This window comes from the organism of the source record quoted next, unplaced genomic scaffold (assembly GCF_019419815.1).
Source record: "Pyrus x bretschneideri cultivar Hongxiangsu unplaced genomic scaffold, Pyrus_bretschneideri_v1 Contig8, whole genome shotgun sequence".
Classification (NCBI taxonomy): Eukaryota; Viridiplantae; Streptophyta; class Magnoliopsida; order Rosales; family Rosaceae; genus Pyrus; species Pyrus x bretschneideri.
Window position 1 is genome coordinate 5,002,578 of NW_025999820.1, and position 144,179 is coordinate 5,146,756.

Sequence of the window (144,179 nt, forward strand, 5' to 3'; positions counted from 1 at the left end):
TTTTTAGAAATATATAACTTTACCAACTTATTGAGCAACGGCTAAAAGTTAGAAAGTGTGGTATTTGGGGATTTGATTGTGCTGTGCTGTGCTGTGCTGTGCTGTGAGGCTGTCTCTTTTTCTAAAGGGATTTTAGTGCAACAAATTCCTTGACCTAATTATTAAACAAAAACAAGCTTTGTTTGTGCTAATTGGTGTTTTTTTTTTCACAATCGATATTATTTTTATTAAAAAAAAGGGTGGCATGAGTCTCACAATGAGCTAATATAATGTAGTTTAAATTTGTCTTTAATGAGAATAAAACCTAAGACTTGATGCTTTTTGGGATATTGCTAGACTGTCCATAAAAAAGGAATATCACTAGACTGTAGTACTAAGTGGTTACTAATTGGTGTTTTAACAAATAAATAAAAAACAGAAGACTTGAGGGCTTCTTTCTTTTGCTATATATCAAAAAGTGGCTCATAAATAATGATACGTTTTGGGTTTGATTTCTTGGCTGAAAAGATAAAAGGGAAGGAAACCATCATCATGATCAAAACCACGACATTGCTGTACACTAGACGTTCAATTGCTTTCTAAATATTTTATTTAGGAAAACAAAGCAATTTTTTTTATTTTTTCTTTTAGCTGCGAAAATATTAAGATCCCTAATCATTGGTCATCAGAATAATAAGACCAACAAGGAGATTGATGTTCCTCAATGTGAGAGCATGCTTAATTGGATCATGAGAACCGGAAAGAAGATTATCTTAAAAGTCGAATTCTTTGTCATTTCATATTTTTAACATAATTAATGTTTTATATGTTAACACGGAAATTAAAATTAAACTGTAAGATATCAGAGAGTTAATGAAGAATCTCACTTTAAAAGAGTCTTCTTAGCATTTCTCATTAGACCGTCATTGCCATGACAAGTATCTGAGTCCCCTCCAAATAAAGCTCTCTCCTTATCAGTTTCGGTAATGTTACAAGTTAAGATTTCGTCAGTTGATTAAGTTAGGGTTTTTTTTATTATGGGAAAATGAAATAGTTTTAAAATAAAGAATTGTCATTCAAATCTACTTATTTAAGAGTATTCACTTTTGTATATGAGAAATTGAATACTAAGTTATACATTACTGAATGAGTTCGTGTAAGAAGAAGTACATCATTGGTTCAGTTAGGAATCTTAGGATCCTACTTTGTACGCTTTGTTTTGGTGGTTATGGTATTACCCGAAATTCTACTATACTTCCATCTGTGACATGCACAAATGCACTAGATGTAAGAATCATTGAATTTGCAACCAAGGTCCAATAGTTAAACATTCAACTACCGCAAAAGTCATTGTATAGTATCACGAGTGTGTACCAAAAACTCTCATGGTATTATTACTCATGTTTACATATGTCTCTAGCAACAAAATCAACAAAAATGCTACTTTTATTGTATATTTGTACTATATTTTTAATAAATATGAGACTCACATATATTGATACAAATATGTGATAAGTATCGCATTATTCTGGAATTAAATAACTGCTCACCAAAAAATAGAATCCAAATTGTGGTACCATGCAGAGGATTTACATTCAGAAAGTCAGAAACAGTGGCCATGGGTGCTTCCTGGCAAGCAGGCCAAAGCCTGCATATTCAAATTCGGAAGTCTGGTTTTTCTACCATTCGATGTTGGATTTACATTCTCTCCCACTAATAATAAATTATTACATAGTTGAATATTTTCCATGCCATTAAGGACATGTAAGTCATGTTTGATCCGGTTAATTGCTTGATATAAGATAAGTGACTAAAAAACAAATTTTGTACCCCTCTTCAAGAAACTATAGGAATAAGACAGATATAGGGATGAATTATTTCGAGTTGTCATCGTATGGTACACCAAAATCTTGTCTAAATAATTTATTTTATTTATTTTGACCAAATCATTTTACTCTCACGTTAATAGAAAAGTTTGAATCTTGCTTTGTTTTTTCCTCTACATTAAACAAACAATAAAACGAAATTAAAATACCACAAAACCTAATTACTTAATCCTGCCGAAGTACACTACTGGGTCGATGTGCTTTTGGGAGAGCTAAAAGCGATTCTTAAGGCGTAAAAGAACCTTCATTTGACAATTAGTTGTTTGCAAGAAAATTTAAAACTACTTTGGATAAAAAGTAGAAGCATTTGAAATGGTTTTTGAGAAGCACCTTGGAGGTGCTTCCTCCCAGAAATGTTGATTAAGGAAAAACACAAGGACTTTGAGCTGTGTAAAACTTTTTACAAAAAGTCCAAAATGCGTATAGAATTTCATAAAATGACAAAAGTATCTTCAGACACTATCTCACTCTCTTCTGGGGGAAAACGTCGACCAGATCTCCAACGGCAACCGTCCTCCACCCCCTACATTTCGTCCCCGACCTCCCAAGCCTCCTTCCCGTGGAATTCGTTTCCACCCCCATATTCCCAAGCCTCTTTCCCGTCAAATTCGTCTCGACCCCCTATATTAGGTGGTTTGAGAGGGATAGGTCGGATATCCATAAAACAAATTATACAAGTATCCAAACCTTAAGAACATCCAAGAATAAACTTTTCAGCATGAACAATCTCATATTAATGGACAGGCATAAGTAATGTAAAGAAGAAATTGTTGGGTTCTAAAAAATAGACTTATTATCAAAAGCACTTTCGTATGGTGTAAAAGCATGTATTTGGTTGTTAGCCGAACATAAATTGTTTTATAGCACTCCTAAATGAAAACGACTACTTTCTCTAGTTGAGCACATAATGGAAACACTAATATTTGACCTAGACAACAAGAAAACATACTAATTTAAACGGCTGCTTTTCTCAGGAGAAGGCTAGCTAGGGTTATTGTTCTTTCTTTGGGCAGCTTAATTAAATAATTCACCTCACCATCTCAGAATCTCAGAACATGTGAGATTGGCCTTGAATTTCGTTTATTTCAATAAGATAATTTTGATTTTTGAATTTTGTCACCATTTTGTATTACTCACTTGGTCGATCAGTGTATATGCATGTGGTGAGTCAATGGTTTGATGGTGGCTGCAGTAGACTTATATAATCTGACACTGTAATTTAATCAAATCATATAATATAAATAATATAAAATGACGACATAATACACATACAGATATATATATATATATATATATATATATATGTTGTTGCGACTGTAGAAAACCATGCGGGTACGCAAACGGTAAACCCGATAAAAGAAATTTAACATGATGAAGCAAATATCAACTTGCAGCGTCTTAGTTTGGAAGTAACTTCGACGCCACTCATACGTGAGACTCTTGACTTTTTGGACGTGTTAAATAAAGCTGCTTTGCATGGGCCACACGCCATGCGATGCCAAGTTACTAAGCAATAAACGCCTCCAAATTAGTATATGAACATGCAGCCCTTTATACAAAGGGATTTCGATTTTGATAAAAATGAAAATAAGTTGTAGGACTCATTTCATGTCTAACTTCAACGAAATGAATCGTTTATTTTGTAAGTTTTGATTTATAGATCATCTTTACAAAAATTCAATTTAATCTGAAACAATTTGCCTATTTAATTATCACGGTAAAATTTTATTGTTTCACGTAAAACAATTTCTTTGAATTTAATTAGATATATAAAATATTTCATTTAGCTTATATTGCGTAAGGATGATCTATGATGTCTAACTTGGAAAATAAACGGTTTAGATCGTTGAAGTTTGATGTGGTTGAGCCCCACAACTAATTCCCATTATTAAAAAAATAAAAAAAATAAGCAATCCTTCCCTTAAAGGCCTCCTATAAACATGAATATACATACATACATTTGTATACGGATATTTACATACTTAAAAAATTTGTATCCAAAATATTTGAAGAGCATGAATGTCAAGTGTGTAATTATAAATGATTGGGTTATTCATAATATTTAATTTATCGTGTGTAGAGTATGAATCTTACATCAAAAAAAAAAAGGACCTTGCATGTGTTTATGAGTTGCTAAATTACTCTCTATATTACCAATTATGGATAAGAATTCATCTGCTCGAATAGATCGATTTCAGTTTTGACTAGTTTTTAACTGAAATCCCTTTGATCGAGCAACTTGGCAGAATATAATTCACAACTGAAAGTCTTTCAAGCCATACCGAACAACTTTAGATTGGTGTATGAATTTCAAGGGGAATGCTTAAGACTTCAGAGAGTCGAGCTACATATTTCTATCATCGAACTACAAATGCAATAATTCTCCCTATACATATGGCATTCAAAAGCTTGAAATTTGTGTACATTTAGCATTGGAACACAATTATTGTCCAATGATAAGAGCTATTCAAATGTTTACCATTTTTTTTCAAAGCTAAAAGCAACTTGATTGACCTTCAATTTCGCGGCCAAAAAGTCTTCAACCATACCTATAATTGGCTTGAGATTGGCACTGAATCTGCAGGGGCTGTAATTAATATTAAGGGTAAAATGGGTATATGCCATGTCAGTTGTCCACCTCAGCATTATTACTTGTGATGAAGTTTATGTGAGCTAGTTGTAGGAATTGGATCCTCTCCGAGGCAAAGCCTCAGGATCCTCCTGACCAGACAACACGGACCGTTGGATTTTGATCCAACGGCTACAAATAAGGGGGTTCCTCTAAAGTTATAATAATTGTAACCGTTGGATCAAAATCTAACGACCCGTATTGTCCGGTCAACAGAACCCCGAGGCATTGCCTCGGAGAAAATCCAATTCCCTAGTTGTAATTGTAATTTATACAGCTAATGAAATCGTTTCTACCCATTCTCTCTCTAGCTAGTTCTTCACCTTTCATCAATTCATCTTTCTTGAATTCTTCTGATGTAGTTAACACTTATTTATTGAACTATATATTTCTATATAAATACATACACACTAACACTGACACTGAAGTTTGAATCTGGTTGTGTCTAATGAACCAAACTTTTCAATGTTTAGCTCAAGGTTCTGAAAAATGTTAGGCGCTAGTCGGGCGGCTGGCTGGTGCCTAGTGCCTAGGCAATTAGGCAGGGTCTAGGCAGACGCCTAGGCAGATTTAGTTAAATTTGTTATATATCTTGTAAATAAGTACATATTGACACTTACAAAAAATTATAGTTGTATGAAATCCATAAATAAGATAATCAAGGTTCTAAAAATGTTAGGCACTAGTTGGGCAACAGACTGGGGTCTAGCACCTAGGCGGGAGCCTAGGCGGATGTAATTAAATTTTACTATATATTATATAAATAAACATCACATAATACTTATATTATTTTTTTTAAGGAAATAACGCAATATTTATATAATGTGAGAGTTTAATTTAAAATGAATATGGTGGAGTCTTAAAATAGAAAACAGAATAAAGAAGGAAAATAAAAGTTACAAAGGATAAATAAACAATCTTTAAAAATGATAAATGGATAAATAAACAACAAAAAGAAAGTTGAGGTCATGAAGTAAAAAATTAGGGAAAATGGGTAATCAAATGACAAAAGAAAGGTGGGTTTAGAAAGATTAGAAAAAGAATAAAGTGGTGGGGTGTAGATTCTGTTCGGTTAGTTTAGAAAACCAAGGTATACAAACGAAAAGTCAGCAAAATTAATCGACATCTTTTGCAAATACCCCGTTTAGGTAAAGGGAAACTTCAAGAAGAAGGCGGCTTTGTCTTCCCGCCTTCTTCAGCGAGTTGTTGCTGCTCTGCAACTCTTTTTTTTTGCAAATTTCGGTTTCCACATAAAACCGCCTAGCCCGGCACAACTCCGCCTAGCCCCATCTAGTGCCGCCTAATCTTGTCTAATCCCACCTAACTTCGTCCAGCTGCCGCCTAATTAGCTATCCATTTTTTGGTCTGATTATAGGCAAATCGCATCGGTTGACAGACGACTAACGCCTAGATCACTTTTTAGAACACTGGTTTAGCTAGGTCCCTCTTTTTAATCATATATGCTGCACAAAAATCAGCTAAATATCACAAATAGTTAAGGTTCTACCATAAAATTAAGGGAGTTTTAACAAAAAGCCCGTTGTACTGTTCACTTTAACGAAAAACCATATTTTTACACTAAAAATTCAATCATGATATTATTCACTTTACCCTTTATTTTGTTCTTATCGTTAAAACTCAAAGTTTTCAAATCATTTTCATTAGTTTTCCTTAAAATTAATTGAGAATATAGAGAGTAGCCCTACTTCTATAAGCTCATGACGAGTTTCCTTTTTTCTTCAATGTAGGATTTATGCTCTCAACATGTTGACAAACTTTCGATCCTCACATGTAGACAACACAAATTAAATAGGTAACATTGAGCACGTGTGGCCCTTGGGCATCACACATGCGCCAATTTGGCTATGATACGTACATAAAAGATGTTGAGGTTCTATCATAAAATAAATTGACAATAACTAATGTCACATCCCAGCCCGGGGTGGATCACTTCCCGGGCCCGCTCCACCACCATAGCACGATATTGTCCGCTTTGGGCACCAACTACGCCCTCACGGTTTTGTTTCTGGGAACTCACACGAGAACTTCCCGATGGGTCACCCATCCTGGGAGTGCTCTCGCGCGCTACTCGCTTAACTTCGGAGTTCCCATGGAACCCGAAGCCAATGAGCTCCCAAAAGGCTTCGTGCTAGGTAGGGATGAGAATATAATATAAGGATCACTCCCTCGGGTGATGTGGGATGTCACAACTAAAGCAGTTCAACTCCTTATAATCACATGTAAAATTCTTTTAATGTGGGATACTCTCTACAAATATAAGAAATCGTTGGGCTAATCGACTTTTTTAAACTGAGGATTAATTGCGGGATCCACTCCGCATCAAATTTTAACAATCTGAACTGTTTACTTTGTAAGTCTCAATTCATTGATCATGCTTGCAAACTTTCAATTCAATCTAAAACAATGTGTCCATTTAACTATCATGATGAAATTTCAATGTTTCTTATAACATATTGTTCGTCAATTTCTTTGAACTCAATTATATCCTCATATATTTCCAATTTAACTAATAATTTGCAAGAATGATCTATAATGTATAACTTAAATAATAGACAATTGAACTTTGTTGAAATTCGATATAGTGTAGGCCCCACACGAGATCTCCATTTTTTCTTTTAAAGACTCGAGAGAGAAAATATCCTCATCTATGAATCTTACCCCCAAAAGGATTCCAAGTTAACTTACTATAGGAAAGATCAATCAAGAGGAACCTAAAACATGGATGGTCATTCCAATACATTGTGGGGTGGCCCCAACAACGACGTCCACGAATTTTATACTATACATCCATACATACATATTGAGAATTTGTTGTACATGTAGATATAAACATTGGACCAACAAGGATCTCAAAAAAGCGAGGCAGGTCGGTATTGGCTTAAGATTTATGGGAGTTAGAGATAAGGACCATGAAGCATGGTCTCTTAACGTACATGAATTTAATACAAATTAAAGTTGAATTTAGATTTGTAGGGCTTTTGAGAGAGAGGTCCTCGATCGATCGCATGGCATGGACCAAACATATAGCTTGGTCAGCAAACCATATGAGAAATTACAGAGATGTCTAGGTCTTGTCTTCGATGGTAAACTGAACGTGGATGTAAGATGCCACTTTGCATGGAAGCCATTGGAGTATGCCACTGTCATGTACGTAGAATAGAAGACATGGTGAGGTCCATGCATACACTGATACAGCACTTCTGAATCACCGATATCAACCCAGTGGACGTATCGATTTAGTGGGCAACTTTGCTTATTTGTCTTCCTCAATCCCGCATTATGTTCTCTTAAACATCGATTAGTCAAGCTATCAATTCTCTTGCCTTGTCTGTAATCTTTATTTGTTGTGAAATGTTAGTTTTCGATATGTATACACACATTTGTACATATTAATAAATCAAATGAAAGATACATTTGCTTGATATAAAATCGATAATCTGTTTAAAATATTAGCATACGAAATAATAACGTTGTTTTGTCACTACTACTAATTAAGGCATCCCTATCTACCAACAGGGACTGATGGAGACTAGTATGGAATCAAAGCCAGCCGTTCTAAAAGTTCACCAAATATTTTGGAAATATGTTTTATTAGTTTCATGTTCTTTAAGTTTTTTAATACAACCTAAATTTTGTTTTTAATACAACGAGGTTAATTAAGAGATTAGACTAAGTCACATAAGGACACTAATAATGTAATATCAAATTCCTTATTTATAAAGTTGAATCTAAAACCTTACATACGAGTAGAGATAAATATTACTTAACTAACCTAAACTTTGTATGAGGTAAAATACTAGGCTTGAACTCTAAGGGTAATTAAGATCAAAGTTATTTGGTTAGTTCCTTCCGCTTGCAAATTTTTGAAGTGAACTCTTGGGGTTTGGTTCGACGTTAAACTCCGTCAGCGAGCTTTCCGTTCTCCAAGCGCTTGGGGGTACATGGTATGCCTTCTAGGGTGCCCAATTCTTTGCCTTTCTCCTTGTGCGTTTGAAGTCAAAGTTAATACTGATGGTGTGGCTCGTGGCTTTCCAGGCAATGTTGGATTTGGTGGTAATTTATGAGACTATTTGTCATTGTCTAGGGTGCTTTGCGGGATCTTTCGGTATTGTTACTGCTTTAGAGATGGAGCTTAAGGCTATTATTCATGCTGATAGAATGGAGAAAAAGTTGACATTCTCTTTGGATTGAGTGTGATTCTGCTTTAGTAGTGCATATTCTTTCCAATAGATATATCAGGTGCCTTGGCGTTTATTAGTTGAATGGTCTAACTGTTGCACCATTCTCTCTTCTATGCAGATTCGAGGTTCTCATATATATCGTGAAGGTAATTAGGTAGCTGATTGTTTAGCAAATTTGGAGTAAATAATGTTCGGATTATTCATTAGTGGGATTCTTTTCCTCCGTCTGCAACTGAAGCTTTTGTTCATGATCTTCGGGGCTTTCGAACTTCCGCTTCTCTTAGGTGTTGTTTTAGTGGTTTTCTCATTCTCTAGTATTGAGTTTCCTTGTTGGTTTGAGCCTGGGTAATTCTTTTCAGCTCTATCATTTTCATTTTTTGTTATGTTTAATGGCTTTTTGATGTCGTGTTAACGTTAGGTTTCCTGTCTCCCTAACTTATTGTACCTTTAATTTTATTTTAAGATGAACGTTAGCTTGGAAGTGTGGGGTTAACTGTCCCTATTTGCCTAATTCTAGTTATATGGTCATTTTCTAGTTTCTAGTGGATGAACATGCATAGCATTGATGCTTGGCCCCATCTAGGGAATCCTAGAAATTCTCTTCTTTTCGTAATCTTTATGTTTTTTAATACAGCTTTGAACTTTTTATTAGTGACAAAATTAAGATAAGTGGAAGTTAATTACATGCATGAAACACTAAAGTGTCAGTATCAATATTTACATAAAATTAACCAATCTATCAAAGTAAACAATTAGTTTTGTCTTCACTCTGCTGGCTGCTTCATCCCCTTTCATTGTCATCCTCATCTTTTTTAAAATTATCTAACAAGTATATCTAGATGTGTCAATTAATTAATTAGTTGGATGAAGATCTGTGACCGTGTGACATCACTATGATGTCGAAGATGCATGGAGAGGGGAGAGGAGATGATGGGAATTTTAAGATTCGATTTCAAATAACTGGGACAGAAGGAAACAAAGGGAATATTTTTGCACACCACACTTAAGTAATGTTGATGCTCATCACTTTATTTGTCACTGTTAAATATTTCAATATCTATGTAGTGAATAGACACAAATCTCAAAATTTAAACTTATCTAATGATGATAAATAGAATAGTGAGCATTATCACAACTTGAAGATTGTGAGCAAAAATGCACTTGAAAACTAAAGAAGATTTGCAGTGGTTCGTTGTGATTGGGATGATGATATAATATAATATCAAGGCCATTAAAAGATGGGAATGCATGCTCAGAAGAATAAAATCATTTTGTAGGGCAGTGACTGGCCTACGATTAATCTTATTTTATACACTGTTGGATTGAAGATTCAATATAATTTATAGGTTGATCCAAGAAAGATACACCATCCCATGTGTCACATCCCAACCCTCAGCTCCAGTGATATTGTCCGCTTTGGCATTCTCTGCCCGCAGACAGAGCTACCGCACGGTTTTGTTCCTGCGGACCGGTACTCAGCCGTAGCCAGCGCCTGCCCTCCCCTCAGGGAGTCCGCAAAAGGCCTCACTGAAACTTAAGGTTGGCAATGGATATATAAGGCCCAAAGACCACGCCCTCACGGGCGATGTGGGATACTACAATCCACCCCCCTTAGGGAGCCCGACGTCCTCGTCGGCACACCACAACCGTGAGTCTGGCTCTGATACCAAATTGTCACATCCCAACCCTCAGCTCCAGTGATATTGTCCGCTTTGGCATTCTCTGCCCGCAGACAGAGCTACCGCACGGTTTTGTTCCTGCGGACCGGTACTCAGCCGTAGCCAGCGCCTGCCCTCCCCTCAGGGAGTCCGCAAAAGGCCTCACTGAAACTTAAGGTTGGCAATGGATATATAAGGCCCAAAGACCACGCCCTCACGGGCGATGTGGGATACTACACCATGTGCTTCTCTTAATTATTAAGTTTAAACATATTTTACGGTTAATTTGGAACAACTAAACAATAATTGTACCTAATTAAGGTTTCTAGGAAGAATGGGGTCATATATTTAAGCCTTGCGCGGGTGGGATTAAGGAGGAAAAAATAAATGAATGGGATTTGTGTTCATTTTCTTCGTTTTAGGTAGAAAGTGGGAAAGGCTTAAGCATATAATATTTGATAAATGAAGAAACCTGAAAGAGGTCATTGATTGTTGTCGGATCCTTTTACTTAAAGTTTGTACTAGACGATTAGGGTTCGGATTAATGAGAATATTGAAACTGAAGGTGATGTTTTCAGTAATATTTTCGATGTGTGAGGATGTTAATTTTGATATGATTCAAATAAATTTCACTTTACCAAAACTTTGGAGTTGATTGGCCAATCGATGACATAATATACTATATCGTTTTGGAAAAGGTTATTTTTCATGCTCATCAAATACAGATTTGTTAAAAAAAAACCATCAGTGCATATGTCTAGTCTTCGAGGATGAATTTTAGACATGTATTTCGCTTGGTACATTCTTAGTTTGATTCATGGCGCTGGTGAAATCACACGATGATGACTAAAGGAAGGTTGAAATGCCTCTGTGAATCTCCTAACCCCCAAAAGAGCGGACTACCTTGACGAAACCACCAATTGGCCCATTATTTTAAAAAAGTACAGATTTGTTCTTTCGGCTAATTAGTATTTTAAAGTGAGACAAAGGGTACCCTAACACATTCCTAATTGTATTTTTGATATTTCCCAAACCATCAGCATTAACCAAATTGCAAACCTACCTACATCAGTAGCTTAGACGCGAGTGGTGGGGATTTGAATGGAAATTACTTTCACATCAAATTATCATTCCACCACAAAGTTTAAAGGGAGTTTATGATTAGATTAGAGGCTCCCTCATGTGTCGGTAAGAATTCTTCTAGTTTTATATCACAACTTTCTCTCCTAACATCAAGTTGCTAGGAAGGTATTTAAGTAAAGGTAGGGTTTGATCGAAGATAAAAGGTAAAGTTGATGTGAATATATGGGGTCGAAAGAGATGGAATTAGCATCACTTTCACAGAGTGATGGGTACGTGCGTGTGATATGGATGGAATAAAGGGGAAAGGCAGATGGAGGTTTAACTTAAATCTGATCTCTGTGATGGCTACGCTTTAACTTAACAGAAACCCAGAACAATTCCGTGTAGCTTACGGGATGCAGGAAAAAAGATTAAAGTGCTTACAAAGGAAGACGGTGGATGCTTCTATACCATGCAACTTGAACTTTGCCTTTATCTTCATTCATCTTTACAATCTTTCCTTTGGTCCCATTACAACATTAAAATCTCCGATGGGAATTTGATATAGAAGAAAGTTGAGGCTCTACCGTACATAATACGGGAATAGTTCAACTACTTATAAGCACATGTAAAAGTTTATTATTTTTTCAATGTGAGATTTACTCTCAATATGCCCTCTCATGCACGTATGACAAATTTTCAAGTCTAACACGTGAACAACACAAATCGGGTGACGTGAAGCATGTCTGACCGTTGGTTTTCACACATAGGATAACCTTGCTCTGATACTATGAAGAAAGTTAGATTCACCATAAAACCTATAACAATATAAGGAGTAGCCGAACTACTTATAAGCACATGCAAAGATCTCTCTTTTCTCTGATGTGGGATTACTCTCCACATCAGAGTCCCTCAATGATTTAGAAAATTACGAATTCATGCATGCTCTAATTAATAAAAGTATGTACGAGGCGAGTTGTTTAGACATCTATGCTTTAACAAATGCGTACAGAAGCATTGTCTGATAAGGAAGTTGGTCCCCATATTTTCCTCATTTCCAAAAAAAGGTTTTTCATTTAGAAGTCTTTAACACCACTTTATTAACAAACACTTCGAACTCAATACTTTAACAAACAGTTTTGCTGACCTTTTACAAATAACCAAAAAGAGAATACGTGTAATATAACCCATCATTTTGTTAGTTACAAAAGTGTTCTTCCATGAAAGAGTTCACAAGCAGGATTGGCTTCATAAAGAAACATGATGCACCTTCAAATTCAATGCCTGCTTTTACTTGTTGAATACCAACCACCGCAATAGTTTTTGGGTAAATTTCAACGTCACTGGTAAAATTCAAGCACGAGAAGAATGCTCATCATCCATCAGGCTATTCGACAAGATCGATCGGAATCGGGAGCATAACTTCAAATTCTCTAGATTCTAATGTTATCTCTCAAAAATATTGTCTGTCGACAGTATCTTGCTTCTGAAGAAATATCTCTCACTTTGCATAAATGTGTTGAACGGTAGTTCCATCCAGCTCTATTTTTCCCTTTTCAACACGGATATAAAAATAACAAAACCACGCATCAAATCCATGTTCAAATTGGATTAGCACAGATATGCCTTCAATCTTGAACATATCATGAATTAGACAATGCAAACTCAACCAAAATTTTGGCCCAAGATACCTAATTGAGCCAATTTTTTTGATTTCTAGAACCGAAAAATTACAAACCCAAATCAGAACATAGTCCAACCGTTATATCCATTGTTCTCATTTTTTTTGAAAAATTGGGGATTAGTTGTGGGACTTGCTTTACATCAAACTTCAACGATCCGAACTGTTTATTTTATAAGCCTTTATTCATCGATCATCATTGCAAAAATTCAATTCAATCGGTAACCATTTTGCCTATTTAATTATCACAATAAAATTTCATTATTTCTTATAGAACAAAATGTTCATCAATCTTTTTGAGCTCAATTAGATATATTAAATATTTCCGATTTGGATAATATTTTGTAAAAATAATCAATGAAATGCAGCTTGAAAAATAAAAAAGTGCAAATCGTTAAAGTTCGATATAGTATAGGCCCCACGACTAATTCCCAGTTCAAACAATCTTCCTTTTAAGGACTTTCTATATATATCAGCCTATTTATAAACATTACCAAAATGTAGGCATCGTGTCAATGATTAAATTCGACAACTCCAGATTTTCAACCTAAGTTACAGGAAGAAGTGGATGTCAATTTTCAAATCTTGTCCAAGTCGAAGATAGAAACTGGATTAGTCATAAAGGCAACTTACCTCTTCTAATTCTCACAAAAAGTAGCAAAGATCGGGAGAGAAAAAGTTCGATTCTTGACGAATCCATGTTCTACCTTCAACTCAGTACAAAATTTGGACGCTGACATCCATTTCTTCATGGAGCATACAATGAATCCAATCCAATCCAATCCAAGACACCAAACGAGATCAAACATTCGTTTCGTGCCATTATATTAAGGAAGAACTTCAAACAGGTAATGTGATTAGCCTTATACAACAAACATAAACCATATCATCCAAACCATATCATCCATTTAATATATTATTTCATATACAAACAAGTTTCGGATATCATCTCACAGATGGAACCGCAAACGTAGGAATCGAAGTAGTGACCAGTGCTACCTTATAGAACTACAAGTACAGAAACACTCGAGCACAAGTATAAGAAGTACCCCGATCACCTTGTTCAATATATCCATCAATATCTTGAACGGCTCCTAACCCTGTAAGGTCAGCTCTCGAAATCAATCCCCAGGAGTACAAATAGCCCAGGCAACAAAAGCAAAAGGAACACAGTGGAGTCACCTTGGCGAGCGGGAATAAGTTCGTGAACGATTACGAGTTCGGGAGGGGGAGCGAGATCGAGAACGAGACCGAGACCGAGACCGGGAACGGGAATAACGCCTTCGCGAACTCTTGCTTCTGCTCGGACTTCTACTACGTCGGTGTCTTCTGCCATTAACACATCTTCACAGTCATGGGAAAGACTATAATTACAGCATAGTGGTACGCATAAATTTTTGACCCGCCAGACAAGACTATAACATGATTTGGTTATCAGACTTATTAAATTCATATTGCAGCCAGCACCTATTATGTAAAAAGAAAATTCAACTACCTTGGAGGAGAGCGGCTGTAGCTCCTACTGCGACTACGACGCCTAGATCGACTTAATCGGCTTGTTTCTGCAAGTTTTTCCAGCCTCTGGCGCTCCTGCTCTCGCTTTTTAGCTATTTCAGCAGCTGTATCTTTCTTAACTGAAGAAGCAATTAAGTTGTCATATTATATACCACGAGTCAGGCACTGATAACAAAATTCAAAAAACGATCAGATGTTTAACGTAAGAAATGCATTAAGTTGTGGGACATACTCTGTTTGTTCAGCTGCTTACTCATAATCCTTTTAAGTCGTTCTTGAGGAGTTTCTTTCTTCTCCACTGGTTGCTGCTTCAATGGCCCAACAGAAGTACTTCCCTTAGTTAACTTAGCTATAGCCGAAGATGTGCTGTGAGTTGAGAAAAAATACACTTTAAAAAGTGACAAATATATAGTTTCAAGGATACAGAAGAACCGGGTGATAAAAGCAGAGATGAAAACAATAAGCACAATGATTAACAAAGTCTACAATAATTAAGTTTCCTCAAAGATAAAACGTGAAAAAAAACAAAAGATCTTCTGTTCCAGGCTTCGTGAGATACCTTGCTGGTGGTTTCACCACTTTAGTGCCTTTATCCTTCTCAAGGGATGCCCCAGATGCAGGATCAACATGCAGAGCCTCAAGTATGAGACCAGTTGAAGGCCTGCGGGAAAGAAGAAGCATTAGGAATAACAATTTCGGGGAACAAAATGAGCTTCAGAAATGAAGTCTCCTTCCCTCTTCCTCTTGGCAGTTAGATAACCCTAAGCCTGAACTATTCTAAACCACAATATTTTGCCTCAGGTAACAAAATGGGTGAAAAGCTGCAGCAGAGTAAAGAGTGTCCAATGAATCTTTGCAAGAATAAAAGGTCGAGTGCTCCGACCGGTTTAACATATCGGTCTGTGAGGGAGGAGATGACGGTGGAGAGAACCCTTCACGCTTAGATCCATCCTTGTCCCCAGATCCCCCGAATTCAGTAATATATTCTATTTTAGCATTTGTTGGTTTGCTTCGATGACCATCATCAGAATGTCGTCCGCGAGGATATCTCCGTGAGTATGATGGTGAATATGATCGAGATCTTGATCTGCACACGCAAATAACAAGAGGCATCAAGCAAAGTCGTTTTGTGAGAAAATATAGATATGCACAGCAATGATATAAATATTTTACCTTCTTGAGCGAGGGTAAGCTTCATATGTTGGACTTCGTCTAGTTTCACTGCATACACAAAGAGTGTGCAATCTTATCATAAGTGTTATGGGAAGCAAAATACTACCATTTGGCAATGGGAAGACAATTAGTTTTGGAAAATAAATTTTGCATTTTTTACCGGTATGGGTCATGGTGGAGCACCCTACTTCCAGTTACACGTGCAGCTTCTCTTTCTCTCTCCCTTTCTATCTGAGAAGCCTTCCTTCTTTCCTTGCGACTCAGCTTCCTCTACAGAGTTTTTTGCAAAATCAAATAACGCATTATGACTACTAGAACAGAAAGCACATGTAACCCCCAATTGTGAGAACTTACAATTGCAGGATCGCCTTTGATCACTTCTTTTTGCCTTTTTTCCTCCTCCTTAGCTTTCTTATCCATGTAAACAAGCCAACCATATCTTTTGACACCAAACTCTTTTGCTATTTTATCCATTCCTTCATCACTACTGTCATCACTGTTGAAATCATCATCATCCTCATCTTCGTCATCATCTTCATCGTTATCATCAGGGTCCGAAAACTGGGCCTCATCTTTTCCATCCCCTTCATAAGAGTACCCCACCTGTGAATAAGAGCCCTTAACAGCAGAAGGTTGTTGCACCTGAGACCTGCTACACGTGCATCAAAACACAAGATATGATGCCACAAGCAAGACTATTGTAGTATCCTTGATCTTATCACTAACGAACAAATTTATTTAATGCACCATACGAGAAGACCTGCACATGGAAATATGCAAAAGTAAAAATCAAACCTCTTAGGAGCAAAAGGAGCGGTAAACTTGGCCTCTATCTCTTGATCCACATGTAGCAAACCCTCATCATCGGTAACTGTTAACGTAAGAAGCTTAAACTGTGACAATCTTAAACTAAAACCCAATATCGCATTTAACATTTCGAACATCAAAGATTGATAATTTTTGTCTTCCAATGGTAACATTTTGCATTATTTTAGCCTTTATAGATACAGAAAAACAATGTATAACCTATGAACTTGAGACCGTGATATAGCTAATTAACATAAGCATGGTCAGTAATCTACAATGTAATCCACAGTTAAATGAATACACATGATAAGAAATTAAAATAAAGTACCGACATCCTCTACGACGATGCTTAATTAAATCCCGGTAACGCTCAAAATTAACAAACTCTTCTAATTCCTCCTCTTCTTCGGACTTTTCTTGAGCACGCAAGTGCCGGGTATCTCGAATAAAATCGAGCAGAGCTCGGCCATCAAATCTGCATTTCACATTACCAATACACAATTCAAGCTAAAAAAACTCCACAAATTTAACATAAAATCGACAGTAAAACGAAAAAAGAATTGAAATTTATACCTATCGATCAGAACATCCTGCTTCCCATTCCAAGGAATCCTGAAAGGAATTGAATTCGAACAAAACGACGTCGTGAATATACATACAATACACATATGCAAACTGGAGCTGAAAGAAGAAGGAGGGTTGAGGGAAAGAGGCATTACAGGCCTTGCTGGTCCTCGGCGGCTTGGTAGAGGCCGTCGTCGCGGTACAAGCGGCAGCGGGAGCCGACGACCTGGATCGACTGCTGGGGGTCGCCGCGGCGCTTGGCCAGGAAAACGGCACGTCGTTGTGCTCGCTTTCGAGCGGCGTCCATCATGTCGTGGACCTTCCGCTCCGACCTCCTAGCTTCGTGCCACATCTTTCCACCGGATTCGATTCGAATCGCGTCGACTGGTTCAGTTGCGAACCTAACAGGAGCCCTAACCCTTTTGGTAGTTGTTGCACTTTGCCTCCTCTGTCACCGACTTATGCCATGAGGACGATGAGCAGAATTTACAGGACTTTGGTTTTTTGGGTTTTTTTTCAAGCCCACATACTTTGATATTTTGGGTCTTCGGCCCACATTTACTCGAGCCCAATACTGTCACACTTTGCATCTCTACTTTTGGAGAATTTGAATAAGGATTTTATGCAGAGGCGCAAGTTGGATTGCGAAATCCAATTTTTTCATGAAAAATTAGGTTTGGAATTTGAAAACTTTTGAAAAAATTGTACGGATTACCATAGTGTGGCCAACATGTTTTGTCTGATTGCAGCTCTAGTGGAACTTAGGTGACAATAATGAACGAAGGAAGAAAGAAACCACTTGTATCGTAAGTTCGACCAGTCGGTGGGTTAGGTAGACGTGTCGCTCCATCACGCCTTCAAACCTTACAACCTCTATACTAGACAGCTAGCCTGGCTCACATTATTATGTCTTGACTCATAACTATCCGACTAATAGTCCATTGTTTGGCAACTGGTCTAATCTTCCTATACCAAATTTCCAATATCAATGACGACCCAATTTTCATAACAATCTTCGATCAACAAGGAAAAAAATTACATGTAACGAAGTGCATATAGGGCTGAGCTATAAATTTAACTAAAAGAGGACACCTTAAAGAGTTCAAGCTCCTTTTCGGTGAGGAGGCCACCTCGGCTTCGTATTGGAGCCCTTTGATTTTATACAAGGCCCAAAAATTAATGTGTAACGTTATATATATTTTACAGATTGAAAAATGAAAATTACGGCTCTTCCCTTTTTTCCAAGACTTCTTCACGTGATGCTTTCTCTTCAGGCTTCTTCACGTGTTGTGCAGCAGCACCATTCCCCCAAAAATTTCCTCTTCTTTCAGAGTTTTAGTGTGTTTGTTAAAAGTTTAGGGGAGAGATTGGTTACGCTCACCACTAGCGTCAAGATATATTTATAATGTTGAGTCGGAAAGACTTATGTATGACACCTAACTGGTAGTTGCTATTTGTATTTATGTAGGAATTTATAGATTACGCAGTAACGAGGACTGCAGGTAGAAAGACTCAAATCTTAATGGAACGATACACAAGGCAGGAACCTTGCCAACTGAGTCAACTATCGTTAGCTTTTCTTTCAATTTTTTGTTTGGGAGAAAGGGAAGAATTATTTTTCAAAAAGCAAGAAAATTTTTTGAATGACATTAAAAATATATATATTATTTAATTACTTATTAAAAACAACTCTTTTAAATTTCTACTTTAAGCGCCACTTAGTACTACGGTCTATGTATTTCTTTTCATTTGTAAGTAACATGCTTTAAATTTGATTTTCATTCAAAGCGAATTTGAATCAAATTATTATAGCTAGCTTATTGTGGTTTAACCCATTTTTTCACCAATTTCTCTTAATGTAGATAATATTAAATGTATTTTAAAAATTCCTCTTAAGACTCATTTCTTATAGGGATGGCTCTGCCTCTGCCCCAATTCGTCTCTCTTGCGACATAATATACCCATTAACAAACCAATGAGTTAGTCCTCCAAAAGCAAATAACAAGGCACCACCCTATGTCATCAAATCTGTTACTTGGTTTTTGTCGTTAAGTACCCAGATACATGAAAAGTCACATGTTAATAATTCAAGTCAAATATTAGCTTGGGATCCCAGGACCGAATGATGGGTGCCTGCCTCCTCTTTTTTTCCGGGAAACAAACTTAAATTAAGTTATCAAAAAGCACTTCCATTGATAGCTTTTGGCTTTAGAATTTAGGTGATGCTGCACGGATCATTATAAGTAGAAACCCCACGAAGCAGAAACCAATTGATGTCCTTTAAACTGCTGCTTTTGCTCAAAATCTATAAACCAATATGTATTGAAATGAACTTTTTTGATTTTTCAAATGTGCTGGCTTGATTTTCCGCCGACTAGAAACTGCTGCGCTGACCAATGACTACTAATTAGAAAGTGTTTTTGGGTTAAATTTCAAAAGACATGGGACACCTGCCATGATAAACGGCACTTTGCATAATTCCCATGTCATTATTTCCTCAGCTTTTAGTTTTAGGGCTTGGAAGGGTCGAGACATGGGACTCCAAAGTCATAACCATCAAACACACAGCTGCAAATTTCCAATTATAAAATATCATAATTCATACAATATTTGATGTAATGCATAACATATGACATATCATATATCATATATGGTATGTAAAAGTAGGCAGCAACTTATAATATACTGCTATTGTAACCTTTTATATTAATGGTAAAATAATTTGTAGACAAAAATTTACACATATTTTATATTATTAATACAAGACGTTACAGTAAAAACGTACTTATATCATATACGTACTCCTAAAAATAAGAACTTTGGCATATAGCAAATCGGCATCCACCTTCTCTTCTTGGTCAAAGAATTAATGAAAGAAAATTGCATGGATTCACCCCTCTGTCATATATGACATTAATTTGTCCAAACTCTCCGGAACTTATGCAACTTATTGGAAATTAAGCCGCCAGAGACCCATGCACGCAACCTCTTGCAGGTTGCTGGGTACGTGAAGTAATTGGCATGTATTATAGCTTAACAGTGATCAGTTCGTAATTTATACAGATGTTTGCGTATTGGATTGTTTGATTAAAGAATATGTTATAATTAAGCTTTAGCAAACTCAATCGTGAAATTGTGAATTAAAATATTATGGCGTGTTCTATCTGTCAACCAACTATATATATAATACAAATTAAGCCTGCTCGTGTACTTAATTACTCTCATAATTAATTATGTATTATCACAATACCATAGTTCCTACCCAAAATAAAATAATAATTAATTGTGTACTATTTTAATTTCTTTACATGCAAACGTAGCTATAAATAATTGAAGTTTGAGCAACCCTGGTTAGTTGTGACCCACTCCATTAACATGAAAATGAAATAAAACTAAACGGCAAGTTGAACTAATTGAAAATGAAACAAAACTAAACTGATTATCAAGTTAATTAATGTCATAAATGAACGCACCAATTGAAGCATATTCCCTTCTATTACGTACCGTGTGTGTCAAGTTACGTAATTGTGCATCCAACCCTATCTCAAGCTGTTAGTGCATATCCTTTGTATTGGCATTTTCCTAACAAGTTGAGACTTGATGTAAGGATCAACTTTACTCAAGCTATAGAAGATCAAGTCCAATCCATGGTCGTTGTTCTACAGTTTCTATGTCACAATCTCAAGTTTAGGGCGGTAATTAAGTAAGACTTCGAGATGTACATACATTCTTAATTAGACGGTTTAGAAGCATGAAAATGTTTTTCTGCGTGTGCAGGATTGAAGTGTCATTTCTATCCTATGGTGTTTTGGAAGCTAATTAGGTCTAATTAAATTAAGCTAACTCAGTTATTTTATATAATCATATTAACGTTTCTTTTAAGGCTTATAATTTTGGCGTGGATTAATATGAGTGGCAGGTGCAGGTCCTTACTAGTTTTAGATGTAAGGCTTTGAAAATAAAGCCCCTCAGCCTTGAAGGCTTGGTGCTAGGGTTTACACATGAAACATTATCTATAGGCTAGCTTGTTGCACAGAAAGTTGCACACAGAATAGAGGGAATCACTTATACTTTAGAGAGAAAATATTCTATGCTTGTAAACAGTTTTTCATGAGTTAGTTCATGTGCATATATCATGTTCCTAGAAGATATGTCCTGTGTTTGAGATTTTTCCAGGGTTTCATCACAATGCCATATCTTGAGATTATGTGTGGAATATCCTGTGGAGAAGAGTCGTGAAGCGAGATTGTCATAGTGGCGAAAGACAAAGTAGCAGCTGTGCAAGTCCTGGGAGTCTTGGGGTGTCCTTGTGTGCTAGGCTAAGGTTGCGTCATGGTGCTTGCATAAGTCTATTAGATGAGTCTTCTAAAGTTACTTTTCTAATAGTGGATTTGTTTCATTGGTTGTGTGCCCGAGGATGTTTCTCCATATATTGATGTTTTACCTCGCAAAACCCTTGTATCCTATGATTTAGTTTATGCACTTTATTTATCTGTGTAATAAGATTGATATTTGCTTTCAGTCCTGATGTCTGATTATTATTTGCACCGCTTGTTACACTTGTTAATCAAACTTATTTTCTATTTCTACTGTATACATAATTAACGTGATTAATAATTCAAGTTTATGAAAATTAGATTAAGCTTATTCACCCCTCCTCTAGGCTTTGTGTTACAACCTATTGTCTTCACAAGCTCAATCCACTTGCAGCTTTTCAACAATTTTAGATTCACTAGTTATGAGAGCCTTTCAGTGTAATACTGAGATTACCTACTTCAATTCCAAGACAGCCAACTTTGTGTTGGTAAATCTAACATCACCCTTTTCTCTAAATACAATAATCCAATTTTGTATAAGTTTATCATATGAGTAACTTCATTTTAAGTATTGTTAATTGATTCTTGCATACTTAACCATTTGAGGCTAACATAATTTTTTTAGTATACGATATACCTAGAATGGGCTCCATATATTTTCTCCAAACCCATAAATCCTAAACATGTAAGTGATTTTCACACTCTCGTTTTTTTTTTTGTGCATTTATTTTCTTAATTTATTCTGTAGATTTTTTTTTTTTGATTCATTTAATTATACGACTAAAAACAATGACATAAGTGCAAAAAGAGAAAGAAAAAAAAGAGTGCGAACCATTTCCCCTTAAAGCATAATCACACATTAATCCGTCACTTCTTCATGCATATCATATATTTACCTTAATTAAAACTAAAATACAAGGTGGCGGGTGTACCCGTTTAACCACTTTTACTCATGTGAAGCATCAAAGACGAGAAGTTTCCAAACCCTTTCCTCTCCAAACATTTTCCCCAGAACCAAACAGAAAATAAATATTACCAAGACACTCGAACAAGGATAAAAAATGAGAAGTTTCCAAAACCTAGTGAAGAAGCAACAATGGGAACAGGTCATCATGACGAGGACTAAGCAAAGTCTCTACTGGGCCACACCATCCACCTCCCCCCACCTATTAAACCCTCTTCCTTCATAACAAACCAAAAAACGCCAACCAAGCCATAAGCGCTCCAAAGAGCCCCCAGCGCGCGAGGTCCTCCGACCTCCGCCGCACATCCCCCCACCCACAACGCCCGGGCGGTGGCTGCGCCCATGTCTGAACACCACCTGCCGCCTCCTCCTCCACCGCTCTACAAGCAGCGGTCGTGGTCCCCCGACGCATACCGCGACGAGGCATGGCACCGCCGCAAGAAAATCAACGGCAGATCGAACCTCCAGCGGAGCAAAAGTGTCACTGACGAAGACCTCGACGACTTGAAAGCCTGCATCGAGCTAGGGTTCGGGTTTGACTCGCCCGAGTCGGATAAGCGACTCGCTGACACTTTTCCCGCGTTGGGACTTTACTACGCGGTTAACAAGAATTACTGTGACTCGGTTTCTAATAAGTCTACGGCGACTCCAACGACGTCGTTTTCCCCGACGCCGTCCGAGTGCGACTCGGTGACCTCCCCCATCGGCAGCCCCCATACCATTATCGGACCAGGTATGTATATATATTTTCACGTGATTTTAAAAATAGACAGGGTTTTGTTTCTTCTTCATTTATTCATCATGTTTATGATTCAAGTTCCTTACTTTCTGTTTGTTTCTCGGGAAAATGTAATGTTGGGTGCAGGAGATACGCCGCAGACGGTGAAGACGCGGCTGAGGCAGTGGGCCCAGGTGGTTGCTTGCACGGTGAGACAGGGTTCGTGAGATCAATGTAACAAACCAGAGTTAAAATTGTAACCAAAACATCAACGTCAAACTTTGTCAATGATTGTTGTTTATGATTCCAATTTCCCCCCACCCCACCGACTTTGCTTGCATGGATTAAAAATAAGGCCAAATGGGATTAATTGTCACAATCTTTCTAATGCACTATCACAGTACCATTAACCTGATTTGGCCTAAAAATAATAACTGGAGGGATTAAAATTTTGAAAAGTAGTTGTTTAGAGTTATGTGAACTAACTTGTACTAGGATGGATTGACCTTTTGCTTTTGGTTTTTCTTTGGTTGGTAATCTGGCAATGTTCTGATTCTATTTGTCTGCTCTTTTTCTTTTTCTTTTTTTTTTCTCATTTAGTTGAATTAATTCATCAGTCTGTCTGTCTGAATGTTTATGTCCGACACTTTGATTCTGTAATTTGAATGTAACAAATTATAATATACAATGCACTCCAACATGATGTCTTCTTTTTCTTTTTGTTTGTTTGTTTTTTTCAAACAATGCATGCTTATCCCTAGCTCGCATAGAACTTTCCAAGAATATTCCCCGTCTTAATTTTTGATACTCCGGTTTTGATGATGAATAAATAAATCTTTTAACAAAAGCGGTAGAATTTTCATTACCAAGAACAACAAGTATAATAGGTATGGGTACATATTTTTCAATAACAAATTTTTTGATTTGGAGATAATTCGTAAAAAATATAAATGAATTAAACCCCTATACGGCTACCGCAAAAGACCATTAGAACCAAGAGTGTTCCAGAATAGATTTGTTACAAAAGACGATAGACGTGACAAACTTTAACACCGAGACCCTCACACAAAGCTACTGCAAAAAGCAACGCTACCAAAGATCGTCGAGGCAACACAAAACTGCTTATACCCTTCACTTTAAAGTGATTTTGAAAATGAGTCGCACCATTTTAAAATTCTCATATTGCATCAGAAGATATTAAAATTGTATCCGCTTATTTTTTTAGTCTAATTGACTGTTTGATCCTTCAATAAATTGATGAAGCGATAATTAAGCATGAGACTAACATATGAGCTGAAGCGATATGTAAACCACATTTGCGCCATATTTATAAATAAATAAAAATGCATCAAGTTAATGGATCCTCATGACCCATTTTGACCAATAAAGGTCTAAATTGATTACAATTTCAAAATTTTATAGTGTAATGTGAGAAAATTGGATCCTCATAGCCTATTTTGAAAATTGGATATTAGTCCCATAAAGCGTGGGAACACTTCGTGGTCTTTACCTGAAAAAAAAAAAAAAAAAAAAAAAAAAAAGGGCAAAGCGTTCCATTCCTAAGGGATATAAAATATAATTAGCCCTAAAATAAATGTTAAATTACATGACACTGTTAACCACAAGGAATGTTTTGTCTTTTACTTTTGCATGGTAAACTAAGGAAACTGAACAGGAAAGAGGAGGGCGGCTAGACTCATGCTCTTTCTTGAAGAGGAAGGCAGTGAAGCTAACTGTATAAGATTCTGTTCACATGTTATACTTTAATCTTAAGGAAAACTAATGAAAATGATTTGAAAATTTTGAGTTTTAATGATAAGGACAAAATAAAGGGTAAAGTGAATAGTACCAAGTTTGACTTTTTAGTGTAAAAATATGGTTTTTCGTTAAAATAAACAGTACCGTGAGTTTTTCGTTAAAACTCCCTTAATCTTAATCCATTACTGTTTAAGATTACCTATTAACAAAACATTTTAGTTTGGTCGGTGATATAGTGCGTGGATACTTTAGCTTGCTTATCGTGGGTGTTACAGTAATTTACTCGATAATGCTTAAATCGGCAGATTACTTTAAAAAGCCATTCAACTGCAACAATGTCAATGAATATGTGGTTTTTAGCCTATTTAATTAAAAGCATTTGTTTTTGCAATCAACTTCTCGTTTGAATTTCCTCCTGTAATTTAAAAAAATTTAAGAGTAAATGATCTTATTTTTCTTTTAAATATATAAACTGAGTTTGAAGTGTTAATCTCAATCGAAATGGTGTGTATGCTGCGTTGGTCTTTTGTTATGACTATTGAATTTAGGCGGTGGATTTAAATTAAAGTGAAGAAAACAGGTTGGCTCCAACAAGCACTACCAAAAACACTAAGCATATGGCCTTTATCGTTGCCAAGATTATTAAAACTTTAAAAACATGCTCATGCCTATGACTTTTTATATGATGTATGCATACTGATTTAAAGACATATTCTCCTGTAGCTGAAAATGGTACCAATTTTTTTACATGATTTTTGACACACTTTTTTGTGAGTTCACTCCGTAATATATTTTTAATGACCCGAATTGTCTATCTTTTAGAACATCATTCATAGATTATCCTTGCAAAAAATTAGACCAATCCAAAATGATTAAGACATTCATTTATGGTGAAAAAACAGCTTTTTAGCCAAAATGGTCTCTGAGATTTGCATAACTCCTCACTTTGGTCCATGACATTTAAAATAGATAGAGTTGGTCCCTGAGTTTGTTCACAATCAATCACTTTAGTCATTCGCTGAAAAATCTCCATAAAATAAGAATAAAATGATAAAAATACCCTGTCAAATCATTTTGGCATATTGTTTATTAAATTGAGGCTAATTTTGTCATTTTGATCATTATTTAACATAATTTTTCACTCAAGGACCAAAATGATTGATAGTGGACAATCTCAGAGACCAAAATGAGGAGTTATGCAAATCTCAATGACCATTTTGGTTACAAAGCCAAAAAAAAAAAAATACGGTTCTACAAACAAACCCTAAACTCTTAATCCATTTGTCATATGAATTCGGTTTGAGTGACTTTTGGTAGACATGATATCTGAGGGAATACCTAACAGATATATGATTCGGATCGTTGAAATACATTACGAAGTGGGATCTACAAAAATGTGTGTCAAAAGTAGTGTAAAAAATATATATTTTGTGGCATAACTTTTGACACACGTTTTGGTATACCAAAAAATCACACGAATCCGAAACCATATGACTGTTGGATCAAAGGTTTAGGCTTTCTTTGTAGAACTGTATTCGTCCATTTTCTTCACTACAAATGAATTTCTTAATGATTTTGTATTTGTCTAATTTTTTGCATGCATGATTGATGTTCTAAAAGATAGACGGTCCAAACTGTTAAAATATATTATAAAGTGAGCTCTACAAAAATGTATGTAAAAAAATTATGTAAAAAAGTGTCACGAATCTGCTCATATATATCCTTACATGTCTTAAATTTACTAAGTGAATGTGATATTATTTTAATCCACTACATTCCAAGTTTTGTTCCGTTAGTATTAAAAACCTCACATAAATACTACCCTACAAAAGAAAATGGCATCTAAAATTCCAAATCATTACTTGTAATTATCATGGTGGTCCATTCATTAAAATTTCCAACCAATTTGCCATAGGTGTGGGCCGACCTGGGCCCAGAGTTGTGATCTGTTACAAGATGTCTGCAGACCCAATATCGAAATATGTAGTTGGTTGTCATGATTTTGCCTACTTCTCAAGTCTCTGCAACACAATGACGTTGTACGCTACCACTTGGGCACAGCATCTTGATCGGTTCCTGACACGCTGTGGCGATTGCGGTGATCGTTTTGAACACATGCATTTGATTATTAGATCATATATATGATTGCCCATGGTCATCTGAGTTTCTGGCTCAGGTGACAAGAAAAGGTCTAGGGTTGGATTCTTAGATTCGATGTTAATAAGTTTATCCTCTGCCGAAAAAACTACCATTCCCACCTTTATTGCAGTATTACTGTGTTCTTAATTTTTTTTTCTTTTCTTCTGATTTATGTTTTTTTATGTAATAAATGAGAAGGGGCACAAACATTGACGCAAGTGTTGGTGTCAAAACTTGGATAGTGCCTTACTAAGTTCAACATGTTATTTGTTCCAGATGTTGCTATCGGTCTCAATGCCACGAGATGACTTGAGAAAAACAGAAAATGGACGTGTGGTTATGTAGGATCACATAGGTTTGCACTAAGGTTAGACTTCTTAACCAAAATGAATGTACACCTAATGAGACTCTAGTTCGGTTAAGTTCTTTCTTATGCCTAAAGTGAATGAAGACTTGAAATCCAATGTGAAATATGTGTTTGTCTAAGTTTGTTGATGAAAACTGATTGTATTCATTCATGATTGAGTCAAGATTACAAACATTCATAAGCAACGCAGGCTGATAAACCAATTTACATAGTGAAAAGTAAATAGACTTCAAAATGTAAAGAAAGCAGTAAAACTCTAGCAAGATTCAAGTCATGAAGGGCAGGATAATGCTAGAGGAGTCCGTCAATATTGCTAGTATCGGGTTGACCTGGAGGGAAGACATCGCTTCAAAGAGGTGATCTAGGTTCGTAGAAATGTTCGTCAGCTAAACCATACTATGTGCTATAAAGCAGTAAGAGTTTTAGATCTCATGAATCATAGGTTGGATTCACTTTGAAGAAAACTTGGGATTGTAGTTGAAGAGCTAAGAGATTTGCTGAAGAGCAATTGGATTGTGCTGAAAAAAAAAAAATTGGTTAATTGAAGAATCACTTGAATTTTGTAATCGTAGAGATGGATTTAACGAAGGTTTTGAGCTTGAAGCCTCTGGTTCTATTTGATGAAGGTCCTCGATCATATCGATGAGCTGGAGCAGGGATAAATCAATTATCTGACACTGAAAATAACTGCAATTCGTGGTTAGTGGCCTTCTTCTAAGATTTATGACGGTTGCATGCTGCTCTGGTGACATCAACTTGTCTGATGACGCGTTCCTAGTCATTTAAGGAAGTGCAAGATTCTCATGCTTGGTTAACTACGTGGTAGATGCGCTTCAGGAAGCGATGAGCCCGAGCTTTAGAGGGGTTGTTGTGTGTTGGGAAGTAGTTATCTCGAGCCCCAACAAGCTGGACTGAATTGGGCTTCAAAGTGAGTGGATGAGTGTTCCACGCCTTTCTGTAAATGAAAATAGATTGGTACTATAATAAAATTTATCTTTATTTTTGACCTAAACAACAAATGTAACTACTCTTAATCACTTAAGAAGCACAAATATTTTTAGGTCGGAGAGGAACAGTCCTAACCAGAACAACTCAACTCATTAAGATTCATTCTTCATAAATCATGTATACAGTCCACTAGTTCACTCTTGCATATGTTCTTTTATCTTATATCACTACGGCCCATGGGTAATAATGTTCTCTTGACAGTTACTTTATATCATCATGTTAATCAAAATTATAAAGTGTGATATATAATGTAATTTCGATAATTTGACAATACATGTGTGACTCTCTTCGATTGAATTTTCCTACCAATTTCACATTGGTATTGTATTATTTACAAATCAACGGCACATACTCAAGGTTGTGCAAAAAATTTAAATATCCTTGTATAAAATTGTTCAAGTTGTTATAAAATAACCCTTGTTGCTAATTGTAGTGGCTTGAATCATTTTCCAAAGCTTTCAAAGTTGGTGTGAGTTGACATTCCCTTCCCTTCCCTTCTTAGTTCTTATTTTATTCCTTTGGTTGGAACCATTACATGCTACCAAAATGTATTTCATCAAAATTTCAAATAGTTGATCAGGACATCCTTGACAATTATGTTATTCCTCTATCACATGCGGCCCACCTAGTTTCTATTTGATTTTTCTCCATGTCTAAGCCGATTTTTAGAACAGAATGTCACATTCGAACATAAATTTCTTCTAAAATGTTTCAAATAGTCTATAAAGTTGAACTTCTTGACCATTTTAATTGTTAGGATAAATATCTTTGAATTTTCATCCCAATTTTTGGCTCCCTTATGGACTGATTGGGATTGCCTCTTTTCTTTCCTTGTTATCATTTTTTAAAAGCATTTTATGGAAAATAATGGCACGAAACTTGTCGTTTTATTGAACGTTTTGTTCAAAGACGCATCTAACTTTGTGTTTTTGAAATTTCGTACATGGCTTACAGTTGCAGCTAACTACTAGAATTCATTCAAATAGTTACTAGTTTTTTTTTTCTTTCAAGGAAATGCAACATTTTTTTTTACACTTAATTAATAAGTGATTTTTTTTTTGTAGGATATTACTATATTATACCTCAAGGCACGTCGGTCTCCACATGACGGTTTCAATAGTCATACGTTTCATGGTCTGTTCTTGATTTTGGCCTTTTTCTTGTTATCATCTCAACATAGACTTCATTTCCATCTACAAGAATGATGTTGGATTGGGATTCAAGTAGACAAAAAATAGTCTACAGTCCTCTAAAGGTATTCTTCAAATAAGCTTATTTGAGGAATCTCTTGTAGGGCTAACTCTACAATGTATCTCAATAATTTCTATCGTCTATAATTTATATCTCAAAGGTTATTCCTATAAAAAAAAAAAAAATCACCCAACTTTGAAACTACTATTGAATTAAACGGAATGGGACTTGGTGTTTCTTTGAAGAATCGTATTCATTCATTTTCTTCACGACAATTGATGCTTTAATAGTTTATGATTTATCTAATTATTTACAAGAATGATCTATATGAATGACTAATTAAACTATAGATGGTTCAAATCGATGAAAACAAATTATGGAATGTGTGCCACAAAGTATAACTTGAGGGATCCCCAAATAGAATTGGACTGGTGGCCCTTTATGCAATTATACATATTAGCCTTTACTTTGTTCCTAATTTATGTGTCTTATTTGGTCCTCTCTTTGACTGCTTGGGTATGAAATTTCAAAGCTGCAGGTTCATGCAAGTCCTGGAAATTTTCTATAGAACAGTATATTTAATCAGAGAAATGGTAGGAAGACTGGCATCACCCATTTAATTACTGTGTCAACAAAAACCTTACGATGACCCTGTTCGACAAGCACATGCAAATTTAAAGTATTTGTCGCTGAAAACGACTTCCATAATTCCACTAGAATTATATTAGTGCGTTTACAACTTTCAAACAGTTCGATTCACTGATGCGAGAGAGGCCACTTTCATTGAATTGTGAGAACCAAATAATTCATGTACACGTACTTCGAGTGCAGAAGACAAAATCTGTTCAGATTATGCAAATTTTCAAACAAGATTAGTTAGGCCTCATGTACAAGTTTATATGCCTCATGAAACGATCATGCCGCTTTTGGGGATTTGGAGGGGGAGGCATGGCACTTTAGGCCTATACGTGGCTCTCTCCAAGTGCGTCCAACTGTCGTGTGCCCTGTGCGGTGACATTGGATATATGTCAACAACCTGTGATAAAATTATATATGTTAATAAATAATAAATGCGAATAAGAAATTAACAGACTATAAACAAAACAAAAATATAAAACAAACAACTTGAAGATCGGGGCTTGCGTACCGCAATGTCCTTGAAATAGAAATTACGTCCCTACTTAGTGCTTGTAGTTCTACAGACGTCTGCTTCACCAGGATTCAACGATCAAGTTAGAATTCCAACATTGAAAAACTTAACTTCTGGCGAATTTATGTGTGATTCTCTCAGTAAAAAGGTTTAGGAATGTAGAAGAAGAATTTGATAATTTCCGTGTTCTAAATGCCATGCAGATGAATGTATATATAGTGGAATTATGCTTGTTCGCAACAAAGGGGTGATGTGCTGTCTGCGTTTTTCCATTGGCTTCAGACTTCATCTGAAAAGATGAGTTTGATAAAAAATAATTTAATTAAATTTGAAATTAATTAATTAATTAAAGAATTTAATTTTCAGGGCCTTCTTTTGATTATTAATTATTAATTAATTATCAATTAATTAGTACATCCAAAGCCCAACCCCAAGGTTGAGCCCAATTTCATTCTTAAATGTTCATTACTCCAATCACTATCTATAAAAGACAAAACCTTATAAAGTGAGGAAATCTTATAAAGTGAGGAAACCTTTTAGGAATGACCAATGCGGGACAATGAAATTTCTACTCAAAATTTCCAACAGACACCACTCGCATACCCTCGAGCCGATTCTAGGAACCTACACAAGAAAATAAGATAGAAAAAAAAAAAAGAAAAAAACCAGTTGTCAACTGAAGCACCATGCTTATGACGGTTTGATTAACAACACGCTGATCAAATTGGTAACAGTTGGTTACTCGAAAAGTTAGGAATTGATATAGAGAAATTTTTAGAAACCTAATATGGGAAGGACTCTCCCACTGTATTTTCGCAATTTAAATCCTATTATTCTTGCTTTCTTTGTGCTTTTGATAAATCTTCGAAAGTACTTAAAGGGGATATTGTTTGACTCAAACCCAAAATAAGCTTTACCAATTAGGTGTAAACGCAACAAAGATATAATGAAGTGTCAACACAAGGAAAAACACAGCATGCTTTTCCCACATGTCATTGTTTAGGGGAAAAAAAAAAAAAAAAAAAGAGAAGAAAAGATAGAGGATGGATGGAAGAAATTTGAGAGGTAGATGAACAATGAGAGAAGTGAAACCGCAAAGAAGTTGAGCACACATCCGCATGCTATTGTTAGCCTACCCTTGATTCAATAAAGATTTTTCAGCTCCTGGAAAACGAAAGTTGGCCTGTTTCTTCATTTCTAATTAAGTTGTGACAGAGACAAAATTTTGTTGTTATTCGCAGGATTTTTATCAACCTTCCTTCATGAGAAAATTCTAATTGCAGTACTTATACTTTTCGTTGAAGAAATCTTGTGGTGATTTTCGTTGTTATTGATTGATACTGAAAATAAATTGAAATGTTGAAACTTGTTCTTAATTAGAATTATCAAATGTTTTCACCAATTTTAAAAATTGGACTTATCCTAAATATTTTGGTTCTTGTAATCATGTAACTTAACTTGTATAGCATACTATGTAATCCCATATATACTCCTAAAGGAGAAGAGAAATGCGATAAAGTATATTTACCCATAGTGTATATGTATGTACGTACCTTCGGTTCCATCCTAGTTATTAAAAATAGAATGAGAGAAAGAAAATATACATCACAGCTAAATACAACAAAGTTACGCTACTACAATTAAGCTAGCCATGATTAGGTACTGAACTTACACAATAAGACCATCCTTGAATCTACGTGAGTCAAACCTTAGAGACGTATTGTCACTAGACCAACAATTAGTTATTATATGTATATATAGTTACTTTAAATTTTAATTCCAGAATCATTCCAAAAAGGATGTATCCATTGCATTTTAACTTGGTAATGAAGTTATTTAGCTATTGATAAGGTTGTTTGCATTCAGAAAACACTCAAATCAATTTGAGACAGATGAACCTGATAAAGATAAGTGTCTATCTATCTAATCATGAAAAAATTCCTTACTCATAGTGACATGTCGGCATTTATTTAACTTAAGAAAGAAGATGTCTCACTAATACTCCAATAACTAATTATCAAATTGCATGGTGACAAATAAACGGGAAAGAAGAAAGACAAATTCAATAGGTACCCAATATATTAGTCTAAAACTAGAAATTTTTAACTGATTGGGAAGACTAGTAACTAACAAATTAAGGGAAGCGATTATGACCTATATTTAAACTAATAGGTGGAGAGCTTATATGAGACAATAATTTATAAAGGGATGTGTTATTCACACATCCCATTTTACTTCTCACACACCCTTTGATAATTTCTGTTCGTTGATATTCTTCAATTCTTCCAATCCGACGACCGAAAATTAAAAAAGTGTGTAAGAAGTAAAATGAGATGTGTGAATATCACATCCCAAAACATTAGCAATGATAGAGTTATAAGCAGAATTTATTCAACAAGCATCAAACATGATGATGAAAACAAATACGAGAGTGCATGAAGAGGAGGAGTTGTGAAAATTTATTTTCTTAGTCAAGATGATAATATGTACGTATTTAGCATATATACTCTCAGCCCTTATATCTATCATGTTTAGATGACAATCCGTGACAGCATTTTTCTTAGACAATTTTTTACAAACATTTTTGTGAGGCTTACTTTATAATGTATTTCAACGATTTGAACCGTTTATCTTTTAGATATTCTTTCAAATATCATATCTACTAAAAATCACCCAAATGTAAAATCATACGACCGTTGGATTAAGGGATTATGATTTCTTTGTAAAACCATGTTCGTCTATTTTCTTCACTATAAATGAATATCTTAATCTTAATAGTTTTAGATTTGTTTAATTTTTTGCAAAGATGATCTTCGGATCATTGAAAACATTTCAGAGTGGGCATAGAAAAACGTGTGTAAAAAATTGTTCAAAAAATAGTGTCATAAATCTGCCTCCTTATGTTTTATGTGTATTATTAAAGTCAAAGTAATAAGTCTATGTGGTTAAATAATATTTCGTGCATGATGATTGACCAAATTTTTTTCATAGTATAGATTATTACCGAGTATATTTTTTTCTTTGAAAAAAATCAAGATTAATGAAAAAAGAAATAAGTAACGAAGAAAGGAAGCAATTAATCAAGGTTTGCTTAGCAAATAAATAAATAAAAATTAATCAAAGTCTAAAAGTAGTAGGTAAGGAAAGAAAAGGCTCTTGGGGAGGCCAATAATTATTTTAATGTTAGAACTTGTTCTTCTTGCAGGTCCTTCTAAGCTACATGCTTCTTTCTTCTTCCACAGCCTACCCATATAAAAAAGCAGAAAATGTTGAAAGCCACGCGTACGGAAGTTGATTGATACAAGAAGGAAGACCCACACTTTTTAGAAATGTAGTAGAAGCTTCCTTTAAAGAACCGATCAAATAACTGCCACCCATTTCCCATTAGAAAATTTAAAATCCCACCTCTCTCAGTCTCTCCTTCATCATTTTCTTCAAGAAAGAAAAAGCTTGTCGTTTGTCCCTTTGTCCCAATATCGATCTCATCTTTCAAACACGACTAAAGTGGGGCTTGTGTGGTGGGTTTTCTTTAATGTATGAACTTGTTACCAAAATTGCCATGTTGTAGGACTTTTTATTTAACGAAAACAATTTTTTTTATAACGAGTTAAAAAATACAACCCATTTTATAACTGATTAATAATGAATTAACTCGGTTGCAAGTAAGATAACTAAGGCTCATTCGAACAATAAAATTTTCAGGCATGCAGTGTCATATTTAATCAGATTGTAATTTGACACACTAAACTTAATGTGGCATGACAAATAAAATGCAATCCAACATTAAATATTTCATGCATGTTGTGCATGCAACCAAAGTTCTAAAAGATTTTAAGTGCTAATCGAGTGACGAGCTGAGACCTAACACCTAGACAAGAGGCTAGACGGATTTAATTAAATTGATATAGCATATAAATTGTTGCCTATGTACACTCTGAAAAATTATATTTGTATTGAACAAAGTGAAAGAAAAATATGCAATAACTATCCACAAAAATAATAAGTAACACGACACAACATGTTAAAAAATTTACTTACTTTACTCATTAACCATCTGTTATTTTAAAAGAAAAAATCAATTAAAATAAATAAATACCATACATTTTGCAACAGAAGTCACTATAAACCATTACATATGAACATTCAAACAACTTAGATTCTGCCACTTAGTACTACATTATAGTGATATTCTTTTTTACTTTAAAATCAGAGGTCCATAGGAAGAGGTCAAAAACAAATTTGGACCATATTATTACTAGTCAATTATAAGACTAAATCCTACACCCTCCACTTTAGTATAGATAATATCGTTTGAAGAAAAAACGAACTTAGATTATTTCCCTATGACGTTTCTATTATCTTAAAGAATAGACGCTAATTTCGACAAAATAGTTTAGCTTTGTTCCTATTTTTGATAAGGTTCATGGTACTTTAGAGCTTCAACTTTTCAAGTATCGCATGCCAAACTACACACAATTAACTTATTTATTTATTTATTAAGATACGATATTTCATTAGTTGAAAGAGGTACATTATAGAGACATATTCATGAACAATTAAAATGGTCTCTACAAACTAGATTTAAAATATTACAATAATCATGACTAATTGCAAAGCAATAAGCGATTTCAAGCACTTTGTTGAAAGCCGAGCTCACCGAAAACTGCAAGATTATAAGGGTTAACGAAATCGTTAATTTTCCTATTACACGAAGATCATGTGACAACAAACTCTCAAATTGTATTGGAATAGGAATTATGAGGCCCAAAAGTCTAACCGTATATCTATCAAACAACACCCCTTTCATGCATAGATCTCAACTGAAAATCTAGAAAAAACACTTCTACTAAATAGAGAAATCAAAACTATCAAACTCCTAGTGAGAATCTGGAAACTATTATACATAATCAAAATAAAAAGGACAAAAATAGTATCACCTTATCCTCCCGCTACACCAAAGAGAATGTGTCGTGCTAGCTAAATCCCAACCCAACGCAAACCTGACTGATTCCATACTCTGTGGATCCAAACTCATATTAAAAGTGCAAATTGGAGCTAAAATTTTGTGTTTGATGTGTGCGTGCCCAAAAAGACGATAATTATTGACGGGTACAACATTTCATGACGACAATTGGATAAAAAAAACAAAAGTAAGTGGAAGACATGAGAAGAAAGAGACCAAGAAGATTTTTCAGAAGGGTTGCCGCCGATTCGTAGGCCGAAAGCAAGGGCCGGCGGCGAAGAATGATCACCTTTGCTTTTCTCTCCAGACGGCTAAGGTTTATGGCTATTGCAATTAACCTTTAAGTATCTTTAAAAGAATCAGTATAATTTTTTTCATACAAGAATGACACATAAATCTTAAAAGAATAAATCATATCAATGAATGAGATTAGAAAAAGGCTGAGTAGGATTGAAGTTATCTCGGAGTATCCGTCTGTTTAAATTTAAAGTAAATGTCTTGTAAAATGTCTAAATTATATGTAATGAGAAAATTAGATGTTTCTTAACGGGTCACTAATAAATTTTACAGGTTAACAAAAATATGACTCATATTTTAGCTCAGATCTCACTGGTTAATGAAAACACGATATGTTTGGTTAACTACAAGTTTACTCTATTTGAACAAAACAACTAATGCTCATTTGGACATTAAAATTTTCAAGTAGGAAGCGCGAAAATTAGTTAGATTTGTAGTCTGACACACACTAAACCCAATATGAAAAAAGACAACTAAAATGTAATCCAAACATTAAATTTTTCATGAATGTTGAGCATGTAGCCGGAATTCACGGTTTGACAAGATAAGTTCGTGATCCGGATAAAAATCTAGGAACAAGACTTTGCTGCTGAAATTTCAGCAAGAGGTCCTACTTACGCCTAATTTCGAGTGAACATGTGTTCAAATTTTAATTAAAATAATTAAAACTTAGACACATGTCCACTCAAAATTAGATATAAGCAGGAATTCCTGCTGAAACAGCGAAGTTAATTCCAAAATGTAGCCAAAAAAAGAAAAATAATTAATAACCATGCATGTTTTATATATTTCATTATGTTGTTTCTAAGAATTTCTAGAACCCACGTCGCCTTCAACTTTTGTCCTATATAAGAGGCATGTCCACGAACGCGCAAGAAAGAAGCTGCGTTTCTCTTTTAGTTTTTGTGTCTTGAGGAAGGGATTGAAAGAAGAGAGTTATGGTCTTGGCTTTTCTTCCACCTCAAAACCACCACAACCACCGCCATGGTACCTGGTAGGGGCAAAGCTCGAACCAACACTGTTCTCTCTCGCTTCTTTCTCTCAGGATTTTACTGCTGGGGTTGGGACTTCCTCACTGCCCTTCTCCTTTTTAGTAGCCCTACCACCTCCACCTAAATCCAAACTAACTAACCCATAATTTAGTTCAATCCCAAAACCAGAATAAGGGTGGGCTTTTAGCTCAGTTGCATAGTGTTAAAGCCAAAGTTTTTTTCTTTATTTTTTTTGTTAATCGGGTTTTTTTCCATCGGAAAAAATGGCGCAAAGGTCCGTTCCGGCGCCGTTTCTGACGAAGACGTATCTACTGGTGGATGATCCGAGCTTGGACGACGTGATATCATGGAATGAAAGTGGGACGACGTTTGTGGTTTGGAAGACTGTGGATTTTGCAAGGGACTTGTTGCCTAAATATTTCAAGCACAACAATTTCTCAAGCTTCGTCCGCCAGCTCAATACCTATGTAAGTTTTTTCGCAATTATATATATATATTTTTTTTTGTGTATTTTTATATAGTAGATTGTTGTTAGCATTTTAAAATTTTAATTGAGCATTCTAAATTTTTTTTTAATGATAAAAATATACTTAAATTTTTAGAATACTAATAACAATTTTATCTTTAGTTTTTAATAGTTCATAAATTAGTTTTATGTTTTTGTAAAAACAAATTAGAGGACAAAACTAAAGACCGTTGAATGATTTCCATAGAGATTCTGGTTTTCTTTTCCTTTTTTTTTTCTTCAATGGTTGGTGAAGATTGCTTGAAAATAAATAAAAGAGGCTTTAATGTCAACCAAAAAAAAAAACCCTTGTTTTTTTTCTTCAATGGTTGGTGAAAATTGCTTGAAAATAAATAAAAGAGGCTTTGATTTGATGGATCCATGTGAACACATAAAAAAAAAAGCCACATAAAAGAAAATAAGCATTGTCGAAAATGTTCCCAATGGTCAATAAAATAATTTTTTTTGTGGTAATTCTTTTTTTTTTAAATGTTTTGATAAACTAAATAATAATGAGCCTATTTCCCTGGAAACTTCCAATTAATAATTTTTTTTTATAGAAGAAATTTTTATAGTTTAATTTTTGTTTTCAACCGAAAACAAGTTGGTGTGTATTCAAAGTATATATATTAATGAAAGATGACGACACGGTGGAAGCATCGAGATCGCAGCCCATTTTAGAATTCTACATTGTCCGCGGACCGAAGGAGCCCATATCTACTGTACCCATTATTCCTGTGCCCACCCTGTGACACTTTTTCATGGATTTAACCTTTACTAATCGTGAGAGAAATACTAGATAAACTAAATTGGTAGCTGAAATTTTAAAAATTATATAGCATGAAAGCTGATGATTGAATTATTGCTTAAGCATTGATAAACATATTTACTTCTTATTGATGATACATTATTTAATTTACATACTTTGTTTATAAATTTAATCTCTTAGAACTACTTTTAAAAAAAAAATTTATAAAATAAAAAAGTGGATCTGGTTAGGGTATGTTCGTTGACAGGTGTCAACTACTTAACGCAGGCAGAGGGTGGGCAGAGGTTTTTGCGCGCAGCAGATCTGCACCCGCCCTGTACCCAATAGATAAGTTTGCAGTCCGGTCCCCCTGCCTCCAATTTTCCAAATCGGACGGCGGAAAATTGAACTTTCTAGAAATTACTCAATTATTCCATAAATGATATGTTAATTATTAATAACAAAATAATTAATCGATTTTTTCGGTTGTTTTAATTTCAAGGATTTCGAAAGACCGTGCCGGACAAATGGGAGTTCGCGAACGAGAATTTCCAGCGAGGGCAGAAGGAGCTCCTGTCCGAGATCCGTCGTCGAAAACCGGTGACATCAACGGTGGCGCAGGCGGCGCTAGGTGAAAAATCCGGAGGGCCATCGACACCGTCAAACTCAGGGGAGGAGCTGGCGTCGACGTCGACGTCGTTGCCGGACTCGAAGAATCCGGGGTCGGTGGAGACGACGACGCTGAGCCAGGTGGCGGATTTATCGGACGAGAACAAGAAGCTGAAGCGGGAGAACGAGAATCTGAACTCGGAGCTGGCGCAGACAAAGAAGCAGTGCGACGAGCTGGTGGGGTTTCTGGTGGAGTACGTGAAGATGGGGCCCGAACAGATCAGCCGTATCATTGGGCGTGGAAGCTATGGGCCCACCCGCGATGATTTTGAACCGGACGATCGTGGTCTTGGTCTTGATATGGATGGTGGTGATGATGACGAAGAAGAGAAAGAAGGACTGAAGCTGTTTGGGGTTTGGGTGAAGGGGGACGAGAAAATGAAGGGGAAGAAAACGGGGCGAGATGAGAAATTCGGAGTTTGTGGTGTCGGCGGTGTTCCCCGTGCGAAGAGGATGAAGGGCGGCGTGGATTTTCACGCGCCGATGATGAGGAGCGGGAAGGTGTGTAACTAGGCTAGCCGAGCAAGCCCGAGCCAAGCGGAGCTAGCGGGAAACTGGGAGGTTTATATGGTAACTAATGTGCACCTGCCCGCATGCAGTTTGAAAAATTTGTAGAAATGTAAGTTTTTATTTTGCATAAAATATGGATAAACACCAAAAAAAAAAAAAAAACATAGTAGTTCCATAAAATGCAATGGATAGACAAAAATTATGGTGGTGTTATTATGTAGTTATAATAAGGAATTGGGTTTTTGAACCTTGTTTGTACAATGCTGGAAAATGGGAATTAAATTTAAAAGTGTCTTTCCTTTTTCATCCTTTGAGAAACTTTATTATTTGCTATTTTACATGTTAGGGAAGCCTTTCTATGATCAATTTTCATTTTTTTTAAAGAAGTACGATATTCATTAATTCATAAAAGATAATGTACATTATCGGAGGAAAGTATGCTTACATGGGCTTGATAAAACCTTGTTGGAATTTTCAACCCGATCAAAGGAAAAAAACTGTCTTGCACATGAGTTACCTATCTTCCAGAACAAATGTGAAAAGAAAATTGAATAGAGGCATCCTCAAAGAAAACATCAGTTATGAAATTAGGTGGTTCCTCAAACCACATCATCTCCTGCTGACATCCAATGCATGCCCCTTACAAGTTTATGAGCTACATTATTTGCTTCACGTCAAGTCGGGAGATGTCTCTTATAAAAGTTCTGATGTCATTAATAAGGGACCCAAGGAAAGAGGTATTGTCCCCATGATTCTTCATGGCTGCCAGTGTCAGACTCGAATCGCCTTCGAAGATTATTCGGTAGCCATCCTCAAAATGGTCCTAGATAAATAGTAATGCCCTTCATGCAGCCACAAGCTTGGCATGCAGCAGCAATGAGACTGCTTCTCATCCTCCTGATAAAGCCCTCATAAATTCCCCATTGTTGTTGCGGCACACCACTCCAACTCCACCACCTCGATGCTTCATGCCATGCTCCATTGAAGTTACACTTGACCCAACCCTCAATGGGTTTACTCCATCTATGTGGCGTCCTGACTATGGCAATCTTGTGGGGCTGACGCCAGCTATGGTATGCAGCTAGCCATTCCTCAGCACTCAAAATTATTTCTCTAGGTGGCTTTTGTTTACCGTTCCATAAAAAGGTCATTTCTGGCCTTCCAAATCCCTTATAAAATCTTAAGTACTAAATCAAAAGATCAATAAATACCTTAGTATCGCTAGTTAGTACTACGGTTGAGTGGTATTCTCTTCAGTTGTAAGTGGGAAATCATATGTTCGATTCTTGTCATTGGTGAATTCAAATCAAATTATTATGGCTGGTTTATTGTAAAACTTAACTTAGTTTCTCTTAGTGTAGATAATATCGTATGTATTTGTTTGGGCATGAAATAACGCTTTGGGCCGAGCCTAGAGTTATTCTCGGTCTAGAAAGGGATATTGGGAATATTCTGTCATGGGCCGAGCCTAGTGGAGTTTGGTCGAATCCTATCAGGAGATGGTTTTATCTGGATAGGGGTTAGGTGATCAAATCCCAGTACAATAAGGATTTTCAAAAATTAAGGATGCTTTGAGTCAAAAAAGATGTCGAGAATCAAAGGATAAATTTGGGTGATTAAAGAGTTTGGTTCAGAGTCTTATAGGTGTTAGGATTGGTCGAGACCTGATGAAAATGGGTCGAGGAATTCTACCTCGTCCATGGAGGAGATCATTACTATAAGTAGAGAAGGGAGTGCATCATTCAAAACCCCTTCAAATTCAACACATAACTGCCCTGCGCAAACCTCTCAAACACCTTGAATTTTTTATTGTTTTTTTTCCCGCCAACACATCTTCAGTTTAGATAAATAGCACTGTGAAAGCAACCAGCAACATCTTCAGTTTGGATAAACAGCACTGGAGCTGTAGAATCAGCCGACCGAGGAGCACCTTCAGTTTGGATAAACAACATTGCTTCGAGACCCACTGGTTATTTATCTAAGTCTCGATCAACAAGGATTTATGAGTCCTCGTTGGAAGAGGTCATCTCATTAGCCTTCTTGGCAAAGTGAGGTGTTACCAGTTACTGTATTCGGCACACTAAAAGTCGAATCTGATATTGAACTTTGCAGAACTAGCAGCCTTCCCTTCAGGCTCTAGAACCGAAGGTCGAGATGTGTTCCTTCCTTGACTACAGTCACAAGATCAAGAAGTCAGCAGCGCCCAAAGCCACATCAACACATATTTTATTTTTTGACTGAACTCAGCTGCCGAGTTGGCACACCCCTCATTCGATCGAAGGACGTAGTTATCTTATTAATTACTCGGCCTGCGCGCCACGTATGCTAGGTAGTTTTTAGGGTCAACATTTTGCCATGCCCTTCAGTGCTAAAGCTACAATTTTCATGACCATTGAAACACAATGAATAAAAAAGAAAACAACTATAGGCAAGTCGACCACCGGTTTAGCACCTATAGTTCAGAGTCAAGTACAAATTAACGCGTTGTAGGCGCATGATCCTCCTGTTGCTGTGATGCCTAAAGCTACAATTGGGCCTCGTTGGGAAAAGGAAGTTAATCTCGACGGTCAAAGTCATGATGCCATAGTCTTCGCCTAGACTACCAAGACGACAAAAGATGGTTTTATTGAAGGTCTGGTAGAAGATTGCAATGACGACGATGAAATCTCTGGTTCACCACCTAAATCTTTCCTCCGGCGACAATTGGAAGAGCAATCTCAGCACTAAAATATACCTTTGAAATTTAAAAATCCTCACTGAAACATACCATTGAAATTTAGTGATGAGGTGCTAATAAGTGTTTCCTTGAGTTGTGACAACTTGGTAGCAATGTACTACCAAATGACAAGACTTGCCATTTTGTATTTTAGGTTCAAATTTCGTGAATGATACATTTGATACTAGTTTTTTCACCTACCCTTTAATATAAATATATCTTTGTATATAAAAAAAAGTATCGTCTTAAGTTCGTAGCTAGGAGTAATATTTTATTTATATGTGTGCTTATGGCTGTATTCTTGACTTCTTTGTTTTTTCATCATAAGCAATAACTATAACTCATTGATACAAAAAATACGATTACAACACAAATACGAAGGTGCCAACTAAGTACAACTTCTCTAGTAATCAAATCCTTGATCTGGAAAGAATAAGCACACAACCAAACTTAATTAATCCCTCATATCGCAACCACAAAAAACAACGAAACTCACAAGAACTGCCACTATAGATTTCCACAATAAATTAGTTGTGGCAGTTCCAAACCTAGGAACACAAAAGCCATCACTTAGAAGTAAGCCCACATAAATTGATAGGTGACAAAACATACATAAAACATAACTAAGTCGAGAAGAAAATTATCGTCAACTTTTTTCCACAACGATAAAGCAGGGCACGCTGATCCCAAACATTTGCAATGAAACTAGATCTGCATCGATCACGAGCAAATAAGGTGTATTGTCACATATTTGTTCATGGAAGGCGACTTGATTATAGATTTGGCTATAAGTCTAACACTAGCAGAACGATCCCCAATTTTGTCGAAAATCGAAGTCTTTCATTCCTCCTATGCAAATGTGGGAAGTCTGAGGGAGGAAAGGTAGTCTATTCGATGACAGATTAAGAATTCGTTGTTGGTGAGGTCATCGAGGCCGAAGAAGAATTTGAAATTTTCTTCGGGCGAGTGAGCTGGGTTGGGGCGTGAGGCTAGTTGTAAGCCCATTACTTCAAAGGAATCAAAATTGAAACTTTCTGGCCTTAGATTGGCGGAGTAGACTTGTAGCCAGAGTTGAAAGACCCAGAGTGGGCCGTTATGATACTGGTTAATTTTCCCGATAGTAGCATCGGCGAGACATTGCGTGAGGTTGGCGAGGATGGTAGGGCCTCGGCCACTGGCATATTCTCGGCAAGACATTTGTTCGACTTGGTACAAAAAATGAACTTATTATACCAGTAGAACAAGAAAGCTTCGTGTTCTCCTTTCTTGAGGCCTTCTTTTGCTCGGCCGACGAAGTGATTGATAAGCATGCTGCAATTAAAGAAATTTTTGTGCATCTTGTTCACTTCGACTTTCGGTACTTCATCTTGAGTGTTTTTCTTCAAAACCTTGACATTGCGTTTTTCGAAAACCTTTGTAGGTATAAGTTGAATTGATACCAAGAAATGGTGATATTAACTGGAATACCAGATGGAGGTGTGCTAATGATGGCCGTTATATCAAGGACATTTGGTCCGATGGGGCCGAGAAGGAGTACCATAGTGTTGGTGGCCGAGCATTAGAAGTTCAGAGCAGCTTTCAGGAGTTCTCGATCCATGTTAATTTCGATAGTCGAGAGCTTGATAGGATTGAAGATGCTGAGTGATTTTCAGGCCCCGCCGAAGTGAGGTTTTAATCGACTAACCCAAACAGCCCAGGCCACAAGGATCAAGGGCCAGGCTCCTTGTGGTTTGGCCGACTCTCATTTCGACTAGTCATGTCCCTAAGTGAGATGACTTAAGCAATGGGCCTTCAACATTTCAGTGATGATTTCTAGAACCTCGTCTTTGAACAGAGGACCTAGGATTTGGTGAGTGGCAACCACGTCTCCTTCAAAGCGTAGTGGTTTGATAGCATTGTGGTCAATGAAATTACGACACTTGTCTCATTCCTCGATGAGCTTGGTGATGAAGATATTGGCAGCCATTAAAGCAAGAGTTTGGAGGTTTTTGTTTGGGTTTTAAAAGTTGGTCTTTTCTGGGTTTCGAAAGCTCAAAAGCAAAACGGCAAGAGTTTTGAGAATTTTGGAAACGTGAAGTTGGAATAAGGCTGGAAGTGATATTTATAGACAACTGGAGAAGAAGATCGACGGTTTCAATTCAAAAGTTAAGGGATGAATTCGGCCGAAATATTTTCAATCATTACAAAATATTTAAAATCCAGGCGAAGAAACCGAAAAACACGCTAATTGAGGTTGCACAATTGCTTGTGACGGCGAACTTTAAAGCATGATCATTATAAAGAGATGTTTCGACGTCTACGCGCGTCGGGCATGTGTGTTGCCAAATCTAGGCAATCGTGACAAGAAAACATCGCTTGTCAAACAGTTGTGATTATCAAAGACTAGCATATAGTGGGAGATTGTGCATGATAAATGCGTTTGAGTGGATAAAGAATATTCGTTTTTCAAGGATCTTTTGAGCGACCACAAAGTGTAGGTTGAAGGTTTATTTCTCGGTATAGATCACTTCTTCAAGGCTGAAGTTCGGCTAGTTACTGTAGGGCGAAGACCTGAAAAGCGAGGGGGCAATGTTTGGGTCCGAAATAACACTTTGGGCTGACCCTAGAGTTATTCTCGATCCAGAAATAGATACTAGAATATTCTGTCATGGGTCGAGCCTATTGGAGTTCGGCTGAATCCTATCAGGAGATGGTTTTATCTGGATATGAGTTAGGTGATGAAATCCCAGTACAATGAGGATTCTTGAAAATTAAGGATGCTTTGAGTCAGAAAAGATGCCGAGAATCAAAGGATGAATTTGGGTGATTAAAGAGTTTGATTCAAAGTCCTATAAGAGTTAGGATTAGTTTAGACATGATGAGATTAAGTTGAGGAATTCTAATCCAAGTGGAAATGTACCTTGACAATGGAAGAGATCATTACTATAAATAGAGAGGGGAGTGCATCATTCAAAACACCCTCCAATTCAACACATAACTTCCCTGCGTAAACCTCTCAAACACCTTGAGATTTTTATTTTCGTTTTTCTCACCAATACATCTTCAGTTTGGATCAACAACACTGTGAAGGCAACTGACAACATCTTCAGTTTGGATAAACAACATTGAAGCAATAGAATCAGCAGACCCTAGAGCACCTTTTTGGATAAACATCATTACTTCAAGACCGACTGGTTATTTATCCAAGTCTCGATCAACAAAGATTTCCGAGTCCTCGTTGGAAGAGGTCATCTCATTAGCCTTCTCGGCGAAGTGAGGTGTTACCAGTTATTGTATTCGACACACTAAAAGTCGAATTTGATATTGAACTTCGGAAAACTAGTAGCCTTGTCTTCAAGTTATAGAACCCAAAGGCTGAGACGTGTTCTTTCCTTGGCCGCAGTCGCAAGATCAAGAAGTCAGCAGTGCGCCTAATGCCACATCAACACATATTTTACTTTCTGGCTGAACTCGGTTGACAAGTTGGCACACCCTGCATTCGACTAAAGGACATAGTTAGCTTATTAATTACTCAGTCTACGCACCACGTAGGCTAGGTAGTTTTTAGGGTCAACAATATTAAAACAATATACATTTGGATCAGAAGTTCTTTACTTGTGCGATACTCACAATACGGGCTTTTACACTTGTCAAGTTTAAGGTGGTTTTGAAAATGGGCTATGAGATTTCAATTTTCTAACATTGCATCATGAGAATGTCAAAATTATTTCAATCGATTCAACTTTATGCATTATGTTTGTTTGAACGTCTAAGATTCCACTATATTGATGGTGTTCCATGTACGAGGTGTTGCTAGGCTAACTTATAAGCCACACTTTGACAATTTAGATCAAATTGTGCGATTAATAGTTACTATGGAATACAAAGCATCGATTTAGGAGAAACTGAAACTCCATGGGGAGGGTTTTTTTTATATCATATTAGCCCATAAGATATCATGTGTAACCCCGTGGGTTAAAACTTTAAAATTTACAGATTATTAAAGAATGATTTTAGCCTTTTTTTTTTTTTTTTTTGCATCTTTTCCAAAAATAAAATTTATGTAGATTATCTTAATTTATTTTGTATGAACATTTTAACTAAAAAATATTTAAAATTCGATAACTCTGACATGATCTTTTGGCATCTTGAAAAATTTAGAAATGGGAAGAAATCATTTTAGAAGTGGGTAGAAAGAAAAATAGAAGAACTATATGAGAACAATGTTTGTTTGTGTGGATGTTTAAACAAATACATAGGTATTTAACTATTTAAAGACTTTTTAGTATGAAATTTGAGTTAAGTTTGGACCGTCTTTTTTTTACTATTGAATTTTCTTATATTCAATCACAGACGTTGCTTAAATGTAACCATATAAAAAAGTTGAATATGAACTGTTGGATCTACCATCGTCCTTTAATTTTGGTTGTTGGATGTACAAAAGAGCAGTTGGGCTTCGACGACAACACTGCAATGCTGGGTATCAATTGCAATCTGCTTGTCACTTGCGGCAAATGGGGCATGTGAAGGAAGCCTTGCTTCCTTTTTTTTTTTTAACCCCATGTGCAGTAACAGAGTTAGAAATTTGTGTGAGAGAGCCTCTCACATATATAGGCAATTTAAACATAGAACATGAGAAATTGAAGTAATTTGCATAAAAATTGAAAGATCCTAAATCAATGTTTGTGTGGAGGTCATGTGGAAACAGTGGAGCATGTCCTGCGGGAGTGCCAAGTAGCTAGAGCGGTGTGGTTTTGAGGATTGGGCTTACGTGTGGATGCTGGGCACGGTGTCAATCTCATGAATTGGTTAGCCCATCTCTGTTTACAGGGCTATGCGTCGGGTTTTGAACTTTGTTTAACGTTGATCTGGTCATTATGGCACAACCGGAATGAAGTGTTATGGAATGGTAAGCCTTTAAATCCTTTTGAGATTGTGCTTCAAGCTGAAGGGTGGTTGCAGGAATTTCATAGATGTGACAAGACGAGTGCAAAGAAGGGAAGACGTGAATTGCAGAAGTGGAGTAAACCTGACGAGGGATGGGTCAAATGCAACTTTGATGGAGCATGGATTCCAAGCCAAAAGCGAGGTGGATTTGGAGTGGTGATACGCAATCAGGTGGGGGATTTTCTCGGTGCTGCAGCAGGTCCTTTTGAAAGGATCACGTCGACATTGCATGCCGAATTTATGGCAGCTAGGCAAGCTCTGCTGCTGGTCAACATGCTCTACTCGACCGATGTGCACGTACAATTCGAAGGTGATGCGGTTATAGCGGTGTCAGCGATGAAGGACCAAGGTGTTGACAGTTCAGTTTTTGGCCCCATTATAAATGATTTGCGGTGTTTTCTTAGGAAGTGGTCAAGTTCCAAGTTGAGTAATGTCCAACGGGAAGGAAATTCAGTGGCGCATCGCCTTGCTCGGTTTGGAGTTACCTGTGCCCGGGCGGTGGTTGGGTTCGAGGAACCTCCGGATTTGATTAGCGATATTATTTTTGAGGAAGATTATAAGTTTGATTGTTCATTTGAGGTCTTTTGTTGTGTGGGACACTCTTTTCTTTCGACCGGGTTGAAATCCCCAGCAAAGTGTTTATCGAGGCCCATTATGCACACTGTCCTTAGTTTGTACGTATTCTAAATTGTTAAATGAATATCATATTTTTGCTCAATAAAAAAAAATAGATAGAATTAAAAATATTGCACAAACCTAGAAACTCAAATATGAGGAATATAAGTTAAAGTCAAAGAAAAGTTGATAGAATAAGGAAGGAAAGTGAAGATTGCACCATAATAAGAGGGATAAAGAGAAAAATGAGGCATGGCTTGAATAGAAAAGAGTTTGCATTTGGAAAATACTTGAATTTTAAGGGTATTAGATTGATATACAACACCATTGATTTATTATAGTAGCAAGAAGAAAAAAGATAGGATGGGCCAGAGACCATTTTGATTCATAAATGGCTTCGTCAACGCCGACACATGGTCTAAACATGTCTCATACTCATAACGTCATCAATTTAATTAAGGATCAAATAGTGATACAACTTGCTGATATAGATTAATATGATTTCATACTACCAAACTCATCTTGAAAATAATAATATGAAAAGTGTGAAATGTAATTAGCCCGAATAATAAAGATGAGCCGATGGGGTTGAAGCCCGTAGTAAAAATGCAAGCTGGGTTTGAAGTATATGAACCCGTAGGGGACGTGTAATCCAGCCAAGGCCCGAGACTTAAAAGAGAATGTTGGATTTTTGGTTAGAGTTAGAAATTTATAGGGTAAATTCTGTTCGTTCTGTTATGATTTGGAACATTTTTTTAGGATGATATTGGACTTTATTACCCTATATTTTACTTAATTTTAAGTATGATGATGAGTCAATATTATATTATATATTTCATCCTATTCTTAATATAATTTGATAATTATTTTGGTAGAATTTTGATATTTTGCTTTATATTCTCAATATAAGACATTTGACTTCCTCTAGAGAAAAACATGATCAAACAGATGAATTTTGGAGTGATTCAAATTGAAGGACGTCTGTGTGTCTCTTGGCTTGTTGATGTCAAAATTTGGGATTTTTCTACCAAACGGTTATTTTCTGGCGATTAAATAAAGGAGTAGTGCGTGTTGCTGGAAAGTGATGTTTCTGGGTTTAAACTGCGTTTTTGGAGTCCAAGATGACCTCAGATGAGTTCATGGCTTTCTGGAGAAGTGTTCAAAATAGTCCAAGCTTTAAATCCAGCTATTTTGGGCCAGTTTTGGAGCTGATTTGGATTCAAAACGTGGCTGTGCAGATTTTTAGGCGAATTTACCAAGTCAATTTAGGATTATGTTTCCTATTTTATTTCAAGTTTTTAGGTTTCCTAGTCTTATTCTAAGACCTTTTATTCTAAGACCTTTTACTTGGAGGATTTTATTTAGAGTAGTATAAATAAGCCTAAGACCTAGGGCTTTCTCTTCTACGTATGCAGCTTTTGGGAGAAGATTTTGGCTAGAGCTTAGAGATTTCAAGACTTATACTTTCAGGTGTTTTCATTCTTTTTCTAGTTTAATACAATTATGTTGATTTTAATTATGAATATGCGTAACTAATCATTTTTGCTAGGGTGAGGCCATGATCCTTAGCAAGAATATGTAGTTTCTTTTTAATTTTCTTATGAATTTATGTGTGCAAGTTTTGGATTGTTAATCACTGTGCTTTAAACTATCTATTTGTCTTAGTGATTCGCGACCGTTAGGATATTTAGAAAAGTAATTTGATGCAATTTTGACGGAGGGTTGTCCCTAAAATTGGCTAAGACTTCTTGTGGTTAATATGTGTAACCTCTTAGGATGAACGACATGTTTTAAGGATTATATGGTTTTTCAAAGGGTTTTCATAAAACTTAATGAGTCTTGCATGTTCACATTCAATCTGGACACAACGGACGGATTGCATGTTAGATATACGTTCTATGTTGGAGGTTCCAAGTAGGATATAATCTAGGAAAACCTAACCTTCAAAATATGCATGTATGGTTTGTAAGTAATTTAGAAGAGTTACATAGGATTGTTAGGGTGACGGTGGAACCCTAATACTTTCTCACTTTGAATTCTAAAAATTGTTTCCTTTATCCTTCTTTAAAGTTGTGGTTTTTAAGTAATAATTAAATTCGTTTTTCTTAATTTAGGTCATTAAATCACCTCTTCCAAAAACTTTGTTTTAATTAGTTAGTTGAGAATTGATTTCGCTTTGATCTTTTTAAATTAATCATGGTGGATAAAGACTTTACTTGAGTCAATTATACTACAATAACCTTGTTTCTCTTGCAAGTATTTTAGGTGTTTTTAACCCTTTTGCGTAGGTGGTAAAAATCCTATCATATAACAACTATGGTATAACTGTACAAGCATCATACCTAATTATTTGTAGAAAAAATATTATGAATGGTTAGTAGGACGTGATATATTAGTAGCTCACTGTTTAGTTAGAAATTAAGTTACTGCTCATTTTCATTGGCTCTATAACTTTAATTTCATTATCCAAACCGTTTATTTTTGGGTTGTAAATCAAGGATCATTCCGGTAAAGATTCACCTAACCATAAATCGTTTAGCTATTTGATTGTCGTCTTCAACAAATTTGTTTTTTTACAACACTGTTTGCTTATTCATGTAGTTAGTTGGATAACTAATGTTTTTTATTTAAGTGAAATTTTTACAAAGATGATCATATTTCAAAATGACCAATTCACATCATCATTAGGATTATTGTGAAGCAGATCAGTTAGCTTAACCTAGTTATTGACTTAGTGATAAATTAACTTACTAACCAGTTAGCGCTTTTGTATATAGAATATACAAATTATCTTTTACTCTTGAAGTTTAAAGATTTATGAAACAGTTTTTATTGTTATATATGGTTTAGGAATGTGAATAATTTGTTCTTCTTAATTGATTTTCATATATTTTAGATTGATTTCATATTAGGAAGCTGGCTGCATTGTGAGCTACCAACATGTGGAGTACTAAACATTACAAGTCTCTCATCGTATCTGAACCCAACCACAGATGCACCAAACTTCCTGCTTGAGCTCATCCAGAGCAATCCAACAGCCCTAGTCCTTATCCTTGACCTGTCTCCAAGAAAAGACCTAGTCATCCACCCTGACTACCTCCAAACATTTTATCAAGACAACCAATTGGACACACCCTGGCTGAATCTTAAGAAACATGCTGAGGTTAAACCCTACTTCTCTTCCTTGCTATACATCCGAAGCATAGTGTCTTCAACGATGATTTTGGTTTGGATAGAAGTGGAGGCTAGCGGGTAGGGAAAAGGCTTGGGGGAGATTATAGAAAACAATGCGAGTCTTGTTCGAATCTTAGAGACTATGATCTCAATTTTGGAAAGATGTAACAAAAATGGTGATGAAAGGTTTTCTGGATTTTCATAGAGATTGCAAAGAGAGAATGTTCCTCACATAATTGCTTGCATTCATTCACACCTCACACCAAACGTGTGTGAGAGGGTATATTACCGTTAGAGAGAGAGAGAGATTCTCACTTTCCATTACAATCAAATCCAACCATTCATGTAATCTACCCTATAAGATAGTTACAAGTGTCAACACAAAATCACTAACTTTAAGATTACATCTTAACTGCACATTTGGAATGTGATCCAACGACTCACATTAAAACTGGAAAACTAAGACTTAATCAAATACATCTCTAGCACAAACACTTATATTCCAACACTCTCTTCTAAGTTTTGTGCTGAGATTACTCCAAGTGCCTTCCTCATGTAGTCAAATTGATCTCTGGCCAATGCTTTGGTAAAAATATCTGCTACTTGCTCCTCAGTCTTGCAATACAACAGATCAATTTCTCCATCTTGTAAAGCATCTCGAGTGAAATGAAACCTTCTGTTTATATGCCTTGTTTTGTGATGATGCACTGATTCTTGGTTATAGTTATAGTCGAAGTATTGTCACATAGGATCTGTGTTGGTTCAACTCATTCTTCACCAAAATCTGAGAGTACAAACCTCAACCAGATTACTTGGGCAATGGCTTTTGCTACACTAACATATTCTGCTTTTGCAGTTAAGAGAGTAACACTACTTTGCTTGATTGATGCCCAAGACAATACTCCAGAACCAAGACTAAATGCATATCCAGAGGTACTCTTCATGTCATCCTCACTCCTTGACCAGTCACTATCATAATAACCGATTAACAATGCTTTTTTCCCCTTTTCATAAGCTATTCCATAGTCAAGTGTACATTGAATGTACCTAAGCACCCTCTTGGCTGTTCCCATATGTTTTCTGGTAGGTTATGCATGAATCTGGCTAACAGACTTGCTGCAAACATGATATCTGGCCTTGTAGCAATTAAATAGAAGAGACTCCCAACAATCTGTTTATACAAACTCTCATCAGCTTATTCACTTCCATCAACTTTAGACAGTTTTTCATTCATTGCAAGAGGAGTAGCAACAACCTTGCAATCCCTGAGAACAAATTTATCCAATAAAGTCTTTGCATATTTCTTTTGGTGCAAGAAAATGCAAGATTCAGTTTGTAGAACATCTAATCCTAGGAAATGATACAGCAATCCAATGTCAGTCATTTCATACTGTCTCATCATTTCAGTTTTGAACTTTATCATATCATCTTGTGAACTCCATGTGTATATGATATCATCTACATACAATGACACAATGAGTATTCCACTTTTAGAGGTCTTGATATATAGTGTTGCCTCACTAGGACTTCTATTAAAACCAGCTTTAGTGAAATATGAGTTGATGTCTTCATGCCGAGCTCTTAGAGCTTGTTTAAGGCCATACAATGCCTTCTTGGGCTTGTAAACTTTATCTTCCTTGTTTTTAATCCCAAAACTAGGAGGTTGATCAACGTATACCTCATCATATAATACTCCATTCAGAAATGCTGACTTCACATCCAAAACAGTTTCCACCCTTTTTGTGCAACAAGTGCAACAAGTGTCCTAATTGTATCAAGCCTTGTAACTAAGGCAAATGTCTCATTGAAATCTACCCCTAGCTTCGAAGAATAGCCCTTTGCAACCAACCTTGCTTTGTTTTTCTGCACTAAGCCATCAAGATTTAATTTGGTTTTGTAAACCCATTTGACACTAATCACTGGTTCATCAGATGATCTACTAACCAACTCCAAGTATTATTCTTCTCTATCATTGTAATTTAATTCTCCATTGCTCTCAACCATGCTTCATCCTTGGCAGCATTTTCAAAAGTTTCAGGCTCAACAATGCACAGGTTGCAATTCTCATACACTTCTGCAATACTTTTATACTTAAGTGGAGTATGATCAAAATCTTGTGAACTAGGACCTCCACTTTGTCCTGTAGCATCTATCTCAATTTGTGATTCTTTAGAACTTCCAGATGTCATATCATGCATTTCTGATATCACAGCTTGAGCTAAACTTGATTCACATGTCTTTCTTTCCTTCTCAATGGACATTTCAACAAGTGGAATTGAAATACTTCTTTCTTCTTGTGCACTCCAATCCCAGCATGCTTCTTCATTAAACAATACATCCCTGGAGATACTAACTTTTCCAGATTCAATATTGTACAACTTATAGCCTTTTTCACAACTTCCATATCCTAGTAATACACATCTTGTGCTATATAAATCAAGTTTCTGCCTCTATTGTTCTGGAACATGTGCATAGCACAGTCAACCAAACATGCTTAAGTGCTTAATCTTTGGCTTTTTTCCACTGTAGGCTTCAAAAGGGTTTTTCTTATCCAAAGCTTTAGTTGGACTTCTGTTTAAAACATTCACAGCAGTGTTAACTACTTCAGCCCAAAACTCAAGTGGTATTTCTTTTCAAACATCATACACTTAGCCATTTCCACAATGGTCCTGTTTTTTCTTCAGCTACCCCATTCTGTTGTGGTGAATAGGCTACTGTGAGTTGTCTCTCCATTCCCATTTCTTCACAAAACTTGTTGAACTCCATGGATGTATACTCTTCCCCTCTGTCACTTCTCAATTTCTTCAACTTATAACCACTTTGCAATTTAACAGTAGCTTTAAACTTCTTAAATACATTGAACACTTCATATTTGTGTCTTAAGAAGTAAACCCAACACATCCAAGTACAATAATCAATAAAGGTAAGAAAGTACCTATTTTCAGCTTTTGTAACAGTTTGCATTGGTCCATAAACATTATTGTGTACCAATTTCAGAGGGATAGTAACTCTACTTATTGTCTCTCTTGGAAAAGTATCTCTGCAATGTTTCCCAAGAATGCAGCCCTCACACACTTCCTTGGTGTTCTTGATCTTTGGTAAGTTAAGCACCATTTCTTGCTCCTGAAGTAACTTCAAACTATTCACATTTAAGTGTCCCATTCTTCTATGCCAGATCAATGTTGACTTACTTAGATCTTCCCTCAAAGCAAAGTGTAAGTCAGTCTGAAGCTTCAAAGGAAAACTTCTGTTTCTTTTCATTGGTACTTTAGCAACCAAATTGGAAAGAGTGAGGTCATCATAAATCTTAACCTTGTTGTCACCAAAAATAAAAAAATATCCATGCTCCATCATCTGCCTTACACTGAGTAGATTCTCTAGAAACTAGCATAATTTCCCTGATCTATCTTCTTGCTATTTTAGTGTCAACCATTATGCTACCTTTTCCAATAACATCAACTATTTATCCTGTGCCCATTTCTACCTTTGCAGTTATGCTTCTATCAATATCAACTAGTACACCTTCTCTGCCAGTCATGTGGTTGTTGCAACCACTATCCACATACCACACACGTTCAATGGAATTCATATTAACTGCATTACTGGCATAAAACATAGTTAGAGTAGAGGAGCCCTGAGTTGCATAATTCAGTCGCTGAACATTTTTCTTGTTGTTGCAGTCCCTTGCAATATGACCAATTTTCCCACAACTGTGACATTTAGGTTTGCCTTTAAGAAAACATTCACCATAATGATACTTATCACAATACTTACAAGGATTTCTACCACCATTAGCAGTTGTAATTTGCTTCCCAGATTGATAAGTAGGCTTTTGAGCCCACTTTTTGAATTTTGGTTTCCAATTTTATGGTATCGATTGTTTTGATTTCCAGAATAATTGGTATGGTTGGGGTTCACACTGAGACTAGCAAAAGCTCTTTCAGTTTTGTTCTTATTATGCCTCTCCAGCCTTTGTGCAAAGCTCTTCAATAAGGCAACAACTTCTTGAACCTCAATCACATCTATATCCTTTGAATGCCCAATCATAGAACATATAGGATCATATGCAGAAGGCAAGCTAATTAACATTTTCTGCACAATTCTTTCTAGCCAATTCCTCTATAGCTTCTCATTTGATTAACCAGATCAAACAGTTTTGTAAGATACAGTGGCGGAGCCAGGAATTTAAGACAATGAGGACAAAAAATAGCTTTCAAAAATCGATATACTTTATTTATAATTGTCCACGACGTGTTCTCATATTTTGGAAACGTTGTATTACAACATCATTATTAATAGAATCATATACCTCTTTCTCAATGTACACAACCAAACTATCATTCAACCATTGATCACCCATCCTATTACGATGTGGATTCTTCACAATTTTCATCACCGAAAAAGCTCTTTCAACTAAAGCAGTCGCAATAGGTAAAATCAATGCTCATTTCACTAGCAAGTACACCAAGGGATACTGTCTATCCTTTTTTGTCTCCACCAACTTTTGTGCAAGGCTATTAATTCCTTTCAACGCAAAAAATTCATTATGCAAACGCATATCAAAAATATAATTCTTCAGTTCATCTTCAAGAAGTGTGAGCTCCATATTAGAAAAATCTTTTGGATAAAATTGAGCAAGTTGAACTAACTTTTCAATGTCAAAAGATGAGAATGAGTCATCTGGGCTTAAGCATGCTACACAAAAAAGCAACTATGTAGTTGTCTCATTAAAATGACTGTTCAACTCTTGAAGTTGCTTATCAATAATATCAATAAAGAGATCAACATGGTAGTGATAAAGGTTTGTCAAATTTTCAACTCTACGCCGTGACCTCCCTCGAGCTACAAAGATATCATTCATATCAGGAATATCAATATCATGCTTGCCACAAAAAGAAGAAACTTTATCAAGCCAATCATCCTATCCATTATCCCTCATTGCTTGTAGTTGTTGCTTATATGCTTTGACTAAAGCCATAGCGCTCGCTATATCGAGATCTTTCTTTTGCAATGCATGTGACAACAAATTTGTGATTCCCAATATTTCTTTCATCAGAAAAAGACTAGAGACAAAATCAAAAGATTGCAAAAGATTCAACAAAATATCCACTTCACCTCTTTGATCAAGACTTACACCATCATCTACAATCATCTCAAGCACCTCAATTACAGAAGAGAACATATTAATCAAGCTTACCAAGGTACCATAGTGTGAGCCCCAACGTGTATCACTTGCACGTTTAAGACTAGTTTCTTGGTTCAAGCCTTGCCCACTTGGAAGCTTATAATTTTGAATAGCTTCCATAACTTTGGCTTGTTGTCTTTCTCTAACCATGTCTTGACGTTAACATGATACTCTGACAATAGTAACAACATTATTAACCAAGCAGAAAAAGGGCCAATTTGAATATGATTTTTTGCCACGGCTACAAGAGCAAGTTGAAGTTGATGTGCAAAACAATGAAGATAAAATGCACTTTCATTTTCTTTCAAAATAAGTGTCCTACGGCCATTAAACTCACCTTGCATATTGCTAGCCCCATCATAACCTTGTCCATGCAATCTAGATATGCTTAATCCATTTATAGAGAATAACTGATCAATTGCCTCTTTAAGTGAAAAAGCAGTGGTATTAGGAACATGCTTTATGCCCACAAATCTTTCAACTACTTGTCCGTTGGTATTCACATAGCGAAGTACAACTGCCATTTGCTCCTTGACTGATATATCACGCGATTCATCAACCAAAACAGAAAAGAAAGCATCATCACCAATATCAAACATGATACCATTGGTGGTTTCACATGTTGCTACATACACAAGATCTTTTTGAATTTCAGGTAATGTTAACTTGAGATTTTCAGGAGCATTTTTAAACACCACATCTTTAATACCCTCATTATGATTTGCAAGAAACTTCAAAAGCTCAAGAAAATTACCCTTATTGCTTGAATCTTCACTTTCATCATGATTGTGAAAAGCAAAAACTTGTCGCAATAAGAAGCGAATGCAATCAAGTGATGCATTCAAACGAGTGCGATAATCAATACGTGCTTGATCTCTAATATTTAGATCATATTCTAATATCCGGAGTCAAAGCCTAGGATCTCCTGGAAGATTTGCCATTATACTTTCTATGTTATTTTCATTTGAACTTTCAGGAATATTTATTGTAGAGGGTGAGAGGTTATCTTCGGTTGATTTTCTCTTAAAATACCTCTCCATAACTATTTTAAATAATACCAAAAAGAGTTAACAACATAATATAAATTTGATCAAATTAACAGAAGTAGAGTTCACATAATCACAGACCAATACAATCCCCACAAACCTTAAGATAAACCCCACAATTAATCTGCAGAATCAGTTTGCAGTATCAATCTCAGAATCAGTTTGCAGTATCAATCTCAGCATCATTTTGCAGCATCCCTCTGCAGCATCACTCTGCATAATCAGTTTCCTACATGCCATGTTGACTTCAAGTACTATATCAATTAAGCATAATTTATGGATTCTTTCAGGTTAGTGTTTTTAGTTGTTTATGAAATATATTAAGTCTAATACCCAGACCTCCTCTTTCCTCAATCCATTCTATTATGCAATTCAGATTTCATTTTACATGTGATTGAATTTGTCTTATTCCTTTATTTTCCATTTGATTGCCTTATCTTTTTCCTGCTACAACTTCATCATCGTATGTTAAAATCTTATATTCTTATCATTCATTTTGGTTTAGAATTACAATACAGGAATTAACATGAGTGAATTGATTCAATTTTTCTTATGTTGGTTTCAAATTTCCCACCCCTCTTTCACTCAGATTCTCCCATCTCCAAATTTAAAAACTCAAACAAATAAATAATGAAATTTTAGATTAGAGAAACTTACTAGAGGAAGGACGCCGAGCCGGAAGAATGCAACCTGGAGAACAAGAAAGATCGCTGGGTTCTGGTGTGGACTGGGTTATAGGAAAAGTCACTTTTCTGATAGCGTGAGAAATGAGTTATGGGAAAAGTCACTTTTCTGATAGCATGGGAAAAGTCACTTTTCTGATAGAAGAGGGGGGGGATTGGAAAATTGAAAGTTTATTAAAGGGGTCAATTATTTTTTAAAAGGGGTAACTTATAATCTATTGGGGTCAAGGGAGCCCAATGCCCCCGCATTGGCTCTGCCACTGGTAAGATAAACAGACAAGGACTCATCATCTCTCATTTCGGTATATTCATCTTTATACTCCAGAATTCATAGTTCTCACCATTGAAAATCAGCACTCTCAGCTTACCACCTCCAAATCCTACTATGTTAGACACAGATCACGTAAGCAATTTCTTCGAGTTTCAGACCATTTTCTTCACAAATTCAAACGCCTAGGATCAAGCGATCAAACATGGCTCTAAGGCCATGTTAGAATCTTAGAGACTATGATCTCAATTTTGGAAAGATGTAACGAAAATGATGATGAAAGGTTTTTTGGATTTTCACAGAGATTGTAGAGAGAGAATGTTCCTCACAGAATTGCTTGCATTCATTCACACCTCACACCAAACATGTGTGAGAGGGTATGTTACCGTTAGAGAGAGAGAGAGAGATATATTCCATTACAATCAAATCCAACCATTCATGTAATCTACCCTATAAGATAGTTACAAGTGTCAACACAAATCACTAACTCTAAGATTACATCTTAGCTGCACATTTGGACTGTGCTCCAACAGACCAATTTTCCAAGACTATTTGGGGCTGATGCTGCAGATAGAGTATTAAGTGCCATTAGATAAGTTTATAGGGTATGATTATTGCTGGAATGTGTGCTAATCTGATCACTGTAACAGATGATAAATAATTGTACAAAAGTTGAGGATAAGTAAGGAAAGTCAATTTCAAATCAACTTTATGGATAAGGCAAGTCAATTATGAGTACTAGTAATGTTGATAGAATAAACTAATCCAATTCAATACGAATATTGCCACACTATATATCGTTTGTTAAAAAAAAAAAAAATTAAAACGAATATTGTGTGGAGAAACATTATATAGAGTATCACTTTTGGAGGAAAAAAAAAAAGACAAACTTATTTTATGTTTTGATATGATTTAATAAATAAAAATAAAATCTCGGGTAAATTATATTTTGCATATAGTTTGGTTGAAGCCTTTTGATTTTTTTTTTTTTTTTGGCTAAAATGACCTAATTTCAGCCCAGGACTGCTGAAGTTTGTAGTATGACATCTATTTCTCATTACTCTGTATCGTTGATATTTGGTCGATATCTTAATATATGATTTATATGTTATTGATAATTAATCTTAATTAGTTTAGCAATCAAAATTTATTTTTTTTTCACTTTATCAAAAGTCCATTAAACATTGACACTTTATTATCATGAAGTTTCAAATTTGTTACGTAGCAAAGTATAAGTAGTTCATAACTCGTAAAACTTGTTATGTAGCAAACAAGACAAAAATCTCATAAATTTTTTGGATTCCTTCAAGCTTTGATAACAATGATGAGGTGAGAGACATGGTTTATCTTGTGCAAGACCTCCGTGCGTGAATGATATTTTTAATATCAAACAGATTACGTAATGAATGTTGCATGAACACGATGTTTTATATTTCGCACGACATGAACCAAAGTTTCTCATCTCAACTTTTATAGAAGTATTTCTTTTGTTCATACTTTGACCTACTGTAAAACCTTATACATGTGAGGTGGTAAATTCACTGCGGTCCCAACCCTCCTTGCTAGAACACCTTCGAGTTTTCTAGCACTACCATAAACCGTAGAGATTGACATCTCGAGTTTATTAGGGACTGTCCAGCTCGAGTAGCCCCCATATTCTACTACTTTCCACGTCCGCATCACCGACTTAAGGCCCCATGTGGTTTGGTAGAGGCCATGGTCACCGTCCGATGAGACTTGTCGAAGACCGCTAGATTGTCCAATCTGCTACGGGCGGCCAACGTATTCTGCATGGAACTGCCCTTAGACAAACGAAATCGATAATTATAGTGCTATTTTTTTTTTTCATGATTAATAAACATCGATATTTTAAGCAAATTAAAAAGACACTCATTACATTTGATTGGCCAAAAAAAAAAAAAAGGAAAAAAAATTAATGTTATGTATAGGTATTTCATCACGTGTTGCCAAACTATTTTCTCTGAATTGATATTTTACGAACGTCCACTTATTGCGGATGGAAATGAGTTTTTTGGCGTATATATTTCTTCGATTTCTGTTGTTTTCATGGAACTGTACGGACGCTTTTGTTGATATAGCTAGTGTAGTAATGATTCTTAAACAAGTTGGATAACAACATATACGAAACCGCAGATAATTTTGGGTGGAACAAAGAGTTTCAGTGCTTTGGCTCGATTGATCTAATGTTGACCAGACCCTTTTTAAGTGCTCGCTAATTGATGTTTGTGTGCGCACGCACGCGTGTGTAAAAATGAATATTGTTTTCTTGTTCACTCTGTGACTAAAAATTTGCTGTTATTTTTGTGGTCTAGGGTTATCAATTTCCAAATTTTTTTACAAGTAGCTTTATATCATTTAGCGGAGGAAGAGGTTATGTATTATGATCTATTCCCCTTTCTTTAAGTCTAGAATATAGTGTGTTGAGAAATGTCCAAAGTATAGATAATTAAGAGCCTAAGAAATGAGGAAAGAAAACTAACTTTGTATTCTTTACTGGGTCACTATCAAATTTTGTGGGTTAACAAAATTTCAACCCGTGTTTTAACTGGTCAATACTAAATTCATTCAATGTGAACGAGATAACCAAGACTTAAACGATCCAGATATTAAAAATTTTATGCATGTCGTGGCATCTCATCTTGATTTGTAATATGACAAGATAAGTATGTGATTAGAATCAAGTTAATTAAATATGACTCATTTTAACTGATTAACAATGAGTGAACACTTGGTGTGAATAAGACAACTAAGGTTACCATGCGTCATCATGTTAGTCAGATTCACAATCTAACTCATTGAAATTTATGTAAAAAAGACAACTGATGCGTAATTCGGACATTAAAATTTTCAGCGTGGTATACATAATGTAACCAAGATTCTTGATTTAACAAGATAAGTACGTAACATGGACATAAATGTATCAAAAAAGAAATAAAAATTAACTACCCTCAATATTTAATATTTTGTTATAAGGAAGAAAGTATTTTGTTGCTCAAAGTTTCAAGAATCTACGTTGTTCTCTTCAATATACTGTGGCTTCTTCATTTAACTATTTCTACTTTTTTCGGCTCATTAGCCTCATCTCACCAGAATTTTTTTGGCTGGGTATCTGCCGGATTCAAAATCTAATATCGTTGGACCAAAAATATGAGCGGGAAAAAAAGTATCATCGGCTGTGACTTGAGATAAAGTACATATTGAAAAAAAATTTATTAAAGAAACATCTACCGCCCCCAATTCCAAACTAAGGATTGATATGGAAAAATGGGTGAAATGCAAACTTCACCCTATATTGACGATATTTACCAATTCACTACGTAAATTTTGCCAAAACCTATTGTAGATTTCGAACTTTAGATTTCTTTTTTTTTTTTTAATTTTTATTTATTTATTTTTATTTTTATTTTTAATTTTCTCTAATTTCGACTAAATCTGAATGAGCTAATATACCCAACCATTGTAAATTTTCGTCGAAGGCAACCAATATGGATATCGGTATATGCATCAATATTTCCATAAATTTGTATATTGACATTTCCAATCGATATTTTAAACACTACCTACTGCTCAACTAGATCTTAAGTGACAATTGTTGTTCAAGTTTGAGGTGGTGGTTTTATGATTTGTGCGCTTGGCAAGGATTATGCGGATGAAGCTCAATGTTTATTAGAGGTGACTCATAGTAGAGATTTGCCAACAATTGCAAGATCATCAAAGGGCGGTGCGCTCTTTAGGTCGTTGTAGTGGTTCGAGAGATTCAAAATCATGTTTTCTTCTTGTTGCAAAGTCTTCAGGTGATGGTTCAATGTTTATCTTGTGTTTCTTGGCGGTATTACGTCTGAATCGTAGGGTTTAGGCTTTGTGAGCTTATCTTTCCTATTGGTTAGGTGCGGGTCTCTTATCAGTGAAATAGGAATCGTACCTATGAAGAGTTTATTTTGTCTTGTGTCATATATATATATATATATATATATATATTAATTGGTTTGTGGTTTCATTGTCTGTTTGCCTAACAAAGGACTATAAGAACATCTTCGTAATGACTCATAGCAGGGCTTCTTTGCTGAATGAGCATCTTCTTTTGTAAGTTCATTAGAAAGTGATGCAAAGTTTTGTCCTCATGATTGTTATCTTTTGCTTGGTTAAATATGTTACTCATTTATTCGATTAATGAAATACTTATTACCTTTAATTAAAAAAATAGTAATTAATTATCAACTCTAAAGGTTTTTTTTTTTTTTTTTTTTTTTTTTTTTTTTTTTGGGGCTAAATAAGCAATTGGCAACCGTTTTGAGAGGTAAAATTGTGGGTTGGTTTGGACACTGGAAAGTTGTGCAACCAGGTCGGGCAATCAGACATTGGCCCTGGCAGGCTAGCCACTGTCCACTGAAATCGGGTGGCAGAGAATAGTCGAATAACTCACAAATTGTCACTACCTGCCTACAACTCCGATATAAATAAGCATAGCCATATTCATTGGACACAATGTCCTTAATCATTTACTGCCTTTAGCTATATCGATCAAAGAGAGCAACATGTATATTGTTTTTCCTCTTTACAATTTTCTTCTTATTGCTCTTTTTCCATTCATCTTATTACTTGCAAAACAAGTGAGATCACGGAAACCTAGAGCCAATCTACCTCCAGGTTCAATGGGTTGGCCCTATGTAGGTGAAACCATGCAACTATACTCTCAAAACCCTAATGTCTTTTTTTCCTCTAGGAACAACACGTAAGTAATTAAATCCACTGCATACGCTTATCAAGACGGGATGAACATAATTTTTTTAATTAAATTTATGTTAATTAATGTTAGGTATGGAGAAGTTTTCAAGACTCACATACTTGGCAGTCCTTGTGTGATGCTGTCTAGCCCAGAGGCTGTGCGGTTTGTGCTGGTGACTCAGGCACACTTGTTTAAACCCACATACCCTCAAAGTAAAGAAAGATTAATTGGTCCCTCAGCACTTTTCTTCCACCAAGATGACTACCATGCACAGATTAGAAGATTAGTCCAAGGATCTTTGTCCTTGGATGTTATCAGAAGCTCGGTGCCAGATATTGAAGTCATTGCCATTTCTACCTTAGACTCGTGGTCTGGAAAAGTTGTTAACACCTTTTATGAGTTAAAGAAGGTTGGTCAAGGTTTATCATTTTATTATAAATATGTATGTATATTTTAATTTTTTTAGTAATTTACTTCATTGTTTGAATATATATGTGTGTGTGTGTGTGTGTGTGTGTGTGTACTTTTGTGTTGATGCATACGTATAGTTTGTGTCTGTAACATCAACTTGAAAATGGCATAATTTTACATGAAATTTAATATGCATGCATAAGTTACATTTATGCATGTGCAACGATAAACTATCCCCTCGTACAGTGAAAGTTTTAGTTTACATATAAAACAGTCGATTTTTTTTTTTACTGCAAAAGTTTATAAACAATTCTCTTTTCGGTTCTTTTAAACTAATTTTAGAACCTCCAAACCAACAAGCTTTTGTTTACTACTAGAGATTTTTTAGGGTAGTGGTATGTGGTATTACTAAAGGAAAACTAACGAAAAATAAAAAAAAAAACTTCTCTTTTAATGAAAAGTCCATTTTAAAGGTATAGTGAATAGTGCCAGGGAAATGTATAAATGTGGACTTTTCATTAAAAGTGAACAGTACCGGGAGTATTTTGTTAAACCTCCCTATTACTAATTCAATCATGCTATGTAACTGATCTTTTTTTTTTTTTTTTGTGTAGTTATAAACTTATTCTGACTATGAGTTTTTAAACTTTTTTAATTACTGTGTTATAAGTATTACTCGATGATGCTTGAACTAATTGGACTCTTCGATATCTCTAGGTATTTAGTTACTAATCATCTTCGTAATCATGGCATGCAGTTCACCTTCGATGTTGCTGTCTTGTTTATCTTTGGTCACTTGAACAATCACTACAAAGAGATGCTCAAGAAAAACTACTACACTCTAGACAAAGGCTACAATTCTTTCCCTACAAAACTCCCAGGCACCTTGTACAATAAATCGGTTTTGGTAAGCATAATAATGTACCAATAATTACCAATTTACTTACCGTGATCAGTTCGATCAGAAGGTACTAATCAAACTAAGTAACTCTCGTTTTTTTAATGTTCAATTCTTGTACAATATCTTTGTGCAACTGCATGGGAATCTAAATTCATTTGTGAAGGCAAGGAGGAGACTGAGCTTAATTCTCGGTGAGATAATAAAAGAGAGAAAAGAAAAGAGTTTGGTGCGTAAAGATCTATTGGGCAGACTATTGGACTTCAAAGATGAGAAGGGAGAAACACTAACACATGATCAAATCGTTGACAACATCATTGGAGTAACGTTTGCTGCTCAGGACACCACAGCCAGTCTCTTAACTTGGATGATCAAATACATTCACGATGACTCAAAGCTTCGAGAAGCTATCCAGGTTAGAATTTATAACTTTAATAATGTTGTTTAGACATACAAAACTATCGCATTTGCTAATACTGTCTCTAGTGAAGGTGGATTCGATCATTATACGTAACACACACTTATATTATAGAGTGTCAGCAAGTGCGTCATTTTTGTCTATTTAAAAAGTATTACGTACTCTTGTTAACAGGCCTCATTTTGCATCAATATTAATTAGAACCAAATGTTACGGTACGTTAATGAGAAGTTATCATATACAGATAGAACAGAAGACAATTTTTGAATCAAATGAAGGAGGAAATCATTCGCTGAGTTGGTCACAGACTAGAAATATGCCCCTTACCAGCAGGGTAAGTACAGTTTGACAAGCTCATATATACTTTTCAAGAAAATCTTAGGTATATATAACATTTTTACCGTGGTACAGTGGAATTTTTTGGGTGTTATCACAACAACGCTACATAGTGGTTGTGATCTATGCACTAGCGGAGCTACACCCACGACTAAGGTGGGCTGTAACTTAGGGAGATTTAGTTTGAAGTTCTGCTAATAGTATATGTATTATACTTATGTATAGCCCACCTAATTACGTTACTTTATGGTAATTATTTTATCTAGTCCACCAATGAAAATATTGACTCTGCCCTTGGATCTACGTGTTACATATATTTTAATACTTTTACTTTAGGTTATAATATTTACAAAATAAAATTGCGTAGAACATAAGAAAATTAATAACATCATATATTGATATTACGATCACATCAAAAGATATGTCATTAATACCAGAAACCAATAATAAATTGATCACATGTCACGCGTCGTGGTTTGTGGGAGATGTCTATCACTGATTTTCACTTAATTATACATTTCGCATTATTGAACATAAAACATTAAATACAACCTTAGTTCCTACTTTCTCAAATAAATTCTTCTTCTAAAATGCATCAAAGTGAACGAGACACTAAACTGGGATTTGTTTCGTAGGCTATAAAGGAGAGCTTGAGGATGGCAAGCATCGTATCCTTCACCTTTAGGGAAGCTGTCGAAGATGTTGAATACAAAGGTAGGCTTAATGATATCATTACTTTCCTAACGAAACTTAAAAGCAACACGTACGCCCTTAATTTGTATTTACATCTCTCGTCACCTCAGAGGTGTAGAGATAGAGGAGTGGTATCCTTATTACAGGTAAGTTCTTCTCGGAGCCATGACAAGGAAAATAGTAGTAGCTAGCTAACTTTACTGTTGGAGATTGATAGCACAAACACAAATGACATCGCCTGGAAAGAGAAAGATCCAACTCAATTATTGAGGAAAAGTATATAACAAGGCTTTCCCTTTGTATAGTAGTACATTTTCTAGTGACCTATATTTACAAGAACCCCACTCTAACAAAAGGCAAAAACTCAGTCCCTGTCAAACCCTAGCAGGCACATTATTAATTGTCAATTCCCCTGCTGTAATTCCGAAGAGAAACTTAAATCAACAAGTTCACTTACAGGAAAAGAATGAAATTAAGAAAGAAACCCTAGTTATGAAAATGTGAAGTTAACTTAATTAGTTGCCTGCTTTTTGTCATGTCCAACAGGATACATGATCCCAAAGGGATGGAAGGTACTGCCTTTGTTCCGGAACATCCATCATAATCCTGAATTTTTTGTTGATCCGCATAAATTCAATCCATCAAGATTTGAGGTATATGTGGACATTGTTTGAACGTAAATTAAAGAAAATCTAATGAGATTCTAACTAATTAGTTCTGTTTAATTTGTTGCATCAAAGCTCGGAGTAAAACCCAACACATTCATGCCATTTGGAAATGGACTTCATATATGTCCAGGAAATGAAGTTGCCAAGCTGGAGATGCTTATTTTCATCCACCATCTTGTTAACAAATTTAGGTAAGAATGTATCGAGATATATATATATATATATATATATATATTATATAAATCAGAGAGGTCAAAAACTCAAATTTTGATATTGGTAGTGTTTAATCTGCTGCAGATGGGAAGTGGTGAGGTCGAGTGGTGGGGTTCATTACGACCCATTTCCAATACCTCAGCAAGGACTTCCAGCCAAGTTTTGGAAAGATTCAAGCCTGTTAAGGACCACAAGGCCAGGCTAGCAGGGAGGAATGAAAAACTGATGGAGTATATGTATACATGCATGTAGTAGTGATAACTGATCATCTTGTTACCTCAGTGAATATATATATAGGTAACAAGTATATATATATATATATATAGCCATTGATTTTTCTTTTCTGTTCTCTGTAGTGTCTACCACTTCACAGAGAGAGTCCAACAAAAATACATAAATGTAAGCTCTTACGATTACTCTAGTGGTGATAATGTGTGGGGAAATGAATCATTCTCATTCATTTCCCTTTTATTGTAAACAAAAAATAGAGTTAAAAAAAAAAATATATATATATATATATATCTCTCTCTCTCTCTATAAAGAAGCTTTAATTTCTTCTTAATAGATGATGGTGGGCACGAATTAATCTATGTCTGGCTCGGGTAAGCTATAAACTAACCAAAAATTAGGGAGAAATATAACCACTCATATATAGGCTTAAGCCTAAACCGTACAAAAAGAAAAACAAAAGACTATTAACTACATTGTAAAATATGAAGAATTGGTACAGAGGAGGAGGAAGATGATAGAAAGAAACAAAAGAAATTCTAGAGAGAGAGAGAGTTTAAAGAGAGAAATAGGATTTGTATTAACTAAGTAAATGAATATTACACACACTGCTTTTATAAGAGAAATCCTAACTACTTTTAACCAAATACTAACAATCTTACTAACTATATTCCTAACTGTATTACACTTGTACCCTTAATACTCCCCCTCAATCTCAACTGGGGAAACCCAGTTTGAGATTGGAAGAACATTTGCAATCATTGCTATTAAATCATAAAACAGAACACATATTTGAACCATCTGTAATCTTGCAATCCCACTTCATCCAATTTGAGACATCTGCTTGATCTTCATAGCTGCAATAATGGAACCCTTAAAGGATTTGGGCATCTCTGTAGCACTTTGACTGAGCACCACCTAGAGCTCCTACCATGGCAATAGCTGCAGTAATAGTTATATGGAGACCAATTGGCTGATGTTGAAGAGATTTTGCATGAACAGATGGCCCTCCCTTGCTTTTGAAGGTCAACATTAGCAATCAGTCCTGGTCCACCACGACCCTGATCTCGACTTCTATCAGTGCCTTTGTCATTTTCAGCAAAATCCGCTTGTAATTGTCGGCCATTGATCTCATAACCCTAAAGATTATGACAAGCACTTAGAGTAGTCTCTCTATCAATAACTAGTCTGAAAGATACAACAGGACCAACCTCCTGGCATATTTCTACAAGCTGTTCCTCATTCTCATCCTTAGTTTCTTCACACAACCATACACCACAGAGTAAGCGCATATAGTCAAACCATATCACCAAAGCTTCTAGTTTTCCCAAAGCCTTGAATCAAACAAGTGTACCCCATGACCTCTTTGTAGCTGTTAACCAAAAAACTTTTGTTTGTTAGTCCAAATTTCTTCCACTGCCTTACAAATAAAGACATCCTGTATTCCTCTACCTCTATCAGGAGTTTTACACAAGAACAACCTTCTTAAAGTAGTTGTAGCACATCCTCATGCCGGTATAACAACTCCTCACGGGATTACCCTTCCTGGGATTTACCGTCAACAATTTCATTTAACATTGGCATCGGCCTTTAAAACAAAAAATTAACAAACTATAATGCGGCATCTGCCTTAACTATGGTACCACGGGATCACTCTTTGTGAATTTTACCAAAAAACAACTACTCTTAACAGTGGCATCGGCCTTCACAATTTCAACAACAGAAAATCAACATCTATGTAGGATTACCCTTCGTGGGATTTACCGTTTACAACTTCTTCAAAAGTCATCGTATAACCGGATTTACTGTAGATTCATGCTAACAACTCAGTTTGTTAGACTCAACATTATAGGCTGAAATAAGGGAAAATTACTGCACCAACTCCTTAACAGAATTGCAAAAACTCAGTGAAGCAGAGAGACAAGAATTGGATACTGCAAAACTTCCTAAGTAATTCGACAATGAACACAAGAATCCAAGAATCCATGCCTATTTCACCAAACATATCAAGATTTACAAAAAATTCAAACCCAATAAAAAGACTGAGCAGAATTTCAGTAACAATCTAGAGCAACAATCTTGAACAAATATACTTCCAACAGACAACACTTGCCACAACCAAGGAGTAGAACCGTAATTCTTAACCAGAAACTAAAGACTTGAACCCATAAAAGATCCATTCTAATTGTTCAAGAATTTAGAGAAAATGGACTGAAAACATAACCTTCAAATGAAACGTTTGAGCTAGAACTTTCTTTAAACTCCTGGACTGCATTAAGCATTGATGCCAAGGCCACTCCTCAACATTTGTTCTCTGAGGATTCAGCCCACGCTAAGAATCAAATTCAAGAAAACTCAAAAGGAAATAACATGGATATTTCTGGCATTCGAAACAAGAAACAGAGAAAGAACAATCTGGGCTTTTTCTGCAAATGGCAGAGGCAACCCGGCCAATGTACTTAACTACCCAGAAAGACCCACTTCACCTTCACCCTTCTTCTCATTATCCAGAGTCTTTGTAGTTTTTCAAGATTGGTCTCAAAGACTTGGCTATGAGGTGAACTCTTCACCTTCTTAGAGGACTCGGAGACCAAATAAGGAGAGCTCTTGTCGATAAAGTCTACATCTTATTTCAAACGAGTGGCTATCTTGTTCTGGAATTGCAAACGGAAAATTAGAGTGTTGCAGGAGAGTTTGGGTTTTTTCAGAACCTTTGATTGTTCGCTTGAAGCTGACGCATATGTCTAATTCATCAAGATCAGTGGTGAAATCTCAATTCATGTCGCATAAAAATCAACCCAAGAACAATCACAAAAGCATCTAAAATCTAATGAAAATTTGAGGGGAAACTAAACTAGAGAAGGAAAATAAAAAAAATGCCAACTACTAAGAAGTGGAACCATCATAATCCATGGCATGAACCTGGCTCTAATACCATGTTAACTACATTGTAAAGTATGAAGAATTGATACAGAGGAAGAAGAAGATGATAGAGAAAAACAAAAAAAATTCTAGAGAGAGAGTTTAAAGAGAGAAATAGGATTTGTATTAACTAAGTAAATGAATATTACACACACTGTTTTTATATGAGAAATCCTAACTACTTTTAACCAAATACAAACAACCTTACTAACTATATTCCTAATTGTATTTCTAACTGTATTACACTTATACCCTTAATATGTTAACAGAAATGCAGAAAACACAGATATACAGAAAGAGCATGTATCGAAGAAGAAAAGAGAGAAGGGAATGAGAGAGAGAGAGAGAGAGAAAGAGAGAGAAGGTAATTGATTACATTGATACTGAATTGATCTTTACAACTATGAGAATACAGTTTATATAGCCATCATGACTAACTTGCAGCCTAAGCTATTTAACTAACTAATTTTGGTAACAACTCTAACAACCTTTGGATATTGTCAACATCCCCCCTCAATCTCAACTGGGATTGCCCAGTTTGAGATTGAAGCAGACCATCCATCAATCAACTTCTTACAATCACAGAAATCAAGAAACATAACCTTTTTCGGCAATCGGCCTTTAATGAAGAAAGGGAACAAGAACTGCACTCCTGCAATCGGCCTTAATGGAGTTGCACACAATAACAACAAACAAAACTTGTCAAGAACGTTACTCCTGCTATCGGCCTTTAAGGAATAACATCCAATATCTGAGACAAAATTTTTCACTCCGGCTATTGGCCTTATGGAGGAAACAAATTGCATTCAACATACTCTTAGCAATTGGCCTTATGGAGTGCACAAATCTCAAACAAGAACTAGTCAAACAGTAGAAAGGAATGGCTATCGGCCTTTGTATTCCTTCAACAATATCTCACAAAAAATGGATATCGGCCTTATCAAACAAACTGGCATACAAGAAACGTCATCGAAGAAGAAAATTTTTAGTGCGGCATTTAAGCAAATAAATGGAGTGCAGAATTGAGTAACAAAACCTGAGACTTGAGTGGATGATCAGAAAACCCCATCACAGAAGCTTTAACAAATCAGCTACCAAAAAACCTCGACGAACAGAAAGAAACCCTCAACGATCATAGCAGAAGAATAGCCCCGAAGATCGAAACAATTATTCAAACCCAGAAAAGATTATCAAAAGTGAGAATATTTCATGCCTTATTCATTGAGACAATTAAACAAACAGATGAAGTGGATAAAGAAAGACGAAACCTAAAACTGCAGTACGTCCTTTGAGCAGCAATCCAAAACGAACAAATTGAATCCCCAAGACCATTTTCAAGAATCAAAATTACCAACTAAGGAATTAAACCCAATTCACAATCCACTGTGCTAATCAAAGATTGAACAACCAAGAATGGCTTCGTGCCCATAACAATCTTTAACTACTCAATTAGAAATGGCTTCGTGCCCCTAACAATCTTTAACTATTCTTCTACTGATCATAAAAATAAGAAATCTACCAAAATTGTATAAGAACATACATCTTTTAACTTCGAAAAATCTTTACAAAACACAGAGATCAAGAAGAACTTGGAAACTTTCACCTGAGTCAGCACCAGAAAAACGAGACAAGCAGACTTGCCATATCTGAAATCACCATTAACGAAGCAGCAGAACGACGCAGCAGTAGAACTGGAAACATAGCAGACATTCAACTCTCACAGTAGAATCACTGGCTCGATACCATGTTAACAAAAATGCAGAAAGAGCATGTATCGAAGAAGAAAAGAGAGAAGGGAATAAGAGAGAGAGAGAGAGAGAGAGAGAGAGAGAGATAGAAAGTAATTGATTACATTGATATTGAATTGATCTTTACAACTATGAGAATATAGTTTATATAGCCATCATGAATAACTTGCAGCCTAAGCTATTTAACTAACTAATTTTGGTAACAACTCTAACAACCTTTGAATATTGTCAACAAAGACCACATTTTGTGACAGGGTGCATATCTTCTTTTCTGCTCTTAATGTTTCTGCACTCTTGTTTCTTCTTCTCTCATATTTCTTTCTTCTTTCTTTTTTCCTGAAGCTTTTCCTCTTCCTCTTCTTCTTTCTGTTTGTTTTTGTCTCTTCCTTATTATTTCGTACTCTTATTTTTCTTGTTCCTAAATTTTGCTTTAGGAATATAGGAATTAGAGGTTGTGTTTAAATATGATGTCGAATCTAGGAATTTCAAATATTTATGGATTTACATATATTCCTAATCATTTTGACTGCGAGGAAAAGCCCAATACATGAGATCTTACATAGATACTAATGTCTTCTTCCATTTTAGGGGCTATGAATTTGAACAATTTGGCAAATGTGGTCATCTTTTTTCAAATCCTGAATTCGTGCATGATGGACTAGTAATTCTTTTGAAAATTAAATTTGTTAGCATCTATAGTTTGTTTGGGGTTGCACTGCTTTTGTATTATATATGAAGCGTTTTTTAACCTTGTTATAAACAAATAGAAAAGTTTCATTAAGGTAAAGTTTAGGTCCCTTTGGAGACATACTATACAGAGAAGATGAGGAGAAGTTTTAATCTTGTAATTTATGTGACAATCTTTTCGCAAGAAGCACAAATTAAAAGTAGTTCTTAAAGCATTTTAGACAAAATTCATTGATCTCTGTCAAACAAATTACTTGTAGTTTGTCTTAAGAGGTTTTTATATATTTGGATTTTGATTCTTTACTTAGATTAAGGGGTATTTAGTATTGCTTTTTGTTATTTAAAAACAAATTTTGCATCAATGTTGAGATTACTTTTTGTTTATTTTGAGATTAAGAACTTTAAAATTTTCTATAACCATCATATTTTTATTAATTTAATTTATATTATAAGATGAAAATTCGAAGTTGGACACAAATTAACGTAAAAGTAAGAATGATATTAAGCCGATTAAAACTGGACTACTGAAACCTGGCCCAGCTACAATTAGGCGCGTAAAAAATAAAATTTCTGGCCCAATTAGTCAGAGTATCAAAACACCCAAAAAACCATCAAATTCCTTCCCAAATTTGATTTGCATTGCAAACAAAGGCCTTCTCAGAGCTTCCGGGCGAAGAAAGATCAAATTCCTCCAGAGAAGGACACTTTCTTCAACCTTCATACTTCACGCGTCGCTCAATGGTATGCTCCTCAATGCAATTTCCAGCTCAAATTTTCAATCTTTCAACATCTTTAGCTCATTGTTTGGTTAATCTTATTTGGGAAAACTGCATACTTTTAACGATTTAATTTGATCGATTGATGGAGTTTAAAAATATGTATCTGGGTTTTTGAATTTGATGAATCTTGGATGCTGGGTAGGGTTTTGATGGACTTGGTTTTTTTTTGAAATTGGTAATGGGTTGATAGGCAAGCCTTTACAGAGGGGCATCTAGGAAGGAGAAACCCAGAGGGCGACATCATGGGTTAACTCAACAAAAGAGGCAAGAGATTAAGGAGGCATTCGAGTTATTCGACACCGATGGCTCGGGTACTGCAAATTTAGTAATTTGATTAAGATTTTTTTTGAAGGGTTTGATGTTGTTGGCTTATATTGTCTGTATAAGAATGTTTGATTAAATTCGTAGTTCTTTTATTTTGACCATGTTGTATTGTTTAGGCACTATTGATGCCAAGGAGCTGAATGTTGCCATGAGGTATGAGTTCTTAACTTGTGCTTTGTGATTAGCCTGTCATGTAAATGCCTACAGCTGAAAATGTGTTTTTTATCGGTGACAGGGCTCTCGGTTTTGAGATGACCGAAGAGGTAACGTAACTTATCCGCCTATGTACATTCACTTGTTAACCTCGTGTTTTTAGGGTCCCTTTTTGAGTGTGATGAAGAGTGAGAGAACCTTACCTATGATACTGTAATGCATATGAGTACAGTTTTCCAAGGGGATGTGCTATCCACACACCCTATTTTACTTCTCACATGCCCCTTGGTAATTTCTGTCCGTTGATCTTCTTCAATTCATCCGATCCAACGTCCGAAAATTAAAAAGGTGTGTGAGAAGCAAAATAGGGTGTGTGGATATCACACCCCTTTTCCAAAAACTATATTGTTTATGCTTTATCTCTAAATTCGCTCTTCTTGGGTCCACATAAAACCTGGTAGTGAGGCTGAGTAATATTTTCCGAGAGGAAAATTAGATGAGCCGTTGGTTTCCTTACTCTAAAATCCTTGGGGGAGGTTGGGGGGGTTATTCTCTAGTTACTGGTCTTCTATTCTTTGTTGATTTCTACGCCGTACTTGTTTTCTTTTTCATGTTTCTTGTGTTCTCTGGAACCTCACTAGTGAACAAACTCATTTTTTAGATTTCTTGAGAATCATAGTAGTTCTCTTTCTACTTGGTATTCTATGTTTGGTGCGGTGAATGAACATGTTGTTTCTCTGCAGCAAATTAATCAAATGATTGCAGATGTTGACAAGGATGGCAGTGGTGCTATCGACTTTGATGAGTTTGCTCATATGATGACAGCCAAAATTGGAGAACGAGACACAAAGGAGGAACTCATGAAAGCATTCCAGCTCATCGACCTAGATCGCAATGTATTGTTTTGCTTATTAAACGTTAAATTTGTTTCAGTTTAGAGTGGTTCAACTTCACATACTTGTGTTGTTTCAATCTATCAATACCTAATTCCATTCTTTCGGCATTTGAATTCAGGGAAAGATATCTGCAGCATGACATTAAGAACATTGCAAAGGATCTGGGTGAGAACTTCACTGACAGAGAGATCCAGGAGATGATTGAGGAAGCAGACCGAGATCGTACGTGCTTAAATATATAATCCGTCCTTATTTTGATGCCCTCAACTTTTACTTCTACGTGCTTTGAAATCATTGAGCATAATTTCGCTAATCCCAGAAGTTATGACTTGAAATATACAGGTGATGGAGAAGTTAACGCTGATGAGTTTATCAGGATGATGAAGAGAACAGCATACGGTTATTAGAACTCGAAAGGTTTTAGCCATCTGCGTGATTTCGAGATCCTGATCCCGTGCACAATTATTTTGTGATGTATTTTTAACTTTAAACAAAAGCCTTCGTTTCGCTTTGACATTGTTTTGTAGAAATCTTGGACATAACTATGCCTAGTATTGTGGTGTGGTGGTGGTACGTCTGTAAAATGTTGAATATTTGCTCACGAAAAATGCAATGATGATTGATGGTATTACTACTATTATTTTGGTTACGATGGAAGGGGTCGAAGTTTTGACCTCACCGTAATCGTAACTCATATCCCCTTTCTTACTCGCCACTTGCGCTAACCTCGAGTTTCAAATTTAACAAGGAAGAGAACAGTGTTGCATGACATTTTTGGAGCGTGAATAACAGTTTCTAACCTTTACATTCCATTTGAAAATTGTCGAATTGTTCTGGGGCTCATGTTATATCTCGTTTCTGTGATCAGAATAAAAACTTTAGTCGGTTCAAACAAAGACATGCCTTTGCATATGTGGGTTGAGCCAATTGAGCGAGAGAAGGCATCTCATGTACATGTCTTCTTGCATTCGAGTTCGAATACTTTTCTCAATATATTAAAGTAGGGTAACCCAGATGATCAAATATAAACCTCAACGGCTAGCTTTGGCTCCAATCTCAGAACTTTAATGGAGTAATGAGTTTCTTCCTCCGACACTCCAATACTCTGTCTTCTTCCCCGTTGATTCTCTCTCTTGTCAGACACAAACATTCTTCAATCAATTCGAGAACACCCCGCTTCCTCCGTCTGCTAAACCTCTGCAAAACCTGCGAGGACTCGAGGCCTCTCACCTCCCTTCTCATCGTACAAGGACTTGTTAAGGATGTTTTTCTGGTGGAGGAATTCGTCAGGTCCTGTTTTCATCTGGGTTCTTCACATTTAGCTCTCTCTCTATTCCAACAAATCCAATGGCCAAGTCTTGGCCTGCAGAACCTCGTAATCCGGTACCTTAGCAATCACAGGCTTATACCATGAGCTCTTGCATGTCTACCTCCATTCCGGGGCTTCCGGTTGCCCTTCTGATGACTTTACGTTTCCATTCGTCATCAAGGCGTGCGCGGCGCTGGCTGCGATTAGGACTGGGAAAGAGGTTCATGGAGTTGTGATAAGAACTGGGTTTGAGCAAAACCTTGTTATACAGACTGCATTGGTTGATTTCTATGCGAAAACCGGTTGTATGGGATGGCACGTCAACTGATTGATAGAATTCCTCAACCAGACTTGGTTGCCTGGAATGCACTCATTCCTGGTTATTTGTCGAACGGATTGAATTGGGAAGCGTTTGATGTTTTTGACGAGATTCTCGTTATGGATTTGAAGCCGAATTTGAGCACTCTGGCCACTGTTATTCCTGTTTGCACTCGCTTGGGGTGTATGCATACCGGTAAGTCCCTACATTGCTTTGCTATCAAATCTGGTTACTTGTCGAATAATTTTTTGGTTCCTGCTTTGATTTCAATGCATGCCGGGGATGGGGATTTGTGCGGTGCTAGAAACTTGTTTGATTCTGTACCGGAAAAGAATGTTATTGTTTGGAATGCTATGATTTCTGCATACACACAAATGCAGAAGGCCATCTCAGCTTTTGAGATGTTCCGATGTATGCTTCGGGTTGACTTGCAGCCTAATTTCGTCACCTTCGTGTCCGTTATTCCCTCATGTGAGAATTCCAGTAGCCTTTCTTTCGGCGAGTCCCTTCATGCTTGTGTTATTAAACATGGATCAGAAAATCAATTGCCAGTCCTAACAGCCCTTGTATCAATGTATGCCAAGCTTGGAGACACTGATTCATCCCGGTATCTTTTCGAGCCAATGCCCAGTAAAAACCTTCTTTTGTGGAACTCAATGATTTCTGGGTACATGTACAACGGGCTATGGAATTTAAGTCTCGGTGTATTTCGTGAAATGCAATTTTCAGGGTCTGTTCCAGATGCAGTCTCCATCGTTAGTGTTCTTTCTGCGTGCTCCAAACTTGAGGCGGATTTAGTGGGGAAGTCTGTGCATGCATTTAGTATTAGGAAGGGTTTCCTCTCAAATCTCAATCTGTCAAATGCCCTGTTGGCATTTTACTCTGATTGTCATCGCCTCTCCTATTCAATTACTTTGTTGCGTGAAATGCCTACAAAAAATTCCATAACATGGAACACGTTAATATCCTGTTGTGTGCACCACTGCGAGATGGAAAAGGCGGTTGCCTTTTACTACCAGATGCAGAAAGAGGGCTTCCAGTTGGACTTAGTCACCCTGATAAGCATACTCCCTAGTCTCAGTGAGAAGAAAAGCTTAGGGCAAGGAATGGCTATTCATTGTTACACTATAAAATACGGGTTCTCTGCCGACATCTCTCTGGCAAATTCACTTATTAGCATGTACTGCAACTGTGGAGACCTTGATGCCGGGAGGTTACTTTTCAAAGTCATGCCAACGAGGAGTGTGGTGTCTTGGAATGCTCTGATGACTGGCTTCCGAAACCACAATTTACAGAATGAGGTTTGGGTCTTGTTTGGTGAAATGATAAAGGATGATGAGAGACCAAATTATGTAACTTTGCTAAATTTATTGCCAGCATGCCGCACACAATTACAGGGTAAGTCTATCCATGCTGTCGCCTTCAGAACCGGAATTGTACAAGAAACCCCTCTCCTTACATCACTTATGTTCATGTATGCTAGATTTGAGAACATTAACTCTTGCCTGTTACAGTTCCAAACGGGAAACATGAAGGATATTTCGTTGTGGAATGCAATTTTGTCTGTGCAGATACAAACTAAAAATAGCGAAATTGCAGTTTCATTTTTCCGCGGATTGCTTCGGATGGGATTGGAACCCGACAATGTGACAGTTCTGAGTTTAGTTTCTGCTTGTGTTCAACTCAATAGCCTCAATCTAGCAGATTGTGTAACGGCGTACATAATACGAAAAGGCTTTGACAAAGATCTGGTTATCAGTAATGCCCTAATCAATATGCTTGCAAGATGCGGAAACATATTGAGTGCAAGGAAGCTGTTTGAAGGGCTGGTTGAAAAGGATTCCGTGTCTTGGAATGTGATGATTAATGGATACGGTCTGCACGGGGACGGTGAAGGTGCCCTAGATCTTTTCTTGCAGATGAAGCTTTCAGGAGTAAAACCCAATGGGATTACATATTCAAGTATTCTATCAGCCTGCAGCCATTGCGGCTTGGTCGAGCAAGGCCGGTTGGTATTCAACTCTATGGCGGAACATGGGATATCACCCGAAATCGAGCATTATGCCTGCATGGTGGATCTTCTCGGAAGAACAGGTAACCTGACTGAGGCTTATGCCATTGTTAGGGCACTGCCCTTTAAACCTTCAACAAGTATGCTTGAATCTTTGTTGGGGGCCTGTAGAATCCATGAGGATGTTGAACTTGGCGAAAGAATTGGTAGGATGCTTTCGGAATCGGACCCGGAAAACTCGAGATCACATGTGATGCTTTACAATGTGTATGCAGCAGCTGGGAGGTGGGGAGATGCTGAGAGAGTGAGGTCTGAGATGGACGAAAGACAACTGAGAAAAGTACCTGGATTTAGTCTTGTCATGGGAAATGGATTCAATGATAAGGAAGTGTATTGATGTGTTCGCTTAGTAGTACTAAAACAAGGAATGCAAAAAGAAAGCATCTTACCCAAATGAAAAATTATCTGCTTTCACTCTCAATATACCTTAAAATTCGAGAGTTTTTCATTTCAATTTAAACGTTACATACCAAACAAGTGTTTAGAGTGTCTTGCGTTTGTACAACATAAAGATTGAACTCCTGTCTACTTTACAAGTCCAATTGTTAGAAAACATTACTTTTGTCTACCTCACCCTCTAGTTGTGGTCGTTCTTTCTCTTTAACGAGATAAGTCTATATAGTTATTGTCGTTCTCTCACGCTGAAGAGATTCTTTGTAAACTATATGGCCTATGGCTCAAAACTCATCTTTGAGAGGCAAATTTTTTTTTTTCTTTTTAAAAAAAAAAAAATACGTGAGCTATCCCACCATTCATTAATGACAGAATAATCTACTTCCCCATGCAGCCTAATTACAACATAATGCAGCCTCGTATTTTAGCTCTCGGGTTTGAGAAGCAGCTATTATTCAAAGTTGAGGCGATAATTTTTGTGTTATTTGTAGTTTGTGCACACAGCAACGAACTATGAGAAAGAAACTCGAGATCTAATAGTGCTTCATTTTCAATAAATTAAGATCATCAGACGTTGGCACGGTCTTTGCCTAATGCATTTACGTATTCATGCAATAACGGAACATTGAGTACGATAAATTTTTCATTGTTATCAAAACACAAGTGGTACATCATGTGTTTTTATAGAAATAATGAGAAATTTTATTTTTTAAGTTATTAATCTTTTAATATATATATTATACTATTTCTATAATAACACATGGTATACTATTCCGTACTGATTACATTGAAAAATTTATTGTTGAGTACCACGCTGACAGCCTTCATTTCATATTAGCCAAAGGTTTCTCTTCGAAGTTTTTCTCTTCTGTTTTGACGAACGTATCTTCGAAAACTCCAAAAACTAATTTTATATCCTTTCAGGCTACGTGGCAAGCTCTCACTGAACCCAAGCGGAAGCGCGTGGGAGAAAAGCTGCGCTGTCAACCTCTCGTGGCGCCACGCCAACGTACTTACGTGGCACTGTAAACTCGAGCTGGACAACCGGTGGGCACCCACCTCCCTATCGGAATGGTGAAAACCCTCCGTGAGCACGGGTGACCGACACGTGGATCCCGACACTCTCTCTCCTCTCACTTCGATCCGCCTATAAGACCGTCTCTCTCTCCCCGTTGTCCTCCACGTTCTTCGCTCAATGGTTTTTCTCTTCCTCGTTTGCTCGGAAGGAACTGAAAACTTCTCTTGATTTTCGGTGTATTTTTACGAAACTATCCCTGGAGCGAAGACTGATTGGACCAAAATGCCCTCCCGTATGAGTCGGATACAGCAGGAGCAGGAGCACTGCATCATGGTCGCCGCCCTCAAGCACGTCATCTCCGGTGGAAGCAGCAGCGGCCTACCCCTGAGCACCTGCAGCCAATGACTGCCGTCTACAATGCCACGTGTACGCAATTGGCAGCGGGCCAACCGGCACAACAGGAGGACATGCTGGCCTTCTTACTAGACGGGGACACGTGTCGCCTGTGCGGGATACCCGGGTGTCTCGGGTGCAACTACTTCCCGCCAACGTTGCCGAACCGAAACAAGAAGCCGCAGCTGAGTTTAGGAACCGGGTTTGTCGGGATGAATGGGGCGACTACGAGGAAGAGCAAGAACAAGTACAGGGGCGTGAGGCAGAGGCCGTGGGGGAAATGGGCGGCGGAGATTCGCGACCCACTGCGGGCGGCGAGGGTGTGGCTCGGGACGTTCGAGACGGCGGAGGAAGCGGCCAGGGCTTACGACAAGGCCGCCGTCGAGTTCCGCGGGAATAGGGCAAAGCTGAATTTCCCATTGAACCAGGACGTCAACATTGTCACGAGTAACAACAGTTCTAGTAGTGGAACTGGTGCTAATGCCGGTACTAATCCAGGATTCGCTAATAAGCAAAAAGCAAAAAAAAATTAACAAAATGGACGTCATGGAGGAGGAGGAGGAGGCTTGATCAGGTCAAAGTCAACCTGGCGACTCAACCAGAGAATATGGAATTGGCGGCGGCGGGGCGACGGCAGAAAGCAGCGTTGGTCATGAAGAGGATGATCAGTTCTTGTTGTGGGACAAGGACTTCCTCCAAGATGGTGAAGCTGATGACCTATTGGCTGCCCACAAACTAGTGTTTGTGCCCTTTTTGCTTTGCGCGACAGTTTTGGACAAGTTTTTTTAGTGTGTTGGGAACATAACCTATTACATCACAGTGTCTTAATATAATTGGTTAGAAATTTTATTTTCAAATTTCTAACTAATTATATTATTACACTTGACGTATTATACCATGTACGAAGCACAAGGAAAAATCACTCACATTTTTGGTATCAAAACCACTTGAAATTTTGAACCTTTTTTTTTTCTGTCACACTTCGAAATTTTGATGCATTTCAATTTTCAATAAAAAAATGAGAGTCAACCTAATGGTCAAAGTTGGAATGGTACGGCAATATGTTACTGTACGGCATTCCTCGTACTGAACCACTAGCAATGTGGTCACAAGTTTGAACCAAAGACAAGAACTTGATTGTAACCGAAATCATACCCTTCCACACTCCAGCATTATTCTACAACGCTCATCACGTGATAATTAAGTCCGTGTGTGACAATCACCGTTTAAACAACACTTCTCCATTGTTGTTTTTCACGTTAAACTCATCCCTAAGTGCGAAAATATAACGAACGCCTACTTCAAACTCAACCGCAGAAGCAGGAATCGTTTATCACAACTTAAATTACATACAAATACAGATCAAGTGAAGTCAAAAAGAAGGGGAAACAAGCATCCCCCGACGGCCACATTGACCATTTACCAGAAATTGCAAAAAGAATGTTACCTGGATTACGACGGTGTTTGTTTTTTAGTACATCAAATTCTCCAATAAATTGACAGTTCGGTATGCAGCCAACAAAGATTTCAGACATCGAAACCCGATCAACGGACCACAACTGAAAAATATCACAAAGTTCCCTCGTCAACACCATCCCCTTTTTCTCCCTAGTGGAGCACCAGGCAGGCCCATAGTTTCCTATCATATCACCTGCTGCCCGTTTCTGCAAACCTTCGTCGGCAAAACCAGCATACCCTATCACCTATATATCTCTCAACAAAATCTCAATCTCAATTCTAGACGCTGCACCTGCCGGTGCAATAGATGCTGCAAAAAAAGCAACCCAAAATCTTTTATTCCTGAACAACTGTTTCAACGTGCACTCTTTTTCTCGAACCCAACAGGCGGCAGCTCGTTTTATGTGGCTCCTCATGACGCTGTTGAACTCCCACTTGAGGTCTGTTTAGCCACGTATATTTGCTTCATCTTAGTACCTGGAAAGTTTTTCTCTGCACCCAGAGACTGATTTCTTCCTTGGTAACCCATTCGTCGGTGGGACCATTCGCCCCCAGAGCTATTTTTCAGCGAAGCATTACCTCTCTGATGGTAAGACGAATGGCCATAGTGCTGGTTTGGGATATTACTCTTGTGCATAGAAGACTGAGACTTGGCGTTACTAGCGTTATGTCCACTAGCACTCGTACCGAGATTCTGATCAACATCAGTCTTGGCATTATCTACTGTGCTACTCACAGATGAGCTCTTAGTGACAACATTCTGTGTTGAAGCCCCAGTGCTGCCGGAGCTTGTAGGGTCTACTAAACCCAGTTCATCTGGAAATCGCGTGGAAGTGGCTTCAGTCACCACAGGAAAATTACGACTGCCATCAATGGATGTAGAAGTCCGGGACTCAGGGAACCTGTTGGCCGGCAGCGATTGGTCAGAAGGACCATGGCTAAATTTAGAAGGAAGTATACCATCTGTCTGTTGCTGCATGGGCATCGATAGAGGAACAGACTGAAGAGATGATGCAGGAACATGGGGCCACCGTGCTTGAGCTGACATATCAGGAGAAGGCTGGGGACAACAATTTTTACAAACTTGTTAGTTGTTATTCCAGAAAAAAAGAGTATGGTAACTGTTCGCCACCAAATAGAAATACATTAAAAATTTAACATATTTATCATCCTGCACCCGCCATAGATTCATGTATCCATAACAAATTCTGAAAGGAACCAAATCTACTACTCAAAGCATTCCACTTCCGACTCTCTTTAGAGAGAACTATTCCCCAAAGCGCACTATGTTGCAAAACCTAAAACTACTAAGCGGAAGGGGATATATTAGGTCAACAGGCTGAAATATTACCTGGAAAGGAGAAACATCGAACATGGCCAGAGGTGAAGCCATGGGAAGGAGCGGTGACCCAGGGGCCAAATGCTGGATCGGAGCAGGCATATTGGTAGGGTTGCGCTGTGCAGAAACCATATTTATATTGTTCATCTCCCCCTCGCCAACACCCATGGTGGAAGATGCAGGGTTGTGCTTCCAATCAGGCTGCTTTCCTGATGGGATATAGGCAGTACCCATGAAACTCAAGCCAACTTGTCCAAATTGTCCAACAGGTGCAAAATGGTTATAAACAACCATGTGTGGAGGGCCTTGAACACCTGGTATACCTCCAGCTGGACCGATAAAGGGACCCGGTAAAACCTGCAGGAGGGCCATAGAATGAATCTACTCCGGAATGGCATTGCTGCCACGTCCCAAGTGGTGCTGAAACTGGCGCACTAGTCTTCTGGGATTGTGCTTGGGTGGTAGATGCAGATTCGTCATGCGGTCCAAAAGCAAAAACAGGACCCCCCATCATGGGATTCATCTCATAAAAGGGAAAATGGGAAGGCGGGCCAGCAGGAAAATGTGGAAGCATTTGGCCTGAAGAATTCAGAGGTCTTGGTAAGGGTGGCCACAACGAAATTGGCGGGGTCTCAACAGATAGATCTGCTGGTAGTGAAACACTAAGGGCCTCTTCAGCCCTTGATTGACTGGCAAATTGTTGATCATCAGCTCCACCTGCGAAAGATTAAAAATTCTAATATTAGAAGAATCATCAAAAGAAAAGGTAACACTCACTGCTAAAACAAAAAATCCATTCACACCTGCTGTTATCCCGTCTATATCAGCACCTTGAACATTATTGGGAAGGGCGGCCAAAACAAAATTGGTTATAAAGAAATTATTCTGACCTGGTAAATGTGGCATTAATGAGATTGCTGGGGTCTCCACAGATAGATCTGCTGGAAGGGAAACACTTGGAGACTGTTTAGTCCTTGATTGACTGGCTAATTTCTTATCACCGGCTCCAGCTACCAGAGATTAAAAATCATTCTAATAAGATAATAAACATTATAGGAGAATAGGAAAGTTTGCCACTACACCAGAAAACACAAAAGTATTCACCTGCTGTTATCCCATCAATATCAGCAGATCCAAAAGTCTTGGTATCTGCAACCGAACCAGAGCAAGCAACCGAACCATTCCCAGCAATTTCATCACTGCTGATGGCTGCAACAGCAACAGCTGAAGCAGCTGCTTCAGCTTCTGATTCGCAATCTTCCAAATAAACACAAGACTCGGCAGTGTGTTTCTCTTTCTCAAAGAGAAGGCCACAATCATTTTCAGCTGCAGAAAGATTGTGGGAGAGTTGCATGTCTGACCGAGATGGCCCTGGTGGACCAAGTCCATGTGAAATAGAGCGGCTGCTAGGAGGAAGTATTGTTGGAGACGTGACTGCACCTGAATATAGGAAAATAAAATCATCAAAAAATGACAAATGCAACTTTTAGCAAACTCTTGAGGTTTTTAGCATGCTCACCAAATTGGATTTTCTCGCCAGCAAGCAGAGAATTGATTGGATTTGCAGCAGAAGAAAATGGGTTCTCCTTCGCCAACAGTGATGAAGATGGCATGCTGGATTCACAAACTGAGCTAGTAATTTCTCCAACAGAACCATGAGACACAAATTGCCCAGGCTTCATAGCCTCATCAAGTTGGGTCTGTGTCAATGACATAACCTGCCGCATGAAGTCAATCAGTTAGGCAGTATACAGACGAAGGGGGGAGGGGGAAGAAAGAATTATGTCATATTATGTTGCTTCATCAGTACAATCAAGCATAGATACGCCTGCGTGTCAAAAAAGGTGCAATAATGGAACACACATGAGGTAAATTAAACCATAAGTAGCACGAGAACAGTGAACAACTCATTGGTACAAGAATGGAACACAAATGAGTTTTCCTTGATACCAAGAAAAATAAAATTTTGTTTCATAACCAGAACAAAAAAAAAAAATGCTTGGGTGAAAATAACAGCACCCAATATGAGTCATGAAAACAACACTGGTGAAGAAACAATGAAAGAATAAAACAGTAACCTTACCAAATCTATTCAGAACCAAAATGAAACACCTATGATAAAACAAAAGGCCAAGATCTACAACATAATTGGTTTGCACACCTGTTGATTGATCCGTGAATTACCCCATGAGCCCAAAGATGCTTGAACATTATCCAGGACCTTACTCTTGTTGTCAACAATTGAGCCGCACCCAAGATTTTTCGGACTACCTGATACTACAGGAAGGGAGCTTGTGTTCAGTGACCTGTTGATAAAACGATGATTAGGAATCTATGTATTAAGTTACTGGCTTTAAATGGTTTTTCAAAACGAGCAAATACCCAATTGTGTGGGATCTAATATCAGCTTGGGGATCACTTTTAACAGCAGGAGTGCCAATTGGAGCCAACGGTTGAGACACCACATTAGTGTTAAAACCAGCTGATACTTCCATATTCAATCCACGTCCCTCTGAGGCAACGAAATCAGAGTGACTGCAGTTTCCTGCTTCTCCATTTGCCAGTGCACAATTTTTACCTGAGCTGGCAGAGGCAGTACTACTTTTTGAAGTAGAGCGAGGTTTTCGTGGAACCTGCTAACATGAGTACATAAAAGCAATTAAGCAATACTATTTAAAGCAATGCAAGGCAAAATACAAAATGAAACTACAAGCATTCCAACCTTTGAAGCCCGAGACTTTGCCTTGATTTCCTTTTCTCTCTGTTCCCGCCGATCATTCAGCATTTGCCTCTTTGACCTCACTTCAATGAAATCGTCTTCATCACTAGGAGCCTCTATGCCAGGTTGCTCAAAGACACGCACAAAACCACTTTGCAGAGGAGCATAAACATCTCTTCAGAATGAATATTTCTTTTAAGATTTCCCTCTCCAGATTGCGGGACATTCTGACTCTTTGTCGAAGCATCTTTTCCAGCTCTCTTTTCAGCCTTGCTCCCAGAATCTATTTCTTGTGAATTACGTGGACCTGGGCTCACACCCTCTGAATCTAACATCAGTTGTGATGGTTTATTTGACAAGACAATTCTCCTAGGCCCACTTCTTACAGAAGGCCCAAAACCCCTTCCAGAGACGTATTTCTCGTCCAGTCCAACATGGTTGGAAGATACAGACCCTGTAGATTGCCTCTTATCAGCACTTACTCGAACTCGAAACTCAGTTCGCTGCATATTGCGTCGAGGTCTCCTGTGAAACCCACTAGATTCTAAATGAGAAGGCTCAGCAACTGGAAATGATCGTGAGCCAGAATTTTTAACTGTAACGACATACTTTCTTCCTCTGCCACCAGATGTTGGGCCATGATTCCTTGGCCCACTAAAATCTTTGTCTTTAATAACTGATTGAGATGGCGCTGCTCCAGTTTGAGCCTGACCTTGAGATTCCCGAGTACCAAAAAAACCACCAAAGTTTTTCGCAACCGAGTTATTGTGTCTATGGTCTTCCGCCTGAAAAACGGACTCAGACCTTGAGCTGCTATCACCAACATGGGTTACAGCAGGTCCCCGCTGCACCATGACAGAGGTTTCAGCAGTTTCTCCGGCGGGCATTGAATTTATCTTTTCTGATACATTATCTTGTGATGCATCCAAGTGCCTTGAAGTTACTCCAGGTTGATTATTCACCAAACTCAACATAGCATCATTTTTCATATTTTGAGAAATTCCTTGACCAGTTTGAATAGGCAGAGGACCTCCTGGGCTCTGATTCAAAGAAAACCCGATCGGAAGATTGGGCTGAACAAAAGACATTGACTGAGGACCCGTAGGCAGTACTCCCTGGGAGATAGGAGAGGTATACCTTAGCTGACCAAACTGGAAGAGCGGCTGTGACGGGTGCAAGTGAGCGAGAGACGGACCAACCTGAGGATGCAGAGGAAGAGGCATCTGTATAGAACCAATTTGTATAGCTGGGACTGGAGATGGTATCAGAGATGGACCAGAAAACAGCCCAAACTGAAGCTTCACAGGTCCCTCTGTCTGATTCGGAACAGAAGATACTGTAGGCATGACAGCCTGACTGGACAACAAATGGGAGGTAAAGCTAACTGAAGATGTAACTGGATGCTGAGAAGATGGACCAGAACTACTAGAAGCATCCACATGTTCCACGTGTTCAGTTGCAGCTGACATATGAGAGACATTACTAGGCTGAATAACTAAATTCTGCATTGCCTTCTCAGTTTCTTGGAACATTCTGGAAGAACTACCCACATTCACTTGGGAGGACCCATCCATAGGTTGAAGGGTCGGTTCATCAGTACAAATTCCATCAAATGGCCCCTGTCCTTCAACAGTTCCAGATGAAACCTTAGGCACCACAAGTGCACCTTCTTCATTCCTTGAACTTCTCTCAAACTCATCATTTGGCATTCCAACTTCAACACCTTCATTGAAGCCTAGGACCAAATTGTCCATGTCAGGGGATCCTTTCTCCTCTAAATGCACATCATCGAACTCCTGGGTTAGATCAATATTTTCATCATCTACTTCATGCACTTCATCTTCCTCCTCATATCCATCTTCATCTTCATCATATTCTTCTTGCTCCTGAAGATGCCCGTTGTTCTCAACAGCCCATTCTTCATCATAGATAGAATTAGAAGCATTCATCACATTCTCTTGTCCAGGATTGGTAGGTAATACAAGAGGTTCATTCTCTTGCCCAGACAAGGGAACCTGTTCGCAGTCTCCTGGAGCAGATAACACTGAAGAATCTCTAGACTCATCCAAGTCATCATGAGAAAGATGAGTTGGAGAACTAGGGGGGCTAGACACAGAAAGAGATGATTGCGAGTCACACCTTGGGGTGGTGTTACTGTCCAGTTTCTGCTTCTCACTCCCCGTGTTTTCTTGTTTGACATTAATTATTTGAGGTTGTCCAATATTCTCAGGACGATTAGTATCATACCCTGTCTGCACAGTAGGTTCACTTCTAGCTGCATGATTGTACTGGATCTCATTGTCTAGAAAAGCTGAGGGGCCAGGACGGTTAATTTCACCCATATAGGAGGTTTTGTGCATGGAAGCCAGTGATGGCGGTGGAAGAACACGAGGCTGCCTCATGGAATACCGTGACCTATTAAAGGAATAAGGCCCATCTGCATCAGAATTTGGATACGATTGTTCAGGGTAAGGAGAATAAGGATTGCCATGGACACGTCCCTGCCCCCATCCAGCATCACTAAACTTTTCAACAAGGTTATCATGGAATTCAGACTCAATCTCCATGTTTCTGCTATAATGATCCCCATCGCCAGAAAGGTTCCACCTCTGCCCCCTTAAATGAGTGATATCATCCATGTGAGGTTCAGAAATCCCCCCCTTGTGGTAAGTGCTAGAAGTCATGAATCCACTACCTCCATAGAACTCTTCCCTTAAAGGAGCTCTCCCACCAACAGATGAATCTCGCCTGGGACTATGACGGCCATTATCCAGGTCATGTAGAAGTAAACTTGAGTTGTTCCCATTCTCATACACATCTCTTCTCCATGAATTAACGGGTTTTCCCCCGTCTACAAAAGGAGAACTATCTCTAGAATAATGAGACCTAGAACCCATCTCAAAGGACCTGTTCAAACTTGAATCAGAAGATGCAGAGGCTGTGATCCTCTCCACCATTCTTTCACCATCCTCCCAGTCACCCATGTCTGCTGCCCTGGAGGCATCTTTTTCTTTCTCCATCCTAGACATTTTCGCATCTGCATCAGCCAAAGAATTACCACCAGTCTTTCCTGTTTCAGCCTTCCTCTTGGCAATCCTTTCCTCCAATTCTAAAAGCTTCTGCTTAGCAGCATGCTTCCTCCTTTCTTCCTCCAAAAACAACCTCCGTTTCTCCTCTTCCCTGGCTAGCCTCTGCTCTTCAGCTCTTCGCATGGCATCAAGTTGTTCTTGTTCTGCTCTCCACTGCTGATTCCCTAGCTTCTTCTTCCATCCTTCTCTGCCTTTCTTCTTGCTCCCTAGCCATCCGTGTTCTCTCCTCTTCTTCTCTTCGAGCTAGCTCCACAGCTCTTTCTTGTTCCTCGATGATCTGCTGTCGCTCCTGTTCTTGCATTTTCTGAACTCTCTCAAGTTCAGCCTCAAAAGATTCCCTAACAGGGTCATGAAAATCAGTTTGTTTAATCACATCTTTCTTCTTCTTAACCACTCCAAAAAGGCTGGCAGAGAAGGGATCCCGGCTGTCAAAACCAGTACCTCCAAAGTCTTTCATGAAAGGATCATCTACATAAGGTTTTTCACTCTTCGTGAATGGGCGCTTCTCCCTACCAAAATTGAGCAGTGGATCATTGACAGGAAGCCCTTTACCACCTACAGAGTATGAGGGTTTGGATGCTGAGCTACTCTGTAAAGCATCACCCCTGTATCTATTTTGTTGTTCACTGCCATACTGGTCACGTTTATTCCATTCAGGCCCTCTGCTTGTATATGAGTCTGTATAATTGTTCCAAGGCTGTCTCCCTCCTTGTCTATACCCATCCCTCCTTACAAAATCATCATGGGCATTTTCTTGAACAGATGTCAGACTATACTTATTATCCTTGCTTGTTTCTCTGTTTAAACTCGATGGCCTTACACCGAAACCACTCCTGTCATTTCCAACTTGACCACTATTTCCATCTTTCGGAAATGTGGTATTTCTCCATGAGTTCCCTTCCCTTCCTTCTCTACTAGGTGTTCTTACATCTCTGCTGTATGGGTCCACCTTAGGGACTTCACTGGAAGAAACCTTTCCAGCTTCACTGTCACGCAGACCCCACCTCTCCGTAGGGTTATGAACTGGCTTGTGTGGTAGAACACTTATTCTGGGCATATCAAAATCTCTATCCCAATAAGCTTCAGTTTTTGAGTACCCGTGATCTCTGCCCCGATCTGTAAAACCATGACTTGTATCACGCTCATCATCCGCCCAATCTGATCTTGGGTTCAACCGTACTAGTGGCAATGGACCTGGAAAATACTCATCCTGCTTCTTTACTTGCTCTGATGCTCGATCACCACCCAAACCCTTACTTTCACTGCCATTCTCATTCTGTCCACCATGACGAGAAATCTGCAATTGAGGCCGCATGTCAACAAGCGAACTAGAATGACTACTATCCCTCTGCTTATTTAACAATTCATCACGGACAGCTTGCCTCTGTTTCTGATTCAAACCGTCCTTCGACTTTTGTGAAGGCCCTGACGAAGAAGGTAAAGCAGCCTGCAAAGAAGGGAAATCCTCCCCCCTCAAGAGCAATGCTTTCTCAGCCAATTGATATGCAGGAGTAGGGAGAGATCCCACCGCGCCAGGCCGAGCTGAAGGTGGCATATATACACTGCTCCCCACACTGTTCCCCCTACTCACCCCATCAACACCATGCAAAGTCTGGTCATTTGCATCATCAGCTCCTCCATGATCCCCACCCCCTTCTTTCTCTTGCAATGCAACGGCAGTAGGCTTCGTCCACCCCACACCAGACGAAGTAGGCCTCGCCCCACTACCTGCAGCCCCTCCGCCTGCAGGACCACCACCTGAGCCCAACGAATCAAATCTCTCATGCTCTTTGCGCAACGAAGGCAGATTCAAGGGGGGTGGAACAGAAAGCTTCGACCCAGCAGCTTTGTTCGCACTGCGAGGCCTGGAAAGGACCACCATTCCTCCGCTGCCATGACTACCGGGCCTCCCCCTGTTCGTCCCGTAAACACTATGATGCGGTGGATGGTGATGATGGTGAGAAGGCTGCCCATAGGATTTGTTCAGATTCACAGACACAAACTTGGCACCGACTCCGGGATTAGCCATCTCAGGCGTCCGACCCCCACTACGATCAAATTAGCGGGCTCTGATTTCGGCCAACGCATCAAAAACCCTAACCCTAGCTTTCTTCTCCCGCCCGCCCAAATATCGAAAATCAGAGATTGCTCCCCCTCCGCGGATCTCACAGAAAAGGATCAATTAATCAGAAAACCAAACCCTAGAGCCACTCCCTAACCCTGCCCAATCAAAACGTCAATCATCACATAATTGCTCTATTAATTAACCTAATTAACTCGTAATGCTTGTAAACAACACCAAATTCAAGTGCGATTATTGTTCGATTAGGGTTTCGCAGTGACGGAATTTAAGGAGATCAAAAGGAAAGAGGAAGGGGGAGTAGGATAAGGAGCTTACCTCCGGGAGCGCAAGATAGAGAACGGCGGGGTTAACGTGCGCCACGGAGAAAACACGAGTGCGAAAGCGTAAGATAGAAGAAGCCCTACTGTCACCGGAAACAGAAAAAGAAGCGGAGGGAAGAGAGAAAGAAAAAAATCGAAAAATGAGCTAAGCACCAGAGGAGAGGAAAATAAGGAATGGTTTTTCTGTCTTCTTGTTTGCTCCCCTTTATTTTGTATTATTTATACTTTCACCCCCATAAACTTCTCTGATTTTGATTTTCACTTTCGCCTCTCTTATCAACAGATTGTGGAGTCGGTACATTTTGTGTTCCTGCATTGGGTTTTTAGCTAAAATGTCTTTAAGATTGGTAATAGCTCCTCACTTCGATCTCTGAGATTTGAAATCGATAAAAGTGGTCCATAATGTTATCATCATCAATATTTTAGTTATTCCGTGAAAATTTCTCTTAAATAAAGATAAAATAATAAAAATACCCTCAAGGAAAAACAACAACAATGGTAGCTTACTTTGTGACTCCTCCATTTACCATTTTGATAAACTCCTTCGCATATATATATTTTGAAGGCATTTAATCCACATCTTCAAGTACATGTCTATATTTCTTCTTCTGCAATTTATAAAACTGAAATGTTTTTCTTGTGTATAATAAGGATAACGCAACATATCACATCAATTGAGATATTTGAGTACTTGTACAAGGATAAAGTGTTATATCCGCAAAACCTTCTTATGTTAAAATTTAGATGGTGAGTAAAAATAACATTGCAGTGGTAATGGCCACAACAATGGTGAAAGTTAGTGGTGATGCTAAAAGTAGAGTGTGCTGGTTGGGGTGTAGGGGTAGGAATGACAGTCGGGGAAGTACTGGTAGCAATAATGGTAAAGGCAATGCTGACAATGGTGTAAGGTTAGTAGTTGCAGTGGTAGGTGGTGACTACGGTGATGATAATGGTGGTGATGGTGGTGACGACAACGATTAATGGTGCATGTATGGTAGTGGGATGTGTTGGTTAGAGGTGTAGGGGTAGCAGTAGTGATATGTGGATTTGCAATAGAGCATCGTGGCGATGATGGTGGCAAGGGAAGTGGCAATGTAAGGTTGGTAGTTGTAGTGGTAGTGGCAACTAAGATAATTGTGACGATGGTGGTCGTGACGATGTCGGCAACAATTACTCAGGTATGGTGGTGTTGATAGTGGGGCATGGTGATTTGAAATAAAGTTAGTAACGGTGGTATGTGCAGTGGCAACGACAACAGTGGTGACGGTGGCATAAATCTGGTGGTGGCAGTCACTTTGTTATAAAGAATGTGTGTGTGTGTAGAGAGAAACAACGTCGGTTTTCAAAACTAAAGAAAGTATTAGATTAATTTTGACATAGCCTTTGTGTGCTTGTGAATTTAACCATCCAAAAACCTCCAATTATCTACAATGGATTCCAATAGTAAACTAAAAGGGTAATGCTAAGAAAATTAAATGTGTAAACTAAATTTTGGAAATTAAAGGACATGAAAGTTGATTAGTTTATTACAAGCATTGATAAACACACTCATTCATATTGATGACACATCATTTAGTTTGCAAATTTAATTTTTAAATTTAGTCTCCCCATTACCCAACCTGAAAACAACAATTACAAATAACCAACCATTTACTTCCATTTAAGCATATTACATCACGATATCTTATCTTTATTCACATTTCACACTCTCAAACCCGCAAACAAGCTAAGATATAAGCATCTCCATGACCTTGAGACACTTTGGCATCGATTTCTACACTCCATTAATATTCGCCAAATCTCCAAGCCATATTCACGTTCCATCTCACCGCCAGCGTCACCCGAGTGCAAGACGTTTAACGCACGCCGTGCCACCATGAGACAGCAGCCGGCGCTGCTACGCCATACTCAGCCGGGGAAGTTGAAGAGTGCACTCCATGAGTAGCATGAGCTTCTTCACTATGCAGATCGTGGTATGCGGATTGGGTTTATAAGAGAGAGGATGAGATGGATGATCTAAAAGAGAGAGAGAGAGAGAGAGAGAGAGAGAGAGAGAGAGGAACGGGCTTATAAGAGGAGCTGAGTGGGAAGAAAGAAAAATAAAAAGAGAGAGAAAGGGAGAGAGGAAAGGGTTGCGCCATGGGAAATGAACGGTAAAAAAAAAAAACTTGATTCTAATCCTTAAATAATTTCAACCTTTAGATAAATAAACATCTGGTGTGAGAATAAATTTTAATTTTAGTCATTTGACACTATATTTATCGCTGCATTCATATTGTACATCAAATTTATTATTGTTATTATTTTTCTATAATGCCATTGTGTTAAGAGGAAATGTTTTTTTTTTTTAATTTACTGTTTTAATTGGTTTGTTACCGTTTTTTCTAAGGAAAATTTATTTAAATCCATATAACTTCATTATACACCCAACTTAAATTTAACATGTGAATTGTCATTTTTATCCTATATATTGTATAATTACTATTAAATACATGATGAAATCAACTATAAAACTAAAATTTATTAATAAACCTACTAATCAAAATCCCATTGCCGATTCTAATGACAACTGAAGGACTGAGGCTCATTCGAATTGAGGAATATGAAATAAACAGACAAAAGAACGCATTCTACATAATTCATGTATTTATGTCATTATTATTACTATTGTGTGTACATGCATAAAATGGTTTTTGAAGTTATTGGGTTTATATCATTATTATTACTATTAGTTTGTTGCTAATTACTTTTGATTCTCGTTTTAAATTGAACTAACATATTTGAGCATCATTTGTATCTACCTTCCACACATTTTCAAATTAATTTTTATTTTACTCTTATTACATTGATACAGTGGCGGAGCCAGCATAGGCTTGTCTTTCACCCCAACAACATAAAAAACCCCATGTATATTTATTTGTATATTGTATTTGACCGTTATAAACAGCTAAAGAAACTAAATTACAACCTTCTCCTCCTACTTCTATTTTCTTCTGTCATATTTGTCTTCCTTTTCTCTCTTCTTGTAAAAAATACTTTAGTTGAAATATCTTGGCAGTCTTCAACATTATTGCACAATTTCCTACATCCACCGTTGACAAGTCTCTACAAATGTCAATGTATGTGGCATAAACCTTCGGCATATGTTGACAGAAATTAGAGGGTGCCTACTAGATGCTTGATGAAATGGCCTAATAAAACTTTTTTGATTGATTATGATCCGATTATTTAAAAGGGAGTTTTAACGAAAAGCCCGCGGTACTGTTCACTTTAACGAAAAACCACATTTTTACACTAAAAAATCACTATTCACTTTACCATTTATTTTGTTCTTATCGTTAAAACTCAAAGTTTTCAAACTATTTTCATTAGTTTTCCTTATTTAAAAATCATGACTACGCCACAGCATGGATATGATGTATAACATCATTATTATTATTTTTGCATAGATATGATATATATAACATCATTATGCACTCTTCACAAATGTAATATTTCTTTCTAATTATAGAAAGTTTGTAATGCAAAATGAAATTTTTAGAGTATTAATAACAATTCTCTAATATTTTACTTGTATATCTCAATTAAGTATATATCTTGAGAAAAAAAAAATTAAAGTAAAGATCTTACATAACCGGCTAACTCTTAATACAACGATAGGTGCCTTTTTTTTTTTGAGGTGCCAATTTTCAAGCCCCCTCTCCCCTTTCACAAAAATCCCTAATATAAATTCCATATAATATGTCAATTTTCCTTTTTTTTGCTTTTCTGAGAGAATCATCGATAGTAGACGAGCAACACCAATATGGTGTTTTATTTCTTCCTCATTTTTTGGAATTTTCTACGCAACTAACACAAGAATCTACAACTTTTTCTTTGGTGGCGTCATGGCATACCAAAATTGAGGTTTGGAATAGGAATCACCAAGATTATTACAAAGTAGTGTATTCCTTCATTTGTTCGTCCAGCTTATAATTTAGACTATGGAAGGTGGTTGTATTCGTGGTTTCTCGTTTTAATGCATTTTTTTCCTATAAAAAAATTTATTTGTTTTGTATAATTGAAGAAAGTGATGCTTCCTCCTTCTAAATCAAGCGTTTAATTTGATCGTGTGAGTTAATAGCGATGATAATAATTTTGTTGTCCCTGGTTGAATGATTCTCAAGTTATCTATTCCTCCTTTTTTTTCCATTTACCCTTGGTTTGCCCTGCATCATATATTATATATAATTCCTTCTGTTCTTTCTCGCTTCAATGAACTTAATCGGAAAGTGAGTGTGGAATAAGAATACACCGACCAACTTCATGATGTGCTCCTTTTTTCCAACTTTGAATCCGAATTTGTTTTGACAATGCACGTGAATCTCTCTCTTTATATTATTCCTCAATGGATAACACCCCAACACAATATATAAGATGGTAGGTTCATGCATGCAGTATTCATCGCATTATAATTTAATACCATCTGAAGAAAAAACAATGTCAAATTTCAGCTTTTTCGGGTTTCAATATGGCACTCCAAGAAAGCCTCCAAACAAACCAGCTCCCCAAATGAGTAATATCTCCAAAGAAAGATCGAAAAGGTATAGTTTTTCAAGGCCTTCATCCCAACCAAAAGTGGAGGAAGTAAGGTACGTGTTCGATAAATTCGACACGAACAAAGACGGTAGGATCAGCAGGGAGGAGTATAAGTCGGCTCTCAAGACCCTGGACAAAGACATTGCAGAGGATGAGATTGCCAAGACATTCAAAGCCCTTGACTCTGATGGGGATGGCTTCGTTGGGTTCACGGAGTTTGTGGAAATGTTCAACATGGGAAATGATGAGGCGAGAAAGGCGGACATCGAAAGTGCGTTTCGAGTGTTCGATTTGGATGGGAATGGGAAAATAAGTGCAGAGGAGTTGTCCTTGGTGTTGAAGAAGTTGGGAGAGAATTGCAGCCTTGGGGCTTGTAGGAATATGGTGAAAGGTGTGGACTCTGATGGTGATGGTTTAATCGACATGAATGACTTTACCAAGATGATGGGAGGCTTCAAAACACCAACTGCTTAAAGATATCATATATATATATATATATATATATATATGTGTTTGCTTCTGTACTTCAATAAACTATATAAGCTGGATGTCTGCCTTTGCTTCTAACATTACAATTTGCAAACACTAAAATAAATACATCTTTTCTCTTTTGGAGCATGTCTGACTAATAAAACTAATGAATTTTAGTGACCTCATCACAGTATGCAAGGAAAACCAAAAGTTTCCTCGTATATAGGCCAACTTAAAAGTTTTTGTGCTCCTAATTTATAAGGCCCTCTGAGGTTGTCCTACTTGCCTAAATCAGTATTTGATATAAAATAGACCTAATTAGATAAATAGTTATTGTGGTGATAAGATAATAAAAGATAGGCCCCATGATAAAAAAAAAAATTAGGATATATACTCTTAGAGTAGAATCCGTTAACAAATTTAGGCCAAAAATAATCTTTCCGTTAACAATCCGTTAGGCAAGGTGTAAAACTGTACTTCCCTCTTCTTCCTCCTCCTCTGCGTCTACAGTTCATTTCATATTAACAAGTCTTCGTCATGATCAAAACAAACAAAAAAACAATTCTTCGTCAAGAAAACAATTGAACTTCTGATAATCCTTATCAGACGTACCATTGAGAATACAATTGAATTGTTCATCAATGACATGAACCCGGTTTGTATAGTGGGTACGAATCGTGCCTTACCATATCACAATTTCATGGCTTTATTTTTATAACAGGGAAGCAGTTAAATTCTTCTCCACACCCTTCACTGCAACACTCTTGTCCTCCAACCCCGATTTCGGTACCAATTCGGAGCTTCCATTCCCGGCCGCCACCGGCGTTTTTGGGCGGTGATTCCCTTCTGATTGGCCGTAAAAGCTGTCGAATTATCAGAGTTGTGGGTGCTGTCCCTCTGATTTTTCAAAAGGGTTGTCGGTTCGGGTGGAGTAGTACTATACATGGGTATGATTAGAGGTTTTGGCTGAACGTTTGAGGTCTGATTCGGGTTCAAAATTGTGGGTTGTGTTTGGTTTGCCAAAACAGGCGGTTGTTTATTCAGTGGCAGAGAGAGGAGGAAGAAGGTGCTCAATTCAAAGTAAATTTTTACCCTTGGATTTAACGGATAATTAATAGAAAAATCATTTTTGGATTAAATTTGTAAATGGATTCTACTATGAGGGTTTAAATCCTAGTTTTTTTTACCACAAGACTATCTTTCAAACTACCTTATCATCACGAGAACCGTTTATCCGATTAGGCTTATAAAATATCATAACTTTGACAAGTGTTTGTGCTTGCTTTGCCAGTTTTCATGTTTAAAGTATGATCGATCATCTTATGAATAAATCAATTAAAAAAGAGGACGTTGTAAAATAGCTTAACTATATGGCATCTTATGGAAGTCAAAATATAAAAAAATGATGAGATTGTTGTGGAACAGTGGATGTCCACTCAAATAAATTAAATAATGGGCAAGTTGTCATTCCACTGTTTACCGAAGCTTGCTTTCTACGACTCCTATTTTCTATATAAATACAAACTCCACACAACATTAAAGGAAGAAATTCACGGAAGAGGAAGAGAGAAAAGAGAGGAATAGGAGAAGAGATAATAGAGAGAGTTATTTTTGTACTCCTATTATTCTAAAGTATAATGAAAACACCACTACTGCCCCGAGGATGTACTCCAGTCACACTGACTGTAGAGGAACCTCATAAATTTTATGGCTTGTTTATTTATTCCACTGCACCCATCGTCGATTTTACAACACGTTATCAGCACGAAAAACTCTTGTGTCAGTGGAAAGCACAACGCCACAAATCAGGTTCATCTCCGTCAGCTAAAATCTCCTAGATAAGAAAATCTTTCATTTCATCTTCAAATTTTATGTACTACTGATTTTCTTGAAACAATTATATATCTTATTATATGACTTCCATTATTTGTTCGTCTTTCCCACCGCACGCGCCTCACCGAATTCTGGTGAGAATTGAAATTTACAACGACTTGTAGTCGTCACGAGATAAGAAAACTCATACCTGACAACTGGTTTCCAGAGATCCAGAAGAATCTCATCAGACTTGGAAACCTAGAACACGTCGTTTTCGACGGATCTTAAGAACTCCCATGAATACTCGGTTGTTTGAGATGGTGATGGCAGGACTGACTCCACATAGGCCTCCCTCTCTTACGCCTCTGTCAAACTCCGCTGTCATCTATGTCCCTATAGGGAGGTTCTTGCTTCGCGATACCATGTTCTTTAGGCCATGCAAGAACAACGCCAGTGTTCGGTAGCTTTTTGGATTGAATCTATGTGACCTCCACAACAACCCAGTTGGCCCTGGGTTTAAGACTGGTAGAACTAGAAACAGACAAAAAAGAAAAAGGAAGGAAGGATTATGGAATGGTGTTTCAGGCACTGTGTGAAAAATGATTAGAAAGGTGGAATTTTGGTGTATGATGCTGACACAAAAGGAGAAAAGGACAAATGTTTCTGATGATGCATCCACACCATATAGAAAAGAAAAAAAAAGAATAAATAAATGAAAAAGGAAGGTTATGGGTTGGTGCAAGGCATCATGTGAATGAATAAGAAAAATAATTTAAAAAAAAAAAAAAGGGTAAAAGTTTTTGGATGGTGTTACACCATCTGAAAAGAAAGACGGAAAAATATATATTTGTTTATGTGAATGATGTTGGCTTAAAATCCTTTCATAAGTTCTATTTACTTTAAAGCAATTTATTTACTATGGACGGTTTTCCGCCTATTGCTTTAAGTTTTGACTTATGTGAATGGTGCTGAATTAAAGCCCATGTCACAAGTTTTATTTATTTAAATGCAATTTATTCACTCTGGCTGAAATTACCGCATATTACTTTAATTTATTTATTGTACTTATCTTTTGTTACAATGAGTATATATAGGACCCGAAGTTCCTTGATCAGATCAGAACCTGTAGTTTCTTGATTATCATCATATAAAAATGATTGGACCTGAAGTTCCATTATACAAAAAGATTGGGCATGAAGTTCCTTGATCCTCAAGATCAGGACATGAAGTTCCTTGATGAGTACCGTAAGTTTGAAGCATCGCAGTGCCTCAACTTAATTGCAATAAAAGCCATAAGAGTCTTAGTCTACAGACTATTACATAAGAACCAGAAGTTTCTCATGTCCACACTCAAAGTGGTTTAGCAGAAGCCTTTATTAAGCGGCTGAAATTGATTGCCCGTTACTCATGAAAATAAAATTCCCAGTTTTTACATAGGTACATTTTATTTTGCATGATGCTTACGAGTTTTTATTGTGTTATCTATATACCTATTGCACTGCCACAATATACTAAAATGAGACATCAACGCAAACTGGGAATTTATGTTGGATTCATTATTTATCATTCAATATTTAGAACCCTTAACTGGGGATATGTTTACCGCATGGTTTACGAACTGTCATTTTGATAAGACAATTTTCTCATCGTTAGAGGGAGAAAATAACATCGTTCTAGAAGAATGATGAGAAAATATCATTGCAGAAGAATAATGAGAAAAGACTGTTCCAGAAGAATGAAGAGAATTTGTCTTATTTTAATTCACAAAGCAATCAACATGAAAATGAAGTAAGAATAATTAAATGATGCAACGATGTATCAATCAAATGCCAGATGCATTTAATGATGCAGTAAAAGTGATGAAATCACGTATACTTACTGGAAATGTGCCAAGAAGAATTGATGTCCTCGTTTGATAAAATAATAAAGCAGCAAATGATTTATTTGTTGCACGCCTAAAGCGTGGCAGACCTTCAGACTCAAAAGGTTTAGTCATTTGAAAGAAGAAGAATATAACACTACTGAACTATTGCATTCCCAAAGCATAAATGTTGCATGTCAAAAACATGACAGTCGCCACATAGATATACGTCCCAAAAAGGACAATCCGCAGACATGGGAATGTTGGTGTCTCATGCATGAAGCATGATAGACATATGAGTTCTAATGGCTCAACTCCCAGAAGTGGAGATTACAATCCAAGCTCTATAACGCTTAAGAAGAGGTTATGATCCGTATTCTTTAAATTATGACTATCCTGGAAGAGATAGTGTAATACCCTTGAAGAAGCAATGGATATCCAAAGAAATGAAAAGCTTTTATGCATGCACATGCACATGAGAATATGAGATCTCGAATTGATGATAACCAATAGTAATTTTGGTTTTTATAAGTAGCTACTAAAGTCATTAATGAGTTGTGTTGATATTAAGTCCCGTTCTTTTTCATCAATGAAAACAAAAATTATTGGCCAAAATGGAGAAAGGCAACTCCATTACAATTTTGTAAGAGCGAGGAAAAATGGACCTATATACTTGAATACAATATAAATAGCCAAAAGATGTTGAACCAAGGAGGTTATATATGTGCATTTGTAATACAGTGAAATATACTCCCATGATATGACAGAAGGTTGCTAATTGAAACCTGAAATTATACTTTTGTAAACGAGCTCATATGAATGGAGAATTATATACGAAGAGTTGTGAGTCGCCCACATCATATCTCTATAAGTAAATCCCTCAAGTATACATGGAAACAAATTACTTTGAATAAATTTCAAAGAAAAATGTGTCATGAAGTGTAGAAAATCTCTAAAGGATTCAAATTGCTTGAAGTAAGCTCTGAAAAGGTAAAACATAAATTATGTACTCAATACCAATTGATGGTATAAATTACCTTATTGAGTATTATCATTATAATATTTATGAAATATACTAAAAGTTTTGCTAGAGTTGATGATATTAAATTGAAACTCCTAAAGAGTCTAGAAAAATTATAAAGTGTTGAAGGAAATATTGTCTCGAGTTGCAGATCAAACAATATGTCAACACAAATATTATCCATGATGTTTATGATATTAAAGTATCATATGGATGAGTTGAACAATCAAGAGGTTAATTAATATTTAGACACTAAGAAAAATCATTCATCATCGTGAGGGAACTGATGAATTGATATTTGGTCCAGAAGTACCACATCTTAGTGACGTATATGCTTTATTATATTTAGCGCAATACATATAATGAAAAAAAAAATCTTATCTATTAATATCTCTGAGAAATTACAGATATGTGCATATACATGAGTTAAAACAAACAAACAGGATCCCTTCACAAAGGTTGCTCATGTGAAGCCTCATTACTCGGCAGTACCCCAGAAAGGGGAGACACTGAAGATTGATCATGTGACGCCTTAGTACTTGGCAAAACACTAGAAGGGGAAGACATCAGTTGCCTTAAGAATTTAGCCACGAATCTCTGGTGATCACTTTGAATCCGACTTTCGGATTCCAGCAGCTAGTCGAGATTTCTTTTCAAGTTCGTGGAGTAATTATTTGCAAGCACATATAACACTTTATTCTCATGCTTGAGCCCTCTGATATCTTGTTTAAGACTTGCCACCTCAACCATCAATGATTCAACTTGGCGAGTTTGAGCAAGAAGGCCTTGGCACATATTGGAAACAGAGCTAGCATACTGAACACTGAGAGCCAATAAGTCTTGAACAACTGACTCATCAGACCGTTTTGAAAGGATTTTGTTATCCTTTGGAGTGAGAAAATTCCTAGCTACCACTGTAGCAGTTATGCTATTCTTCATCACAGAGTCCCCAACCATAAGATGACCATTAGAAGATAAGAATGACGAGTGCCATATATTATCCTGACGCTGCTCATCTGTATCACTTATGAGACTTCAATCTAAGCAAATTCTAGATGAGTAAGCCATTTTCAGAAATGATGAAAGAAAATTGAGGTTAAATAAAATCTCAAAAATGCAAGAAAGGGAAAATTTCTACAAGCAGCAACTTTCTGAGCGTACTCTTGAACACAATTGATGTCTCTATAAAGAAAGAGGCAATATGGCCACTTGTTCAGAGATCGAAGAGGCACGACTCTCAAATTTTAGAAGCCAGATTTTCATGACTAAAGTTCGTTGGCATTTTTCAGATGCAATCTCAGCTTTTCGGATACACGTGCAACTTTGTCAAAGATCTCTGACAAAGTTGAAAATGCGTAAATTTTACTGTTCTAATTACACCACAGTTGCTGACAAGAGTAAAGGCATAGCACCACTATTTGCTATTGGGAAATCTTTATATATTTCAACCTCCGTTCTTCATAACAAGGTAGACATGCAAGAATATCTAACTTTTCCTCATCTCCAAGAATGCATCTTCAACAAAGCATCTCGAAATACTCAGTTTTCTTCCTCTCCGAGAACACCTCTTCAAAACAAGTCACACCAGAGTAAGAGTATCTCATATCATCAAGGTCGAAAGCAAGGGTATCTCATATCATGCTATCTCCCTATCTTTTCTTTTGTCTTTGTTCTTATCTGCAAGACAAGGAGAAAGAGAGCAATCAGTTGCCACTTCGAATCAAGCTCCCGATGTGGAATTGATTGCCCGGAACCTTTGCATGATTGTTTACCTTACATTGCTCTTAAGTACTCATCTTCAACTGTTGATATGATGTTGGCTATTTACACTGAAGCTGTCAATCATGATGAGTCGCTACGAAGTGATGTTCTGAAGGATCATTCAAATGCAAGGATTGCATTCCACTCCTACATCAGGGGACAAATATTGCAAGAAAAGATGTCACACCTGCTTGGAGAAAACTAGGGAAAATACCACTTCTACAAGAGGAACAAATAAGGCAAATGAAAATGATACATTGAAGCATATGGAGACAAGCACAACAAAACACGTGCCGATTCATCCCCGACAAAGCAAAAGATCACTTATCATGTAAAGTTGCTCGTGGTCCCATTTCATTCAAAAAAAGTCCCAAGGTCCTTAAAGAAATCACAAGTCTGATTCAAGATCAAGTGTCTACCACCCTTGAATCAAATTCAGCTTCAAATAAAATGAGTAAATTCAAACCTTTGGAGGAAGTCTAGCAGAATGACCTCCAGCCCAGTTCAAGAACAAGCATGTGGAAAGTCAACAAGCACAACAGATATGGTACTACTCATCAAGGGGAGTATCCAAAAACAGATTAAGACTTTAACGAATCAATTGAAGACTTGTGAACATCTAAGAGGGAGTGTTGTAGAACAGTGGATGTCCACTCAAATAAATTAAATAATGGGCAAGTTGCCCTTCCATTGTTTGCTGCTCCCTACGACTCCTATTTTCTATATAAATACAAACTCCACACAACATTAAAGGAAGAAGTTCACGGAAGAGGAAGAGAGAAAAGAGAGGAAGAAGAGATGAGATAATAGAGAGAGTTATTTTTGTACTCCTATTATTCTAAAATATAATGAAAGCACCACTGCTACCCCGAGGACGTACTCCAGTCACACTAACTGTAGAGGAACCTCGTAAATTTTGTGTCTTGTTTATTTATTCCACTACACCCACCGTCGATTTTACAACAGAGATTTGTTAGTTTGTCAGATTTTTTTTAGACACGAAAATTAACTTCATGTCATTGGATTTGATCTAGACTACTCACAACCAATGAGTCGAACCAACTCATTGGTGGAACCAAATCATAAATGACCCATTAATTAATAAGCAAATGAAAGGAACAAGAGTTATAGAATATAAATTAAACCTTGGTAAAAGAAAAACTATTCATTTAATGCATCGTCTTTGCCCAAAACTTTTCCAGAAAATTCAAAAGATTCATGTGACTTCTTCCACATAGCATCTTTAGCATCTAGAATTTTTCCAAATCAACAACGGCGAGCTATTGTGGATGTGTACTTGCTTCCATACAAAACTAGCAACGAAATTTGTTCAAAATCTAGGGGTGAGGAAACCAAAACCAGCAAGGGCAAAAACTTTACACATAGGCTTCGACGTGAAAGCTTTCTCTAAATTGATGGTGGCGGTCTGCATACTTAGGGTTGATGAACCAATGACAATGACGAGAAATTTAGGGTTGTGGATTTGACTTTAACAACGGCAGAAAGCCTAGTAAGTACAGTTATTATTTGTGTTTAGTTTGTTAAATTAATTTAGTGTTCATGGTTAATTATGCATGCTTGTTGATGAAATTTATCTAAATTCATAAAGCTTTGTTTAGGATTAATGTAAGTTTACGAAGACTTGTTGACAAGTCGTGTTTAGGTATTATGTTGTTGATGAATTGGATTGAGTTGGAGTTATATTGTTGACTTGGGTTTAGTTGTGTTGATGAAAAATTGTTGAAACTTATGAATGCTTATACTGTAATATGTATAGGATATGATCAATGGTGTGGTACTAGCTACACAAGAAAATGAATCATACCGAGGCCGGTGAATAATCTATCGCAAGCAACTCTGGTTCTATGGTTAATGTGAGATATTTCAATGATGACAAAATGCGACATTTAGGGCTTCATGTTTTGGCCATTTAGGAATGTTGACAAATTGACTTTTAGTGGTTAGTTGGTATATGAATTGTCGCTGCGTAGGGTGGCAGATCATGATCAGGTGAAAGACTTGGATGCTCTAAGCTATTTAATAGGCTGTGAAGTGACAATGTTCAGCGATAAGGACTTACCCAAAATTGAATTTTCCAACCCATACTTTGAACTCAATCTCAAAAGGAGGAAAGAAAAAGTAGATGTTACTGCTAAAACCTGAAGCAGTGCAACACCACCAACCACCACATTCCAAAGCTAGACACCGGTTGCGAGGACAACAAGAGTTTCTGGACAAGGGTTAAGGTGCCTTATATTCACAGTGAGGATATGTAGATCTACTTTATAAAAATAAAAAAAAAAAGCTTTTTAGCTAAAATAGTCCTTGAGATTTGCATAACACATCACTTTGTACTTGAGATTGAAAATCAATAGAAATGGTCCCTGAGATTGTCTACCATCCATTATGTTGTTCCTTTCATTAAAAACTCCGTTAAGTGTCCCGGAGCTCTTGGCCATAAGTTTGTGCAATTTGCACAGTTTCATAATTCAATCGTTTCTTAACCAAATTTGACCCATAATATATCAAAGCAAAGATAGAAAAGTGTGGAACAAGATTATAATATTTGGAAGCCCAATGGCTGCCGAAGATGGCCGGAAAATAGCCTGAAAGGTGACTGGTTCGTGGGAAAACTGGAAAACTCGCTGGAAACTAGGTAAACTTTAAATGTTCATAACTTTTTCAATACTCAATGAAATCAAGTGATTCAAAAATGAAAATCATAAATCATACTTCTCAACAAGACAAAGAGAATGGTACATTTCTCGATGGCTAATTCACCGTGGTTTGGCCAGAAAAACAGCTCAAAACTGGCTAACTCGAGACCAACACAACCACTTTTGAGTTATTGGTGATTTAGCCATCGAGAAAGGTACCATTCTCTTCGTCTCATCGAGAAGTATGATTTTCATTTTTGAATCATTCGATTTCGTTAAGTAGTTATGAACTTTAAAATTTACCCAATTTTCAGCGAGTTTTGCAGCGGACCAGTTACCTTTCAGGCTATTTTTCGACCATCTCCAGCAACCATTGGGCTTCCAAATAGGTATAATCTTGTTCTACACTTTTCTGTCTTCATTTTGATATATTATGGTTTGAATTTGGTTAAGAAACTATTGAGTTACGAAGCTTTGAAAATTGCCCAAACTTTAGGCCAAGAACTCCGGGACACTTAACGGAGTTTTTAACGGAAGAAATGATGGATGGTGGACAAGCTCAGAGACCATTTCTATTGATTTTCAATTTGATGGACCAAACTGATGTGTTATGCAAATCTCAAGGACCATTTTGGCTAAATAGCCTTATAAAAAAATTAAAATAAGACCGGGTTATACTTGTGAATTATAGGTCTTTAGGACTAGCTCTACCGACAAACTCAATTGATTCGGATCTTCGTTCGCACGGATCGCTCACATATTTCGTTCGCATGAGAGAAACACTCAAACAAACAATAATAATAATGGCCTAAATATTATGCATAATTAACCAATCTCATTCCACGTATTGTTTACGAGTTCCATCATCTACTTCTTGAAGATAATATTGTATTGTGGATGATAGACAATCGATAGCCTCAAAAGTTTTGTTTTACTATAAGATGAGTCATCAGTGTATATGAAACTTACATTTATTTTCAAACAATGAATTCCGCATGTGGAGAGGTAGATCGATAGGATGCGAGTGTAGACATCGAAATTTCGGTGAAACAAATGTTCACCAATGCATTAAAGTTTTGATGTGTCAAGGCATACATGGCATACGCCACGTGTTGTACAAATTGTACACATGGCATGTGACTCAACAAAATAGGAAGAAATACCCTTGAAGGATTAAACAAGTTTTTCTTCTCATGTTGGGCAATGACAAGGCAAGCACACTTCAATCCATTACGGATCAAAGCAAGTTTTTCTCATTTGGGCAATGACAAAGCATACACATTTCAAGTTTAAAATGGTGTTAAGTGGGAAATTAGGCCATAAGTTACACCACTTCAAGTTTAAAATGGTATTAAGTGGGAAATTAGGCCATAAGTTACACCACTTCAATTTCAATATTGCATTAAGTGGGAAAATTAGGCAATGGTGCTTGGAAAGGAAAAAAATATTTTTGTGGTGATGATTCATTCTCAAAGCCTATAAATAGGTTTCTCCATCAAGGTATCAAGCATCAAGGAATTCACAAATACATTTCTCTACTCCCAAAATGGAAGAGAATACTCCCCACACATCCAAAATCCTTGAAGCTTTGAAACTCTAAAGCTTTCAAGCATCCAACCACCAAATTCCCAAGAATCCCGAAGAATGGAGAAATCACTCTTCATTCTTCGTCAAATCCTCCTTCAAGATCAAACCCCGACGGCCCTTGAAGAACTTCCTCCAACTTAAGATCAAGCCCCGACGGCCCTTGAAGAAAGTGTTCATCGTTCATCCTAAGATCAAGCCCCAACGGCCCTTTGGATCAACAACACAAACAAATCCACACATCTATTTTTCAAGATCAAGCCCAAAAACCCTTGAAGATCCGCTCATCCATCAACATTCAAGATCAAGCCCAAAAGCCCTTGAAGAAACATCCATCAACCTTTAAGATCAAGCTCCGACTGCCCCTTGAAGAAAATGTTGATCATTCATCATCCGTTCATCCTAAGATCAAGCCCCAACGGCCCTTTGGATCAACAACCTCAACAAACCCAAACACACTAAAACTTTGAAACCTTAAAGTTCTAAAGTTCTCAAGAAATTCCCGAAGGATCAAGAAAGCACTCTTCGTTCTTCGTCAAATCCTCATTCAAGATCAAGCCCCAACGGCCCTTGAAGAACTCCTACTAACTCAAGATCAAGCCCCGACGGCCCTTGAAGAAAGTGTTCATCCGTTCATCCTAAGCATAAGCCCCCAACGGCCCTTTGGATCAACAACCTCAACAAATCCACACATCCAATCGTTCTTCAAGATTAAGCCCCAACGGCCCTTGAAGATCCACTCATCCATCAACCTTCAAGATCAAGCCCAAAAGCCCTTGAAGAAATCCACACAACCATTATTCAAGATCAAGCCCCGACGGCCCTTGAAGAAAGTGTTCATCCGTTTATCAACTGTTCATCCTTAGATCAAGCCCCGACGGCCCTTTGGATCAACAACTCATCCACAAATCTACACCCTACGAAGATAGAATCAGATGACCAAATTTGAGAGAGATCGTAACCCCAAAATCATTAAACACAAAATATTATTGTTGCACACGTTATTCTTGTTTCTTGTTTCAAGAAACTTTCGTGTTCACAAATTTGGCACGCCCGGTGGGATATCTCTACCTCTCATCTCTATCCTCAAATCATCGAAAAACGCAAATGGCATCAAGAAAGGATCAAGCTGTTCCTGCAATCAAAGCAAAGAACAAGAACATCATCGCCGCAAGTGGTGATATTTCGGGCACCATAACCCGAAGTAAGGCAAGAGCTCTTTTTGCCGCGGCTTCCGCCCCTGCATTAACTCTGTCAAAGGAACAAGAGCACCTGAGGCACGAGCCTGTGATCACCCTAGCCTCGCTAAGGGCATCAAGAGGGGAAAGCCTGAGGAAATACTCAGAGTCCCTACTCTCCGACGCTGATTTGAGCGACAGTACAACCATGCAAGTCATGACCACTGGAGTAACTTCAATCGAGGAGCAGCTAGCTCAGATGAATGAAGCAATCGCAAAGCTCACACGGACTGCAGAGGAGAAAAACTTACAAACCGCCGGACTGATCAACCGTCTAGAGGCACAGCATGGCGTCAAAATGAAACCAAGCTCTCTTCCAACTAAGAAGACCGAAGAAGGCTTTAACCCAAATGCCTACGAACTCATGTCAAAGGCTAGGCATGACTTTGCTTCCTCTTCAAATCTTGGAAAGAAGGTTTCAAACACCGTCAATAACAAAGAACGTAACCTCACCAAAACTTAAAAGAAGTTGAAGGAGCATGGTTACGGAGTTGACAACAACAAAGTCGGACTTGGCTTCACACTAAATGCACCCGTGAAGATTTCAAGCAAAGTGAAGAAAGTTAGCACTCAACACATCAGCGTGAGCATTGAACAAAATCAAGAGGAGCCTAAACCTCTTATTCGAGTGTCAGTCTTCGATAGGCTGAATCATTCAAAACTTAGAATTTCAGCATTTAATCGCATTGGTAGTCAAGACCGAACCTCTGTCTTCAAGAGGCTTAGCGCGCTAACATCCCAAAGCTCTATTTTTGAAAGGTTATTAAAGCCTGAGAAACAAAGCAACACAGCTGTCTCTCCTCTGCGACGATCAGCTTCGGAAAGATTTGAAGATAATGAGAAGCCTTTTGGAAAGAGGAAGACAACACCAAAGGAAGAAAAGTTTGATGGGTTAGCAGAAAAATGCAACATTCGAAGCTTGATTCCTTCAAGGATGAAGTGCCAAGCAATCCTAGAGGTCGACACAAAAGGACCACTGAAGGTAAGGAGGCGCATCATCGTCCACACTGGCAAATTTTCATGCCAACAAACCCAAGAGGACGGCACTGAAGATGAAATCCCTAAGAAAGATGTCACTTCTGGCTCTTTCGACTCAAAGTCTTCACCTCAACTGTTGGGGGCATGCTTCAAGTCAAGTGAAATTGAAGGATGGACTCATGTCGCTTCGAAGAAACTGCACGAGAAACATATGTCTTCTCCACAAGTGCACCAATCAGAAAGGGGGGAAAGCAGCTTTCGCCAACCTCCAAAGCAATGTGAAAATGTTGAAGATAATGAAATTTCAACACAAAGATCGTTCATGCGGGATCTTTTCTTCCTCGAAGACTTATTCAATTTCTCGATCAAGGCTCCTTGCTATGAAGATTGTGAGGAATGCCTTTCGAAGATCACTTCGAAGAAATTGGACAAGCAGCAACCATCTTGTCCATAAGTTTATCAGTCGAAAAGGGGGCAAAACAGCTCTTGTCAACCTCCAGAACAATGTGAAAGTGTTGGAGATAATGAAATTTCGACACAAAGATCGTCCATCCCCATCACAATGTGCGACCTCTTCCCAGAAGACTTCTTCAATTACTCGGTCAAGGCTCCTTCCTATGAAGATTGCGAGGAATGCCTCTCGCAGATCGGTTGACAAATCCACAACAACAACCAAAGCTGCTCGTTCGCACGAGCCTAAAAGGCGACAACCAAAGCTCCTCGTTCGCACGAGCCTAAAAGGTGACAACAAAAGCTCCTCGTTCGCACGAGCCTAAAAGGTGACAACACAAGCTCCTCGTTCGCAAGAGCCTAAAAGGTGACACCACAAGCTCCTCGTTCGCACGAGCCTAAAAGGTGACAACCAAACGCTCCTGGCCCGCAAGAGCATAAACTGTGTACGGCAAAATCATCATCAAAACCATCACTCATTTGAACTACGTCATGACTTGATCCCTCCTCAACCAAGGGTATGTAGGCAACTTGAAACTTCAAAACTTCAAGTACAATCACATCATCAAAAAAAAAAAAAAAAAAAAGAGATGGGTGGATGGAGTTAAAACTCAAAAGGCCGGAGATGATTTTCAGGAATGAGCAACCTTCAAAGTGTGCATGTTAGAGGTGATCAATACCTCTATAAAAAGAGAGGCGCTTGCTCAGAAATTGAAGGGCCGCTTATTCAAAAGTGAAGAGACATTGCTCTGCAAATCTCCAAAGCTGGATTTTCCGGCGTAAGTTAGCGACGCTTTCTCGGCTTTTCAGAGCACGGGTGCCACTTTGTCAAAAGATCACGTGGAGGTCATCATCGCAGCTACACATCTTTAGCCGACAAGCGCAAAGTTCGGTGGCGCTTTCTCTGCTTTTCAGAAAACGCGTGCAACTTTGTCAAAAGAGGCGCTCGTTCAGAAATCGAAGAGGCGTCGTTTAGAAATCAAAGAGGCGTATTCAAAGATCGAAGAGTCGTCACTATTTCAAAAAGCCGGATTTGCGGGATCAAAACGTTTGTCGACAAGGGTAAAAGAACAGTACCACCACTTGCTATTGGGAAATCCCTATATATGTCGACCTTCATCTTTTATGGCAAGACAGACCTGCAAACAAAAAAAAAAAATGCCCAACTCTTCCTCACCTCCGAGAGTACACTCCCAGCAAAGCATCTTAAAATGCTCAGTTTTCTTCATCTCCGGGAATGCCCTTACAAACAAATGACACCAAGGCAAAAATATCTCATATCATCAAGGGCGAAAGCAAAGGTATCTCATATCATGCTTTTCCCCTATCTTTTCCTTTGCCCTTGCTCTCACCTGCCAAGACAAGGACAGAGAAAGCAATATGTCGGAACCTCCACTCAAACTTGCGCTGCCACCAAGAAGTGATGGTCCATTCAAATGCAAGGTTTGCATTCAACTCCTGCATCAGGAACAAATACTACAAGAGAAGATGCTAAACCTGCATAAAGAAATACCACTTCTGCAAAGGGGAGCAAGTAAGGCAAGTGAAAATGGTACATTGAAGCATGTGGAGACAAGCTACAACTGCATATGCTGAGCTATCCTCTAACCCTTTTCAATACGAATTGGAGAGATTGAACAAAGAAACAGAAAAAAGGGAGTAAGCTCAGACCTTCGGGGGAGACCAAAACAATCCTGCTGCCCAGTTCAAGAGTAGCACAAAGGAAAATCAACGATTGGAGGAAACCAGAAAATCTTCCAGTCGAACTCAAGATCAAGCCTCAATGGCCCTTGAAGAAATTTCCAGCCCAATTCAAGATCAAGCCCCAACGGCCCTTGGGTTGACATCTACATTAAGGGACTTCAAAACGCATCTTCTACACGTGACAAGCACATGTCTACGACGCGCCTTGAAGTGGGGGCATTTGTAGACATCGAAATTTTGGTGAAACAAATGTTCACCAATGCATTAAAGTTTTGATGTGTCAAGGCATACATGGCATACGCCACGTGTTGTACAAATTGTACACATGGCATGTGACTCAACAAAATAGGAAGAAATACCCTTGAAGGATTAAACAAGTTTTTCTTCTCATGTTGGGCAATGACAAGGCAAGCACACTTCAATCCATTACGGATCAAAGCAAGTTTTTCTCATTTGGGCAATGACAAAGCATACACATTTCAAGTTTAAAATGGTGTTAAGTGGGAAATTAGGCCATAAGTTACACCACTTCAAGTTTAAAATGGTATTAAGTGGGAAATTAGGCCATAAGTTACACCACTTCAATTTCAATATTGCATTAAGTGGGAAAATTAGGCAATGGTGCTTGGAAAGGAAAAAAATATTTTTGTGGTGGTGATTCATTCTCAAAGCCTATAAATAGGTTTCTCCATCAAGGTATCAAGCATCAAGGAATTCACAAATACATTTCTCTACTCCCAAAATGGAAGAGAATACTCCCCACACATCCAAAATCCTTGAAGCTTTGAAACTCTAAAGCTCTCAAGCATCCAACCACCAAATTCCCAAGAATCCCGAAGAATGGAGAAAACACTCTTCATTCTTCGTCAAATCCTCCTTCAAGATCAAACCCCGACGGCCCTTGAAGAACTTCCTCCAACTCAAGATCAAGCCCCGACGGCCCTTGAAGAAAGTGTTCATCGTTCATCCTAAGATCAAGCCCCAACGACCCTTTGGATCAACAACACAAACAAATCCACACATCTATTCTTCAAGATCAAGCCCAAAAGCCCTTGAAGATCCGCTCATCCATCAACATTCAAGATCAAGCCCAAAAGCCCTTGAAGAAACATCCATCAACCTTTAAGATCAAGCCCCGACTGCCCCTTGAAGAAAGTGTTGATCATTCATCATCCGTTCATCCTAAGATCAAGCCCCAACGGCCCTTTGGATTAACAACCTCAACAAACCCAAACACACCAAAACTTTGAAACCTTAAAGTTCTAAAGTTCTCAAGAAATTCCCGAAGGATCAAGAAAGCACTCTTCGTTCTTCGTCAAATCCTCATTCAAGATCAAGCCCCAACAGTCCTTGAAGAACTCCTACCAACTCAAGATCAAGCCCCGACGACCCTTGAAGAAAGTGTTCATCCGTTCATCCTAAGCATAAGCCCCCAACGGCCCTTTGGATCAACAACCTCAACAAATCCACACATCCAATCGTTCTTCAAGATTAAGCCCCAACGGCCCTTGAAGATCCACTCATCCATCAACCTTCAAGATCAAGCCCAAAAGCCCTTGAAGAAATCCACACAACCATTATTCAAGATCAAGCCCCGACGGCCCTTGAAGAAAGTGTTCATCCGTTCATCAACTGTTCATCCTTAGATCAAGCCCCGACGGCCCTTTAGATCAACAACTCATCCACAAATCTACACCCTACGAAGATAGAATCAGATGACCAAATTTGAGAGAGATCGTAACCCCAAAATCATTAAACACAAAATATTATTGTTGCACACGTTATTCTTGTTTCTTGTTTCAAGGAACTTTCGTGTTCTCAGCGAGAGACTAAATCAAACTCAAACTCAAAACCACTTGAAAACCAACTATTAAAGAAGTGGGGATCAGAAATTGAACTCAAAACCACTTGCAAATAGAAGTTATGTACCATGTTAGACAACTGATAGTCATATTAACTTAAGCTATACAAAATTGAGTCAATAATATATACCAGATTTATCATATTTCTTACACTCTTCACAAGTACATGAGAGCTTCATGTGAAACAAAGGAAAGAAACTGATGTGAGCAGGTGATTGGAATGGTAATGTATCAGATTCAAGTGTTTTTGTGTTGGGAGTAGTAGTTTTTTTTTTCAAAAAATATTTGGGAAGTGTTATTGGCACTCCAAAAATCTCATTCTACACTCCTCACAAATGTATTTTTCTTTCCAAATATAGAAAGTTTGGAGTGTAGAATGAGATTTTTGGAGTGCCAATAACAATTCCCAATTATTTTTTTACTATTATTAAAGAAGGGGGAAGAGTTCAAAACTATTACAATAATTTTGAGAAGGGAGAGTTTCGAATCAGGATATTGGACCACATGGGGAGGGGGAATTTGCATGGGGGCCAATATCCTAGTGGATAGCTAGGGTGTTGGGTTTCCATCCATGCATCCTGGGTTTGAAACTTTCCCCTCCCCTAAATTATTGTATTAGTTTCAAACACTCTCTCTCCCCTTAATAATAATAGAATTTAAAATTAAAAAAAAAAAGGGAATGAGGGAATTCAAAACTATCACATTAACTTAAGAGAGGAATATTTTAGAAATTGGAACCCATGGATAGAAATTAGCACTCTATTCACAAGGATATTAAACTACTATAATAGAGTAATAGTGTTACTTAAAGTGATAGCGTTGAGTTTGAAGTCGCATCGCATGTATCACTACGAGATAGTACTGTACTTAGAGGGGATTTTGAAAGATATTTAAATAAAAGAATTGAAATAGATGAAATAGACAATAGCACTGATTTGCATCAAGATCAAACATTGAGACATTTCAATGCAATAGTCGTGTTCCAAATACCCCAACTACTATATAGTTCCTCATATTCTCAACATATATTAGATGCACAAAAATCTCCGGACAAGTATAGATGGCTCTTGAAGGAAAATTTTGATCAACTTTTACCAATGTCATTGATATTGTCCTCAATTATTGTGAAGTTTATTGCAAATGGTCTCGATAATATTATAAGTGAAATCTCTCATATAAAAATTTATGTTTGTGAAAAAGATCAAACCGTGTTCAATTGAAATCCAATCTACAAAAAAAAAAAAAAAAAAAATTACAAACATCATTCACCCAATAGGTCATAGAGCTTTATATATATTCGCTGCCTTCCTAAATTAGGGAAGAAAATCTTCTTCGGATCCACATTGTGGGGATCCTAGGGATCCTTACATCCTAACCGTTCATCATATATTGTGTGACCAATTTTCGTCAGATACTAATTGTGTTTAATTTTAAATAAAAAAATCAAATGATTTCTGACCGCACAATTCACCATGAATGACTGAGATGTGGGGATCGTAAAATGGATCCGAATGGGATCCAATTCCCTAAATTAGTAGGTATAAAACAACTTTGTACATATCTTTTAAGCAAGATATGTTTATTTTTGGTTCTTCAACTTTATTATATAATTGTCCACTCCAATATTCTCTCGAGAAATCTTTGAGGTCTAGGGTGGATCTATTGTAAATGTTATCTTTGTCCGTTGATTTTTAAATATTATTTTAACTAATTCGGCCTCCTCACTAATTCAGAAAATATGGACACTCACGATTGAAGTGAAAAAATACTTTCTTTTTTTTTTTCTCTCAACTAGCCAATCTAATTGATGAAAAGTTGAATTACTCAGTAGACAAATCTCTTGATTCTTCAGATTTGCGGCGATGATTTCCCTATATAATTGCCTAGCATTTTATTTAATTACAGTTGGCCATGTTGATCCTGTGCGTGATTGCAAGAATAGAGTTAACACACAACCTTAAATAAATAACTATAAACTATAGAAATTTATGTATCTGTGTAAACAGAATTGGAAGAGAGAGAAAGAGAGAGAGATTGGCAAAGATTCTGGTTGAAGAAAAAAATGATTCTCATTAACTGTAATTGCAGATTACAAGGGATATATATGCATCCATAAAATATCTATTCTATTGCTGAATCAACATCAATACATAATTAATTGTAACAACCTTGGCTTAACAGCTAAGCTAAGTACTAATCTAGTGCTTAATGCTCATGATAATCTAGTGGTCCTTCACTATCCTTAATACACCTCCTCAAGCTGAAGGAAGGGGATCGAACTAAGAGCTTAGACCTTAATTGTACAAATATGTCTGCAGGTAGTGATTTGGTAAATATATCAGCAACTTGAAGTAAGGAAGCCATATGGTGAATGTTGATATGACCCAGAAGAACTTTTTCCTTAATGTAGTGATAGTCAATCTCTTCATGTTTTGTTCTTGCGTGAAAAACTGGGTTGAAAGTTAGAGCAATGGCACTTTTGTTGTCATAGAAAATACTTGGTGTTTTGAGAAGAGGAAATGAGATATCCTGCAGAATTTTACAAACCTAACTAAGTTCTGTAACAGTATGAGCTACTGATTTGTACTCTACTTCAGTAGAGGATTGAGCGACTGTACTTTGTTTTTTGGCATTCCAAAAGATGAGATTCGGTCCCAGAAACACACAATATCCACTAGTGGATCTTCTGTCCACAAGGCATTTTGCCCAATCAGCATCAATCAATGTTGTGAGAACTTGTTGGCCTTTAGTAAGCCATAAACCCGAGTCAATAGTGCCCTTTAAGTACCGGAGAATTCTCTTCACAGCCTACAAGTGAATAATTCTAGGACTATACATGTATTGGCAGACTTGATTAACTGCAAACGCCAAATCAGGTCTCATCCAAGTGAGATATTGGAGAGCACCAACAATGGACCGATAAGATGAGGGATCAGGGAAAGGGGTACCAGAGTGATCCAGTTTTGTTGAACTAACTGGAGTCGTACATGGTTTAACCCCCAGCATATCAGTCTTCTTAAATAAATTCAGAGCATATTTGGATTGATTGAGAAACAACCTTTTGCCAGACCTGTGAACTTCAATGCCAAGAAAATAATGGATATATCATAAGTCTTTGACTAGGAATAAAGCTTGAAGCTTGGAAATAATGGATTGACGTACTGTAGTGGAACTCCCAGTTATTATAATGTCATCAACATAAACCAATAGGAAAGTGATGTGAGAATCTTTCTTGAGGAAGAGACTTGTATCCAAGGATGAAGATGAGAAACCTAAGGAAACAATGGCACTGTAAAAAGCTTCATACCAAGCTCTGAGAGCTTGCTTAAGGCCATAGAGAGACCTTTTGAGTTTACAAACATGTTGAGGTTTAGATTGATCCACAAAACTTGGAGGTTGAATTATATATACATCATCTTTAAGATAACCATGCAGAAAAGCATTACTCACATCCAATAGACAAAAGAATTATAATGGTTGTTGGTTTAGTTACTAGGCTAAAGGTCTCGGAAAAATCAAGGCCTTCTTGTTGGTGGAACCCTTTAGCCACTAACCGAGCCTTATACCTCTCGATGGATCCATCAGCTTTGTGTTTTATTTTAAACACCCATTTGCATCCTACTAGATTGTAACTTGGATGTGAAGGTACTAACTCCCAAGTACCCATAGCTTGGAATGCTTGAAATTCATCTGCCACTGCTTTCACCCAATTGGGATTCTTAAAAGCTTGATGATAAGTGGTAGGTGTATGAGGGATGGTGGTTGTCAACAAAGGGTGGAAGAAAGTGCTTAGTGGCTATAAAAACTTTGGGTTTAGTTATACTAGCTTTAGCTCTTGTAATCATAGGATGTTGATTGACTAGAATAGATGAAGTAGGTTGTGCAATTGGTGAAGGAAATGAATTATTTGTGGTTGCATGTTCTGGTACTAATATAGGAGATGGTGAAGCAATTGGTGAAGTAGCAGGGATGGGTGAAGTGGGAGGAATGGAGGTAGGGTCAGGAATAGGTATAGTGAGAGAAATGGGATTAGAAAATGTAGTAGAGATAGGAAGAGAAGGAGAAGGTAGGGATGAAAACTGTGATTGTTTAAAAGGAAATTAAGTTTCATCAAACACCACATGCCTCAAAATATAAAGTTTGTTAGTGACAGGATCTAGACACCTATACCCACTGTGATTTAACCTATATCCCAAGAAAACACAGAACTTACTCTTTGGAACCAATTTACTGGAACAGTAGAGTTGTAACCATGGTAGCATGCACACCTAAATGTCTTCAAAGTGTGATACTTAGGAGTAGCTTTGAATAACAATTCCCAAGGGCTAACAGAAGAAGACTGAGGAAGCAGCCTATTAATCAAATAAACTAGTTTAAAATGCTTCTATCCAGTACTAAGATGGTAAGCCACTGTGAGAAACCAACATTCTGCCCATTTCAAAACATGCCTATGTTTTCTTTCTGCACATCCATTTTGCTCAGGAGTGTAGGGGCAGCTTAATTGATGAGTGCTTCCATGAGTATTAAAGAAACGTTGCAAAGTGGCTCTTAAGAACTCACCCTCTAAATCGAACCTTAAACATTGAACCTTACTGTCAAAAAATGTTTGAACTTTCATAACAAAATTCTAAATAACAGAACACACATCTGATTTGTAATGCAGTGGATATAACCAGTTGTACTTAGTGAAATCATCAACTAGAATTAGGTAATATTTGTATCCAGTACAAAAACGTGTGGGAGAGGGACCCCATACATCAACATGAACAAGAGTAAATGGTCGAGTTGAAGTACAAGGCAATGTAGGAAATGGCAATTTAAAGGTCTTCCCAAGTTGACAATCTAAACAAAAAGACTTTTGAGAAGCTGAACTAACAATTGACAATTGACATTTATTCACTGCTTTATTTAAAACTAGACTAGAAGGATGTCCCAGTCTTCTAAGCCATGTATTGATATCATCTTTGGCTATCATTAAAGCATGAGGCGAGATTGCAATACCAGAAATACCATTGGAAGCATTTCAGTAGAAAGGGTACAAACCACCTTCACTGGGCCCTAGAAAAGCATCATCCCAGTTCTTATATCCTTGATGTAGAATCCAAAATGATCAAAAGTCAGTGAACACCAATTGTCATAGACAAATTTATATATTGACAGGAGATTATGAGAAGCTTGAGGCACTAATAACACATCATGAAGTCTTGAGGCACTAATAACACATCATGAAGCTTAAACACAGCATTAGGAGTGCGAATTAAAGCATGGCCAGTATGAGAAATACACAGACCTTTGCCATCACCAACAAAGAGCTGTTCTGTGCCATTGTAGAGTATTGCAGAATTCAGAGAAGCTAGATCAGGAGTAACATGATGTGTAGCACCAATGTTAGTAATCTAGTAGCTTGGAGAATGTGAACCAATCATAGCATTCAAACCCATAAAAGAAGGATTCTGAGTAGCAAACTATGAGAGACGACCACAATAGAGAGCATAATGTCCATATTGATTACAAAGTTGACATGGCATGGAATGACCAGAGAGAAATGAGGATTGTCCAAACTGAAAACTTCTAGAATTTTTGCCAGAATTTGTTCCAGAAAATAAGGAACAAGAGGGATCAGGGCCAAGAATACCTCCAGAGTTATTATTTAGGCGATGTTCACTAAAATTGTGATTCGGATTGAAACGATTGTAATTCTGATAGTGATTGCGGTTCTGATTTTAGTATCTACCTTTAAAATTACCTCGGAAGGAGTTGGAATTAGAAGATCCTTGCTGAGCAGCATAAGCATGAAATGGTGCAGATGTAAAGGATGAAGATGCTCGAGTTTTGCATTTCTGATCAAAGATATCTCCTTACTAAGTAGAAGTCCATGAAGTTTATCACTATTAACAGACTTAGTCTTTGTTTCAATTGAATCAACAAAAGATTCATACTCATCTAGGAGTCCAGCAAGAATTTAAGCCATAAGATCGGAATCAAAGATTGGTTCTCCGTCAACAGCAAGTTTATCAGAGATGTCTTTAATAGAGTTAAGATAATTGGTCATGGAAGCATCACATTTCTAAATGGTCTAGATTTTAGATCGGAGATTGTGAACATGAGTGCGCGAAGCTCCAACGAAGCAATGTTCAAGAGATTGCCACAAAGAACGAGAATCTTCAATTCTAATAGTCAGAGAAAAAAGATGTTCAGCCAAAGTGAAGTTGATCCAAATTGTCAAGATTTGATCTCGTTCACACCACAGTTTATACACAGGATTAAGAATTTGAGATCCAGATGACTCACAAACAAACTGAGGAGGACATAGATCGTCGCCATTGATAAGCCCTAAAAGCTTGAATCGGTTCAGAACAGGAAGAAACAAGTTGTGCCAGGTGATGTAGTTCTGACGATTGAGTTTCATCAGAACCATTCCAGCAATATTTTGGATGGTGATCATCGCAATCGATGGAAGTACAATGTTAGAGATATCGCCAAGAGGAGTAGGACCATAAGATGTAGCAGGAAAAGTAGAATCGAAGGAATTTAGGGTAGTTGCCATAGAAATTGCAGACGAATTGCACAAGAGAGAGAAGAGAAATTATGTAAGACTTGTTTGGGAGATGAGAAAATGCAAGAAATCAAGAAACGGGAAGCGGAGGATCGACATCGGTGGACTCCGGCAAAGATACCATGTAGAAATTTATGTATCTGTGTAAACATAATTGGAAGAGAGAGAGATTGGCAAAGATTGTGGTTGAAGAAAAAAAAATGATTCTCATTAACTATAATTGCATAGTACAAGGGATATATATGCATCCATAAAATATCTATTCTAATGCTGAGTCAGCATCAATACATAACTAACTGTAACAACCTTAGCTTAACAGCTAAGCTAAGTACTAATCCAGCGCCTAATGCTCATGATAATCTGGTGGTCCTTCACTATCCTTAATATAAACTAGTAATTGTGGTAAAAGATGCCACTAAAACGCATCAGTTACTACACCAACAATTCGATTCTCCACTACTGAAATCCACTTTAAATTCCCTCTAAGTGTAGAACCAAAACATAACAAACCAAACCAACAATCGAGCTTGCCTGCCCACATCTAGTTACATTTCCATTTTCCATCTGCTCATCATGTTAGAAAGTCAATGTAACTAGATAGGAATGTTTTATTTGATTGATTTGTAATTGATACTTTCTGTTATCGTATTCCTAGTTTCTAGGTCTTCTTGTTGTACAAGGAAAGGTATTGTATATATTGAGCATTCTATCAATGAAAGGATTCATTCTGGCTAAATACAGTTTTCACATGGTATACAGAGCAGGTTCCAAACCCTAGCTCTTTTCTCCGCCGAAACCACCAGAACCTTTTTTTCGTTCGTTGTCCTCCTTCTCCATGGCTGACAGCGACAACACCATTATCAAGAAGGGCGACGACGAGAGTTTTGCCGACCCTTATTTTCTTCATCCTTCAGATCATCCTGGTTTGATTTTAGTCTCCAAAAAATTGACTGGGGATAACTACAACACTTGGTGTCGAGCTATGGAGATTTCTTTAGGTGCCAAGAACAAAATTGGTTTTATTAACGGTAAGGTGAACATGCCATCTGAAACAAAGCAACCCGATGCTTACACCGCATGGCAGAGGTGCAATAACATGCTACTTGCATGGATCATCAATTCCATTGAATCTAATATTTCAGATTCAATTCTTTACTTGAAGACAGCCTATGAAGTTTGGGAAGATCTTCGGGAAAGATTTTCTCAAAGCAATGCTCCACGAATTTTTCAGCTTCAAAGAGAGATTGCCTCTCTCACCCAAGGCCAACAATATGTGGCTGTTTATTACACAAAATTGAAGGGTCTTTGGGATGAGTTCGCATCCTATAGTTCTTCAACAATCTGCACTTGTGGCGCACAACATGAAACCAATAGACTTATACAGTTCCTCATGGGATTGAATGAGTCTTACAGTGCTATTCGTGGACAAATCCTATTGATGAATCCACTTCCCTCCTACCGACAAGCGTATTCCTCGATCATCCAAGAAGAAAAACAACGGGAGTTAGGCACTGGATCCTGCAGTCTAACTGAACCAGCAGTCATGGCGGTTTGCCATCAGCAGCAATCTTCCAAGAAGCAGCACTAACAGTCGCAGACCAGCAGCAACAGTCGACCTCCTCTTCACTGCTCTTATTGCGACGCTAAGTATCATACCGTTGAGACTTGTTGGCAGAAGAATGGTTATCCACCGGATCATACCCGTCACAATCCTAACAAGACACGCAACTCCAAACAAAATGGTGGTGGTAGCGGCTTCTCTCGTGGAAGTTCTTCTGCTCATCACGTTGCTTCTACTCCCACCATCAAGGATCTTCAAGCTGCTGTGCCCAACCTGTCCGAGAAACAATATGCAGACATCTTTTCTGCCTTGACTTCCAAGAATGACAAACCACAAGCTGCGAATGAAGCACCACAAGCCCATGTCGCTCTCACTTCTCCACCACCCTCAGGTTTGTCTCCGCTTGTTCCCGGTCGATGGATCATCGACAGCGGAACAACGGATCACATCACTTGCTCGTCTAGTTTATTGACAAATTCCATTAACAATACCTCTCTGCTGCATGTCTCATTGCCTAGCGGAGAGAAGGCTTCTATTACTTCGATTGGCAATATTCAATTAAGCGATTTACTACAATTGAAAGATGTTCTATGCGTGCCTTCTTTCCAAGTTGATTTATTATCTGTTGGAAAAATTACAGATGAGTTACATTGTTCAGTGACTTTTTTTCCCTCTTGGTGCATTTTACAGGACCTGATTTCGAAGGTGACGATTGGTGTTGGTAAGCGACGGGGCAATCTCTATTACCTTGTGGCGTTGGCTTCTACTTCCTCTCTGCAAAACCGACCCTCCTGTCACCTCATTACCGTTTCTGCTGACCTTTGGCACCGCCGTCTAGGCATCCTTCTCTTGGGCGTCTACAATATTTAGCAAATAAAACCTTAAATTTCCCTTTTGATTCAAGTCATCGTTGTCATGTTTGTCCGTTGTCGAAACAAACTCGCCAACCTTTTAGTCGTAGCTCCATTTCAACTTCTAGTTTTTTTGAACTTTTGCATTGTGACATTTGAGGTCCTTATAAGACTGCCTCCCTTATTGGTGCTCATTATTTCTTAACTATCGTTGATGATTTTTCTCGTTTCACCTGGGTTTTCTTAATGCGACACAAACATGAAACACAACCTAACCTCAAAACTTTTTTTGCTTATATTGAAACTCAATTTCACACCAAAATCAAACAAATTAGAGTCGATAATGGGGGTGAATTTTATTCCATGCGGGATTTCTTCTCTGACAATGGGATCATTTATCAACACTCTTGTGTTTACACACCACAACAAAATGGTGTTGTAGAACGCAAGCATCGCCACATCCTAGAAACTGCCCGAGCTTTGCGTTTTCAGTCTCATTTACCAGTTAAGTTTTGGGGGGAGTGTATTCTCACCGCCACTTATCTCATAAACCGTCTCCCTACACCATTACTTTCCAGAAAATCACCATTTGAGATATTATACAACAAACCACCTTCTTATTCCTATATGCGTGTTTTCGGTTGTCTTGCCTATGCCACGTCTGTCCATCCTTCCTCCAAGTTCTCTCCGAGGGCTCATCGATGTGTTTTTCTTGGTTATCCCCCAGGTCAAAAGGCTTATAAGCTTTATGATCTTGAGACACATAAAATTTTCACCAATCGGGATGTTATTTTTCTTGAAGACACATTTCCTTTTGATCCATCCACCACCGCTGCACCCTCCCCTCCCTTATCCGATTTACCTCATTCCACACCTTTACCCATCCCACTTGATCCCATCACCCTTGACCATTCCACCACTACTCCAATAGCTATTGTCCCCCACACTTCCACACCGCTTGACCCACTGCTTGACCCATCCCCACCGCCTGACTCATCCTCACATCCTCCCACCTTTCACCCCCTCACGGACCCCACCCCTGACCTTCCTATTTCTACTCAACCCACCCGTTTTTCCACACGCCACAAGGAGCCCAATGTTCGTCTCCGTGACTACGTTTGCTCGCAGGTGATGCCGCCCCCACTCCAATCTTCGTCGCTTTCATCATCCGGTTCCACCAAAGGTACTCGTTATCCCATTTGTAATTCTATTTCCTATCACAGATATTCACCATTGCATCTTTCTTTTGTTGCTCACATTAGTCGAAGTGTAGAACCTTCTTCTTTTGCAGAGGCTCTTTAAGACCCTCATTTGCGCGCAGCTATGGATTCAGAACTTGTGGCACTTTCTTTCAACAATACCTGGACTCTTACTCCGCTTCCTCCCGGCAAGCGTCCCATTGATTGTCGGTGGGTCTACAAAATCAAGCATAATGCTGATGGTTCTATCGAGCGTTACAAAGCTCGTTTAGTGGCCAAAGGATTCACTCAAGCCGAGGGAATTGATTATCATGACACTTTCTCTCCCACCGCCAAAATGATCACAGTTCGCTGTCTACTTGCTCTTGCAGCTGGTCAAGGGTGGTCTCTCCAACAATTTGATGTTCATAATGCCTTTCTTCATGGCGACCTTCAGGAAGAAATTTACATGTCCCCTCCTCCTGGTCTTCGGCGTCAGGGGGAGAACCTTGTATGCCGCCTCAACAAGTCCTTATATGGTCTCAAGCAAGCCTCTCGACAGTGGTTTGCAAAATTCACAGAAGTTATCCTTGCCGCTGGTTTTACTCAGTCCAAAGCAGATTATTCTCTCTTCACCCAAAAGAACGATACATCCTTCACAGCTTTGTTGATTTACGTTGATGATATTATTATTACGGGCAACAATTTAGATACCATTAATGCTCTCAAACGGTTTCTTCATACTCGCTTTCGTATTAAGGATCTTGGCAATCTAAAATATTTTCTGGGTATTGAAGTTTCTTGTTCAAAAAGAGGACTATGTATTTCACAAAGAAAGTATGCCCTTGAAATAATCAAGGATTGCGACCTTTTGGGTGCAAAACCAGATTTCCAATGGAAGAAAACAAACTTTCAGATAAAGGTGAATTACTCAAAGACCCATCTTTGTATCGAAGATTGGTTGGACGGTTGATTTATCTTACCGTTACTAGACCAGACATCACATACTCCGTGCATGTACTCAACCGTTTTATGCATCAACCGTGTCAACCACATATGGATGCAGCACTTCGAATTGTGCGGTATTTGAAGTCTGCACCAAGTCAGGGCTTATATTTTCAGTCAGATAATAAGTTAACTTTGAGAGCCTTTTGTGATTCGGATTGGGCTGGTTGTCCGATAACTCGACGTTCTACGACTGGGTATTGTATATTCTTGGGGAATTCATTGATTTCGTGGAGGACTAAGAGGCAGAAAACGGTCTCACTTTCTAGTGCTGAAGCCGAATATAGGGCTATGGCTGGAACATGTTGCGAGCTCATTTGGTTACGGTATTTGTTAACAGATTTGCATGTACCCATTTCAGGACCTGCCATTATGTCTTGTGATAACCAGGCAGCATTGCATATTGCTGCTAATCCTGTCTTTCATGAGAGAACACGCCACATAGAGATGGATTGCCATTTCGTTCGGGACAAGATTTTAGACGGCTCTATAGCTACTCGATATGTCAGTTCTTCTCAACAATTGGCAGACATATTTACAAAGGCCTTAGGCAAAGAAAAATTTTCATCCATGTTGGGCAAGTTGGGAGTTCTTGACATCCACTCTCCAACTTGAGGGGGAGTGTTAGAAAGTCAATGTAACTAGATAGGAATGTTTTATTTGATTGATTTGTAATTGATACTTTCTGTTATCGTATTCCTAGTTTCTAGGTCTTCTTGTTGTACAAGGAAAGGTATTCTATATATTGAGCATTCTATCAATGAAAGGATTCATTCTGGCTAAATACAGTTTTCACACATCAGAGTACAGTTTTCTGCTTAGATAGTAGAGAAAACTTTACAACGTAATGGCCATAGTGTGTTGCATGCAGGTGCAGCCTGACCAGGATATGACGGTGGACGAATTCAAAGCATGGATTTCCCGGTTTGACAGTGATCACAACGGGCAGATTAACCGCGAGGAGCTGAAAGAGGCTCTTCGCAGCCTAAGGGTTTGGTTCGGGTGGTGGAGAGCTCGTCAAGGAATGAAGGCGGCAGATTTCAACGGCAATGGCCAAATCGAAAATGCCAAAGAGTTTGAGAAGCTTGTGAACTATGCACGGCAGCGTTTGGGCATGAAAATTCATGAAAATAATGAGTGGTGACCATTTATATATAATGCATGTGTTATATGCTTGTAGGATTTGATTTTGCTAAACACAAATAAAATAATTTGGTGTTTTAATGTTGCTATTAATTTCTTGTTTTTTTTTTCCGCTTTTTATTTTTACTTCTTATGTTAAAGTTTGATTTAGTCAGACAAAATAACTTGTACGTTATGTGTGTCCTACAAATCCTTACATATATATTGAAAGGTACAGATTTTGTTTTGTGGTACGACAATATTGTAAGTATTTTCTTTTTATTTCAAAGGATATAGCATGAGTGAAGGTGAAAAATGGATCCTGAAAAAAGAAACAAAGAAGACACGAGAGGAAATAGTGAGGAAAACGTGAAACATGAACAATTTTGGTCGCTATGGGCATATGGTTCGTTAATCTTATGCGGTCACATAGAACACCAAAACACATAGAAAAAGGCTGAAGGAGCCAATCCATGACTTGACATAGGTAGAATGCTACCTCCAATTCCCTGTATGTTTGATAGAGCCGAAAAATTAAAATTCTCTCACACTGATTGAAGTATGTCGATTACTCTCCAAATCGTACAAGATAGTTACCGCTTATCAACCGGCTTTCTAACTTTTATCTTCAACGAATAATCCAGCGTTCAATGCGGGTCAAAGCATATAATCTGTGGGTTGGTTAAATGCTATAATCTATGGGTTCTAACATCTCTCTTTTTTTTTTTTTTTTTGCATCCAAGCTTTTTTTGTTTTATGGAACAAGCGCTCAGATTATAGCTATGTATCATGTACGCAAGCTCAACTCAAAAATAAAATAAAACACCACACTTAGTTCATTGTCAATTATTATTATGCCCCCTATTTGCAATATTAGATGAATAAAAGTAAGTTGTTTCATATTTTTCTACAACTACTTTGTGTTCTTCTCTAACTTTTTTTTAGCAATTTTACTTTGCCGCATGCATATCATGTGTGAAATTACTAGTATAAAGAAAGAACTCAAACATATGTATATTAGGCCCGTCACAAAGCATGAGTGTGCATCCATATTCATGTTATGATTTAGGTGGAGATTGTCACATGATGCATAGATGTAGAAAATAGTTTCACGTTTAGTCGTGCATGCGGCTAAACTAAAAGCTATAAACCTACAAAAATATGCGATCGGACTTATTAACCAACTTGCGCACAATAACAGACCTAAAGATTAGGGTACCAATTGTCACTTAGTACTACGGTCTAGTGGTATTCCTTTTCACTTGTAAGTGAGAGGTCTTAAGTTCAGTTATTGCCAAAGGTAAATCTGAACCACATTATTGCTAGCCCATTGTGAGACTATAAGCCCACCCACTCAATTCAATATGCAAATTTATCTTTACACCCATGTTTTCACTTTAGAAGCTACCCGGATCAGTCTCATGAAGATCCATGTTAATTAAATCCATTAATCTAACTAAACACATTTACCATGAGACTATGTGAGTCAAACCAAATTAACCAAACCCTAGTTAGTTTAGCAAATGCATGCATAATTTGCAAGCCGACTTACAATTCAAACACACTTAAAAGTCAACATGGTATCAGAGCAAGTTTTGTAACCTTGCTTCTGGCCATTTTTCTTTCCGCTGCATCTTTCCTTCAACCTTAAGCCATGGCTAAAGAAGATTCAGTAAACATTAAGGGTGACATCTCGCATACCTCTCCTTCAAATTTCTCAGACATTGAGGTTAACACAAATCAGCATTTGTGTTCAGCCTTTCTAAATGAGTGCAACTACCTACCGTGGTCTCGTGCAGTTTCACTTGCCCTAGGAGGAAAATGGAAAGCTTGGCTTTGTAAATGGAAGCATCGAAGCTCCTAAAATCACCTCACCAATTTATGAGGCTTGGCTATGCAAGGATTAACTCATTATGTCTTTACTTCTCAATACTATGGAGAAGCATGCCGCAGAAATTTTTAGTTACTCAGAGTCCTCATGAGATTTGTGGAACTTAGTAAAGGACATGTATGGAAACCAAAACAACCATGCAAGAGTGTTTCAACTGAAGAAAGACATTGCAAGCGTTCAACAAGAAGGGAAGTCATTTGTGCAACATCTTGGCAGCCTCAAAACTACTCGGAATGAACTGGATGTGTATCTTCCACACACCACAGATGCAAGTATCCTACTAAAGAGAGGTGAGGAAGACAAGATATACCAACTTTTGGGAAGCTTAAGTTCTGAGTATGAGGATCTCAAAAGCCACATACTTATGAGCCAAGAACTGCCAACCTTCAAAAGTGTGTATGTTACTGTCCAACATGAAGAAGCTAGAAAGAAAGCTATGAATGGTGAGATTAATTAAAGGCTAACTGAAGCTCGAGCCTACGCTGCAAACCAAAAGGTATACAAGAGTAAGGATACTCATCTCAAGTATACCTACTGTGATGGTATTGGTCATGTGAAGGAAGAATGGTCGATTCTTCATCCCGAGTTGAAGCCCAAATTCACCAAAGAAGGGAAGATGATTCCCTCAAAACACTTCAAGAGTCAACATGCAACAAACCTCACCTCCGGGGTCTCTCTTGGATCCATGGACTTCATTGCAAGTCCTGCGACTTTCATAAACGAATTTGTGCGTATTTGCAAACCAAAGGTTATGGGAATGCTGCATCAACCTCTCAAAATGAAGATGGAGGACACATTGTCATGCTAAGGTAGTTTGCAGGATTCCTTGCAAATAACAAATCTGCAACACATGAAGAGGCCTCAGGTATACTCAAAGTTTTCTACACTGCATTACAAACAAGCACTGAATATGATTGTTGGATTATTGACTCAGGTGCCATTGACCACATGACAAACAAACTTTCAAATTTACATGATTTTCAAGCATTCAAAATATCCTTACTAGTGTCGGTTACAAATGGAAAAAATGTGTCAGGTTTGGGTAAAGGAAGAGCTAGTATATTCACAAATAATAATGAGTCATTAGCCCTTTGTGTTCCCTCATTTCCTTTCCAATTACTTTCAGTAGGAAAGATTAAAAACTCCCTAAACTGCCATGCCATTTTCTCACCAAACAAATTTATTTTTCAAGATATCATCACCAAGAAGATGATTGGTGAATGGTTCTTTCTTAATGGTCTCTACTATCTGTGCAAAAAATATGTCATGCCTAGAGCCCTTCAAGTCGGACCAAAGTATTTTGAACATCAACAACTATGGCACCAAAGGCTTGCTCACCCATCTGAACTTGTTTTGTCAAAGTTGTTTCCCATGTTTTGTCAGTCACCACTTAAATGTGAAACATGTCATTTTTCAAAGTCAGTTAAACGACATTTTGGCACTTCCATTTTTAAGACATGTAAACCATTTGAGATGGTACACATTGATGTTTGGGGACTTATAATTGAATCAATGGATGGTTATAAATTTTTTGTCATATTTGTTGATGATTTCACCTGTACCACCTTTATATACCTTATGAAATCAAAAATAAGGTTTTCTGCATATTCAAAGATTTCCATAACCTTTTACAAACTCAATACAACTTAAACATTAAGGTACTTAGGTCGGACAATGGCACTGAGTTTCTGTCCAATAACATGGTTAAGTACTTGAGTTCACAAGGGATCATTCACCAAACCAGTTGTGTAGGGACACCTTAACAAAATGGGGTATCAGAAAGAAAGAATAGAGACCTACTTGAAAAAACTCGAGCATTAATTTTGCATATAAATGTTCCCAAGAGATATTGGTCACATGATGTTCTCACTGCTACCTATATAATCAACAGATTCCAAGTAGAGTATTAGGGTTCAAAACTCCATATGAAACCCTGCATAATAAGGCAATCAACTTGGCAAATTTTAAAACCTTTGGTTGCAGCTACTTTGTTTATGTGCAAGCACCTAATCGTGACAAGTTGGAAGCTAGAGCAGTGAAATGTATCTTTGTTGGATACTTACCAACTCATAAGGGATACAAATATGTTAATCCTCTCACGAAGAAGTGTATTGTGTCCAGGGATGTTCGTTTTGATGAAACGATACCCTACTATAAAAGAAAAGGGACTCATGATGATGAAAGTGAGACATTGAGTGATTTGTTTTCCCTACCAAGAGTCACTGAGCACGATACACTAGAAAAGGATCACCTTTCAAATTGTCAAAACATTGAAGAAGTTCAAGCTGACTTGATTCCAAGTGCGGGCCAATTACACTCTCAATCAATTCGTGAGCATACAAGTGAAGGGCAAGCAAGCTTAACCTCTTCACAGTCAACCACACCTCAAGAGGCCAGGAGATATTTCGTTCGAACAAGAAAGCCACTAGCCAAGTTGGTGGACTATGTTACTTATGCCTCAAGGCATCCCCTCACCAAGACTCTCAATTACAATTGTTTCTCAAATTTTCACACAACATTTCTCATTGAAGTTGCAAATAATGTTGAACCTAGCACATTTCAGGAAACAAATCAATCACCACAATGGAGGAAGGCAATGACGGAGGCATCACAAGCCTTGAGTGATAACCAAACTTGGAGTCTCGTTCATTTACCACCTGGCAAGAAGACGGTTGGTAGCAAATGGATATTCAAAGTGAAATTCAAGGTTGATGGCTCGATCGAAAGGCATAAAGCCAGACTCGTTGCACGTGGATTCACTTATACCTTTGGAATGGATTACAAAGAAAACTTTGCTCCAGTAGCCAAAATGAACACTGTCAGAGTTCTTTTGTCTGTGGCAATTAATCATGGATGGTCATTGTATCAAATGGATGTAAAAAATGCATTTCTTCATGGAAAATTGCAAGAGGAAGTGTACATGCAACCACTACCAAGTTATGGTCAAGCTCAAAATGGTATGGTATGCAAGCTTCACAAGGCTATTTACGGTCTAAAACAATCTCCAAGAGCTTGGTATGCCAAACTTAGCTCAGTTTTGGAAAGGGCTGGTTTTCTCAGATGTAATACAGATTCCCCTCTATTTGTTCGAACTAGCACAAAAGGAAGGTTGATGAATCTTATATGTATAGATGATCTTATAATCATAGGTGACAGTGCAACTGAGATTGCAGCCTTGAAGCAATCTCTACACGAGACTTTTTCCATCAAAGGCCTTGGGAGGCTAAAGTATTTTCTTAGCATAAAAATGGCTACTTCTTCCAAAGAGTTGTTCCTAAATCAAAGGAAATATGTAGTTGATCTTCTCAAGAAGAAAAATCTACTTGATTGCAAACCTGTAGCCTCTCCAATTAACAGCAAACTCAAGCTTACCATAAATGGGGAAGCTCTTCATAATGTAAGTTATTATCAAAGACTGGTTGGTAAGCTAATTTACCTCACCATCACTTGTCCTGATATCACCTACGCAGTGGGGATAGTTAGTCAGTTTATGCATTCTCCCACTATTGATCATCTCAACATTGTTAAACGGATTCTTCTTTATCTTAAAGGGTCTATTGGGAAAGGAATTCTAATGCAAAATAACCAATCTACAAGCATAAGTGGTTACACTAATGCTGATTGAGCAAGCAATGCCATTGATAGAAGGTCCATGACAGGTTATTGCATGTTTGTGGGAGGGAATATTGTAACCTGGAAAAGCAAGAAGCAACAGGTCATTGCTCGATCAAGTACAGAAGCTGAGTATCACGCAATGGCAGCCATTGCATGTGAGATTATTTAGCTCAAAGAACTTCTTTCTAATCTAAGGTTTCATTGTTCCAACTCTATGCCTCTCATGTGTGACAATCAGGCAGCCATGCACATCGCTACTAGTTCTGTCTTTCATGAAAGAACGGAGCATATAGAGGTGGTTTGTCATTTTGTTCGATCTTAAGTTCAATCTCAGGTCATTCACACTGTGTTCACTTGCAGTTATGATTAATTACCTTACTTATTCACTAAAGCACTGCCATCTGCTCAGTTTCATCATCTTTTGGGCAAGCTTGGCTCGATAAATCCCCTTGATCCAACTTGAAAGGGGGTGTTGAAGTATAATTATTAGAAGATATTAGAGTGATGAGAAGATATGCATGGGACACTATAGAGTGACTGATGGACTTTATTGTCATGGGTATGGTCCCCGTAATGGCTTCCTCAAATTAAGGATTAGTTGACTTATTGGTATGGTTTTTAGTTGTTTTGATGTAATCCTTTGATTTAAGGATGTTGATAGCTTTAGGGTTTACCTAGTTGTTAGAGTTGTTTAGGGTAAGGTTGCTTGGAATCGGTTCCCTTTTCCTTCTCTTTATATTCTCCTTGTACTTTCATTCATCTATCCATAAAACATACAATTCAAACAAACTTAAAAGTCAATAGATAGTAAAGACATTTCATATTTAAAGTATAAATTAGGTGTAAAAAGAGGTTATATGGGTTCAAATAAAATTTCCCTTCTATATAGCTAGGCAACATTACATTTAGAAACAATAATGGTTGTATTATTAATCTAGGCAACATTCCATCTGCCGTCTCAATAAATATGATTAAGGATTTAATTTGAAATTTGCTAAACAAGCTGCTAAATATCTTATAAAATTTTAGCGAGTCTCTGAGGAATATGAATGTCTTTCTTCATTGCCTGGATCATGACTATTTTTTTCTATTTTTTGAACAAGGAGCGATATTATCTACACTAAGGGAGTGGATGAGTGGGTTAAGTCTCACACTAGCCATAATAATGTAGTTCAAATTTACCTTTGGCTATAATCGAATCTGACCTCTCTCACTTACAAATGAAGAAAAATTTCACTAAGCCGTAATATTAAATGGCAGATCATGACTATTTAAATTCCTTAAGAGACCTAATTAAGTTTGGTTAGTGTCATATAAGCCCATATGATCCAAGTTCTTGGTAGGTTGCTAGTTAAATCAGGCTCAGGCACAGACCCAGTAATGGGGCCTTGCATGACCAGTCTTTTTGTGTTTGGGTTTTTTGTCCACATACAAATATGTGCTTATAGGTACCGACAACGTGTCATTTCCCTATTTATTTTGGAAGAAAAGTGTGTTGTTTATTGTCATGACACCACAAGGTAAGGTTAAACCATGTGATTGACAGCCATGTCCTTTGCTTGCAAATTGAGCTTCAAAGCTCATAATTCTCTCTATTGTAATTAAGTTTGGTTAATGTCATATAAGCCCATATGATCCAAGCTCTTGGTAGGTTGCTAGTTAAATTAGGCTCAGGTACAGACCTAGTAATGGGGCCTTGCATGACCAGTCTTTTTGTGTTTGGATTTTTTGTCCACGTACAAATATGTGCTTATAGGTACCGACAACGTGTCATTTCCCCATCTATTTTGGAAGAAAAGTGTGTTGTTTATTGCCATGACACCACAAGGTAAGGTTAAACCATGTGATTGACAACCATGTCCTTTGCTTGCAAATTGAGTTTCAAAGCTCATAATTCTCTCTATTGTAATTAAGTTTGGTTAGTGTCATATAAGCCCATATGATCCAAGCTCTTGGTAGGTTGCTAGTTAAATCAGGCTCAGGTACAGACCCAGTAATGGGGCCTTGCATGACCAGTCTTTTGTGTTTGGATTTTTTGTCCACATACAAATATGTGCTTATAGGTACCGACAACGTGTCATTTCCCCATTTATTTTGGAAGAAAAGTGTGTTGTTTATTGTCATGACACCACAAGGTAAGGTTAAACCATGTGATTGACAGCCATGTCCTTTGCTTGCAAATTGAGCTTCAAAGCTCATAATTCTCTCTATTGTTTTAGAGATGTGATATTTACACATCTCTTTTTATTTCTTACACATCTTTTTAATTTTCAACTGTCGAATCGGATGAATTGAAGAAGATCAAATGACAAAAATTAACGAATGGTGTATGAGAAGTAAAAAGAGATGTGTGGATAGCACACCCCTTGTTTTATCTATAAAATAATAGGAACTTTAACGAAAAGCTCCCGATATTTTGCACTTTAACGAAAAATCACATTTTTACACTAAAAAGTCAATCATGGTAATATTCAATTTACTCTTTATTTTGTCTTTATCATTAAAACACAAAGCTTTCAAGCCATTTTCATTAGTTTTACTTAAAATAATTGCATAGACACAAAATTTCATTCACATACGTTGGGAAGATTCATGAAAAATAAGACTTTTTTTTTTTTATTATTGCTAAGAGTTTAGGAAAGTAGGTTACTCTCATTATCAGTGTCTAGGAATATTTACAATCTTGAGCCATAATGACTTATGCGTAACATCCCACATCGCCCAGGGGGAGTGAATCATGTAAGCTTTATATGTATATTCCCATCTCTACCTATCATGAGGCCTTTTGGGAGCTCATTAGCTTCGGGTTCCATCGGAACTTGAGTTCGAGTGAGAGCATTCCCAAGATGGGTGACCCATTGGGAAGTTTTAGTGTGAGTTCCCAGAAACAAAATCGTGAGGGCGTGGTCAGGGCCCAAAGCAAACAATATTGTGCTACGGTGGAGTCGCGCCTGAGATGTGGTGGGGGCCTAGGACAAGATGTGACAATTTGGTATCAGAGCCAATCCCTGGCTGAAAGTGTGCCAACGAGGACGTCGGGCCCCTAAGGGGGGTGGATTGTAACATCCCACATTGCTTGGGGGAGTGGATCATGTAAGCCGTATATGTATATTCTCATCCGTACCTAGCACGAGGCCTTTTGGGAGCTCACTGGCTTCGGGTTCCGTAGAAACTCCGAAGTTAAGTGAGTTCGCGCGAAAGCAATCTCATGATGGATGACGGGGATGTGACATTATACGTGACACTTAATTTCAAGCTACAATTGATATGGATTTACGTAGGATTTACAAATTGCGCATTAACAAGGATTGTTGGCAGCATGACTCAAATCTTGGTAAGGCGACACACAAGATAAAGACCTTACCAACTGAGTCATCTCTCATTGGCATAAAACTTGTGTTTTGTTATAAGAGAAAAGGACCATAATTATGGTTATGCTAACATAATCATAGTCATACTTGTATTTTGTTGTGTAAATTTTCTTTAGGGGTGATTTTTAAGTGATTATTTAACTTTAATAAAAATGATTTAAAAACTTTGAATTTTAACGATAAAGACAAAATAAAGGGTAAAGTGAATATTAATATGATTGACTTTTTATTGTAAAAATGTGGTTTTTCGCTAAAGTAAACAATGCGAGAGCTTTTCGTTAAAGTTCCCTAACTTTTATTGTAATAAAATCAGCCAGCAATCCATTTTTAATGCTAATTCATCTTTCATGCATTATTTATTTATTTATCATATAATGATTTTTCAGACAATAAAGAATATTTGGAGAAATTAGGTTCTCATTCCTCTTTTTGTTACTTCATTGATTAAAACCTTATTTCTTTTTAATTTTTTATGAAGACCCTTAAGTTTTAATAAACGTCATTAATTATTTCAATAACAAAAAAAAATTCTAAATATATTCATTTATTGTTAGAAATGTTACATAGGGTATATTTATATTTATGACTAAATTTTTAATCTTATATTTTCATTTTTAGTTTGTACCCATTTTAATTTGCAATCCATTTTTAATTTGTACCAATTTTATTTTTAGGTTTAATATGTACCCATATATTAATTTCTTTTTGTGCCCATATTTTTTAAACTTTTATTTGTATTTGTACCTATATTTTTTAATTTATTTTTACCCATTTTTAATTTTTCTAAATGTACCCATGCTAATTATATGTATTTATTTTATGTTTTAAAATATATCAATAGTTATTTTTTAAAATATGTTAATAATTATGTGTGTTGACACACCCTAATCGAAATCAAGGCGTGCTGGCTACGTCACACATGATGGCCAGCACGCCTTGATTTCAGTCAGGGGTGTGTCATGTGTACATTATTTTTTTTGCTATAATTTTGTGAAGAACAATATTACTCTATTATTGATTTTTAAGTATTTATTATATTTTAAAAATATTATTTGAATTTGTTTAAATTTCATAATTTGTGGGACATTAAATGCATAAATGCATGAGTTAAATCTCTTAAAAGATGCTAAGGACCCCAATCAAAATATTTAAACAAATACGGTTTCAATCTAACAATTAGGATGATTAGGGATCAGAGCCAAAATGACCCATAATATTTTATTTTTACTTTAAATACAGAATGGCACGACTAAGTTTGAGTTTGGATAATCCTATAATATGGTTAGAGGAACCCTCTGATGTAATCCTAAACTTTCAATCGAGTTTGGTGTGGGACAGGTTTTTTTATCCTTCGACCATATTGAAATTTTTGACAAGATTTTTATCGAGGCGCATTGTATGCATCCTATCCTCAATGATGTATGTATTATTTTCGTTTATAATGAATATCGTACGATCCTATATATAAATCAAGAATCTTCTTACAAATAAGTTACATATCACGCAACAAATAATTACATATTTCTTTTCTGTATATCGGAATGGATTCTACGTAAAACCCATGCTCATGTTAGACCTACCATAGGTGACGTGTACTATATCCAAAATGACAAGATGCCTTATATTAAAAGCCAAATCTGAAGAAAAGACAAGATGATAAAAATCCCCTTCCTTCAGAAACCAAAGAAAATACTTTTATTTAATAAAATATTTAAGTGAGATTATCTGTACTTAATCGAGTTATCTATACTTCTTATTGAATATTTGGGTTCACTTTTCTTGGGCCTTTCACATTAAGTCGAAAAAAATAAGTGTGATACCAATGTATTAAACTCATATAAGAATTGTACACTTCTACAGTAAACTAAAAATTTAAATATGATACTAATTTATTGAACTCAAGAGTTTAATATATCAAACTCATAGTTGTGATATATATTGGACTCACACTAGTATAGTGTGTTATAGAAATTAAGCTTATGCTTGATACTTATATATAAGTATTACACTCACCAAAACCGCTATGAAAGACCTACATGAATAATACTATAGCAATCACATTTGGGTAATCTTTGGGTTGCCAAACAAATACAATGATTCATCGAAACAAAGAAATCCATCTTGCTATGGGCCAAAGACGCAGAAAGAAACTAATTAGAAGCATTTAATCCACGTAATTCAGTACTGATTTGAGATTGCTTAACTTTTTTCATAAGCAGGGGTGAAAAAAAGCTGGGCTCTGATTTTGTTTGATAACTCAATCAACCCCCGTCCCCCCCCCCCCCCCCCCCCAAAAAAACCCTTTTTTTTTTTATTTAAATCATGGCAGTTCAAAGTAGAAAAGCGAAAGCAACAAATAGTTGCTTTCAAAAACTAGCTTGTTTCACAATACACGGATGAACAATAGCTATTAATGAAATTTTTTATATATTGCAATCCTACCCTACCTTTCCATCTTTACATAATCACAACATTTTTAAATAAAAGTTTACCAAATATTTTTACACTTTTTTTTTTTGGTTAAAAACACTTTTACAATTAAGGTTTACTAACCACTTAACTACTTTATTTTATTTTAAAATTATTTATTCTCACAGTACAACATAAGTAATTTTTTTAAAAGCATTGGAATATCAAACTAGCCCTCACAATAAATAATTTCCAAAAAACGATTAAACTCAGGATGCTAATAAAATAGGCTATTTTTATGGGTAGATGATTTCAAGTGTAGAAAAAAAAGAACTTTAACGAAAAGCTTCAGGTACTGTTCACTTTAACAAAAAACCACATTTTTACACTAAAAAGTCAATCCTAGGTACTATTCATTTTACTATTTATTTTGTTCTTATCGTTAAAACTCAAAGTTTTCAAACTTTTTTCATTAGTTTTCCTTAGAAAAAATGATAGCATCCTACTCTATCAATGAAATATTACATGGTCGACATGCATCTGCTGAATAAAGAGTTGAGTGAGCGGTTACTCCAACGGTTAAATGGCCATGAGTGCTATAGGTGCTAAAAAACCCTTCCTCTTCATCGAAGTAAGATTTTTTCCTTCTTATTATCATTCCCTTCAAGCTTGGCCCTTCATTCATCTCAACATATTATTTTTTGTCTTATTATCTTTATAAAAAAATCAATATAAAATATTAACGTGATTTAATCATAACTGTTCAAGTATGAGAGAAAGAAAGAAGAGAGAAATTAGAAGGGTTTTGAATTTTCTTCCTCATCATAAATTCAAAGAAAGAAATGGTGCCACTCTGTCAGTGGCAAACAGCAAACTAGCTCGGCCACCGATGGCACAATGCCACAATCTCAGGAAGGACACTAGCTTCTGAACGTGCTCACGTGATCTCTTCCGGTATATAGAAGTGACAATGAATAATAACATAAATATGGCGCTAGGGTTTTGCATGAGACGTACAATTAATAGGAGCATTCGCAGATTGATGCAGTAGCAAAAAGTAATTATACATGTGCATTTGGTCCGTGTTATGTTCTCACCTATTCTTTTTTTCTTTAACAACTTATAATTTAACTCATTAATATTATAATTAATAAAAAAATAATAGAAACACCCCAATTTTTCATGTAAACAATATCATGTTCTTTGTCCTCCTTCCTCTAATTAGTTCACCTAGTTCACCAGTATCTGTAATTACCAAAAATAATCAAATTAATTTTTACCGAATTAGCAAATCCTCTTATTCCCAACCATTCCGTTAATTTGAATAATATTATTTATGAATAATTTTAAAACAAAACTAATAAAATAGTTTGAAAATTTTGAATTTTAAAAATAATAATAAAATAAAATAAATAAATAATAACATAATTAACTTTTTAATATAAAAATATAATTTTTTATTAAAATAAATAGTACCGATAATTTTTCATTAAAATTTTTTAATTTTTATGAAATGCAGCTATGCGAGGCAACCCTGATCACGTGGTCCCTTTGACCTGTCGATATCGCCAGCTCATTCACTGCATCTGCTTATCCACTTAGCAGTCAAACCTCGGTCAACGATGACAAAGCATGCTAACCCCTTCTGCTCTCTGCCCTGACCCTGCGTGTCCCAAAACTTGCACTGCATTTCCTCTCAACATTCAAACCAATTTTTCTCTGCTTCCACCTCTTTAATTTACCAAAATAAAATACTTTGTTTTTTATATGAACCATATTTTACTTCAAACCAATTTAAATTACAGAAAAAGAATTCGAATTCGAATTCAAATATTTGTGGTTGGGAGGAGGATTTTCTCATTTTCTAATCTCTCTTCACTTTTCTCATCTCCTACTTGAACGGCTACTATTAAATCATATCAACATCTTATATCAATTTTTTTTTATAAAGATAATAAGATAAAAAACAAAAATGTGAGAGGAAAAGAAAAAATAGAATAAAAATAGGAGAAGAGAAAATCTTATTCCCTAGGCTGACCTCGCCCCAAGTTTATGAGTACTCAGTTTGGCCGCTCATGCAGTGTCCGCCCTCCTTCCACTCTGATTTCTGAGGCTCATCTTTCTTGGCCCCAGTTTTCATCACCTTTTTCTGTGATTCATTTTTTTAATTTTTTTTTTTTTTTCCTGTCCTCCGAAAGTTTAGGGTTTTCACATTTTTGCTATCTCAGCAAAACCTGCATCCATGCTTTGCATTATCAATGCTGCATTCCCTTCTTGTGAAATCCCTGATCCTGCCAGCCTTTGCTTCCAAGATCATCACATCCAAATCAAGAAAAAATATATGTTATTTAATTAATTAGAAAAATTATTTAACAATGACTCATAAAATTATCCTACACCAGACTGCAGCATATCCCTAATTACCCTCTTCTTTTTTTTTGTCGAAAGTGTTTAAAATCTTCTACTCTTAAAAAATTTGATCACCTTCTGAGAACCTGTACTATTTGTACCTATACTGTTGTTCATTTGTAAATTAGATTTTAATTGTTTAACCCGAAGGACAATTTCTTAGAATCTTCATGAGATACAATATTAACATACATTATATATACACGAACCGTTTAGATTATAAATTTATAAGATTACATCGTACAAAGTGATTGGGGTCTTATTAAATTATCAACTGAATCTTCGTGAAACTAGGGTTTGATATATGATTGGTTAGAGAGCTTCTTTTTTTTTACCCAAGTCCAAAGTACTGGAATAAAAAGGAGTATAGTGTGCTTCTTGGCAACTTCACCCACATCCAAGGAAAGCAGTGAAAACATTGGAGACTGCATCCTCCTTCAAGATTTAACAGGTCACCGTTCAATTTATCATGTCATGACAAGACGCATCACATCAGGCATGCATGCATAAAAATATGTACAAAAAAAATTAAAAAAATTACCATATCAGATATAAATACACACATATACATGTTGCGTTTTGACTTGTATTTACAAGGGGTTGTTTTGAAATCTGATGGCAGCCTGCTTAGAGATGTACAACTCATCAGAGCATAAGCATAAGTTTGCTCCTCCTCTTCCTCCTCCGATGAGCCCAAGAATCTCCTTCTCCAATGACTTTGCAGGATGCCATCCACCATGAAATCCGGAGGGAGGTGGCTGCTGCTCCGCCTGCTGTCTCCTCAGATTTTGAGTTCTCTGTTTCCAACTACTCCATGATGAGCGCTGATGAGCTCTTCTCCAAGGGCAGGCTGCTGCCCTTCAAGGACGGCTGCAGCAGCCAGACGCGGAGGAGCACCACCACTCTCAGAGATGAGCTGCTCCATGGGGAGGATCACGACGATGACGTCTCGTCATCCAGACCGCCAAAGGGTGCAAGGTGGAAGGGGCTCCTCGGAAGGAAGAGTAGGTCCCACATTGTGTCCAAGAAAGCTGAGAAGAGTGACGGAGATGGCAGAAGGTCTGGACTTGCGGTGGTTCATGAGGAAGCTCAGCATCATGCTAATATTAAGACATCACAGGTGAGAGAGAATTAAACTTTTCGTTACACCCATTTTGTCCTTTTTAATTTTGAGTTTTATATAACAGGTGTGGGTTAGCTCAGTTGGCCGAAAACATAATGGTTTAGCTAGGTCAGCTAGCTACCTCTTTGCCCCTGAGTTCGAATCTGCTCTCCTTTAATTCTAGTAATTTAAAATATCACTTTGTCGAAGAAAAAGGATTTAAGCTTTATATGACATGGTGGTGGTGTTATTTTTTGTTGCAGGAGGTGTTGGACGAAGGAGGGTCAAGTTGGAGAGATGTGGAGATTGGAATATAGAGGGGTATGCTGATGAATTTGTAGAGGTGTGGGGAGTACCTTTTTTTATTTTTTTTAACCTCTTGAAGGCTTAGAGAGATTATTGTTACTCTTGTATTTTTACCGCTGTTTTTTGGGTTAAATTTAGAGGGCTTGTGGTTTCTGTTAGTGATTGATCGTTTTTAATTAGGGCTCTCTAATTATTGTCTGGTGTATTTTGATTTCAAAGTTTGATCTGTTTAGTTTTTAAGGATTGGAATTTGGTATTTTTGGCTGTTCATTGTACAAAAATGTTTGCAGTTGAAGAACCTTTTTTTTTTTTTTCGGTTGAAGCAGTTGAAGAACCTTTATGCAATCAAATGTCAAGCTCTTGTTCCTCATATTTTTGGGGGTACTCCTACACCTTAATTTCATAGGGAAAATTATTAGTTTTTCATTAAGCACATTTTTTGTATTTCATTTTTGACATATTAAATCCGAATGCAAATTGGGAGTGAGAAATTCACTTTCCTAATTATATAAATAGGGCTTAATTACACCGGTGTTATTGAATTTGTATTCGTGTTTTACTTCAATTCAATTTTTAAATCTCATTTTCCTCACCGAAGCATACTAGAATTTTCGATGTACGCATGGTTGAGAAATGTGTTAGGCAACAATGTCTAGTTATATATATCAAAAGGGGATTAGTTATAAATGTGTTAGGCAACAATGTCTAGTTATATATATCAAAAGGGGATTAGTTATGACATTGTCCTTGAATTTTTACTTGTGTATTACTTTATTTCTTCAATTCAGTTTTCAAAGTCTATGGTCCTTGCCTTGCCATGGTCCCACTTTAGCTCATTTGTGTCAAATTTTTCACTAGTTTCGACGATTTTTATTGCATCTGAATTAAACGAATAAGACAATTAGATTGACCATAAATTTCAAAAATTAAACTCAATAACCAAAGTAACAGGGTACAAATTCAAGAACTAATTAACCCTGACAAGGAACTATGACCAAGTTGCATTGTTGTCAATTTCGGTTTCAAAAAAATTAAATAAAAAATTAAACGAAATAGTAATCGAATCACCTTTAAATTCGACAACAAAGATCAAAGAAAAAAAATGAATAGGAGATGGGATAAATGTGACAGATGGTGCAACACAGCAACATGCAGAGTGCTATAAATGTGACAGGAAAGAGATCCTCTCTAGATCTCTTCTATTAAAGTTCACAGATCAAGTAATCGGATCCTTGAAATTTGATCTAACAGTTAAAAATAGAGCTTATTTTAAAAATTATAATAATTTTAGCTGTTGAATCAAATTTTAAGGATCCAAATTACGTGATCTGTAAACTTTGATAGAAGAGATCTAAAGAGGATCTCTTTCAATGTGACAGCCCAGCCACGGTTATTGAACCTATAGGCTATCTCCAATCGAAGGGTCTAGAGGGCCAGAGGGCCGAAAATGGCCCAAAAACCATCTCCAACCGAGGGCTAGGCCAGAGAGCTGTGGAATCTGAGAGGAACCCACGGAATCGAAGAGGGCTAGAGGGCTGGAGGCTAGCTGCAAGCAGCCAGCCAGCCAGCCTGAGGCTGGCCATAAAATATAGCTTTCCTGTCGGTTATAACCAATAGGAATATATTTATATTAAAAATTAAATGTATTCCTGTCGGTTATTGCTTAAAAAAAAAATTGAATACAACGGCTAGTCAACTAGCCGTTGTATTCAATTTTTTTTTTTTTTGTTTTTGGTTTTTTGGGCCAATTTTTTTTTTTTTTTAATTCTTAAAAATTCTAATTTTTTTTTCTTATAAATACCTAAACCATTCATTAAATTCTAATTCTAATTTTTTTGGTTTTTTGGACCAGTTATCGTTGTAATTTTTAAATTTAAGTTGTTGGATTTGAATTTAAGTTGTTGTAGTTTTTAAATTTAAATCATAAATTATGTTTGGCCCTATGACTCTTTAGCTCTCAGTTGGAGACGGTTTTTTGTGGCAGGGCTTAAAACGAGCCCTCTGACCCTTTGGACCTCGGTTGGAGACGAAGGCAAATATAGTCATGTACTGTTCATTAAAATATTAATATCTTGAAGAATCTTGTAGGGTCAGTAGGCTAAAACGAGCCCTCTGACCAACCCTCGATTAGAAATGGCCTTATATATAAATTCTCGTATGGAAAGATACATATGCTATCGTCAGTCAGAGGAAGAGGCAGAGGCTGAATCTGGAGAGTTTCACGTGCAAAGCACTAAAGGAGAGGCCAACAAAATCAACTGGTCAAAACCCCAACAGAGTTACAATATTGATGGTCAAAATCTCAAAGATCCCACTGCACCACTACTACTGGACACAGACTGGAGCTATTAAAGCATGCACCTAACCCTCACCAAGAGGTCGACTTCGTATGAAACAAATTTACTATTACCGTGATGTCTCAAACTATTAATACCAAATTTCTCCCATGTAAGATTCTAAATAAGAAAACATACAAGAAATAGTAGAATTAGCTGCTAACGTGCGCATGAGCTTTAATTCTTGCGCGTTTGTGAGACCCACAAAGCAGGAGCAGTTGGAATCAACCACGCGGATGGAGACTAATCGTAGTACTCCTGTAAACCCTAATTATGCAAGGTCTATTACTATTGCGGTTTTTCAAGTTAGAAATGCATGTTGTCATCTCTTTCTCCCCTTGAGAAGGAAAACCCAGGTGCAACGGAGGCTATATAGCTTTGTGTCTATCATCCTCTTCAATTGATGCATGACATGAGGAGAGAGATAGGCACATACGATATATACTCTGTTGCACCGTCTTTCTCATAATTGACGTTTTGTAATTATAGAATTCTGAGATGAGGATATGTAATCCAAGGCCTCTTAATACTGAATTACTGTAATCTTAATCTGTATTCATAGCTGAAAGCTCTCCTAGCCAAAAAGGCATCACATAGCTAAAGTTACTAGTTGCTAGTCGTTTCCAGAACCACACAAAGCACAACGAGCCATCTTTTGGGTCACAGATATAAACTACAAGTATATTGAGACATGAAAACGTTACACAAAAAGGGAAGAGGATTTTACACTTCACAGTAGCATATTTACCAAGGAGCAGTAACCTCTTCCTGGAACTTGAGCGTGTTGATTTCAGCTTTTGATCTCAGGCTCTCAATGGCAGCGCCAAATTCATCGCACGCCTCCCTCATTTCCTCCAGCTTCACTTCGATATTTCTTATTCCTATTCCTGCCTGCGACCGCTCAATTCTAGCTTCTTTGTACATTTTTGCCTCCAATGCAGCTCCTGAGTCGTCCGCTAGGTTTGCAAGCCGACATATCCGATCACGTAAAAATCCAACATTCATGCCCAACAACTCAAAGGCCGTTAAATACTTGTCCCAAGACACAAAATCATCTCGAGGTGTAGGTGACCTTGCAAGCTTTAATGGAATCGGCAATATTTACAGTTTCAGATATAGCTCCTATAATCAAATTAGGATTCATGCCCTTGATAACGTTTTCATGAAGAAACGCTTTCTGGCTGCGGCAGAGCTTGTAGTACTTCTTTCGAACACCTTCGGGGAACTCAGAATCTAGAAACAACCCATCTACTAGAATGTGAAAATTCTCGTAACTTCGGATGTCCTCAAATTGAAGAGCTGCGGCAGGTGACTTGAGATCTTCTGAAACCTCCGAACCAGCCTCCTCACTATCATTTTCAGATTGTTCGGCTCTCTGCAAACCAATCTTTTTCTTCTTTGGAACTACTAATTGAGGAGAATGTGCGCGTTTCCTGATGGAGTCATTACAAGGCGTAGTGCTCGTTTCTGCATTATCTTTATCTGAGTGTAACATCCATGAGAAATGGTAGAAGAAACATCAATGAAAGTACATCTAAATGTAGCATGATTTCATAAATATATACATATGTCTTATAAATACATGCTACTAGGAAGATACAAACAGAGAGATTAATGAACTTGCCTGAATCCTTTTGTTTTGTATTATTATCCAAATTTAGAAGGCAAAGAGCCCCATCAACTTCAGCAATACCATTTGACCTTATTATGTAAACCTACAAGATGAAAGAAACTACGGTTACAAATAGCAATCTTCCACACCGGCCAAAGAACAAAAGCATATATAATCTT

At 37.3% G+C, this 144,179-nt stretch overlaps 12 protein-coding genes across 22 annotated transcripts in view; 8 read left to right on the forward strand and 4 right to left on the reverse strand.

Annotated features, from left to right (window-relative positions):
* Nucleotides 1-13,989: 13,989 nt before the first annotated feature.
* LOC103956773 (CLK4-associating serine/arginine rich protein) lies at nt 13,990-17,688 on the reverse strand. Of its 5 annotated transcripts, none has more exons than XM_009368806.3 (13): nt 17,312-17,688; nt 17,166-17,204; nt 16,925-17,067; nt 16,581-16,656; nt 16,140-16,437; nt 15,946-16,055; nt 15,786-15,833; nt 15,496-15,699; nt 15,172-15,273; nt 14,845-14,978; nt 14,593-14,731; nt 14,280-14,441; nt 13,990-14,197 (listed from the first exon to the last, which is right to left on the reverse strand). In XM_009368806.3, the coding sequence occupies exons 1-13, from the start codon at nt 17,506-17,508 to the stop codon at nt 14,173-14,175; spliced, it is 1,677 nt and encodes a 558-aa protein (XP_009367081.2). In that variant the 5' UTR covers nt 17,509-17,688; the 3' UTR covers nt 13,990-14,172. The 5 variants fall into 5 exon arrangements, with proteins under 5 accessions (XP_009367081.2, XP_009367111.2, XP_009367090.2 ...); XM_009368836.3 differs by having other exon boundaries at nt 14,280-14,423; nt 17,312-17,674; XM_009368815.3 differs by having other exon boundaries at nt 16,140-16,434; nt 17,312-17,671.
* A 5,068-nt stretch (nt 17,689-22,756) lies between these two features.
* Nucleotides 22,757-23,474, forward strand: LOC103956762. The gene is made up of 2 exons (XM_009368795.3): nt 22,757-23,169; nt 23,302-23,474. The coding sequence occupies exons 1-2, from the start codon at nt 22,779-22,781 to the stop codon at nt 23,379-23,381; spliced, it is 471 nt and encodes a 156-aa protein (XP_009367070.2). The 5' UTR covers nt 22,757-22,778; the 3' UTR covers nt 23,382-23,474.
* Nucleotides 23,475-36,894: 13,420 nt separating this feature from the next.
* On the forward strand, nt 36,895-39,757 carry LOC103956754 (heat shock factor protein HSF24). The gene is made up of 2 exons (XM_009368784.3): nt 36,895-37,486; nt 38,774-39,757. The coding sequence occupies exons 1-2, from the start codon at nt 37,283-37,285 to the stop codon at nt 39,452-39,454; spliced, it is 885 nt and encodes a 294-aa protein (XP_009367059.2). The 5' UTR covers nt 36,895-37,282; the 3' UTR covers nt 39,455-39,757.
* Nucleotides 39,758-55,133: 15,376 nt separating this feature from the next.
* LOC103957654 (zinc finger MYM-type protein 1-like) lies at nt 55,134-56,937 on the reverse strand. Its single transcript, XM_048575745.1, has 2 exons — nt 56,405-56,937; nt 55,134-56,239 (listed from the first exon to the last, which is right to left on the reverse strand). The coding sequence occupies exons 1-2, from the start codon at nt 56,664-56,666 to the stop codon at nt 56,142-56,144; spliced, it is 360 nt and encodes a 119-aa protein (XP_048431702.1). The 5' UTR covers nt 56,667-56,937; the 3' UTR covers nt 55,134-56,141.
* Nucleotides 56,938-62,081: 5,144 nt separating this feature from the next.
* On the forward strand, nt 62,082-68,150 carry LOC103957649 (abscisic acid 8'-hydroxylase 4). 6 transcript variants are annotated; one of them, XR_007254987.1, is made up of 11 exons: nt 62,425-62,817; nt 62,902-63,220; nt 63,980-64,129; nt 64,287-64,535; nt 64,783-64,872; nt 64,950-65,030; nt 65,510-65,588; nt 66,114-66,220; nt 66,308-66,426; nt 66,533-66,847; nt 67,014-68,150. XR_007254987.1 is itself a non-coding variant. In XM_048575334.1 (10 exons), exons 1-10 carry the CDS (start codon nt 62,125-62,127, stop codon nt 66,651-66,653), a joined length of 1,359 nt encoding a protein of 452 aa, XP_048431291.1. In that variant the 5' UTR covers nt 62,082-62,124; the 3' UTR covers nt 66,654-66,970. The 6 variants fall into 6 exon arrangements, 5 of the variants coding, with proteins under 5 accessions (XP_048431291.1, XP_048431292.1, XP_048431288.1 ...); XM_048575334.1 differs by lacking the exons at nt 62,425-62,817; nt 67,014-68,150 and adding an exon at nt 62,082-62,168 and having other exon boundaries at nt 66,533-66,970; XM_048575331.1 differs by lacking the exon at nt 67,014-68,150 and having other exon boundaries at nt 66,533-66,970.
* Nucleotides 68,151-72,614: 4,464 nt separating this feature from the next.
* On the forward strand, nt 72,615-74,822 carry LOC103956745 (probable calcium-binding protein CML20). Its single transcript, XM_009368774.3, is given in 8 exon segments — nt 72,615-72,774; nt 73,003-73,123; nt 73,253-73,289; nt 73,372-73,399; nt 74,033-74,185; nt 74,304-74,321; nt 74,323-74,407; nt 74,528-74,822. Coding segments are annotated over 8 exon segments (510 nt in total). The 5' UTR covers nt 72,615-72,771; the 3' UTR covers nt 74,593-74,822.
* Nucleotides 74,823-75,806: 984 nt separating this feature from the next.
* Nucleotides 75,807-78,221, forward strand: LOC103956734 (pentatricopeptide repeat-containing protein At3g16610-like). Its single transcript, XM_009368763.3, has one exon. It carries the CDS (start codon nt 75,807-75,809, stop codon nt 78,219-78,221), a length of 2,415 nt encoding a protein of 804 aa, XP_009367038.2.
* A 1,262-nt stretch (nt 78,222-79,483) lies between these two features.
* On the forward strand, nt 79,484-80,827 carry LOC103956726 (ethylene-responsive transcription factor ERF109-like). Its single transcript, XM_009368753.3, is given in 2 exon segments — nt 79,484-79,668; nt 79,671-80,827. Coding segments are annotated over 2 exon segments (642 nt in total). The 5' UTR covers nt 79,484-79,577; the 3' UTR covers nt 80,222-80,827.
* A 147-nt stretch (nt 80,828-80,974) lies between these two features.
* LOC103957640 lies at nt 80,975-90,851 on the reverse strand. Its single transcript, XM_048575566.1, is given in 12 exon segments — nt 80,975-82,206; nt 82,498-82,833; nt 82,835-83,202; nt 83,376-83,495; nt 83,590-83,925; nt 84,005-84,203; nt 84,647-84,791; nt 84,868-85,121; nt 85,208-85,383; nt 85,437-88,446; nt 88,448-90,513; nt 90,692-90,851. Coding segments are annotated over 11 exon segments (7,467 nt in total). The 5' UTR covers nt 90,323-90,513; nt 90,692-90,851; the 3' UTR covers nt 80,975-81,558.
* A 4,278-nt stretch (nt 90,852-95,129) lies between these two features.
* Nucleotides 95,130-97,654, forward strand: LOC103956720 (calmodulin-like protein 30). The gene has a single exon (XM_048575438.1). It carries the CDS (start codon nt 95,176-95,178, stop codon nt 95,746-95,748), a length of 573 nt encoding a protein of 190 aa, XP_048431395.1. The 5' UTR covers nt 95,130-95,175; the 3' UTR covers nt 95,749-97,654.
* A 41,308-nt stretch (nt 97,655-138,962) lies between these two features.
* Nucleotides 138,963-140,365, forward strand: LOC103956710. Of its 2 annotated transcripts, XM_048575680.1 has the most exons (4): nt 138,963-139,095; nt 139,267-139,764; nt 139,832-139,875; nt 140,010-140,365. In XM_048575680.1, exons 2-4 carry the CDS (start codon nt 139,357-139,359, stop codon nt 140,074-140,076), a joined length of 519 nt encoding a protein of 172 aa, XP_048431637.1. In that variant the 5' UTR covers nt 138,963-139,095; nt 139,267-139,356; the 3' UTR covers nt 140,077-140,365. The 2 variants fall into 2 exon arrangements, with proteins under 2 accessions (XP_048431637.1, XP_009367015.3); XM_009368740.3 differs by lacking the exons at nt 138,963-139,095; nt 139,832-139,875 and having other exon boundaries at nt 139,184-139,764.
* A 2,530-nt stretch (nt 140,366-142,895) lies between these two features.
* LOC103956700 (B3 domain-containing protein Os01g0234100) overlaps nt 142,896-144,179 on the reverse strand; it is a 3,192-nt gene continuing 1,908 nt past the window's right edge. The window contains 3 exon segments of the mRNA XM_009368724.3: nt 142,896-143,453; nt 143,455-143,870; nt 144,013-144,103. Coding sequence (XP_009366999.2) covers nt 143,133-143,453; nt 143,455-143,870; nt 144,013-144,103 — 828 coding nt within the window. The 3' untranslated portion in view covers nt 142,896-143,132.

What these genes read in the sequence shown, in the direction of transcription:
- LOC103956773 (XM_009368806.3), bottom strand. Translation starts at nt 17,508, where the DNA reads ATGTGGCACGAAGCTAGGAGGTCGGAGCGGAAGGTCCACGACATGATG. An exon ending in GTGGTGAAACCACCAGCAAG is followed by an intron (nt 14,979 to 15,171) that starts GTATCTCACGAA and finishes CTCAACTCACAG; the next exon opens with CACATCTTCGGCTATAGCTA. An exon ending in TACAGCCGCTCTCCTCCAAG is followed by an intron (nt 14,442 to 14,592) that starts GTAGTTGAATTT and finishes ATGACTGTGAAG; the next exon opens with ATGTGTTAATGGCAGAAGAC.
- LOC103956762 (XM_009368795.3), top strand. Translation starts at nt 22,779, where the DNA reads ATGTCTGAACACCACCTGCCGCCTCCTCCTCCACCGCTCTACAAGCAG. An exon ending in CCATACCATTATCGGACCAG is followed by an intron (nt 23,170 to 23,301) that starts GTATGTATATAT and finishes TGTTGGGTGCAG; the next exon opens with GAGATACGCCGCAGACGGTG.
- LOC103956754 (XM_009368784.3), top strand. Translation starts at nt 37,283, where the DNA reads ATGGCGCAAAGGTCCGTTCCGGCGCCGTTTCTGACGAAGACGTATCTA. An exon ending in TCCGCCAGCTCAATACCTAT is followed by an intron (nt 37,487 to 38,773) that starts GTAAGTTTTTTC and finishes TTTTAATTTCAA; the next exon opens with GGATTTCGAAAGACCGTGCC.
- LOC103957654 (XM_048575745.1), bottom strand. Translation starts at nt 56,666, where the DNA reads ATGTTTGATATTGGTGATGATGCTTTCTTTTCTGTTTTGGTTGATGAA. An exon ending in TGGGGCTAGCAATATGCAAG is followed by an intron (nt 56,240 to 56,404) that starts GTGAGTTTAATG and finishes TACTATTGTCAG; the next exon opens with AGTATCATGTTAACGTCAAG.
- LOC103957649 (XM_048575331.1), top strand. Translation starts at nt 62,621, where the DNA reads ATGTATATTGTTTTTCCTCTTTACAATTTTCTTCTTATTGCTCTTTTT. An exon ending in TTTTCCTCTAGGAACAACAC is followed by an intron (nt 62,818 to 62,901) that starts GTAAGTAATTAA and finishes AATTAATGTTAG; the next exon opens with GTATGGAGAAGTTTTCAAGA. An exon ending in CATCTTGTTAACAAATTTAG is followed by an intron (nt 66,427 to 66,532) that starts GTAAGAATGTAT and finishes AATCTGCTGCAG; the next exon opens with ATGGGAAGTGGTGAGGTCGA.
- LOC103956734 (XM_009368763.3), top strand. Translation starts at nt 75,807, where the DNA reads ATGGCACGTCAACTGATTGATAGAATTCCTCAACCAGACTTGGTTGCC.
- LOC103956720 (XM_048575438.1), top strand. Translation starts at nt 95,176, where the DNA reads ATGTCAAATTTCAGCTTTTTCGGGTTTCAATATGGCACTCCAAGAAAG.
- LOC103956710 (XM_048575680.1), top strand. Translation starts at nt 139,357, where the DNA reads ATGACTTTGCAGGATGCCATCCACCATGAAATCCGGAGGGAGGTGGCT. An exon ending in CTAATATTAAGACATCACAG is followed by an intron (nt 139,765 to 139,831) that starts GTGAGAGAGAAT and finishes TTTATATAACAG; the next exon opens with GTGTGGGTTAGCTCAGTTGG. An exon ending in AAACATAATGGTTTAGCTAG is followed by an intron (nt 139,876 to 140,009) that starts GTCAGCTAGCTA and finishes TTTTTGTTGCAG; the next exon opens with GAGGTGTTGGACGAAGGAGG.